Source organism: Ambystoma mexicanum, chromosome 12 (genome assembly GCF_040938575.1).
Source record: "Ambystoma mexicanum isolate Mex_15411 chromosome 12, UKY_AmexF1_1, whole genome shotgun sequence".
NCBI classification, from domain to species: Eukaryota; Metazoa; Chordata; class Amphibia; order Caudata; family Ambystomatidae; genus Ambystoma; species Ambystoma mexicanum.
The window spans coordinates 304,721,272-304,865,450 of NC_090936.1; positions in this window are offsets into that span (position 1 = coordinate 304,721,272).

A 144,179-nucleotide genomic window follows, 5' to 3' on the forward strand; every position below is an offset into this window, starting at 1 on the left:
TCCAGATCCGTGTGGTGACCAGAACGCTGACGTTCAAAAATCCTAAACTAAATTGGACTGTGAGTATCAATAGGAACCCATAGAAATGCACAGTATACCTTGCCTTGCTTTGTTCTATCCCAAGCTCTAAGCTATCCGATTCTGAACTCCAATATCTTGTTAAAATTGTCAGCATCATATTGCTAGTGCCAGCGCTGATTTCCTCTTCATTTTTGTTTCATATAGAACATAAGCCATTAGCGATTTTGATTAAATTAATTAATTTTCCATAAAGAAAACGGGGTACACCACATGAAGGGTTTCAACGACCTTGTAACAGTGGAGATTCACGGGTGGCATTCTCTTTTCTTAGTCATTAAATCTAGTTTAAGTAAAATTTGCAATACATTTTAAAGCCACTTTTCTGTTGTTTCTATACTCTATTTTCCTAAAAACAAACCTTACTCTATCTAGAATAACTCACTCAATTTAGCAGCTAGAAACCTAATTTCTACACTCCAACACTAAAAATGCATTGTGATTGGTTTATAGTCATTAAATCGAAAGCAATAATGTTGAAAGTCAAAATATAGAAAAAATAATGAGGGCAAAAAAAAAGTCGATTTCTTTTTTATTATGTTTATTTTTTCGAAATGGGGGTTCCCCCAACCCCCTTTTTTGTATTTTTTTTTTATTTGACCCCTTTTTTTTACTCACTAAACCCAAAAAATACATATAAATTAAAAAATAAAACATTCAACTTTTTTTCCAAAATTTTTTGGGGCATTTTTGACATTCAACTTTATTGTTTGGTCTTTTTGACTGCACACGATTGCGATTTATAATATTTCACCTGTTTTTATTAAAAACTGTTTTTGTAATTTTAGGCGGGAATTGCAAAGTTTGCAAGTTTCCAATGTGTCATTTGCTGCAACATCTGTTTTAAATCTTCTATTCACTTTTGAACTGTATACTCTTGCTAAGTTATCCTTTGTGATTGTTAGTGTAATTGCATTGTGGCTTTAGGGAAGAACTGCATTTGTTTCAAGGTTTTTGCACACATTCATTATTTTATCATCCATTTCCGAGTGTCATGTTATAACATTGGAAGGGTTTCAAATCCGTTTTTCTCTGTGAATTGGGGACGGAAGTTCAGATTTGAATTTGGTTTCCTATTTGTCATTTCTGATTACCTGCTGCTTCTGTTTATCCACTCAAATTTGATTATTTGTGGGTTGAGGGAATCTTGCAGGGGGAAATTTTAACTAAAGCGCTATCGTTTCTGAAATCAATAAAAGCTCCTATTCCCTGGTGTTTTGTAGATGTATTAATAGAAGGTTAACTAAGTGCATTGCTTACATTCCTATTGTTATTATCACCCCATTGGTGATTGCTGCCCCATATTAAAAAGTGTATCATTTCTTTTAATTTTAAATAAATGAATAAATATTGTATTTGACCAACCAGCCTAATTCATGGTCCGCTGTGACCCGTGGTATTTGAAAATAAATTTGGGGGCTCATCCGGGATTGATTTGGTTACCACCCGTGACAGTCTAACACAGCAGTCTAACCTGCAACGTAGTAATACTTTGTGTGATGTGGATACTGTTTTACATTATACAAGCGCCTCCCAAAAACAAATACTCTAAGGACCAGGCTATGTCTATAAAAGTAAAATTAAATGAACCCCAAAAAAATTAGTAAAGAAAGAACATTTCCAAAATGGCTGTTCCAGTAGAGATCAATAGGGGTAGGGAGCACCTTCTGCACAAGCTATTTGTCAGAGGTGAGTGGCCAGAACAGGATGAGAAAGTCTGGCTACAAGAAATAACCGAACAGGTCACCACCGTGGGGCTGGATACATGGCAGGACGGTGGCCTATTACACCAAGCTCTGAGTGAGCTATATATGACCCTAAAAATTAAACAGGAGCAAAGCAAAATTTCCAGAATCACGGCCTACCTGTATCTCCAAACGGGAGTGATGTGGGAAAAGCAGAAGCAAAATGAAACTCTAGCACAGAATCAATCTGAACTGTTAAATAATATCCAGATTGATTTAAGTTTAGCGGAACAAACATTACAAAAGAGCCAAGAGTTGGAGGTAGAATCCGCAAACTACATCATAAAATTAAAAGAGGATTTGGCTTGCCAACAGCAAAATAATGCAGATCAAGAGGCCCAACAAGAAGCAGCAAAAATAGAGCGTCAGGAAAAGGTTGACTCTCTAGAAGAGAGTCAAAGTAAGCTGACTCAACAGTTAACCTATAACAGGGCCTGCGCAGAGCAGATAGTTACTCTACAAAATCAGATAGATGAATTGAAAGAGGAAAATAATAAGTTAATCATGAGAGACCTCTACTCTCACGCAGAAGTTGATCAGGAGCGCCAGAAATCCAATGCCATCAAAAAACAAAGGGATGACCTGGCTGAACAGAGGGGCACCCTAAATCAAGAGAAAGATGCCACAGGCTAGGAAATAAGTAAGTTAAAAACTGAGTTACAGGGGCGTGAATTAGCACTCCGGGTGCTAAATGAACTGAAAACAGAGTATAGGAAGATACTGAGGAATCCCGAAGGGTAGAAGGTGCTCTGGAAGAGAACACCCAGACCAAAGATGCTAAACCTGAGGAGGTGAGATTCCTGCGGCAGAAATTATCTCATTTTTCCCAGACAATACAGGAAGCACAGATGGACAATGAGGTTCTCTGTTAATAGAATGATGGGCTCAACAAACAAGTGACAGCGCAAGAATGGGTCATAGAGGCCAGTAAAGCCTTGATAGCTGAACAAAAAGCTCAGATCTTTGCTTCTCATCTAGAAGCAGGGGCTGAAAAGGAGAAACTAGCAAGGTTGGAGAAAGAGGGTTCTAGATTTAATCTTAACTGGAGGCACCCCAAACAAGCAGAGAGGGACAGGGTATCCCCTGATCATAGTATAAAGACCTCTATGCTAAGGGACTCATCTTCATGTCTACTGGGTCACATGAGCCAGAAACTATGAGGCCGGTAGAATTCAATAGACCAAGCATGATGGAAATAACAGGTCAGCGCCCCACAGAAAGTGATGGAAGGGTGTCCCTATATAGACACCTAAACATTTAGGCTGATGTCTCTGACAGGGAAGTCTCCTATGAGGGGTGGGTCAGGGAATTAGATCCACCGAAATATTACTTTCCAAGGGACCAGTTGGTCCAATTTCATGAAAAATCAGATGAAGTGAGGCCCAAAAAGAGTATCCTGAAGACCTCTACCCAATTAGGACAGTAAAGGGAATACTCTGCCAACCATGGGAGTAAGGAGGAGTCAGAAGACTACTCTCCTGTGCCCCAGAGGAGTGGAGAAACTAGGCTCCACCATTCTGCAAGCCCCTCTCAAGCTCGCAGAGCCTAGTTGATCATGAGGGGACCTCAACTAGTAGTGCCTCGGCGTCTGAGAGCGAGTGGACTCGAGTGGACTCGGGGTAACTAAGCCCAAGAAGGCAAACAAACTGAAGCGAATTATGACAAAAGACCCCATTAGGCAGCTTAAGGACCTTAGGAGTGTCATAACCCCTACCATAGAAATGCAAAATATTCTGTTTGGGAACACCTGGAGCTCTATGAGCAGATGATGGATGTGTTTCATATGAAAGAAAACCAAAACTGTATACAGTATGTAAAATGGGCATTTTCCCCTGAATACTCCAGTTTCTTTACGGGACTGGAGGACCAGAACCATTAAAGATGGTCCACCTACAGGGTGGCCATCTTGAAACACTTTTCCGCCAACAGGAACGCAGAGGAGGCTCGCAAAGCGGCCTACAATCTGCAGTGCGGGGAAGATCAGGCCCCATGAGAGTTTGTACAGGATCTCAAATGCGCCTCTGCACAGACAACTAGGAGGGTGCACACAGATAGCAGGGAGTTTGTAACCCCCTTCTTTCATGCACTCCCCAAGTATATTATGTCCCTGCTGATGAGGGACTTCCACTAGAAAAGAACTCTGAACTGGGTCATAGAGCAGGCGACCTGCATTTATGAGGCCCAAAAACCTGCAGAAATAAAAATTTGAGAAAAAACACCAAACCAGCCAAAACCCCTGCTGCTGCTAAGGTGGCGGAGGTAAAGGTTGCCCCCATTTTAGATCTAGAGATGGGGAGCCTAAAAATACACCTGCACTAAGTCAGCAGAATCAAAGACCAAGAAGGCCTTCTGGCCAGTCACAAACAGGTGGCAGTCAGGGAGGTAATCCCCCTAATGGGACCCCTAACTCCCCGGATGATAGCAGCCCCCGATACAAGGGCAACAGACCAATTCTGGGGTATGTATGGACTCCCCCAGCCCAGGGTGGGATCCAACCAGGTAAGTGCTGCCCCGGGAAACTTCCCTCCTAACTTCCCTCAGGAAGGCAGGAATTCCCCAAATGCTGGGTTAAGCTTCCTTCCCCGATACCCACAAAACCCCAACATGCAGGACAACCATCCTTTAATTCCCCACTTTCAGGAACCCAGACAACCCAATCCGGCAGAGGGGTGGCCAAGGGTGGAGGGTTACCAGAATTTGCCTTATCCAGGGTACTATGGGAGAAGGGATAGTTACCCTTCCCGTGATCCACCTAGGATTGACCAAAGACCCCCGTACCAGCCTGAACGGGTATCCCAACTGGAGCACGAGGTCCAGAACCTAACCCAGGATCTGGGTCGCATGTTGGGGGCTTAACAGAACCCTCAGACAAACATGGCGGCTCAGACCTCCACAAACCAAGGATCTGGCAACCCAGAACAATGACAGGGTGAGAACCCTGACAATTCACCGGTTCCAGAGGAGGAGGCATGGGGGTAAGGTGGGTGTAAAGCCCTAGAGAAAGCTTCATTCCTCATTTGGGAAAAGCCCCTGGACACCCAGGAACCGGAACCAAAATATCCTGCCACCGAAAACCTGCCACCCAAGGAAAAGAGGGGGGTAGGAGAGATAAAGAACTCAAAAAGACCCAGTTTGTGGAGGAGGTTAGTGTCCTCCAATTTGGAGGGGAAGAATCCTTAGAGGATCCTGAGAAAAAGATCTTCTCCTTCAGGGACAGGGGGACCCAAAGAAAAATGGGTCCCAAGAGATCCAGATGACGACTGGGTGGGAGTGGGGACTGACTCTGAATCACCCATCCTAGAACCCCAGAATGAGCATCAAGAAGACATAATATTAAAAGAGGCTTCACAAACTCCCCAAAGCAATTCTGGTGATTTTCTCCAAAAAGGTGGGGGGCAGCCCAGAATCAGGAAAGGAGGAGCCTGACACTCCTTGAATCCAGAGTGCAAAATTTTTCTTTCAGATTCCCAAATGACCCAACTCAATTCTGGGGACTGTCTCCTAGAAGGGGCGGGCAGCCCAGAACCAGCACAAGAGGAGCTTCAAACCTAACCAACTAATTCTGTTGACTGCCTCCAAAAAGTGGGGGGCAGCCCAGAATCAGAAAAGGGGGAGCCCGAAACTCCCCAAATAGCAGAGTGTAAAAAATGTCTTTCAGATCCCCAAACTCCAACACAGAATTATGCCCAAACTGGCCCTGTGTCCGAGTCAAAAATAAGGAAATTGACCACCCAGCTTGCCCAGAATGCCCATTACCTTTGCCCATTGGAGGAGAAAGAAGGTAGATTATATGCCTCCGTCCAAGTGCAGAGGCAATGTGCAATTCCAGCACTGGTGGACAATGGATCCCAAGCCACTCTTCTGTCGGAAAGGACCTTTGAACAGCTACATTCAGGAAGGGGGAGAAATACCAGATCCCTCTCCCCCTCTTCCTGGACAACTCATTAACTTCGACAGGAAGGAAATTCCTGTGGAGGGACTGCAGAGCTGAAAATTAAAATTGACACAAAGGCGACACAAGATGAAGCACCCGGTCATAGTCATGAATCCAGAGGGCACCCCCTGTCTACTGGGAAATGACATCCTGCGAAGGTTGTCCCCCTGATAGACTGTGTGAACCAGGTCCTCTAACAGGCCAATAAAATTGAAACAGAGTGTCAACCATGTTAGTGTCACATGCCACATGGTTGAATAAAAACCTGATCATATTGAGCTTCATTTCCAGAATATCCAAATACCTGACGTGACAGTAATTGTTGTAGGACAACAAATTGGTGATGGGAACTCCTCTACATTCCTGAAAATCAACCTTCCTTCCTGTCTCAAGTGGCATTCCAAACTGGAAGGAAATACTTTGAAATTTTGTACCAATTCACAATCTGAAAATCCCAATTCCATAGCCAAAAGTGATGAGAAACAAGCTCAAAGTTTAGCTGACATTCAGAAAATTAGAGAACAGTTATTCATCCCTATTCAGTTAAATGAGGGGAAGGAATCTGTTCTCGCCCGAGTGTGCGTGAACAATGGCAAGAGCGTCATCAGTGAAGCCATGTTCCGACAGCTCCCAAAAGATCCAGCCATTCCCACATTTAAATTGATCAATAAGTGGGAAATGGCCTGGAAACTCCCAATGCCAAACATCTCCTGCCTAGCAGGTGTATTCTCAAAATCTCTTTCGGAAACAAAAGTATAGTACATAATTGTAAGGTCGTGCGAGATGTCCCTCCTGCATTCTATTTAGGTGGTGACATTCTCAATCGTTTTGCCATTAACTTGGACCTGATGAATTACAAAGCCTGGTCCCGACTAGGGGGCAATCCCATGGACTTCGATGATTCAGAAAAAGCATTTTGGTCAGCCCAATTGCTGCCGTATGCAGTTGAAGTTCAAATTGGAGAGGAGGTCACCATCCCATGATGGACCCGACTTTTCCCACTTGAATTAAAAATTAAAAGAGGACAGAAACTGCAAAATCCAGACCCATATATACACCTCAGTGCCCATCTCCAGCAGAAGGGGTTGGGGTTAAATCCAACACCATTAGTCAATGTAGAAGACAACATCATTCCAAAATTGATGGATAACAGCGACCTTAGGAGTATCACTCTGAGCGCAGGCACCATTATTGTAATGGTCGTTGATGACCGACATTTTTCCATTGATCTAGGTAATGAACTGATAGGGCCAATCCCCAATGACTGTTTTGACAGTGATAGTGACAATGACTTGCCACCAGACAGGGTCTTCACCCGTCAAGGGAGGAATTTCCTGGTGTACTCTTCCTGTCCTTACGGTAAGGAAGAGGTGACCTGTGACATCAGACAGGATGAGGTGATATTCCAGGTCCCCAATGACAGCGTCGCCTACCTGAAACCCTCTGTCCTGGTCAATACTCTCACCAAGGACCTGTAACGCTCACCTGACTCCCACGGGGGCACTGGCCTGGTTCGCGCTGCTGTGACCTCGTCTAAGGTGATGCGCAGGGTTCGGAAGACGACTGGACCGGGCCCCAGATCTGGCTTGTCTGACTCGCAGAAGTATCCTTCTGTAGGTGAGAATTGGAGGTTAACTGTCTGCGGGGTAATGCAATCGGCCTCCCACTTACCCCTCTCACCCTCCTCAAAACCCTTCTGTGCTTCCCCGTAGCGTCTCACCTTGGGGTCTGGAAGGACGAGCTCTCCATCCTGCTTCTGATGCAGGGGCGCGTTGGTATCCAGTTACGTCACTGGATTTTCGGATGGGTGAGAACCAAACTTGCTTGGCTTCCAGGTAAGTTTTTCTATAAGTGGTTCCCCTTGTGTCCATGCATTAATGTTCTAATGCTAATGTATTTTTCCCCATAGGGGCCAGGGTACGGAATGCCGGGGAACAGGCACCGACCCGAGGTGAGCGGTGAAATCCTTGTGGAAATCAGGTAAGTCTTTAATGAGTGTTTTGGTAATGTCTTTTCATTCACTCATTAATGCTGATGTCTTTTTCCCCTTAGGGGCCGGGGTCCGAAAATGCCTGGATGCGGCGCGGACCCGAAATGAAAAGGGAATGACCCAACAGGTAAGTCTTGACATGGAGTTTTAGCTTCCCTTTTCCCTTCTTTATCTCACCTTTGTTCTTGTCTTTTTCTCCCTAGGCGCGGCGGCGCGACTGCGAATCCGGATGGTCGCTGCTGAACATGGAGGCGCCCTGTAAAGGTGAGTAGAATGCGGAGCTGCAGCGATCAATGCGATATGCTTTTAAAAATAAATGTCTTCCTTTTCAGGATTGTCGGCGAAATGTCTCTGGGATGCAGATTTAGCAGGTGAGGCCTTTTCCTTCTTCTGTTCTCTTGTTCCCTTCCTTTGCAGGTGATTCAGGATGCTGGCAGGTGTGGCAGAAGTCAAGATGCAGGAGCAGACACGGTGAGCGTCCAGCTGCTAGATGCAGAACAACGCGAAGCAGGTGTGGCTGATCGGGTGTGGTTTAAATAGCCTTGGAAGAAGTTCCTAAAATGTGTCCTTCCTCCAATCAGGTATGTATCCTTCCCCGACCACGCCCGGGTGGTAAATGAGTCCCACAGGTAAAGTAGTTCCTTTCAGGCCTCAAGGAGGCCGGGGTTCTGCAGCATGGTCTGCATCAGGTAAGTGCACCCAAACACTTTCATAATGAGCCTGGCGCCTATGGCGCCAGGACTGACGTTTTCTATGAGCCTGGCGCCATAGGCGCCAGGATGCTGTCCAAAGGGCCCCTATAAGGGGTTGCTGGGACCTTCTCCGGGGACTTGGTGTCCGCTTTCGGGGACGCAGGGCCTGAGCCGGCTCCCCGGGAGCGGGCATTGTGACAGCACTCCCCCCCAAGGCCCCTCCCAAGGTTGTTCCCTCCGGGGGTTTTGGTTTGTTGGGGAAAAGTCGGTGGAATTTCCTGACTAATCGAGGTGCATGCACATGGTCACTGGGTTCCCACAACCTCTCCTGAGGTCCGTACCCCTTCCAATCAATTAGGTAGAAAAGCTTTGACCTAAACATTTTTTAATCTAAAATGTTCTTCACTTCGAATTCGGGTTCCCATCTATTTGAATAGGTTCTGGAGGTTTGAGTAGTCGGGCTCCGGGTACCACTGGTTTCAGAAGTGACACATGAAAAACAGGGTTAATTCGCATATTAGCTGGTAAATCAATTTTAACCGCTGCTGGGTTAATTATTGCCGTAATAGAATAAGGTCCCAGATATTTTGGGTTAAAAGTTTGAGGCCCTTTGAGCGGTAAATGTCTGGTAGCTAACCACACTTGATCCCCAATCTGATACGGAGGTGCTTCACTCCGATGTAGGTCAGCATTCTCCTTGTATTTTCTCTTGGCTTGTTGTAAATGCGTGGTTGCCTCTTTGAAGGCTCGGGTAATGGTAGAATGCAGATGTTCTACTGCGGGCACTCTGAGGTTCTGAGGTGAGTCGAGGTTTGAGGGAGGTATACCTTGTTTTATACCAAACAAGGTATAAAAAGGACTATGGCCAGTTCCAGAGTGTACCGAATTATTATATGCGTATTCGGCTATCCAAAGAATGACTTTCCAGTTGCTTTCAGATTGCTGTAACATACACCGTAAGTACTGCTCAAGGGTCTGATTTGTCCTCTCGGTCTGACCATCTGTCTGAGGGTGGTGACTGGTCGATAATCTTACGTCGATTTGTGCCATTTGACAACATTTGCGCCAGAAGTGGGAAATTAATTGGCTTCCCCGGTCAGAGATTAGTATAGATGGGAATCCATGTAGCCGAACAATATTTTCGAGGAATTCTTTGGCTAGGACAGAAGCTGAAGGTAAACCTTTCAAAGGAATGAAGTGGGCCATTTTGGAAAACAAATCCACAATTACCAGAATGGTATTGTATTCCGAACAAGGAGGCAAGTCCGTAATAAAATTCATTGATAGGGTGTGCCAGGGTGCTGGCGGTATGTCTAGAGGTTGAAGGAGACCGGCTGGTATTTTCTTTTGACCTTTATTTTGGGCGCAAACACCACAGGACATCACAAAAGATTTAACATCTTTTCGCCAAGAGGGCCACCAGAATTGTCGTTTCACCTTTTCCATTGTCTCGGCAATACCAGGGTGTCCCTCTATTAATGTATCATGATAACCAGAAATAACTAGTTTGTGTAACTCCTTGTGCGGCAGGAATAAGCGTCATTTGGTAATAAGGTAAACCATTATCTATGGTAAAGTCTGATCCCTTTTGTATCCAATCCTGTAGGACTGTAGGGTCCAGGAGTTGTTTCACTCTGACTTGAATGTCTTCAAGCGTCTGTAACGAAGTAATGCCTAGAATTCTCTGTTCGGGAATTATTGGTACTGGTTCTGAGTTTGTATCAGATTCTCCCATTCCAATTCGGGATAAGGCGTCTGCTTTGCCGTTCTTGCAGCCAGGTCGATAGGTAATCACGAAATCAAATTCAGCGAAAAACAAAGCCCATCGGAGCTGCTGTGATGACTGAGCCTTGGCGGTTTTCAAATACTGTAAATTCCGGTGATCAGTGATCACCGTGATAGTATGTCAAGCGCCAAGCAGGTAAAGCGCCAGGCTTTAAAAGCGGACTTTATGGCTAACAGTTCTTTGTCAGTGATTGCGTAATTAATCTCTGGTGCCGAGAATTTTCTGGACCAAAATGCTACGGGATGCAGTTGGGTGGTTTCAGGATCTCTTTGAGACAGAACTGCACCCATGGCTGGGCTGGATGCGTCTGTTTCGACGACATACGGGAGATCTGGACGTGGGTGTTTCAATATAGGTGCGGAGATAAACTTAGCTTTTAAATCCTGGAAGGCCTGCTCGGCTTCTTCAGACCATTCAAAACGTTTATTTTTCCTCAAGAGTGCAGTAATGGGTTGTACTATGCGTGAAAATTCCGGGATAAACCTGCGATAGAAATTGGCAAAGCCGAGCATGCCTTGAACCCCTTTTACAGAGCTAGGTGATGGCCATTTGAGGATGGCATCCACTTTTCTTGAGTCCATTCGGACTCCTTTGGGTGTCAGGATGAAACCGAGAAACTCAACTTCTGTGGTATGGAAAACACATTTCTCCAATTTAGCAAATAGTTTGTGTTGGCGCAGTTTTTCCAGAACTGCCCTAACGTGTTTTCTGTGATCAGATTCCGAAGAGGAGTACACTAGAATGTCATCGATATAGACGACAACACAAACATCGATGAGTTCCCGAAGGACACCATTCATGAAGAATTGGAAGGCAGCAGGCGCATTGCACAACCCGAAAGGCATTACCTGGTATTCGAATAATCCATATTTTGTACAGAGGGCTGTTTTCCATTTGTCGCCTTCTTTTACTCGCACCAGATGATATGCCCCCCGGAGATCTAACTTGGTGTATATGCAAGCGTCCTTCACCTGGACAAGGAGTTCAGGAATCAGAGGCAGAGGATAACGGTTTTTAACCGTTATCTGGTTCAATGCGCGGTAATCGATACAAGTTCTAAGGTCGCCTTCTTTTTTAGGCACGAAGAACAAAGCCGAGGATGCCGGGGACTTTGACAGGCGAATAAAACCATTGGCGAGGTATTGATCCAAATATTGTCTCAAATGCAGGTTCTCAGGTTCGGTAAGGGCATAAATCCTGCTACAAGGGGGTTGTGCACCGGGCACCAGATCGATTTGGCAATCGTACGATCGCTGAGGAGGTAACGTGTTGGCCTGTTCCTTTTGGAAGACGTCCTGAAAGTCCTGGTATTCCGGAGGTAATTGCATGGAGGCAGAGGTTACAGATGCTAGATTAATCTTCAGGTTTTTTGGGTAGCATGTTTGTGCACAATCCGGGAAGGTTATTATCTTAGCTCGCCAATCAATTCGAGGATTATGTGTCTCTAACCAAGGAATTCCAAGAATAACCTGAAACTGTGAAGCCTTGATTACATCAAACACAACTGCCTCCCGATGGCCGTCAGGACCAATAAGAGTCACCCCAGTAGTGGAATGTGTTACCGGTCCAGAGGCAATTTCAGTTCCATCGACTGTGGTGATGACATCTTTGCTGGTTTTAGGACGGAGAGGGAGGTTAATCCTAGAGGCCAATTCACGATCCACATAGTTTCCAATAGCCCCACTATCGATGTATGCCTTTATTGCATGCAACCGCTTAGGCTTTTCTGGATCTACGAGAACCATTGGCACAATGAAATGCAAGGTCTGAGAGTTAGTTTTCAAGCTTGGCAAGCGGACCCTGTTAGGAAAGATTTCGTTATTGTAGGGAACTTTCCTTCCATGTGGCAACCCCTAAACTTTTTGCTATTGTTTTCAACCTGTTTTCTTGACTTTGCCAGAGAAGTGCAGCCTTCTGCTGTACTCCTCTGGGCTTTCGCTCCTTTCTTACGGGGAAACTGACATGCCCTTAAGACAGTCAGTACCGGGGAACGCTGTTTCCCGTAGTTTCTTTTATCGTGTCGCCATTTTAGTGCAACACGACACAAGAGGGCACTGTAAGCTAAGTTACAGCTCTCTTGGGTCTCTAGCCTTCTACAGACCCTAGACACTCTTATAGGATGGTTTTTGGATCGGTGCAAGTCATTCAGGGACTGGGCTGGTGGCAGCGATCATTTGGTTTATTTTGAGCTCCTTTTGCCGTTCTGAGCACCTTTTTGCCGCGAACACAAAAGGGTGGCCCGGCTACCCAAAATGGCCGGACCACGAGGCTCCTTTGTCTCGTCCACTGTCCGTCTTGCTCCCTTTACCTTCCCCCGGGTCAGGCGACCCGGGGCCTTCCTTATTTGGGCATGTAGTTTCCCGCGAAACACGGTTGCTTTCGCGGGCTTCTACATGTCGTCTGAGTGCCCCCAGGATGTGGGCTGGGCTGTCTGGTCCCAATACACATCCTGGGTGCCAGAGAGTCTAGGGTGGTGTGAATGCCTGGGACCACTGTGGTCCGTGATTGGTCCACGTATGGTATGTGTGTTGATGAGCGGATCTCCCATTGGCTCCCCTCCGTTTTGGCGCGAAGGGAACCGTGGATAAGAGGGAGCTGGAAACACCACTACCATGTCGATCTCCTGAGTTCTTACGAACCCAGGGATACAGGAGCCAAGTATCCTGCGAACACGAGGCTGGACCGAGGAATCGCTGGTGACCCCCTGAAGAACTTCTGCTCCTCATTGCTGTCGTCCGGTGAAGCCCTTTCCACCTAAGATCGAACAAGAAGGCCTGTACTGGCGCTTCGACCTATTGGAATAGCAGGACCAGCTATTCCCGGCACCTTCATCAACTCCTGCTGTAAGCCTTCGGAAGTGTCTCTGGGCCATCCAGTTGACTGACCAGCTTACTAAGGAGGCCTGCTCTGTAATCGCCGACAGGTTGGGTGGTATTCTGAGTCCGGGGCATGCTCACACGCTTCGTTTGCTTAGCAGTCCTAAGCTAGAGGTGAGCGGTGCTCGTTTGGCTTGAATACACCCGGCCGTCCCGTTGCCCTGCGGTGGCGACAAAACTGTGCTTGTTTCTTCGATCGGGACGTCTTTTTACTCTGCACGACGACGAGACGTTCCCTGCTCTTCAGAACCTGCCAGAAGCTGCATCTATCGAGGAGAAGCTCGGGCCTGCTTGCTTCGGGGACCGGTGAGTAGATTAGCTAGGATCTGGTCGCCCTCCTGCAGTGCCCTTTGCTTTTCCCCGCTGTGAATACAGCACCCCTTGTCCGTACTCGCGCCCTGCTTCTGCCTCACAGTGGAGGCTGCGCTAGAGTCGCGGACCGTGTTCTCCTTCATTAGAGCTCCCTACAGAGCTGTTCAACGTCCTCCGAAGAGCTTCACCTTCTGCCCATTGGCACCGGCGTGTGCAGGTACTTTTGAGCGCTAGGCTCCACTCTTCGTAGGGATTGGACTACCATCCAGTTAGGGGCCTCAGAAGGCGGACATATCACTCGCATTGGTTCGCACTGCCTGTTTTCCTTCCCCTGCAGGTGGATAACATATTTCGTGCTGCTAATGCTGTGAAACTGTGTATTCTGTATATATATTGGGTGGATAGTGTATGTGTTGGTTTAATATCGTTGTATATTGCTGCTTTTACTGTGGTTATTAGTTTCAAGGCCTTATAATAAATGTGTATCTATTTTTGATATAAACAACTGTTTGGAGTAGTTTGTAAGCGCTCTTGCTTTGTGTGCTCATTGCGGGCTTTCAGTCACCCTCACCCCTCTTGAGACCTAGTCTTGACCGCCGCGATCGCTACCTTGATTGGTCTGGCTTGTCCAGAGGTTACCCTGTTCCAAGTAATTAGGTTGGCCTTCTGAACCTCTGCGCCACCAGGACAGAGTTCAGAAATCCGTCTTAACAAATTGGTGTACAGCGGTGGGATACGACTGAAGGTATCCAGTGTTGCGCACGAGCTAAGGCGTTTTCAGGTTATTCCAACCAGGACACGCAGTAAAGTATTGAATATAACGTTAAAAAGGCCATAGTCCTATCGACAGTATGGAAACGAATACTTTATTAACCTTAAATGCTTCGAAATCTGAAACATTGAAGAAGATGTGTGCGGAGAGAGGGGTTTCCTCTCAAGGCACTAAATTGGAAATGATCCAGAGAATCGTGGCGTGGCAAGAAGCGCAGCTTGACGCTATAACTTCCGAGGACAGTGCAGAAGGTGGTGGGGCTGCTCTCACTGGCAGAACCGACGGTTCTGCCGCTGCACTGATCCATCACGACCACGAGGACAGGGAGGATGTAATGTCTAACGTTTCCTCTGCCAGTGTTGATGGGGAGGCTATGCTTGAATTCAAGAAGCAAGAGCTGCGGTTTAGGCAGCAGGAGCTTGAATTCAGCATAGCCAAACTGAAAATCGACCAGGCAGAAAAACAAAAAGACAGGGATCACCAGTTGGAACTGGCCAAGCTTCAGTTCGCAAATGGGTCCAAGGGTCCTGGACATGGTTCTGGGGCTTCCTCTCATCCACGGTTTCCAAAAGATCTGCTCAGTGTGTATGAGGAACGAAATGACATTATGGACTGGTTAAATGCGTTTGAGTATGCATGCGAGGTTCAAGAGGTTGATAATGCGGATAAGATTGCATGGTTACTCAGCAGACTGCCCCATTCTGGTTGCAGTGCCATTATGGAAATGTCGAAGGCTGAGCGCGCTGATTTTGCAATGTTGAAGCAGACTCTCATTTTAAAGTTTGGGAAGACTCCGACCCAATATTTGAAAAGGTTTAGAGAGTATAAGAAAAAGGAAGGTGGTACTTGGGTGTCGTATGTAGCTGAGTCCCTGAAAAACTTGACTGGCTGGGTTGAAGGTTATAAGGTTTCTACCTTCGAAGGCATGATCAATCTGGTCATGCTGGAACACATTTTTGCTTCTTCTTCCCCGGAGCTTAAGCAGCATTTGGCCGATTCGAAGGAGATAGATCCTAAGAAGCTGGCCATTGCAGCAGATTTATGGGTGTCACATCGAGTGTCCCATAAGGACAAAACTCATCCTGGTAAGCAGGAGGAAGGGAAAAAGTCCAAAGATGTGGAGGGTGGGGAATCTGCTAAATCTTCTTCCCATAAGGGCCACAAAAAGAAAAATAAGGGTAAGCCATCCGAGAACTCACAGGGTAGTGGAGGTTCGCCTCCGAAACAGAACTCTGGTTATAATAAGCCTCCCTACGTAAACAGACCCAATGGGGCTTGTTTTTCTTGTGGAGCAACTGACCATGTGAAGGGGGATCCCCGTTGTAAGGTTAGACCTTTGGGGGTCCACTCCGCTAATCTGGCCTTCTCCTCCTACGAGGAAGAAGAGATTACAGGAGCATCCTTCTCCTCAGACTCATTTCCCAGCGGAATAGAGGCTGAGGTAGTTTTAGTGTCCCTGGGTTCCTGGGAGCCTAAAGTCGCAGAGGCGTATGCTAGGATTCCGGATAATACCAAGCACTACTTTAAAGACAGTGTGCTGATCAATGGAGTGGATACTCCAGCTCTTAGGGATAGTGGGTGCAGTCGAACTGTAGTGGATTCTACCTTGGTAGACTCAGAGGAAGTTGCCAGAGCTCCTCTGAGGCCCACTAAGTTGGCTGACGGCCCCCTCCGTATGTTTCCCGTGATCCCTGTTAATCTAACTTTAAATGGTACAGCAGTTAGGATTCCAGTGAGCATTCAGAGAAACGTCCCGGGAAAGGTCTTGTTGGGCAATGATCTCAGAGCTCTAGGGCTCGTAGGAGACACTGCCGAAAGACCCTACACACGGTCTCAAGCACGGGCAGCATTGGCCAAGTCCAATACGCCGCCCCAGCCGAAGGGGAAACCCAAGGCGAAAGGAGTCAACAAGTCCCGACGGGGGAAAGAGAATATTCCCCCGAACTCGCCTACCACTGCGGTGGAGGGAGTTGGTCAATCGCCCGAGCCTGACGAGGAGGTGGCGATGCCTGAAGTGTTCGACCCCAACGACCATCCTGAACTAAAAGACTTGTTAGTTGAAGGAGGTCCTGATAGGGACGACTTCAGTAAGGGCCAACGTGAGTGCCCATCTCTGGAAGGCCTAAGGAGACAGGCCTGCTCCCAGCTTGAGGGTGAACCTCCTGGGAAGCATCGGATTTATTGGGAAGGTGGACTCCTGTACAGTGAGCCCACAGAGTCTACAGAAGGAGACCATAGGAGGTTGGTGGTTCCCCTTTCTGTTAGACCCTTCCTCCTGCAGTTGGCGCATGAAGTTCCCCTTGCTGGTCACCTTGGAATGAAGAGGACCAAGCAAAGGTTATCTATGCACTTCTACTGGCCCAAGATGGGGGTGCAAGTAGAAAGTCACTGCAGGAGTTGTGCCTCCTGCCAGTTGTCTGGTAAGGTTGGCGCGACAATCCAAGCTCCGTTGGTACCGCTCCCAGTTGTGGGGGTACCATTTGAAAGGGTAGGGATCGACATCGTTGGTCCCCTTGACCCGCAAACATCCTCAGGCAATAGGTTTATCCTGGTGCTGGTCGACCATGCAACCAGGTATCCTGAGGCCGTCCCATTTACAACTGTAACTGCCAAGCCAGTTGCAGAAGCTTTACTCGGCATGTTTACTAGGGTTGGCTTCCCTAAAGAAGTTGTGCCGGATGATGGCAGCAACTTTATGTCGAAGTATAGGCAGGCTATGTGGAAAGAAGGTGGGGTCACCTACAGGTTCTCTTCTGCACACCGCCCCCAGACCGATGGTCTGGGGGGGCGTCTTAACAGGACGTTAAAAAGCATGATTGGGGCTCTGGAGGAGCCTCAGAGAAGAAAATGGGATCTTCTTGTTTCATGCTTGCTGTTTGCCTACCGAGAGGTACCACAGGAGGGTGTTGGCTTCAGCCCCTTCGAACTTCTGTTCGGTCATCCCGTACGGGGACCCTTAGCCATCGTCAAAGAGGGATGGGAGATGCCCACTCCCCCTGTTACTACCAATGTAGTTGATTATGTGCTAGGGCTCAGAAAACGGATGGTACTTCTGATGGGCTTGACTAGTGATAAATTGAAGGCAGGGCAAGCGCTGGTGAAACATTGGTACGACCAGAAAGCTTCCCTCATCAACTTTACACTTGGTCCGCAAGTCCTGATCATGAATCTCATAAGGCCTCGAGCTTTACAGGACAAATGGTCAGGCCCTTACCCCGTGGTGGAGCCCCTGGGTGAGGTTAGCTATTCAGTGGACCTTGGAAGGCCTGGACAGGCTCTAAAAGTGTTTCACGTGAATAGGCTGAAGGCTTTCGGCCCAAGCGTCGAAATCGCAGCACTGCTACTGGCTTCAGACGTTGTGGGAGAGGAGTCTGAACCTCTCCCCGACCTGTTCCCAAGCAGTCCTTCAGTTAGCTCTTTTGAGGGTGTCCCAGTGGCCCCTCACCAAAATGGACAAGGCTCAGTGGTTTACCTTGGACATGAAGTAGGTGGAGGGAGGAGACAGCCTCTATCCAGTAAGGTACAAGCAGTACAAGACTGGCCTACCCCCACTACGCAAACCCAAGTGAGAGCCTTTTTAGGACTCACGGGGTATTACCGCAATTTTGTGGCAGACTATGGCACCATAGCTGCTCCTCTGACTGCCCTCACAACTCCGAAGAAACCCAAGAAGGTAACTTGGACTGACGAGTGTGAGAAGGCCTTCAATGGCTTGAAAGACTCCTTGTGCCAGGCCCCTGTGCTCAGGGCCCCTGATTATCAAAGACCTTTTATCGTGCAGACGGATGCCTCTGACACTGGGATAGGAGCTGTACTATCACAAGTAGATGAGAAGGGTAAGGAACACCCTATCGGTTTTATTAGTCGCCAGCTTAAGGACAGAGAGCTCAGATGGTCCACGGTAGAGAAAGAATGTTTCTCTGTTGTGTGGGCCCTAAGGAAGCTGCGGCCCTACCTCTATGGGACCCACTTCACTGTGCAGACTGACCATAAGCCGTTAAAGTGGCTAATGAACATGAAGGGGGAGAATCCAAAGTTGCTTAGGTGGTCCATAAGTCTACAAGGCTTCGACTTCACTATTGAGCATAGGCCAGGTGTCCAACATAGCAATGCTGATGGGTTGTCCAGAATGTTTTACCGACCTGAACAAGAGACTCATCCAGGGGTGGATTAGTTCCCCCTGTCCATAGTCTGGGAGGGGCGAGTGTTAGGAAAGATTTCGTTATTGTAGGGAACTTTCCTTCCATGTGGCAACCCCTAAACTTTTTGCTATTGTTTTCAACCTGTTTTCTTGACTTTGCCAGAGAAGTGCAGCCTTCTGCTGTACTCCTCTGGGCTTTCGCTCCTTTCTTACGGGGAAACTGACATGCCCTTAAGACAGTCAGTACCGGGGAACGCTGTTTCCCGTAGTTTCTTTTATCGTGTCGCCATTTTAGTGCAACACGACACAAGAGGGCACTGTAAGCTAAGTTACAGCTCTCTTGGGTCTCTAGCCTTCTACAGACCCTAGACACTCTTATAGGATGGTTTTTGGATCGGTGCAAGTCATTCAGGGACTGGGCTGGTGGCAGCGATCATTTGGTTTATTTTGAGCTCCTTTTGCCGTTCTGAGCACCTTTTTGCCGCGAACACAAAAGGGTGGCCCGGCTACCCAAAATGGCCGGACCACGAGGCTCCTTTGTCTCGTCCACTGTCCGTCTTGCTCCCTTTACCTTCCCCCGGGTCAGGCGACCCGGGGCCTTCCTTATTTGGGCATGTAGTTTCCCGCGAAACACGGTTGCTTTCGCGGGCTTCTACATGTCGTCTGAGTGCCCCCAGGATGTGGGCTGGGCTGTCTGGTCCCAATACACATCCTGGGTGCCAGAGAGTCTAGGGTGGTGTGAATGCCTGGGACCACTGTGGTCCGTGATTGGTCCACGTATGGTATGTGTGTTGATGAGCGGATCTCCCATTGGCTCCCCTCCGTTTTGGCGCGAAGGGAACCGTGGATAAGAGGGAGCTGGAAACACCACTACCATGTCGATCTCCTGAGTTCTTACGAACCCAGGGATACAGGAGCCAAGTATCCTGCGAACACGAGGCTGGACCGAGGAATCGCTGGTGACCCCCTGAAGAACTTCTGCTCCTCATTGCTGTCGTCCGGTGAAGCCCTTTCCACCTAAGATCGAACAAGAAGGCCTGTACTGGCGCTTCGACCTATTGGAATAGCAGGACCAGCTATTCCCGGCACCTTCATCAACTCCTGCTGTAAGCCTTCGGAAGTGTCTCTGGGCCATCCAGTTGACTGACCAGCTTACTAAGGAGGCCTGCTCTGTAATCGCCGACAGGTTGGGTGGTATTCTGAGTCCGGGGCATGCTCACACGCTTCGTTTGCTTAGCAGTCCTAAGCTAGAGGTGAGCGGTGCTCGTTTGGCTTGAATACACCCGGCCGTCCCGTTGCCCTGCGGTGGCGACAAAACTGTGCTTGTTTCTTCGATCGGGACGTCTTTTTACTCTGCACGACGACGAGACGTTCCCTGCTCTTCAGAACCTGCCAGAAGCTGCATCTATCGAGGAGAAGCTCGGGCCTGCTTGCTTCGGGGACCGGTGAGTAGATTAGCTAGGATCTGGTCGCCCTCCTGCAGTGCCCTTTGCTTTTCCCCGCTGTGAATACAGCACCCCTTGTCCGTACTCGCGCCCTGCTTCTGCCTCACAGTGGAGGCTGCGCTAGAGTCGCGGACCGTGTTCTCCTTCATTAGAGCTCCCTACAGAGCTGTTCAACGTCCTCCGAAGAGCTTCACCTTCTGCCCATTGGCACCGGCGTGTGCAGGTACTTTTGAGCGCTAGGCTCCACTCTTCGTAGGGATTGGACTACCATCCAGTTAGGGGCCTCAGAAGGCGGACATATCACTCGCATTGGTTCGCACTGCCTGTTTTCCTTCCCCTGCAGGTGGATAACATATTTCGTGCTGCTAATGCTGTGAAACTGTGTATTCTGTATATATATTGGGTGGATAGTGTATGTGTTGGTTTAATATCGTTGTATATTGCTGCTTTTACTGTGGTTATTAGTTTCAAGGCCTTATAATAAATGTGTATCTATTTTTGATATAAACAACTGTTTGGAGTAGTTTGTAAGCGCTCTTGCTTTGTGTGCTCATTGCGGGCTTTCAGTCACCCTCACCCCTCTTGAGACCTAGTCTTGACCGCCGCGATCGCTACCTTGATTGGTCTGGCTTGTCCAGAGGTTACCCTGTTCCAAGTAATTAGGTTGGCCTTCTGAACCTCTGCGCCACCAGGACAGAGTTCAGAAATCCGTCTTAACAGACCCCTACGCTTGTCGGGCTGAGTCGTTTCCCGAAACAGAGTCTTCATGATTTTTATCAGCGGCTCCTACCGCTTTTCGGGGCGGTTTTGCCGGGCAATCTCGTAGAAAGTGTCCAGAGTTCCCACAATAAAGACATAATTTTAACTGCCACCTCCTTTCACGTTCCTTTTGAGTTAAGGGTTCTTTAACCCCTCCAATTTTCATAGGCTCAGAGACATCAACTCCCTTGGGTTAGCGTGGGTCTTGACCAACACCCGGGTCTCAAACCTGGACCGATCTGTTTTTCTGTTTTGAAGTCTGTGATCCAATTGGACCACTAAGTCTATATATTCTGTGCATTCTTGGGGCGGATTTACAACTTGGGCCAAGGCATCTTTCAGTTCTCCGCGTAGACCTCGATAAAATAACGTGACTCTTTTGTACTCTGGCCATCCCGTTTCCACAATTAGTCTATTAAAGGTTGCAATATAGGATAGGAGGTCCTGATTGCCCTGTCGCAGGGATAGAAGTTCGTCATCCAGAGCCTGCCCCTGAGAGTGTCGAGCAAATAACCTTTCCATGCTTGCTTGAAATCCTTGAAAATCACAGAGAATCGGGTCATCTTGAGTAACCAGTGGAACTGACCAATCGGCAGCGCAGCCGCTGAGATATGACAATAGAAAGGCTTCTTTGGTCTGATCATTAGGGAAGGCCCCAGGTCTGCATAGGAAGTGCAAACGACACTGATTCATGAATACGGCGAATCGTTTGGGGTCCCCAGCAAAGCGTTCAGGTGGGGCCAGCGGCATGTTTCCAGGTAGATTAATCTGCACAGGGTTACTGGGAACCACAGGAGCGGGGTTCCCTCCGGAACAGGGTAGAGGAGTTTGTCCAGCTTGACCTTGCAAAAGCTGTCTGGCCAGGTCATCAGTTCTTTCCTTTGATACTATTAATTTCCTCTTGAGGGCATTAGTCTCTTGACGAGCGGCATGTACTTCGGCCCGTAATTCCCCCAGTAATTGGGCCAACTGATCAGTCTCAGAAGTTTCCATAGCGCCTGGGTGGGAATTTGTAGGAAGGCTTTGCGTTCTGTAACGCTCACCTGACTCCCACGGGGGAGCTGGCCTGGTTCGCGCTGCTGTGACCTCGTCTAAGGTGATGCGCAGGGTTCGGAAGATGGACTGGACCGGGCCCCAGATCTGGCTTGTCTGACTCGCAGAAGTATCCTTCTGTAGGTGAGAATTGGGGGTTAACTGTCTGCGGGGTAATGCAATCGGCCTCCCACTTACCCCTCTCACCCTCCTCAAAACCCTTCTGTGCTTCCCCGTAGCGTCTCACCTTAGGGTCTGGAAGGACAAGCTCTCCATCCTGCTTCTGATGCAGGGGCGCGTTGGTATCCAGTTACGTCACTGGATTTTCGGATGGGTGAGAACCAAACTTGCTTGGCTTGCAGGTAAGTTTTTCTATAAGTGGTTCCCCTTGTGTCCATGCATTAATGTTTTAATGCTAATGTCTTTTTCCCCATAGGGGCCGGGGTACGGAATGCCGGGGAACAGGCACCGACCCGAGGTGAGCGGTGAAATCCTTGTGGAAATCAGGTAAGTCTTTAATGAGTGTTTTGGTAATGTCTTTTCATTCACTCATTAACGCTGATGTCTTTTTCCCCTTAGGGGCCGGGGTCCGAAAATGCCTGGATGCGGCGCGGACCCGAAATGAAAAGGGAATGACCCAACAGGTAAGTCTTGACATGGAGTTTTAGCTTCCCTTTTCCCTTCTTTCTCTCACCTTTGTTCTTGTCTTTTTCTCCCTAGGCGCGGGGGCGCGACTTCGAATCCGGATGGTCGCTGCTGAACATGGAGGCGCCCTGTAAAGGTGAGTAGAATGCGGCGCTGCAGCGATCGATGCAATGTGCTTTTAAAAATAAATGTCTTCCTTTTCAGGATTGTCGGCGAAATGTCTCTGGGATGCAGATTTAGCAGGTGAGGCCTTTTCCTTCTTCTGTTCTCTTGTTCCCTTCCTTTGCAGGTGATTCAGGATGCTGGCAGGTGTGGCAGAAGTCAAGATGCAGGAGCAGACACGGTGAGCGTCCAGCTGCTAGATGCAGAACAACGCGAAGCACGTGTGGCTGATCGGGTGTGGTTTAAATAGCCTTGGAAGAAGTTCCTAGAATGTGTCCTTCCTCCAATCAGGAATGTATCCTTCCCCGACCACGCCCGGGTGGTAAATGAGTCCCACAGGTAAAGTAGTTCCTTTCAGGCCTCAAGGAGGACAGGGTTCTGCAGCATGGTCTGCATCAGGTAAGTGCACCCAAACACTGTCATAATGAGCCTGGCGCCTATGGCACCAGGACTGACGTTTTCTATGAGCCTGGCGCCACAGGCGCCAGGACGCTGTCCAAAGGGCCCCTATAAGGGGTTGCTGGGAACTTCCCCGGGGACTTGATGTCCGCTTTCGGGGACGCAGGGCCTGAGCCGGCTCCCGGGAGCGGGCATCGTGACAGGACCTCTCCACCCAGCTGGCACAGGCCGCTGAGATAGAAAAACCAGAAGTCTTTCCAGGCTTCAGGCAAATGGTTGAAGGGTGAGTCAACCTAGCTGATGCCTGTGAGACTCTGGAGCAAAAGAAAAGCAAAAGTTGAAACAAGTTTTCTTAGATTTTCAAGATCTCTTTGCAATGGACTCGTATGACTGTGGTCGCATTGAGATCCATACAACAACAATTCCCACGGACCCTGGAATGACTCCAGTGTTTGTGAAGCAATACCGCTTGCCTCTCGCATCCATGGAGTCCCTTACAGAAATAATAAAAAACCTTGAGACCCATGGGATAATTCGTCCAGTCCACAGCACCTTTAATAATCCGGTGCTGGGGATTTTAAAACCGAACGCCCTGTGGAGACTCTGTGCTGACCTAAGAGAGCTGAATAAACAGGTCCCGATGGCCTCTCCCCTACATTGATTAGGGGCTGTCCCAGATCCAGGGGTCAAAGGTATACACTGCAATTGACTTGACCAATAGTTACTGGACCGTGCCTGTCAGTAGGAAGGACCAATACAAGCTGGCCTTTATCTTCGGGGGGCAGCAGTACACATGGACCCTGACTCCCTTCGAATATATCAACTCCGGCAACAAATTCAACATCTTCCTGCATAAGGCAATGCCCGACTTGGGTGAAAGGGGTAACCTGGCCTATGTGGATGATGTCTTGATAAAAAGCTCAACTGTGAAGGAACACATAGCAGAACTCTGTTATGTTCTGCCACAGCAAAACTCTCTTTCCAAAAGGGACAGTGGGGCAGAACCCGTGTCAACTTCTTGGGGCATGAGATAACACCTGAGGGTCTCTGTCTCCAGGAAAAGAAAGTAGAAGCACTCCTAAAATTTAAACACCCCGCAACTCTGTGTGAGCTAAGAAGCCTCCTTGGACTGACTAATTACAGTTGGAAGTTCATTGAGGATTACGCAGCGATCACAAGACCCCTGATCCATCTGTTGAAGGGGGTTCAAGTGGGATTGGGGTCCAGAACAAGCCAAGGCAGTAAGGCAACTCAAAAGAAGCCTCTCCAAGCGCCTTGTCTAGCTTACCCTGTCAAAAACAAGGAGTTCTTCTTGGAGATGGGGTTCTCGAATACATGCTTGCCAGCAGTATTATATCAAAAGCATGACGAGGTCAAAAAAGTTATTTCCTATGCAAGCAAGACGTTATCCTCTGTGGAGGTAAAATTGAACGATTGTGAGAAGGCACTCTTGGCAACAGTGTGGGCATTGAAAAATTGCCACCCGTTTATCCAGGGGGAACACATCATAGAGGAGACTCCACACCAGCCTTTGCAATATCTCCAAAGTGACAGAATCCAGGCCGGAAATGTGAGTAATTCCAGAATTACTTCCGGGATTCTGTCAATGCAAGGTTTTCCTGTGGAGGACAGATATGGCCAAAACAAGAAGAGTCCCCTCGTGCAGGATCTGGCTGACTTGCATGATTGTGCCAGAGAAAATCGTCTTGAGGATGAAAGTCTTAAAATCCAGGACAACCTGGAGGCGTACCTGAATTCCCCACACAAAGTCTATGAAGAAGACAAGTGCGAGGGAATGCCCACTGTTTATGTGGACGGGTACTCCTGCCATGTTAACAACAATGGGGAAAAGGAACTGGTGGCTGGTATGGGGAATGCCTGGGTGAATGATGCCCCGGAACCGTCCGCTGGGTTCAAAATCGGTCCCCATAGTAGTCAGGTGGCGGAGTTGATGGCAGTTCCTCGGGCCATCCTCACTGCCGTCCAACACCAACTCCACAAACTGGTCATAATCACTGATTCAGATGATGGAACGGGTTCGTGGAGCATCTGGTTCATTGGAAAACCAGAGGCATGCAATGTGCTAATAATAAACCGCTTAAACATGTCAACCTCATTCCAAATATTGATGATCTGGTCACCTTTAGTGGGATTACCATCTATTGGAAGAAGATTAAGGGTCATTCCAGAATAGAGGGGCCAGACAAAACTGGAAACAACCTAGCTGATCAACTGGCCAAAACCAGAGCCATCCAGGGGGAGCTCCTCGACATCGAGTCCCTGTTGGGGGAAATCCAGGTCACTGCTATCACTAGGTCCCAGACAAATGCTCACAATGAACTCTCAACTTCCAAATGGAGTAAGGAGACCCCAGATGCTGATTTAATCACGGCACAAAAAGGGGATCCGATTATTGGTAAGTTTTATCAACACATTGATGACCCTGAGAACTTTCCCCCGATGGATAACGATTACATTGGGAAAGAGGACCTCAGGGTGTTGATGAAATGTCCAAAAATGTTCCAAATCCAAGACAATTGTTGGTAAGGAGATCCATATCTGGCTTTGACCAATGGGTGGTTCCTACCTCCTTTCGAAGCCTGATGCTAAGTCATGCCCATGATGCGGCCATAGCCGGTCATTGGGGGTTTCACACTACTTTAGAAATCTTACGAGCGGTAGCATACTGGCCACACATGGGGCAGGACCTCGACCAATACTTGAAGGGGTGTCCTGTGTGTGCACAATTTCAGCCAACTTCACTCACACACCAAGGTCCCCTTCAGAAGAGGGGGATGACCCTGCTTTGGTCAGATTTACAAGTAGATTTCATCGGGCCCGTGATTCGCTCCTCTAGCGGGAACAAGTAATGTTAACCATGACATGCTTGCTTACCAAATTGGTGGAATGTCTACCGGCCCCAAATTGCAAGGCAGAAACAGCAGCTGCCCTGATGATCAATCACATCTTCTCGCGTTTTGGCCTACCCCAAAGGATTGAGTCAGACCGAGGTAGTCACTTCACCAGCAAAGTGATGACAAAGATGTGGGAGATACTTGGGGTAAAAAGGAAACTTCACGTTGCATATCGGCGGTCCTCTAGTGGTGGAGTTGAGAGGTACAATAAAAACATTTTGAGCATTTAAAAAAAGTTAGTGGCAGATTCTGGGCCAAGTTGGAACATCCGATTACTGCTTGTCCTGATGGCCATCAGATCTATACCTTCTTCTGCAACTAAGATGTCTCCATTTCAGCAGATGACTGGACAAAAGATGGTGCTACCTCAGCATCTGCTCTAAAGAACACAGGAGCAGACACTGATTGACGCCTCCACAACTTATGAGTATGTTGAGAAAATACCTTCAACATGCTTTTGCGTACGCTCAGCGGAATCTAGAAATATCGACAGAGGGGATGAAGACTCAGTATGATCTCAAAACAACCAAAAAGTAATACCAAGTAGGAGACAGTGTCTACTTGTACAATTTCCAAAGCAACCAGACCAAAGAGCGCACATTTTTGCCTTGCTGGCGAGGACCTTTTGAAATTGTAGACAAAATTTCACCTGTCGCCTACAGAATCTGCATTCCCAAAGGCGAATCGACAGAAGTGAAATGGGTCCATATTAATCAGCTAAAGAGTTGTCACCCTAGGCACACTTTGCAACAAATTGAGGAGCCCAGAGAGAATCAAACAGAGGAGACATTGGAAACCTGAGAATAAGGAAAAAGATGAACCAGAAGGGAAATTACTAGGATTTATAAATATGATTATGTAACAGGGAGTAATTCTTTCATTATCAATTGTTATTATGAAATGCCTGCATATCCCACTGCTGCAAACCCGATTGGTGGGCACCTAGTGGGAAATTGTTGTAACCGGTTTGTGTTCTCTTTCATAGATTCGTACTGGTTGCACCTATCTAAGGACCAAGAAGGACCTCCCCGGCAACCTGGAAGGGAGAAACCAAAGGAGATCCGGAAGTGTTGCTCCACACTATGAAAGGAAGACTCCAGGGAAAGAAGGGGGTGTCGTTCCACATTCCGACCAGAGACAACAAGAGGAGCAGGATGCACTGCTCTCTGAGGGAAGAAGGACTCATACCTGACTGTTCCGGCTGTGTCCCATGGAGAAATCCTGACTTGAAAGCCCAGGAGAAGTCGGGGGGATGTGTGGGATATATTGACCCACTCAATGGCATTGCCCCACATCAATAAGCTGCATTTGCGCAAGAAACAGCAACCTGGCTGCGATGGCTCTTGTGCGCACCAGGACCTCAAAACTGCATTTTGGCAGCAACAAAAAGATGGATGTGCCATCCCACCAAGCCCACTTCAGGCAAGATGGAACAAGGGGACACTCTGAAAAAGAATGCCAGTGTGTTCTGAAACATAGAAATGGAATCAAGTGAATAGGCAGCACTGCTTTGCGGCAAAAGACAAAATATCCATTGAAAAGAAACACTTTTTCACCTTTAAAAATGCTACTCTGACACTATTTCCATCTGTTCTTCCTCCAAATACTGTTATTAATAAGGCCCTGCAATGCCGTTGCATACCACCCCGTCCCTCAGCAAAACCAAGTCTTATTCCAGAATGACAGGCTGTGCCAGCCAAAACCTGAAAACCAACATAAGCTGTGCTGCATCAAACACAGAAATGCGCTTAACTTTGGCTAAAAAGCACCAGAATGACTGTTTGAAAGGGAATCAGAGCTGTAGGTACACATGTCAATTTTATGGAGACTTTTACCTTGTCAGACTGTTGTCTAAACCATATTGGAAAAACAGATGCCAAACCGAATATAAAGGAATAAATGCTAGCAGTTTTTAACACGAGTAAAAATGGGCTTTGCTGACTGATGAAAAAAAAATTGGCCTATTTAAAAAGTAAACTGTTGAAGGAAAGTCTGCCATTAACCAGCAGTGTGAAAGGGTTTGTGGCTGGTGGTAATACACACATAGGCTATGTTTATTCCACAGGTCTGTTTTAATTCAAGACTCAAAATAAGAAAATGAAGATTAAGACACATGGGCTGAGTTTGCAAGCTCCAAGGAAAGAAAAACAGTTATTCAAGTGCCAGCCCTGAAACTTCCGCCTAGGAAGGGAGTCACACCATAAACTTCCAGGACACGTAAGTGATAATTGTCAGCTTGAAAAAAACTTGAATGGGCCAGGACAAAGAAAGTTAACACGCTCGTCAGACATTTGTCTGTGCTCCAGGCTGGGACAATGGAAGTCCTGGGAGACTAACCTGTGAAGTGTGAAGGGGCAATAAAAACTTCAATTAAGCCCCCACAATGCTGAAGGAAATGACAGTTGGCACCAGTTGAAGTTAAAGTAAAAACAATGACCCAACGAAAGAACTGCCATTAAAGACTATTTCAGAAATAAACTTTAAAGACTTTTTATCATTTTATCATAACTTTTTAAATAAAATGTAAAACGTTTGCAGTTTCAAATACAATTTTATGGGCTTTCATTTAAGACTTGGTAGAACTCATTGTCACATGGGGAACAGAAGTAAACAAATATTGCATATTACCAGAAAGGTATACATGTCCCAAATGTAAATTTGTATACTTACATACCTTATGATTACCCCACATATGTATAAAGTTATGGAATATTAGGCCAAACTGTTCATGCTTAAAATGATCAAAAAAGTATTAACCGTCCAAAATAATGTCTCACAGATTGCAGGTTCGGACGGCTGGGCTTTACATAAAATATGTGACCTGATTATGCAATTTATTAAGGTACCACCATTGTACAAAAATGTAAATACTGATATGACAGATTTTTGGCAAAAAGGTCTATGGGAAGTCTATTTCCATCATAAAATACAATCTCATAAACTGGGTACAACCCAGGGGAGACAACCAACCTTGATTTTCCAATCCAGTTGTATAAGGGCGCACTTAGCTAAAGCGGCCCAGCAATATAGTCAATGATGTCACTATGCTCCATATAAAGGGTCTCTGACAGGGCACCAGACACACACTCTTTTCCTGATTTCCTGTGCAGTGTGCTGTTCCTGTTTCCTTCATCTTGCATTTATCCAGACTCCAGATCCAAATACCAGGTCAAGCATTGCTGACCCTTCCAGTAAGGCCTTAATTCTAAAAAAAAGAAAATCCCAATACTCAAAGGGAAAAGAACTGGTATTTTTGTGGGAAGCCTTCTGACACCAGCCTGGCTGGTGGCCCACCAATTGCTGCCCAATAACTGCAGCCACAGGTACCTGTGCCATCCAGTGACCAGAACTATCCTTTGGTATCCAGTCCCTGTGCATCTGATCCTGTCACGTTGATTTTTTACCGGCTGTCCTTTGTTAGACCAGATCGCAAAGGACCTTTGAACAGCTACATTCCAGAAGGTGGGAGAAATACCAGATCCTTCTAACACCCTTCCGGGACAACTCATGAACTTCGACGGGAAGGAAATTCATGTCGAGGGACTGCAGAGCTAGAAATTAAAATTGACACAAAGGCGACACAAGATGAAGCACCCGGTCATAGTCATGACTCCAGAGGGCACCCCATGTCTACTGGGAAATGACATCCTGCGAAGGTTGTCCCCCAGATAGACTGTGTGAACCAGGTCCTCTAACAGGCCAATAAAATTGAAGCAGAGTGTCAACCATGTTAGTGTCACATGCCACATGGTTGAATAAAAACCTGATCATATTGAGCTTCATTTCCAGAATATCCTAATACCTGACGTGACAGTAATTGTTGTAGGACAACAAATTGGTGATGGGAACTCCTCTACATTCCTGAAAATCAACCTTCCTTCCTGTCTCAAGTGGCATTCCACACTGGAAGGAAATACTTTGAAATTTTGTACCAATTCATAATCTGAAAATCCCAATTCCATAGCCAAAAGTGATGAGAAACAAGCTCAAAGTTTAGCTGACATTCAGATAATTAGAGAACAGTTATTCATCCCTATTCAGTTAAATGAGGGGAAGGAATCTGTTCTCGCCCGAGTGTGCGTGAACAATTGTACGAGCGTAATCAGTGAAGCCATGTTCCAACAGCTCCCAAAAGATCCAGCCATTCCCACATTTAAATTGATCAATAAGTGGGAAATGGCCTGGAACCTCCAAATTCCAAACATCTCCTGCCTAGCAGTTGTATTCTCAAAATCTCTTTAGGAAACAAAAGTATAGTACATAATTGTAAGGTTGTGCGACATGTCCCTCCTACATTCTATTTAGGTGGTGACATTCTCAATCGTTTTGCCATTAACCTGGACCTGATGAATTACAAAGCCTGGCCCCGACTAGGGGGCAATCCCATGGACTTCGATGATTCAGAAAAAGCATTTTGGTCAGCCCAATTGCTGCCGTATGCAGTTGAAGTTCAAATTGGAGAGGAGGTCACCATCCCATGATGGACCCGACTTTTCCCACTTGAATTAAAAATTAAAAGAGGACAGAAACTGCAAAATCCAGACGCATATATACACCTCAGTGCCCATCTCCAGCAGCAGGGGTTGGGGTTAAATCCAACACCATTAGTCAATGTAGAAGACTACATCATTCCAATAGTGATGGATAACACCGACCTTAGGAGTATCACTCTGGGTGCAGGCACCATTATTGGAATGGTGGTTGATGACCGACATTTTTCCATGGATCTAGGTAATGAACTGATAGGGCCAATCCCCAATGACTGTTTTGACAGTGATAGTGACAATGACTTGCCACCAGACAGGGTCTTCACCCGTCAAGAGGGGAATTTCCTGGTGTACTCTTCCTGTTCTTACGGTAAGGAAGAGGTGACCTGTGACATCAGACAGGATGAGGTGATATTCCAGGTCCCCAATGACAGCCTTGCCTTCCTGAAACCCTCTGTCTTGGTCAATACTCTCACCAAGGACCTCTCCACCCAGCTGGCGCAGGCCGCTGAGATAGCAAAACCGGAAGTCTTTCCAGGCTTCAGGCAAATGGTTGAAGAGTGAGTCAACCTAGCTGATGCCTGTGAGACTCTGGAGCAAAAGCAAAAGTTGAAACAAGTTTTCTTAGATTTTCAAGATCTCTTTGCAATGGACTCGTATGACTGTGGTCGCATCAAGATCCATACAACAACAATTCCCACGGACCCTGGAATGACTCCAGTGTTTGTGAAGCAATACTGCTTGCCTCTCGCATCCATGGAGTCCCTTACAGAAATAATAAAAATCTTTGAGTCCCATGGAATACTTTGTCCAGTCCACAGCACCTTTAATAATCCGGTGCTGGGGATTTTAAAACCGAACGCCCAGTGGAGACTCTGTGCTGACCTAAGAGAGCTGAATAAACAGGTCCCTATGTCCCGATGGCCTCTCCCCTACATTGATTAGGGGCTGTCCCAGATCCAGGGGTCAAAGGTATACACTGCAATTGACTTGACCAATGGGTACTGGACCGTGCCTGTCAGTAGGAAGGACCAATACAAGCTGGCCTTTACCTTCGGGGGGGCAGCAGTACACATGGACCCTGACTCCCTTCGAATACATCAACTCCGGCAACAAATTCAACATCTTCCTGCATAAGGCAATGCCCGACTTGGGTGAAAGGGGTAACCTGGCCTATGTGGATGATGTCTTGATAAAAAGCTCAACTATGGAGGAACACATAGCAGAACTCTGTTATGTTCTGCCAGAGCACAACTCTCTTTCCACAAGGGACAGTGGGGCAGAACCCGTGTTAACTTCTTGGGGCATGAGATAACACCTGAGGGTCTCTGTCTCCGGGAAAAGAAAGTAGAAGCACTCCTAAAATTTAAACACCCCACAACTCTGTGTGAGCTAAGAAGCCTCCTTGGAATGACTAATTACAGTCGGAAGTTCATTGAGGATTACGCAACGATCACAAGACCACTGATCCATCTGATGAAGGGGGTTCAAGTGGGAGTAGGGTCCAGAACAAGCTGAGGCAGTAAAGCAACTCAAAAGAAGCCTCTCCAAGCGCCTTGTCTAGCTTACCCTGTCAAAAACAAGGAGTTCTTCTTGGAGATGGGGTTCTCGAATACATGCTTGCCAGCAGTATTATATCAAAAGCATGACGAGGTCAAAAAAGTTATTTCCTATGCAAGCAAGACGTTATCCACTGTGGAGGTAAAATTGAACGATTGTGAGAAGGCACTCCTGGCAACAGTGTGGGCATTGAAAAATTACGACCCGTTTATCCAGGGGGAACACATCATAGTGGAGACTCCACACCAGCCTTTGCAATATCTCCAAAGTGACAGAATCCAGGCCAGAAATGTGAGTAATTCCAGAATTACTTCCCAGATTCTGTCAAAGCAAGGTTTTCCTGTGGAGGACAGATATGGCCAAAACAAGAAGAGTCCCCTCATGCAAGGTCTGGCTGACTTGCATGATTGTGCCAGAGAAAATCTTAAAATCCAGGACAACATGGAGGCGTACCTGAATTCCCCGCACAAAGTCTATGAAGAAGACAAGTGCGAGGGAATGCCCACTGTTTATGTGGACGGGTAATCCTGCCATGTTAACAACAATGAGGAAAAGGAACTGGTGGCTTGTGTGAGGAATGCCTGGGTGAATGATGCCCCGGAACCCTCTGCTGGGTACAAAATCGGTCCCCATAGTAGTCAGGTGGTGGAGTTGATGGCAGTTCATCGGGCCATCCTCACTGCCGTCCAACACCAACTCCACGAACTGGTCATAATCACTGATTCAGATGATGGAACAGGTTCGTGGAGCACCTGGTTCATTGGAAAACCAGAGGCATGCAATGTGCTAATAATAAACCGCTTAAACATGGCAAGCTCATTCCAAATATTGATGATCTGGTCACCTTTAGTTTGATTACCATCTATTGGAAGAAGATTAAGGGTCATTCCAGAATAGAGGGGCCAGACAAAACTGGAAACGACCTAGCTGATCAGCTGGCCAAAACCAGAGCCATCCAGGGGGAGCGCCTCGACATCGAGTCCCTGTTGTGGGAAATCCAGGTCACTGCTATCACTAGGTCCCAGACAAATGCTCACAATGAACTCTCAACTTCCCAATGGAGTAAGGAGACCCCAGATGCTGATTTGATCACGGCACGAAAAAGGGAATCCGATTATTAATACGTTTTATCAACACATTGAGGACCCTGAGAACTTTCCCCTGATGGATAACGATTACATTGGGAAAGAGGACCTCAGGGTGTTGATGAAATGTCCAAAAATGTTCCAAATCCAAGACAATTGTTGGTAAGGAGATCCACATCTGGCTTTGACCAGTGGGTGGTTCCTACCTCATTCCGAAGCCTGATGCTAAGTCATGCCCATGATGCGGCCACAGCCGGTCATTGGGGGTTTCACACTACTTTAGAAATCTTACGAGCGGTAGCATACTGGCCACACATGGGGCAGGACCTCGACCAATACTTGAAGGGGTGTCCTGTGTGTGCACAATTTCAGCCAACTTCATTCACACACCAAGGTCCCCTCCAGAAAAGGGGAATGACACTGCTTTGGTCAGATTTACAAGTAGATTTCATCGGGCCCGTGATTCGCTCCTCTAGCGGGAACAAGTAATGTTAACCATGACATGCTTGCTTACCAAATGGGTGGAATGTCTACCGGCCCCAAATTGCAAGGCAGAAACAGCAGCTGCCCTGATGATCAATCACATCTTCTCGCGTTTTGGCCTACCCCAAAGGATTGAGTCAGACCGAGGTAGTCACTTCACCAGCAAAGTGATGACAAAGATGTGGGAGACACTTGGGGTAAAAAGGAAACTTCACATTGCATATTGGCGGTCCTCTAGTGGTGGAGTTGAGAGGTACAATAAAAACATTTTGAGCATTTAAAAAAAGTTAGTGGCAGATTCTGGGCCAAGTTGGAACATCCGATTACTGCTTGTCCTGATGGCCATCAGATCTATACCTTCTTCTGCAACTAAGATGTCTCCATTTCAGCAGATGACTAGACGAAAGATGGTGCTACCTCAGCATCTGCTCTATAGACCACAGGAGCAGACACTGATTAACGCCTCCACAACTCATGAGTATGTTGAGAAAATATCTTCAACATGCTTTTGCGTACGCTCAGCGGAATCTAGAAAGATCGACAGAGGGGAAGAAGACTCAGTATGATCTCAAAACAACCAAAAAGTAATACCAAGTAGGAGACAGGGTCTACTTGTACAATTTCCAAAGGAACCAGACCAAAGAGCGCACATTTTTGCCTTGCTGGCGAGGGCCTTTTGAAATTGTAGACAAAATCTCACCTGTCGCCTGCAGAATCTGCATTCCCAAAGGCGAATCGACAGAAGAAAAATGGGTCCATATTAATCAGCTAAAGAGTTGTCACCCTAGGCACACTTTGCAACAAATTGAGGAGCCCAGAGAGAATCAAACAGAGGAGACATTGGAAACCTGAGAATAAGGAAAAAGATGAACCAGAAGGGAATTTACTAGGATTTATAAATATGATTATGTAACAGGGAGTAATTTTTTCATTATTCATTGTTATTATGAAATGCCTGCATATCCCACTGCTGTCAAACCCGATTGGTGGGCACCTAGTGGGAAATTGTTGTAACCGGTTTGTGTTCTCTTTCATAGATTCGTACTGGTTGCACCTATCTAAGGACCAAGAAGGACCTCCCCGGCAACCTGGAAGGGAGAAACCAAAGGAGATCCGGAAGTGTTGCTCCACACTATGAAAGGAAGACTCCAGGGAAAAAAGGGGGTGTCGTTCCACATTCCGACCAGAGACAACAGGAGGAGCAGGATGCACTGCTCTCTGAGGGAAGAAGGACTCATACCTGACTGTTCCGGCTGTGTCCCATGGAGAAATCCTGACTTGAAAGCCCAGGAGAAGTCGGGGGGATGTGTGGGATATATTGACCCACTCAATGGCCTTGCCCCACATCAATAAGCTGCATTTGCGCAAGAAACAGAAACATGGCTGCGATGGCTCTTGTGCGCACCAGGACCTCAAAACTGCATTTTGGCAGCAACAAAAAGATGGCTGTGCCATCCCGCCAAGCCCACTTCAGGCAAGATGGAACAAGGGGACTCTCTGAAAAAGAATGCCAGTGTGTTCTGAAACATAAAAATGGAATCAAGTGAAAAGGCAGCACTGCTTTGCGGCAAAAGACAAAATATCCATTGAAAAGAAACACTTTTTCACCTTTAAAAATGCTACTCTGACACTTTTTCCATCTGTTCTTCCTCCAAACACTGTTATTAATAAAGCCCTGCCATGCCCATGCATACCACCCCGTCCCTCAGCAAAAGCAAGTCTTATTCCAGAATGACAGGCTGTGCCAGCCAAAACCTGAAAACCAACATAAGCTGTACTGCATCAAACACAGAAATGCGCTTAGCCTTGGCTAAAAAGCATCAAAATCACTGTTTGAAAGGGAATCAGAGCTGTAGGTACACATGTCAATTTTATGGAGACTTTTACCTTGTCAGACTGTTGTGTAAACCATATTGGAAAGACAGATGCCAAACCGAATATAAAAGAATAAATGCTAGCAGTTTTTAACACGTGTAAAAATGGGCTTTGCTGACTGATGAAAAAATGGCCTATTTAAAAAGTAAACTGTTGAAGGAAAGTCTGCCATTACCCAGCAGTGTGAAGGGGTTTGTGACTGGTGATAATACAGACATAGGCTATGTTTATTCCATAGGTCTGTTTTAATTCCAGACTCAAAATAAGAAAATAAAGATTAAGACACATGGGCTGAGTTTGCAAGCCCCAAGGAAAGAAAAACAGTTATTCAAGTGCCAGCCCTGAAACTTCCCCCTAGGAAGGGAGGCACACCATAAACTTCCAGGACACGTAAGTGATAATTGTCAGCTTGAAAAAATCTTGAATGGGCCAGGACAAAGAAAGTTCACACGCTCGTCAGACATTCGTCTGTGCTCCAGGCTGGGACAATGGAAGTCCTGGGAGACTAACCTGTGAAGTGTGAAGGGGCAATAAAAACTTCAATTAAGCCCCCACAATGCTGAAGGAAATGACAGTTGGCAGCAGTTGAAGTTAAAGAAAAAACAATGACCCAACGAAAGAACTGCCATTAAAGACTATTTCAGAAATAAACTTTAAAGACTTTTTATCATTTTATCATAACTTTTTAAATAAAATGTAAAACATTTGCAGTTTCAAATATAATTTTATGGGCTTTCATTTAAGACTAGGTAGAACTCATTGTCACATGGGGAACAGAAGTAAACAAATTTTGCATATTACCAGAAAAGTATACATGTCCCAAATGTAAATTTGTATACTTACATACCTTATGATCAACCCCACATATGTATAAAGTTATAGAATATTAGGCCAAACTTTTCATGCTTAAAATGATCAAAAAAGTAGTAACCGTCCAAAATAATGTCTCACAGATTGCAGGTTTGGACGGCTGGGCTTTACATAAAATATGTGACCTGATTATGCAATTTATTAAGGTGCCACCATTGTGCAAAAATGTAAATACTGATATGACAAATTTTTGGCAAAAAGGTCTGTGGGAAGTCTATTTCCATCATAAAATACAACCTCATAAACTGGGTACAACCCAGGGGAGACAACCAACCTTGATTTTCCAATCCAGTTGTATAAGGGCGCACTTAACTAAACCGGCCCAGCAATATAGTCAATGATGTCACTATGCTCTATATAAAGGGACTCTGACAGGGCACCAGATACACACTCTTTTCCTGATTTCCTGTGCAGTGTGCTGTTCCTGTTTCCTTCATCTTGCATTTATCCAGACTCCAGATCCAAATATCAGGCCAAGCATTGCTGACCCTTCCAGTAAGGCCTTAATTCTAAAAAAAAAAATCCCAATACTCAAAGGGAAAAGCACTGGTATTTTTGTGGGAAGCCTTCTGACACCAGCCTGGCTGGTGGCCCACCAATTGCTGCCCAATAACTGCATCCAAAGGTACCTGTGCCATCCAGTGACCAGAACTATCCTTTGGTATCCAGTCCCTGTGCATCTGATCCTGTCACGTTTATTTTTTACCGGCTGTCCTTTGTTAGACCAGATCCGTGTGGTGACCAGAATGCTGACGGTCCAAAAATCCTAAACTAAAGTGGACTGTGAGTATCAATAGGAACCCAAAGAAATACATAGTATACATTGCCTTGCTTTGTTCTATCCCAAGCTCTAAACTATCCTATTCTGACCCCGATATCTTGTTAAAATTGTCAGCATCATATGTGAAACCCTGCCCTTGATTAGTGTCAGCGACGATTTCCTCTTCATTTCCTCTTCATTTCTGTTTCACATAGAACACAAGCCATTAGAGATTTTGAATAAATAAATTCATTTTCCATAAAGGAAACGGCATACACCACGTAAAGAGTTACAACGGCCGTGTAACTGTGGAGATTCATGGGTGGCATTTTCTTTTCTCAGTCATTAAATCTAGTTTACGTAAAATGTGCAATCGCTTTTCTGTTGTTTCTCTGCTCTATTTTCCTAAAAACGAACCTCACTCTATCTAGCATAACTCACTCAATTTACCAGCTAGAGACCTCATTTCTACACCCCAACACAAAAACTGCATTGTGATTTATAATATTTCACCCGTTTTTATTAAAAACCGTTTTGGTAATTTTAGGCGGGAATTGCAAAGTTTGCAAGTTTCCAACGTGTCATTTGCTGCAACATCTGTTTTAAATCTCCCATTCATTTTCAAACTGTATGCTCTTGATAATTCATCCTTTGTGATTGTTATTGTAATTGCATTGTGGCTTTAGTGAAGAACTGTATTTGTTTCAAGGTTTTTGCACACATTCATTATTTTATTCATCCATTTCCGAGTGTCATGTTATAACATTGCAAGGGTTTCAAATCCGTTTTTCTCTCTGAATTGGGAGGGAAGTTCATATTTTAATTTGGTTTCCTACTTGTCATTTCTGATTACCTGCTGCTTCTGTTTATCAAAATGGATTATTTGTGGGTTGAGGGAATCTTGCAGGGGGAAATTCTAACTTAAGTACTAGATTTCCTGAAATCAACAAGTGCTCCTATTCCCCGGTGTTTTGTAGCTGTGTTAATAGAAGGTTAATTAAGTGCATTGCTTACATTCCTATTGTTATTATCACCCCACCGGTGATTGCAGCCCCATATTAAAAAATGTATGATGTCTTTTAGTTTTCAAATATATAAATAAATAAATATTGCATTTTACCAACCAGCCTGGTTCATGGTCCACTGTGACGCGGGGTATTTGAAAAGGGGGTGTGATGTGAGTGGTGTACCATCTCAATATTGAATCTAACATAAAAATAAGCATTTAAATCGTGCACTGCATACTAGGCCGAGACTAAGGGGTGCATCCCCTGATCGAAATCCTTAACATTGTGAATCTTCATGTGGGACACATGGTCCTGCTGTCGGCCACTTGTTTTCACTGGGTCAGCCTGTGCCCAGAGTTTATTTTCCAAACTCCTTGTGTTGGAAGCTTGCTCTTTAAAGTGAGTGCCCCCATTTTCACACATATTTGTCATGCTCCAGAGAAGGGTAACTTTTGTTTTCAGAGCCAGTAGTTCTGGAGAACACTGAATTTCGACGCGTGTAGCAGGACATTTTTATTGCAGTTGGCCATTAGATGGTAGATGTGACATCCAGGCTGGGAGTGGGATTTTCCTTGTGAAGTTTTGCCCACAGCCAGTAAAAGGGTCTGCCTTGGGCTGACATTTTTTTCATGAAGACAGTGGCTCTTCAAAGGTCACTGGAGTTTTGTGGGTGAAACATAATATACATTGCTCTTTGTCAACCCACACATCATGTTTTATTTTCCTGACATTTTTCTCTGAGCAATGATATTGTTTTCACTTTTACTTTTTCAAACCGTTTTTATTCGCACACACATGTGCATTCCGTTTTTGTTTTCAATGTTTAAAAATCTTGTTTTCAATGTGACATGGATAATTAAAATGATGCATATCCATTGGTAATGAGAGGTGGGCCCCGCTCCACATGGCTCTAACGCACCCCACAATGAGACCCCATGCAATGGGGAGTAACTGCCCTTATTGGCACTTGGAATCTACTGGTATTTACTGCAGTCCAAGTGCCGGTAACAGCAATTCCGTTCGGTGGTATCCCACCGAATTTACCAGCATACCACCAAACTTATAATGAAGCAGAGTGTCTTCTTAGGGAGTCAGTTACATGCCAAGTATTATGATGTGTGACTGATCCTGCTCCAACTGCATTCATCTCTCTAAGGGAACGTAATGTTCAGAGGTTGCTCCTCCACTATACGGCTGTGTGTCCTACAGGTATGGAATGAAAGCTAAGAGTGCTCTGTCTGCTCTGTCAAAACACCCACAATCTGGGGCCAGATGTATGGACTGGCCTGATGGTTGCAATGCTCAGTCCTTTGCCTTGTTCATGTTGTATTAACCTTGCCCTGAGCAATGAGACAATGCACAACGAGAAGCGATATAGGAACAGTGATTAGGCAGCTCCTTCACGTGTGTCAAACTGCACACCGGAATGAATGTTGGTACAAGGCATGCAGGGAAGAGCAGGCCCCCAACTCTGCATTTCAATTCACACTGAGACTTTCATAGTGACCAGCAGCCCTTAAAGGGTCGTCGGTCGCAATACAGAGGAATTTGGAGTGCAGACAGCAGGCTTTGATGAGTGCTGCCAGCACGCCCAATCCCAGAGGCTGCCCCGTGCAGAATAGAAGCAGTCTTGCATTAAATGCCTCCGATTTGCTGTTGGCTATCTATGTCAGTGGAAAGACTGTTCATGTTCAATGCTTTATGGCCATACGAGCAGCAAGAAACCATTGACATATCTAAGTGAGCTGCAACAACTAATATGGCTAACAGATAATTCTATTACTTTGGGGTATCCCCTTCCAGTCCTAGGGGTATGATGTTATGTAAGTCCTGTTGATTCAATTAAACTAAGGCAAGAGTCAAATCTCCGAATGCTATTGCAGGTGGAGACATGAACATAGTTTTCGAGATGACACAGATTCATCTGGTAAGAGGAAACGTACTTCCCACCGAATCTACCTTGCAACTAGCAAGAGGTTGCCGTGTGAGAAACTCACTGACAACTGAAAATCACAATGTTCATGTGCTTTAGTGCAACCTGGCACATTGGCCTTCTGCGGAATGCCCCTGTGGGTAGCAATGCTTTGCATGTGCAACATCCTTTCGTTCATCTGTCCCCACTTCTTTAATTAATCTATTTCTTTCGGGTGAATGTGCTTTAAATAGGGATGATATGTTGATGAATGAAGAGAAGAAAAAAAACATGTGATTTTATGGAATATTAATAAAAAAACTCTTCGTCTTTATAGTAGGCTTTGGCTGTATTCCCGACACACTATTTGGTGTTAGGGTTAATACTAAATATGCCATTCGGCACATACCTAATGGTCAGAGAATGGGGGTTCAAGAGATAGAACCTGTTTTGACCAAGAGACTGGGTGACTAAGGGCTATGAGGATGTTGAAACCCCTGTACAATAAGCAGCATGTACGAAAAAAAGCAGTGGGGTGGCGCAGAACAGCTGTAAGTGAAAGCATAAGAGGGCTTTACAATTTAATACATTCAATACAATTATTCCCATTATTATGGCATGCAGACACTGTTTGGAGTTTAAATTGACCATTACAACACTTTTCCTGTGGTGAAATGACTTAACCATTAGCTCCAAAAACACAACTACATGTGTTTCCAAAGCCAGAGAAAACATATTCTGTCATGTCTAGCAGCAATACTTACATAGTTAAATTGAACATATGTCCCACAGTGTATGCATTCTTACAAATGGTGGCAAATGCCGAATTATTTCCATTAGAATCGAGACGAGAGGTCAAGATAACGAACTGTTACACTTCGGTTCAGTCAAATGAGGGTTCGTTTTCCCCATATCGTCGCCACGCTAAGAACTGACGAATCCAATAACGCGCAGCCTGCAGGTTGCTGACGCCTTAATTGATCTGTGTGTCGAAATCTCTCCGAAGGATATTAGAACGAGACGCAGGTTTGTTTAAAGCTCCACAGCGGGCAAAGCTCTTGAGTAATGCACAAAGAACACAATATATGCATTATGATTCGGATCCCACGTGCAACCAGGCAAGGCAGAGCTCGGTAAGATAACAAGGCGCCGCTCTCTTCCGTGAGGATTCCCACAGGCAGTCGCCGCCAAAGGGCTAATGACAGATGTTTCCATTAAATGTGACCTACCTCTTAATTTCACTGTCTCCCGATGATGGCCCTGTGTTGTGTTTACATGTATGGGCCAACGGAGCCTGTGCATAACAAACAAGGCAGTCCCGCTCAAACAAAAGGTCAATTCATTTTATACTGATGTGCACAATATTATTTGTTTTCCAATTCCCCGATCTGTGTGCAGAGAGGAATTAAGCTCGGTATGTAGGATCCCGGCAGTGGTGTACGGCTGTAGGCGGAAGCGCGCCCTGGAAGCGGAAATCAATACTTTCCACGTAGAACGCAGACCGGAATGCTCCTTCAGCAGCACAGTGGCTCCTTGAAAAATCACTCTGACACAATTTGACTCGGCGACCGACGCCGAGGTACCTAGAATGTTTTTCGCTGAGATGCTGTTAGCTCTACCCTGAATGTGATGGTTGACACTATTCTAAAAGGTACATACACATCACTGATCAGTGAAATGCATGATTCATGTTTGTCTTGGCATGTGGCCTTAAACCGACCTGCTTGCAAGCAGAGTGCAACACAACACAAATACTTAGAAAATTAATACATACATAAGTAAAACCTCGCGCTCAAAGATTACAGAATAGTTTAACCCACTGATGTACAGTTAATAAGGACAGAGGTTGAGATGCATAGTCTACCTCTGTGTATCTGTTGGGGGGGCAGGGGGGTCAGCAGACTATAACAGGGGCCTGCACCCAGAGCTATGACCACTGCGATTTTCTGTGACCTCTAGAGATGTTCACTGTGTGCTTTATGTGGCATCTTCAAACGAATGTGCTGATGAAATGTAAATTAAGACGACATTATTCTGTAGTTATAGTTAATGAAACATATGTAATCAAATACTGGTGCAATGTTTCTGAAGGTGCCATCCATATATTTGTTTACACAAATCCTCGCCTGAACATGACAATATTATTTAAATATGACGATTACACTATATTTGCGGAACATGTGCCTACTACAAAATATTCCAAACTCATAGCATTAGAAAACAAGCACCATTCATTAGGATTCATTGAACATATCAATCGCAATATCACAAAGTGAGCAAGCAACAATATTTCGTGTCTTCTAACTTGTTGCACAATGTTCCTGGCACATGTTTCACTCTTAGTCTAGTAATTAGTTTACAAATAATGCATAGCACGCACAGTCACTAACACATACCATTTATGTTCGCAAAATAAACATGGAAGAAAAGTCAAAATCAAGGTAATATTTACAGTAATCAAAAGTGCAATAGTAACAAAATATTGTTTTGCAATTGTCAGTTGCATGCAAATCATAGGGACAACAGCCCATGATAAAATAAAATGCGAGAAAAAAGAAAATCAAAAGACAGGTAGAAGGATGAAAGAGAAAAAAGAAGAATGGACTTTTTTTTGTAAGAAAATCAATAATTATTTAATTTAAATAAATCAGTATTGATCATTCGTAGCAACAACATTTTGCTGGGCACCTCAAATTCTACAGAGTGGAAAGACTCAAGGCCAAAAAATCTTTTTACTGTAATAGGATCACCAATGCCCCAAACACCTGTAGGGAACTTCACAAGATCATGTCTGAGTTTAAGGCCCCTCCTTGCACCTCCTCCACCCCCTTCCACACCGAAAGCACTATGTAACTCTCTCTCTCTCACCACTTCCACAACATAGCCCTGGAAAAAAACCTTGTCATTGACAATAACATAGCTTGCTCCGGGCCCTCCCCAATGCATCCACACCTGTACAGTCCACCTGCTCGCTCTTCTCCTGCTTCTCTCCTATCTCCCCCGAGAATTTATAAAGCTATATAAAGCTACTTCCTAACAACTGACCCTTAGGATCCCCTGGAGACCCGTGCCGTCCTTCTCTTCTAAATGAAATCCTATCCACAAACTGTGCCGGCAATATTGCAAGATCGATTATTAACTCATCTCTCACTTCTGGCACTTTCCCAGCAATTTTTAAGGCCTCAAACAGCAAATCCCTCTTCCAAAAACCCACCCTTGACGCCCTTCTACCGACCATCTACAGACCTATCTCAAACAACCACTTCATACCTAAACTAATTGACTGAACAGCCTACACCAAGCTTTGCCTTTTCAAAAAAACCAGCCTCCTTCTCGACCCGCCCTAACTGGGTTCAGACCTCTTTGCGGAACGGAACATGGCCAGTCTCCCTCTGGGATGATCTCAAAGGAACCTCAGATTTTGATTTTTTTTACTCTCAAATCCTTCTTGACCTATCAGCGGCCTTCAACCCTATTGACCACCACACCCTCATAGACAGACTCCACAATTTGGGCATCAGGGATTCAGCCTTGAAGTAGATACGCTACTTCCTCTCCAACATATTCCAAATAATACACATGCCTTCCTTCTCCTTGACTCCCCACCCTGTTACTCACAGAGTAACAGAGGATGCCTCTCCTCTGCTCTTTAACCTCTACCTGAGCCCCATTCCTGCTATCATCTGCTAGCATGGCCTATCTTGCTACAACTACGCAGATGACACACAAATCATCTTCAAGACCCCAAAGGACCCTGCCGACACCAACGCCGAACTTGCATCATGCCTCACAGAAATCGCCCACTGCATGACTACTTACCACCTCCTACTCAACCCAAAAAAAACTGAAATCATGATCTTCGGGAAGTCTGCCCTCTTCCCTCAACCCACGCATTGCCTGCTCTCTCTAAGCCCAACCCATCCTACCTTCAACACAGTAAAAAACCTTGGATGCACTATGGACTCAGACCTAACACTATCACAGCGCATCAGCTCAGTGTCAAAATCCTGCTATATACACCTGCGCATTCTCTGATGCATCTTCCCCTACCTGACCATCCCACAGAGAGTCCCTGCAGTCACAGCTAGCATCCTCTCATGCCTAGACTATGCTAACACTCTATACCTTGGCGACCCTGCATCACAACTTAGAAAACTCCAACGGGTTCAAACCCTGCAGCAAGGCTCCCTCTTGCCCTAAACCCCTGAGAACACATCTCACCCGCCTGCTGTGCCCATCACTGGCTGCCGATCATGTCTCAATGCACTTTTAAGGCAATGTGCATCAGACACCGAACCCTGAACCACACAGGACCAGAATATCGTCAACACAAGCTCAGCCCCTACAGGCCCACCAGAAACCTTGAGATCAGGCACAGCTCTCATCCTTGTCATCACAGTCACTAAATCGACCAGAATAGGGGATCTTTGTTCTCCATCCAAATTACCACCATCTGGAACTCGATTCCATTTAGCATCCGCGGCATAGAGTTCCACCTAGTTTTCCGGTAGGCACTCAAGGCCTGGCTCTTCAATTCTGCTGCATCTGACTAACCTAGTCCACCTCCTGGTGGAAATATCATCCCCCCGACATGCAGGTGGGGCACTGTTGAGTGTCTTGAGGAAATAACAAGACAGTACATAGCGTGCACAGAATGGATTCCAGTCGATCCATATGATATGATCTGCATACCCTCATCACAACTAGATATGAGCCGTGACTCTCGGGTACGTATTGCACTCTATCTCAATTTAACATAGCTGTATCCATAACGGGGTGCAGCTGCCCACCCACATACATCTGCAACAATTCACTACCTAACTTCATTACACACATCACCTCTGTCATTAGAAGGCAGTTGAGTCTTCGAAAAATAATATCGGTCCAGCTGGGTACATAGTCTGCTTGAATCGTTTACTCTCCTGACAGGCTATCACAGCACCCATCCACTAGCCAGGTCTCCATGAGTTGCTAGCAGGGACTTAGCTGCCCCAACCTACCTTTGTGCTCGCTAAAATGCACACACGCATTCTAAAATCCTCGCTTTAATTCTCATACCTCGGACTTCGGTCCTCCAAGGGCGTTCATCCACAGCGCTTTGAGGTCATACCAATTTCATTAGGCATTATACAAATGCCATATAACATAACATAACAAAATGTTTTACTTGTATCTTGTTTAATTATTGTTTGACTACACCTTTGGAATTCCATCATTTCTAGAAGTGCATTGTTGGTTTATTAATTAAGAAATTAATGTTTGCTAATCAATGTACTTTCATGGCATAATTGATGTAATTGCAATTGAAAATTAATAGTTCCATTTCAGAACTATAACTTCTAATAATAATCCTGTGATATTGAACCCTCAGAAAGTCTATAAGGCATTAGCACATAGTGGTAATAGCAATACATGTTTTCGAATTTTTTTGGTGAAGTAAAATGTTACTTTAGGAGCGAGTTAAGTAAATAGACAAAGTGAGTTAGTAAATCAAATGTGTTTTTATTTTATACTATTTAAATAAGGTTGTCTTCATAATTTAGGCATGTACATTGTAAACTTGGTTATACAGGAGCAAGTTTAACATAAGCATGCATTAGGTGTCATAAAATAAAACTATATCTCTGTAAGAAAATGAAAGAATGTTCCCATTTGTTAGCTTTCTATTTGTTGTGTAAAATATGACGTTGCAGCAAAAAAAGCTCCAATCAGAGAGGAAGTGCCCTGTTTAAAAAATAAAAAAAATAAACTCTTGCCTGGGTATTGCATTGTTGCTTCCTTGTTTTCTTTTGAAGACACAATGATCACAATAAAGTCAATACCAGTACATTTTTTACTGCACTCCGAGCATTATGATGTCCTTATATGTGTTATGGCTATTCCCACCTTTATCATTAAATGATTGTGCATTTTCTCAAACTCAGGTGTAGATAAAGATAATTTCATAGTGCATTTGTTTGTTCATGACTGCAGTGAATTATAATTGGTCAATGATCTGTTGACATAAAAATTCATCCGGGAATAAACCTGAAAGCCTGCACTAAGCTTATGGGATGGTGAGTAAGCTGGAGACACAACAGAAACTGAGGAGACACTTTCCTAACCTCAACCAGGAAGATAAGTACAGAAAACAACCAGTTTCAACTTGTACCTCTCACTGGAGATTAGATAAATGAACACATAATACAAAAACCCATGAAATGTGTTTAATTCTTGCAGACATTTTGAGTCACATGTGTCAAGTCACAATATTTGCACATATTTCAGGTAAAAGTGAAAAAAAATGCACATAACAGTTTTTCAGAATAGCCGACCTGTGTTTCACGTGGTGCTCTTCATCAGGGCTATAACGTCACGTAATGGCTGATATGCCAATTGTGATCTGTGATACGATCAGATTCTGTCATTAAGGGTGAATCACTAATGCTGTCACATTGATCAGCCCCATAAAACAAACAGATTGGCTTGTGATATATGCCAAATGCCTCAAACCCTGTGTTAGGGGATCTGCAGCAATGTACGTTGTGGTTCTCGAGCAGTATGTGGTTTGATAGCTGATACCATATTCCTTGTGTCAACACTTTGGCAACAACATCTTGTACAAGCTAAAATGGGGAATGCCAGCTTTTCAGGCATCAAAAGAATACTTGCAGATGACAGGGGGTGGGAACAGGGAACTTCTCCTACGTCAAAAGGAAGCCAAATTGATATTGTATACTAATATTATCATCAAAGGACTGAATATTGACCCTGAAATTAATGTTTTTCTTTAACATGGGTTCACTTTCTTAAAATTAGCAAATGTCATCATACACCTACTCGGATACTCCAATCTTTAATTTAAATAAACACCCAGAGAGCTGATTTCGCTAAAAAGCAATATCATTGTCTCTGATGGCAGATGGGTAAAAAGCTTAAAGACATTTTTTTTTTAAATTAAGATTATTATAGTCCACGTTATCTTGATGAATTTTTTAGTTTTTAGGGTCAATCATGTTTAAATTAACTGTTTATCGTAAAATAAAAATACATTAACAGGTCCCCAATTTTAAATATATAAATGGACCAACCATAGCCATCCAAGCTGGCAGCTGCACAATAAACAAACATGTATGCGTGATGATGTCACTTCTGTTATCATTACTAACATAACTGTGAGACACCATTAGTTACCTCTTACGTGTCAAGAGATCACTGACTAGTCAGAAATGACCATAATCATCAACAAATGAATGCACTATGAAATTATCTGTACCTATACCTCAGCATTAGAGCATTAAAATAGGCACTGCATTGCTGGAAACTACTGAGTGCCAAATATGTAGTCAAATAACAAAGAAATTACTTCTAAAACATTATCACTAGTATTACCTACCAAAATATTGTTGCTAACAATTGAAGTTCCAATTATCAATATCACTCGCAGGTAAGGTATTATTAAGAGAGTTAAGTGATGCTTGTAATATTGCTTCTGTCACCATCTCTTTCCAGTTAAAAAAACACTGCGCTTACCGATATGCTCTGAAACGTTGTAATATTAAAAATGTACTCTGCCACTAGTCATGAAAAGGCACACTACATTGCTGGTCATGTTTCTTCATGTGTCAAAATGTTTTTTTAATACAAACAAAAATATTCATCCAGTTTATGGGTTGAGTGCATTTCTTGACCTGCACGTCTAGTAGGATTTTAAAGATTTTTTGAGGTCTGGCCTAAGTGTTAGCATCAATAAATCCAAAACATAGGCTCAGAATATTATTTGGGCAGATTATCAAAACAAGTGCAGCTCATCACTTGCACCCAATAAAGGAGCAGCCCAGTTAACACAGAACATCCAAATGAGCACTGCTTAGATGCACTCAATCAGAGGCATCATCTTTGCGCATTTTCGCAAATCAAGGGGCGCTTCTTCATTCCAAATGGGATGCTTTTTCAAATCAGCATACAATGAGGGTCATTCCACTACGCCTGCTTGGAAAAGGCACAGGGAGAGGGCGCAAACCATGACAGGGCCATTTCTGACCCTGACACTAATTTGTCTTTACGTGTGAAGGCACTGTTTAAACCGCGGTTGTCACATTTGCATGTTCACCCCCAAAATCAGGATTGAAAAACTTTTTTTTAGAACTTCACTGAGACAGGACCTTAAGGAACTATGTGATGGTTGTGGATCATTTAAGCCTGAGCCTGGCACACAATGGAATCAATTACACATGAGGCTGCATATATTGTACCTCTTGCTATGCACAAATGACACTCAGTGGCATTACTGGGGCCTTTGAAGCTGCACTTTATATATGTTGGCAGCAAATGCAACCAACACTGTTGTATATGGCATTAATGGACATTTGAGGATGTCCGTTAATGCCATTTGAGGATGCACTTGGCATATGATAGAAGCAACTTGGTATATAAAGCTGTAATTAATACGTTTTGACTGTACATAGACGGTAAGACTATAATAGACACAAAATGTCAGTATCCTGAAATAGCGTCTGCATTTGGCACATGTAAGAGGATTCAATCCAGCACTACAGCTAAGTCAATGCCTAGTCTGGGATACTGAATGGAAACCCTTATTGATATATCTTTATGTCCAGTTCATGAGTTCTGGATGACTACCCCTATATAACACCCCTCTCTTGGAATCCCCCTGACCCCACTGAGCCAAGAAGTAGTTCTGTTTTGCAAGTTTAAAAGGTTTGAGAATTTAAACAATATATATATATATCACACTTTTATAATGAATTAATAATTGAATATCACACTTAATCTGAGCAGTAATCAATAATGGATAGTCTGGCACGAGCACACTTGTGAATAGGAACAGAAGAATAAGGTGGTAGAGAATGCTTTATATAAATTCAGATGGATGCAATGTTGAACGAAAATGCAATACAGAAAAAACTCAATATGATTTCAACAAAACAATGTAATCACTTTTCTCTGGCAATCCACTCCCCCCTTTATGCAATGCAAGGAAATGGAAGGAAAGCACACAGTTCTCAGAAATGCAATCAAATGTAATTCAGTTCACCCCAGCAAGCTTAGACTACAGAAGTTTGAAACACAGGCCCAAAATGCTTTTATATGTGCTGGCAATGAAGTGAGGAATATGCTGAAAATGGTTTTAATTCCCTTTAGGAGGTTCAGGGTGAGTGAAATATACTTGGGATGAGTTCAGGCTCACTTTAGCAAGGATCTAGGATGGTTCTTAAGAGGCAAACAAATTTTTAGCCAGGAAAGAGATGACTGCTGATGGTTACACGTGGCTGGATTTTTAACCAAATCGCAAATCGCGGTAAAATTCGCGAGTGCGAGAATAGTGATTACGGCAAAAGTATACGGAGTAGCAAGTCGGTTCTAAGCTTGTTGAAAAGCTGAGATACTAAGCTTTCAGAGGAAAGTTAAACCAAGTTCCTAGCACAGCACAAACTGTTCCAGAGATACGGACGATTAAATAAAGGTAGTTTTTCGGATTTGAAATTGTAAAAGTTCAAAGCGACAGGTTACAGCTTGCAGCTAGAAAATGACAGGTGACAGCTTTTAAAAATGACAGGTCACAGTTAGGAGGCAGTTCTGGTTGGATTAAAATAGATTGAATTATATTATTTTAACTAAGAGATTGGTTCTGCACAGTTCTGCTAGGTACTCACAATATATTCTTGAATTAGGCCTCGCCACGGATCTGGTCAGGTTTTGGACTGGACTCCGGTTCTGGTCTCGGCACTTCACAGTGATCTGGGTCAGCTCTCTGGTTCTGCTAACAGTGGTCTGGGTCAGCTCTGCTCTGCTGGTCTAGCCTCTCTGGATTCTGGATACTGCTCTGCTTTCTAGGTACTGCTACAGGTTCTGGAGATTGATGGATTTGAAGTCTGGATCTCTGGATGTGGTATGGTCCGGCAGCATGCTCCGCAGCAAATGGAATTGAATGTCTCTATCTGTCCTGACTGTCTGCTTTTATGTGTTTTGAAAGTGGGTGGAGAGGCTAGCTTTCTAGGCCCTCCACTTGTCATTGGCCGCTTCCTCCTCCTCCCCTTGATTGGGGGAATGAAATGAAGTCTCATCATGATGAGGTCTGTTTATGATACAGAGAACCCACCCCTGTCAACTTTACACAAATCTATATCTGATCCAAATACATACTTCCCCAATAGACAGTTGTTTGGCATTGCATACACACATCATGCATTTACTGATGGTAGCCCCTGTTCCAATTCTGTCATTTCTAGGAGCTTGGGTTCAAAAATGGCAACATATTTCACTTTTTGGTCGGGTTACCAATATTGGATTTGTCCCCGCATTTACGCCAATGTTCGCAAAGCATGTGGGCATTAGGTGGTGGAGTGTCAGATTTTTAACATACATACATTTGGAGTAATATCCTCTTTTCCTCTAAAAACCCCCCTGAACATACCACCGGGTCCTAACACGTCTTCAAATGTGCACAGAAAAATCACAAGAATAATGATATCACTTATAAAATTTTCACAAGTCCGCTCTATGAATGATCCATCTTTTTAGATTTATGTTCTGGCCCCAAAGGGGTGTGGTTTCCCCCCAGCACAAGGTTGAATTTCTGGTTTTTCCAGGTCTGCCAAGCCAGCTTGCTCTCACAGGCAGTGCTCCTCCCCTTTCCTTCGAGGAGGAAGCCACTTCTACGGCCCCCCTAATAAAACATTTGTCTGAGTCAGGACAGGGCTTTGTTCAATTTCCTGCAGAGCCCAGGTAATTCAATCAGAGAAGGGTCATATCCCTTTTGGTGGGAACAGCAAAAGGCAGCTAGGCCTGGGAACACAGCTGTTGTGCAAGTCTCAACTCCTGTCGGGGGTAGCTGGTGGGCAAAATTCCCTCTCTTTTTAAGCCAGGCCTCAGCTAAATGTCTCTTTGGCTGCCAGTTTTCCTGTCCAAATCAAACTTCCAATTTTTACGCATGCAGCTAGAATGCTGATTCTAAGTTTAAAACTATGACATTTAAACAATTGCAACCTATGTGACACTCAAAAGTAGGTCACTCATTTCTTTTAAACATTTAGATTTTTAGTGTCTTTCAGTCCAAATTTACTTAAACTGCTGAAATCCACAGCTCAGCCAGTTTTGTTATAAACCTTCAAGTCACTTCAGAATATAACTTTACATTGTATCCACCTCTCAGTAAGTCTTTCTTTGGCCTGCTTTGGGTTCATTTATTCAGTTTTACACAAAAGTCTGGTGGTTTTAAAACGCCGGCTTTCTGATAGTGGTGAGTACTGGTAATGCAACCATTTTTGGGATTTAAGAAAATTAATTCCCCACAGTTCTAGGTTGCTTTTGGCAATCAGCATTGCCATTCCCAATGGTTTCAGGCTACTGTGTGGGTAGTCCAATGGTGGTTTTAGGCAGTGCCCTTCTGTGCCCATAACATCGGCAAAATGGGTGGCAGCCTATTCTTCATGCATTTCCCTGTGCATTTTCTGGGAAGCTCTGGCCATCATGATGTTTTCCATGCCAGTACTGCACAGTTCTTGTGGTAGGGCTCGGATGCATGGGTAAAACATCCCACAAGCCCCCCTCTTGCGATGGCCATTCTGTTTCACTGATGGAACTCGCAAGATCTGGGATGTTTCCTCATCTTCTTCCAATAGATGGCACAGTTCAGCATCTTTTCCTCCATCCGGTATTGATCGATCGGTTCTCCTCGCTGGTCCTCATGGGAATATTGGGCGGTACCCCGGGCCCCTTGCGTCTCTGCTCCCGGTCTCCGGATCGTCCTCCTTGGCCAGTCTCCACGTTTTCTTTCTCCTAGGACGACAAAGGAAGAGCGGCAATACCTATTCATGGACATTTCTCCCCCACCATTGATGTAGTGGGGTGGCCTATATATTTTAGAACTCAACAGATATAAACATGCACATTTTTTTTAAATTAAGAGACAGGAACACATAAACTTGAAAAACACAGAATTTGATAGGCTATATGGAGGATCTTTTAGGGTTGGAATTGAATTACTCTGGAGCGGTACCCTCTGGGATTGCGGAGGACTTTTCCAGTTGCTGCAAAGTGTGCCTGGGATGGCAACACTTCAACTGGTTTATGTGGACCCACTTGTCTTCCCCCTCTGCCAAACCGCCTTTGGGGATGCGGATCTTGTAGGCCACAGGGGAGATCTTGTCTATAATCTCAAACGGTCCCTTCCATGTAGGCAAAAATGTTCGCTGTTTCGCCTGGTTCCTTTGGAAATTGTATAGATAGACCCGGTCCCCCACCTGATATTCCTTCCTGGAAGTTTTCAGGTCATAGTGGGTCTTCATACTCTCGGCTGATCTTTCTAGATTCCGCTGAGCATAGGCAAAAGCATGTTGAAGGTGTTTCCTTAAATTCTCCACATACTCATGAGTTGTGGAGGCATTTATCAACGTTTGCTCTTGGGTTCTGTAGAGCAAATGCTGGGGAAGCACCATCTTGCGTCCAGTCATCAACTCAAATGGTGACATTTTGGTTGCAGATGAAGGGGTAGATCTGATGGCCATTAGGACCAGAGGTAATCGGATATCCCAACTTGACCCAGAATCTGCCACAAACTTCTTTAATATGCTCACAATGGTTCGGTTATATCTCTCTACTGCCCCAGAAGAAGCTGGCCTGTAAGCAATGTGTAGCTTTCTCTTGACCCCCAGTATCTCCCACATCTTTGTCATTACTTCACTGGTGAAGTGACTACCTCTGTCTGACTCAATCCTTTGAGGTAGACCAAAACGGGAAAAGATGTGGTTAAACATCAGGGCAGCTGCAGTTTCTGCCTTGCAATTTGGGGCTGGGAGACATTCCACCCACTTGGTATTTAAGCATGTGACCGTCAAGATGTTCTTATTCCCCCGAGAGGAGCGAATCACGGGGCCTACGAAGTCGATTTGTAAATCTGACCATGGCAGTGTCATCCCCCTCTTTTGGAGAGGCGCCCGGTGTGTGAGGGATGTTGGCTGAAATTGTGCACACACAAGACAACCCTTCAAGTATTGGTTGAGGTCCCGGCCCATGTGTGGCCAGTATGCAACCTCTCTTAAGATTTCCAGTGTTGTGTGAAACCCCCTATGACCGGCGGTGGCCGCATCATGGGCGTGACTTAACATCAGGCTTTGGAATGAGGTAGGAACCACCCACTGATCGTGGCCAGTTTTGGATTTCCTTACCAGCAAACCGTCTTGGATTCGGAACATTTTTGGACATTTCATCAACACTCTTAGGTCCTCTTTCTCAAGGTAATCGGTATCCGTCAGGGGAAAGTTCTCAGGGTCCTCAATGTGCTGGTAAAACTTACCAATTATTGGATCCCCCTTCTGAGCTGTAATTAAATCAGCATCAGGGGTCTCCTTACTCCATTGTGCAGTGGAAAGATCATTGTGAGCAATTGTCTAGGACCTAGTGATAACAGTGACCTGGAATTCCCCCAACAGGGACTCTGTTTCTATTAGATCCCCTTGGATGGCCCCGGTTTTGGCCAGCTGATCAGCTTAGTCATTTCCAGTTTTGTCTGGTCCCTCGACTTTGGAATGACCCTTGATCTTTTTCCTGTAGATGGTCATCCCATTCGATGTGACCAGATCATCAATGTTTTGGATTAACTTCCCATGTTTCAAGGGTTTGTTGTTAGCACATAACATGCCTCTGGTTTTCCAATTAACCAGGTGCTCCACGAACCCGTTCCGTACATAATCAGAATCTGTGATTATGACCAGTTTGTGGAGTTGATGTTGGACAGCAGTGAGGATGGCTTGATGCACAGCCATCAATTCTGCCACCTGACTACTTCGGGGACCAATTTTGTATCCAGCGGAGGGTTCTGGGAACTCCTTCACCCATGCATTCCCTACGCAAGCCACCAGTTCTTTCTCCCCGTTGTTGTCAACATGGTAAGAGCATCCATCCACATAGGCAGTGGGCATTCCCTCACACTTGTCTTCTACAAAGACTTTGTGTGGGGAATTAAGGTGTGCCTCCATGTTGTCCTTGATTTTTAGACTTTCGTCCTCGAGACAGTTTTCTCTGGCACAATCATGCAAGTCAGCCAGACCTTGCGCGAGGGGACTCTTCTTGTTTTGGCCATATCTGACCTCCACAGGAAAGGCTTGCATTGACAGAATCCAGGAAGTAATTTGGGAATTACTCACATTTCCGGCCCGTATTCTGTCACTTTGGAGATATTGCAGAGGCTGGTGTGGAGTCTCCACTATGATGTGTTCCCCATGGATAAACGGGCGGTAATTCTTCAATGCCCACACCGTTGCCAGGAGTTGAATTTTTCCTCCACAGAGTATAAAGTTTTGCTCGCATATGAGATTACTTTATTGACCTTGTCATGCTTTTGGTATAATACTGCCGTCAAGCACGTATTAGAGAACGCTGTCTCCAGGAAGAACTCCTGGTTTCTGACAGGGTAAGTTAGGCAAGGCGCTTGTGAGAGGCTTCTTTTGAGTTGACTTACTGCCTCGGCTTGTTCTGGACCCCATTCCCACTTGACCCACCCCCCTTCAGGAGATGAATCAGGGGTCTGGTGATCTCTGCGTAGCCCTCAATGAACTTTCTGCTGTAATTAGTCAGTCCAAGGAGGCTCCTTAGTTCCTGCAGAGTTGTGGGGTCTTTCACTTTCTGAAGTGCTTCCACTTTCTTTTCCTGGGGACAGAGACCCTGAGGAGTAATCTCATGCCCCAAGAAATTAACACGGGTTCTACAACACTGTGCTTTCTGAAAGGAAAGTTTTGCTCCGGCGGCCCTCAACTGGGTCAGAACATAACGGATCTCCGCTATGTGTTCCTCCACAGATGAACTTTTGATGAGGACATCATCTACATAAGCCAGGTTACCCCTTGCACCCAGGTCGGGCATGGCCTTGTGTAGGAAAATGTTAAATTCATTGCCGGAGTTGAGGTATCCGAAGGGAGTCCGGGTCCATGTGTACTGCTGGCTCCCAAAGGTAAAAGCCAGCTTGTATTGGTCCTCCCTACTGACAGGCACAGACCAGTATCCATTGGTCAGGTCTATTGCAGTGAATACCTGTGACCCCTGGATCTGGGCCAGCCCTTGGTCAATGTAGGGCAGAGGCCATCGGGAAGTATGGACCCGTTTGTTGAGCTCCCTGAGGTCGGCGCAGAGTCTCCACTGGCCGTTTGGCTTCAATATTCCCAGCACCGGATTATTGAAGGTGCTGTAGACTGGACGGATTATTCCCCGGGACTCAAGGTTCTTAATTATTTCAGTAAGGGACTCCATTGATGCGAGAGGCAAACGATATTGCTTCACAAACACAGGAGTCATGCCACGGTCTGTGGGGATTGTTGTTGTGTGGATGTCAGTGCGACCACAGTCATATGAGTCTACCGCAAAGAGATCTTGGAAATCCAAGAAAACTTGTTTCAACTTTTGCTTTTGTTCCAGAGTCACACAGGCATCAGCTAGGTTGACTCTCTCTTCCACCATCTGCCTGAAGCCTGGAAAGACTTCTGGTTTGGCTATCGCAGCGGCCTCCTCCAGCTGGGTGGAGAAGTCCCTGGTCAGAGTGCTGATTTGGACTGGAGGCCTCAGATGGGAAAGGCAACCCTCATGGACCTGGAAAATCACCTCATCCCTCCTGAAGTCACAAGTCACATCTTCCTTACCATAGGGGCAGGAAGTGTACACCAGGAAGTTCCCCCCATGCCGGGTAAAAATCCTGTCTGGTGTTGTATTGTCATCACTGTCACTGTCAAAACAGTCCTTGGGGATTGGTCCTAACAGTTCATTTCCTAAATCAATGGAAAAATGTCGGTCATCAACCGCCATTCCAATAATGGTGCCTGCGGCTAGAGTAATACTCTTTAAGTCGCTGTTATCCACCTCTATTGGAATGGTGTCATGTTCTATGTTGACTAATGGAGTTGGGTTTACCCCCAACCCTTGCTGTTGGAGAGAAGCATTTAGATGTATATAAGCATCAGGGTTTTGCAAATATTGTCCTCTTTTAACTTTCACTCCCAGGGAGAATTGGCGGGTCCTTTCTGGGATGGTGACTTCCTCTTTGATCTGAATTTCAACTGCAGAAGGTAGCAATTGAGCTGACCTAAATTCTTTTTCTGGATCATCAAAGCCCATGGGATTATCCGCTAATCGGGACTAAGCTTTGAAGTTTATTAGGTCCAAACTAATGGCAAAGCGATTGAGAATGTCACTGCCTAAGTGAAAAGCGGCAGTGACGTCTCGCACGACCCAACAATTATGGACTATGCTCTTGTTGCCAATGGAGATTTTGAGCATACATCTGCTTGGCAGGAGATGTTTGGAATTAGGTGCTTCCAGGTCCATTTCCCATTTGTCTATCAGTTTGAATGTGGGAATGGCTGGATCTTTTGGGAGTTGGCGGAACATGGCTTCGCTGATGAAGCTCTTACCGTTGTTCACACACACTCGAGCGAGAACGGAGTCCTTCCCATCATTTAACTGAACAGGGATGAACAACTGCTCTCCAATTTGCTGAATATCAGCCAGGCTCTGAGCTGATTTCACATCTTTCTGGACTATAGGAGTGGGAGTTTCTGATTGTGGATTAGTAAAGAATTTCAGGGTGTTTCCTTCCAGTGCGGAATACCACCTTAAACTGGAAGGAAGGTTGATTTTCAGAAATAGAGAGGACCCCCCATCACCAGTCTGTTGTCCTACTGCTATTACTGTCACGTCTGGAATCTGGTTGTTCTGGAAGTGAAATTCTACTTGGTCAGATTTTTGTTCAACCATGTGGCAGGTGCCGTTTAAACTAACATGGTTGACACTCTGTTTTAATTTTATTGGTCGGCTAGTCTGGGTCCAGAGGACCTTGTTTACACAATCTATTAGAGGTGACAACCTTCTCAGGAGGTCATTCCCTATTAAACAAGGGGTGCCCTCTGGAGTCACTAATATGACCAGGTGTTTCAACTTGTGTCGCCCAATTTTAATGTCCAAGTCTGCAGTCCCCTCAACGGGAATTTCCTTCCCATCAAAGTTCTGCAGTTGTCCAGGAAGAGAGGTGAGAGGAATACGGTAATTCTCCTCCCTCCCTGCATTTAGTTCCTCAAAGGCCCTTTTGGACAGAAGGGTAGCTTGGGATCCAGTGTCCACCAGTGCCAAAATTGTACCCTGCCCCTGTACTTGTACCGGGGCATAGTATCTTCCCTCCTTCTCCTCAAGGGGGCACAGATAATGTACATTTTTTTGGTTAACTGGTGGGCTAACTTTCTGGTTTTGGACATTGCAAGAGAAGAAATTTGGGCAGAATTCTGTGGAGAGCCTTGGGAATATGAAAGGAAAATTTGGCAACTGGAGATCAGAGCCATTGTGGGTTCCCCTGGTTCCAGTTCTGGCCCCCCCTCCTTTTTGGAGGCAGTCACCAGGATGGGTTTGAACCAGGGGATTTTCTTGCTGTTGGTTCTGGGATGAGATGATGGGCGGCGGTAGCTCAGTCTCCATATCTCCCCAGTCTGGATTGGAATCCTTTGGGACCCATTTTTCTTTGGGAGGAGTTCCCCCATCTCTGAAGGAGAAGATCCTTTTCCCAGGATCCTCTGAGGATCCTTCTCCCTCAAATTGGAAGACCAGTATTTCTTCCACAAAACGGGTCTGTTGTCATGATCTCTGCTTCCAAAAGATCAGGACTTGCCCGACTCCCTTGGAAGCAGACCCATAACCCCGGTTCCGAGTGCCAGCCAGTCCCAATTGGGACCTTTTGGACCCTGTCCTGGCGCCAGTGGCACCAGGCTCATAAAGATGCCCAGTCCCAGCGCTGGAAGCGCCGGGCTCATAATGCTTGGGTGGACTTACCTGCAGCAGACCATGCTGCTTACTTACCTGCCAGTTGAACCCCTGATCCTCTTCTGTTTGGGACTACTTTTCCTGTTGGGTGGGGCAGGAGCCACTCCCTAGGTTCAGAACACTGGAACTCTTCTGGAAAGCAGGAACTCTTTTCTTACCTAGGCGTGGCTGAGGAAGGAGACACCTAAGCACTACAGGAGGCTATTTAAACCACACCCGATGGATGAATCTTGCTTTGCGTTATTCTGCATTCTCTGCAGCAGAACGCTCATTGTGTCTTCTGCTTCTGATCCTGGGCCTAAGGGAACAAAGGCTTACCATCCTGGAATCCAGTCTTCAGCAGCACCTGTAAAGACAAAGAAAGAACAGGTTAGCACTACGGTCTTCAGTGGCAGCGCATCTCTTACCTGGTCCATCGGCTGTCACCAACGCCTCGCGCTGCATTCCGGCATCTGAAAGACAAAGGCTTACCTACTCTTCGCATGCTCCGGAGGTCTTCGCACTGCATTCCGACATCTGAAAGACAAAAGCTTACCAGCTCTTCGCACGCTCCGGAGGCCTTCGGCGCTGCATCCCGCATCTGAAAGACAAAAGAAGGTGCGTTTAAAGACATTGGGCAACTTTATTACTCACGTGCCATTACTCCTTCCCACGCCGAATCCAGTGGGTATTCCAGCACCCTTCAGCGTCTCTAAAGCTTCGAACTTGTACCTGCAAGATAAAAGGGACAGTTAGTGCGCATCGTGAAGCAGGCTACAAGCGCTTACTTACGTGCTTCCAGGCGTTTCTATTCCTCACGCGGGTTCGATCCTCAACTCTCATCAGCCCGCCATCCGCCATCGCCGGAACCCTGCAAAACAAGAGATATCATTACAAAAGACTTTTAAGACATTTGAAGTGCCCAGAACTTACCGTTCGTGCAGTTAACGACGGACAGCAGTCCTCTGAGGTCAAGAGGCCTGCACCCTTATCCAGTGAAGAAACTGGTTACGGCACCCTGCCCCGAGGCAGATGGAGAGCTCGGCGTTCACTTACCTAAGGTGAGGGTGTTAACCTTTGGGGTTCTACAGGAGAAGAGAAAGGGAAGAGGAGAGAGGCACCCAATAACCCCAGTTCATTAATCCCATATTTTCTATCTGCAGGCATCTTACTCTTCGAGTCAGACATACAGTGCACAGAGGTCCTGCCCAAAGAGCCAACCGTGTGTTACACATCACCTTTGAAGATACGGCATTCACCCAGTCAAGACCGGCGCCTCTGCGGGAATAAGGTGAGCGTTACATCTGTTTGGGTTCTTTGTTTCTCCTGCCCCCCCTCTGCTCCTTTGGAGGCAGACTTTCAGGGGCAGGGGACTTTGTTTCCGGTTCCTGGGTTTCCAGGGGCTGTTTACAAGTTGGGAAGGAAGCTTCCTCCAAGGCTTTACACCCCCGTTCCCCTTGTGCCTCCTCCCTGGGAACCAGTGTGTTATCGGGGTGCTGCCCCCGTCATTGTTCTGGAGTACCAGGTCCAAAGTTTGGGGCATTCTTCGGTGGCACGCTCATCTGAGGGTTCTGTTGAGCCCTCAGTATGTGACCCAGATCTCGTGTCATATTTTGGACCTGGCGCTCAAGTTGTGAAACCCGCTCAGGCTGATATGGGGCTCTATTTTCTCCCCTGGGCTGATCCCGGGAAGGGTAGCTATCCCTTCTCTGGTAGTACCCCTGGTTGGGAAGATTTTGGTACCCCTCCACCCTTGGCCTCCCCTCTCCCGGATTAGGTTGTCTGGGCTCAGGGAATTGGGGAAAGAAGGATGGATGATTTTGGGGCTGGAAATTGGGCGGATACCTGGGGAAAAAGTTCTGCCCAGGATTTGGAGAATTTCTGCCCTGCTGTGGGAAGTTGGGAGGGAAGTTCCCTGGGTTAGGTGCTTGGCCGGATCCCCCCCTTGGGCTGGAGGAGTCCACACATAACCCAGGATTGGTCGGTTTCCCTTATAGCGGGGACTTACATAGTCAGGGGAGCGGGGGACCCCATTTGTGGGACTACCTCCTCGACTCCCTGTCTGTGACTGGCCCGAGGGCCTTCTGGGCTGTGAATTATTAGGTGCAGGTAGGTTTTTAGGCCCCCCCCATCTCCAAATCCAAAACGGGGGTGACCTTTACCTCTGCCACCTTGGCAGCAGCAGGGGTGCTGTTGGTTTTGGGATTTTTCTGGGTATTGCTTTTATTTTCTATGGGCTTCTGCACCTCATAGATCTGGGGAGCCTGTTCAAGGACCCAGTCTAAAGATCTTTTCTCATGAAAATCTCTCACGAGCTGGGTCATTATATATTTGGGCAAGGCATGGAAAAATGTATTGACAAATTCTCTGCTGTCTGTGCGCACCCTTCTGGTGGTCTGCGCAAAGGCACGTTTCAGTTCTTGCACAAATTCTTGTGGGGCCTGATCCTCCCCACATTGCAAATTGTAGGCTGCCTTGCGAGCCTCTTGAGGATTTCTGTGAACAGAAAAATGTTTCAAGATGGCCGCCTTATAGGTGGACCATCTTAAATGATTTTGGTCCTCCAGCCCCGCAAAGAAACTGGAGTATTCTGGGGAGAATGTTCATTTGACGTACTGGATGCAGCTACTGCTGTCCTTCAAATGGAAAGTCTCCATCATTTGCTCATAGAGCTCCAAGTGTTCCCATACGGAATACTTGGCGTTCTTATGATAAGGTGTGATAACACTCCTTATTGCCTTTATTTGCTTCAATGGGTCCTTAAGCAAGGCCCTTTTTGCCTTATTGGCCTTTTTGGGTCGGGTAACCCTGGTCCATTCATCCTCTGACTCAGAGGCACTGCTCCCAGAAGTTCCTGTCTGATCTTCCAGGTTTTCCGGGATTCTGCAAGCCTGGGAATGGCTGGCAGAATGTGGGGACCTGGTCTCCTGTGTCCTGTACCGTTCAGAGGAATCTTCAGATTCCTCTTTGCTGCCAGGATTTGATGGGTACCCCCCCCCCCACTGACCTAACTGGGCAGAGGTTTTCAGGACGCCCTTAATGGGCCTACTCTCCTGGGTTTCCCCACTAAATTGCACCGTGCTTGGGTACCCATACCCGGATGCCCGCACATCCATTCCTGGGAGGTACTGGCCTATGAGCCCCATGCTTCTGGCTGGATAGTAATCTGCCATCCCTGTGGCCCGGTGCTCATGTGCGCCAGGGGACATGGGGGTGGCAGAGTCCAGGGACTGAGAGAGATAAAGGCCTCTGGTACTAGGGCTCATGAGGTTATGCTCAGGAGTTTCCCTTTCCCAGCGAACCTGGTCTCTATCCGCCCCTGCTCCCTGTTGCAATGCCAGAGCCTGCGCCTTCAGTTCCTCAGTTAAGGCCTTACTAGACTCTATCAGTCTCTCCTGCATCGCTACCTGTTGTTGGAGCCTATCATTGTGCTGGCAGAGAGCCTCATTCTCTCTCTGCGTTTCCTGATTGGTCCTGGAGCACTGGGCCAGTCTTTGCTGCAGGAGGGTTACCTCCTGAGTCCCCTCCCTACTGGCCTGCTCCTGTCTTGCCAGAGCCTCCTCCATACTCCTGGTGTGCGCTAGCAAGTCCTGGTGTTCTTTTTGGAGGTCACCCAGTCCCTGGTGGGCCAGGTGATTTTGTTCCATTTTTCTTCTTAAGTGGCAGACTTCCTGGCTTAAGGTGTCCCTTTCCTGACCAAGAGCTTGAATTTGTGATGCCAGGTCGTCCCTTTGCCTTTGGAAGGCACCAGCTTTCTGGCGCTCCTGATCAAACTCTGCCTGGGTATCCACGTCTTTCAGGATCAGTTTATTGCTCTCCTCTTTCACTCTGTCTAGTTGGATTTGCAGGGTGGCTACCTGCTCTGTGCATGCCCTGTTGAAATTGATCTGTTGCTCCAGCTTTTTCTGGCTCTGCAGTAGGGAGTCCAAACTGTCTTGGCGTTCCTTCTGCAAAGCCAGAATTCTGGTATCCTGGTCTGTCTTTTCCTGTTGCAGTATATCCATGTCCTCTTTTATTTTAATGATATACTGCCTACTATCATTTTCTGACTCCTGGCTCCCCTGCAGCCTCTGCTCAGAAGAGACCAGGTCAGATTGGACCTTCTCTAACGCCATCTGTCGCTTATTCGCCAGATCTTGGCTTTCAGTACATTTATCCTGCATGTCTCCCATATATAGGTACAGGTATGCCGCTATCCTAACCATCTTGTCTTGTTCATCCTTAGCTTTAGGAGCCATGTATAGTTCACTCAGGGCCACATGTAAGGGACCCTGATCTCTCCATATATCTGAGCCTGTTTCAGTGACCTGTTGCGTGTTGGCCTGCAACCAGACCATGCGGTCCTGGTGAGTCCACTCACCTCTCACAAATAACTTATGTAAGAAGTGCTCTCTGGCTATTTTCATGTCTACTAAGGTCGTCATTATAGAGATTGGTCTCTGTCCTGACTTACAGAAGTTTGTATTTTATTTTTTGCAAAACAGACCTTTTCCTTAGAGCGTTCCTCTGAGGAGTGCTTTACAGCGTAACACAGCGTGGTGATCCGACCGGATATGTGTATCTGGTCAGCTGGCACGCTGTATTAATCTGCACAAGTGATAGATCTAACCCAAACGTCCGGCTCGAGCCCCCAATTTGTAAGAGGATTCAATCCAGCACTACAGCTAAGTCAATGCCTAGTCTGGGATACTGAATGGAAACCCTTATTGATATATCTTTATGTCCAGTTCATGAGTTCTGGATGACTACCCCTATATAACACCCCTCTCTTGGAATCCCCCTGACTCCACTGAGCCAAGAAGTAGTTCTGTTTTGCAAGTTTTAAAGGTATATTTGAGAATTTAAACAATATATATATATATATATATATATATATATATATATATATATATATATATATATATCACACTTTTATAATGAATTAATAATTGAATATCACACTTAATCTGAGCAGTAATCAATAATGGATAGTCTGGCACTAGCACACTTGTGAATAGGAACAGAAGAATAAGGTGGTAGAGAATGCTTTATATAAGTTCAGATGGATGCAATGTTGAATGAAAATGCAATACAGAAAAAACTCAATATGATTTCAACAAAACAATGTAATCACTTTTCTCTGGCAATCCACTCCCCCCCTTTATGCAATGCAAGGAAATGGAAGGAAAGCACACAGTTCTCAGAAATGCAATCAAATGTAATTCAGTTCACCCCAACAAGCTTAGACTACAGAAGTTTGAAACACAGACCCAAAATGCTTTTATATGTGCTGGCAATGAAGTGAGGAATATGCTGAAAATGGTTTTAATTCCCTTTAGGAGGTTCAGGGTGAGTGAAATATACTTGGGATGAGTTCAGGCTCACTTTAGCAAGGATCTAGGATGGTTCTTAAGAGGCAAACAAATTTTTAGCAAGGAAAGAGATGACTGCTGATGGTTACACGTGGCTGGATTTTTAACCAAATCGCAAATCGCGGTAAAATTTGTGATTACGGCAAAAGTATACGGAGCAAGCGACAGGTTACAGCTTGCAGCTAGAAAATGACAGGTGACAGCTTTTAAAAATGACAGGTCACAGTTAGGAGGCAGTTCTGGTTGGATTGAAATAGATTGAATTATATTATTTTAACTAAGAGATTGGTTCTGCACAGTTCTGCTAGGTACTCACAATATATTCTTGAATTAGGCCTCGCCACGGATCTGGTCAGGTTTTGGACTGGACTCCGGTTCTGGTCTAGGCACTTCACAGTGATCTGGGTCAGCTCTCTGGTTCTGCTAACAGCGGTCTGGGTCAGCTCTGCTCTGCTGGTCTAGCCTCTCTGGATTCTGGATACTGCTCTGCTTTCTAGGTACGGCTACAGGTTCTGGAGATTGATGGATTTGAAGTCTGGATCTCTGGATGTGGTATGGTCCGGCAGCATGCTCCACAGCAAATGGAATTGAATGTCTCTATCTGTCCTGACTGTCTGCTTTTATGTGTTTTGAAAGTGGGTGGAGAGGCTAGCTTTCTAGGCCCTACCCCTCTCCACTTGTCATTGGCCACTTCCTCCTCTTCCCCTTGATTGGGGGAATGAAATGAAGTGTCATCATGATGAGGTCTATTTATGATACAGAGAACCCACCCCTGTCAACTTTACACACAATCTATATCTGATCCAAATACATACTTCCCCGATAGACAGTTGTTTGGCATTGCATACACACATCATGCATTTACTGATGGTAGCCCCTGTTCCAATTCTGTCGTTTCTAGGAGCTTGGGTTCAAAAATGGCAACATATTTCACTTTTTGGTCGGGTTACCAATATTGGATTTGTCCCTGCATTTACACAAATGTTCGCAAAGCATGTGGGCATTAGGTGGTGGAGTGTCAGATTTCTAACATACATACATTTAGAGTAATATCCTCTTTTCCGCTAAAAACCCCCCTGAACATACCACCGGGTCCTAACACGTCTTCAAATGTGCACAGAAAAATCACAAGAATAATGATATCACTTATAAAATTTTCACAAGTCCGCTCTATGAATGATCCATCTTTTTAGATTTATGTTCTGGCCCCAAAGGGGTGTGGTTTCCCCCCAGCACAAGGTTGAATTTCTGGTTTTTCCAGTTCTGCCAAACCAGCTTGCTCTCACAGGCAGTGCTCCTCCCCCTTCCTTCCAGGAGGAAGCCACTTTTACGACCCCCCTAATAAAACATTTGCCTGAGTCAGGACAGGGCTTTGTTCAATTTCCTGCAGAGCCCAGGTAATTCAATCAGAGAAGTGTCATATCTCTTTTGGTGGGAACAGCAAAAGGCAGCTAGGCCTGGGAACACAGCTGTTGTGCAAGTCTCAACTCCTGTCGGGGGTAGCTGGTGGGCAAAATTCCCTCTCTTTTTAAGCCAGGCCTCAGCTAAATGTCTCTTTAGCTGCCAGTTTTCCTGTCCAAATCAAACTTCCAATTTTTACGCATGCAGCTAGAATGCTGATTCTAAGTTTAAAACTATGACATTTAAACAATTGCAACCTATGTGACACTCAAAAGTAGGTCACTCATTTCTTTTAAACATTTAGATTTTTAGTGTCTTTCAGTCCAAATTTACTTAAACTGCTGAAATCCACAGCTCAGCCAGTTTTGTTATAAACCTTCAAGTCACTTCAGAATATAACTTTACATTGTATCCACCTCTCAGTAAATCTTTCTTTGGCCTGCTTTGGGTTCATTTATTCAGTTTTACACAAAAGTCTGGTGGTTTTAAAACGCCGGCTTTCTGATAGTGGTGAGTACTGGTAATGCAACAATTTTTGGGATTTAAGAAAATTAATTCCCCACAGTTCTAGGTTGCTTTTGGCAATCAGCATTGCCATTCCCAATGGTTTCAGGCTACTGTGTGGGTAGTCCAATGGTGGTTTTAGGCAGTGCCCTTCTGTGCCCATAACATCGGCAAAATGGGTGGCAGCCTATTCTTCATGCATTTCCCTGTGCATTTTCTGGGAAGCTCTGGCCATCATGATGTTTTCCATGCCAGTACTGCACAGTTTTTGTGGTAGGGCTCGGATGCATGGGTAAAACATCCCACACACACTGTATTGTGGCAGCACCGTGGAATGCAGGGCTTTACTTGGCACATGATCTCTAGATCTGACATTTGCAGATATAATTGATATATGTTGTCAGTAATGTGCGGCTGAGGTGGCATAAACATTGCAGTGTCCCTGACCTATGTTGATTTCAATGGGGCTATCTCTGACACAACATGACCCCCTTTATGGCATATCAAGGCAGCACCCTAGTTAATGTGGTTGGTATCCAAAAAATCTTATGTCTGTGTTAGTACCGGTTTGATATTTATGAAATATAGACTTCTGGTGATGTAATTGGGGTTAAATGTCATGTGATGTTATTTTATTTGATGTCAGCAGGGTCAAAGGTCATATTCCATCACTTCCTGGGATTTCATCATGTGTGTCACACTCACTACCACTGGCATTTTGGTGAATTGACATACTATCATGCATATTTCAACCATAAATCAGCATTTCACCCCTGAACACAAGCTTTGAGGGAACAAACGATTGGAAAGCCTAATACGATTTGTGGACTGGGTTTTTTTCCTGGAATTAATCAGGGAAGTCAAGAGGATTAAAGCCACACCCCTAAAAGGTTGGAAACTCAAAACAGTGTTTGACAACTGCTAGAAAACACAGGTTGAAAATAGGATGGTTTGCAATGGTAGGTTGACAAGTTGAGCACTCTCACTGAGTCAGCTTCAAACACTAACACCTACACCTCCTGGGTGTGGCCTCTGGTTTGAGGAATGTAAAAGACTTCAATTGTGGCAATGGATTGTGCACAAGTGTTTGGTTCTGAATTTCATTGCTCAAATACCTTGACAAGTACCAGCAATGAGTTGTTGTAGACTGATGCAGCTAAGGTCCCGAACAGACTATAAAAGTGCAGTTTCCGTTGATTCAGACAGCGAGAGACCAAAGAACCAAAATACACTATCCTGGCTTTGTAAGGTCGGGAACTACATTGGGGAATGAAGCTGATTCTAAAATTAATCCCGGAAGGTGAGAGATGTGTGAACAGTTCAGGATGCTTCTGAACTGTTCACACATCTCTCACCGTCCTGAATTAATTTTAGAATCAACTTCATTCCCCAATGTAGTTCCCGACCTTACAAAGCCAGAATAGTGTATTTTTGTACTAGCTAGCTGAAGGCAGCTCCCTTTAGGATCCTCGTTGGCAGGACAACTGGATAACGGCAGTATATTCACCAATAAGGGGACAATCACATGTTGATTTGCATATAGATTTTCAAATATAAGGCTCTGCCCAATATTGCCCAGAAGCTTTTAAGTAACCAGTAGCGGGTTGCAGAGGCACTCATGCCATGTCGAATCAGGACACGTGGATGACCTAGGACTAGGAACAAGGAGAGGGTTGCAGAAGCACTCATGCCATGGCGAATCAGGAAACGTGGATTACCTAGGACTAGGAACCAGGAACGGGTTGCAGAGGCACTCATGCCATGGTGAATCAGGAAAAGTGGATGACCTAGGACTAGGAACCAGGAGAGGGTTGCAGAAGCACTCATGCCATGGCAAATCAGGAAATGTGGATGACCTAGGACTAGGAACCAGGAGTGGGTTGCAGAGGCACTCGTGCCATGGTGAATCAGGAACTATGCATGACCTAGAATGAGTGCCTTTGGCTCTGACCAGTATCTCTTGGCTACCTATATCGAAAGCTGAAGGACTCCTTCTGGTGTATGTGAGCACCTCAATGGGCCCAAGGTGGCACCTGAAGAATTTGATGGAGTACTGCTGATCAGAGACGTTTGGCAGTAACTGATGACGAACACATTTTCAAAAACTCTGGCAGAATCATCAGCCTTTGAGGACATTGGCAGAGGTTGGCAAAATACCAGATACATTGACTAAAGGAAGAAAAGTCGCTCTTCTGACTGCAAATCCTTGCAAGGCAGTAGATCATGTTAACATGTTTTACGGCAAAAGGCATTCAGGAGACTGGATCACATTGGCTGGTATCTCTGTGGTTTGAGCAACATTTCCTTTGGACTCCTTAACAAGTGCTACCAACTTTGTAATTTATGCACTGCTGTCAACAGCATCATCAAATTAATATTCTCCATGTGTTACTTTACAGACCTGGAGCATACTTTGATATTTGACCCTCATTGTGTGTGGAGGCTCAGATCCAGAGACGGTAGGCATGGCTTCAGTTAAACAGTTTTTGTGAGTAAATCCACAACAGACCGATACATGTGGTGCTCCCATTGCAGAATCAAGCGATTCTCTGACAGAAGCGCTTGCTGTCTTGGTTGGACACCTCAGTGGAGGTACACCAGCGGCTTCTATATGGAACATCTCTGGAAGGCACAAGTATATGTTTAGTTGCCAAGACTTAACATAAAGGTATGGCATTGCATGTAGACATGACATTGCTAAATGCTGAAAACCAGAAATGAGTCTGCAGTCTGTTTTCCCACAGTATGTTGTCTAGTGGAAGGATGCAATGTCTTACATCTGAAAAGTGAATAGGTTCAGCAACTAGTCATCGGCGTATTTTCTTTCTTCCTTTTAGCCACTGGACCAGGACTGCTGCGCCGTAGATGAGTGAGTAAGTCCATCTTTGTAGTGGACTCTACTCCTGAGAATCTCTTAGCTCTGACACCTGGATAACAGCTGTGTCCGAAATGTAGAGTTCAGATGCTGTGTTCTCCCTGCCTCTGAACCAAACTGCACTCTGGTTCTTCCCTGGCACTGAAGGCTCGGCTTTGAACAAAAGCAGCAGGCAATATACACGGCACCTGGGCTTAGATTCCCTTCTAGTCACCGTACTGGGCTCATTACACCTGGGGCGCTTGGCCGAAGGCGTCATCCGGAATGAGAGCCAGGACAGAATCAGACACTGAACTCCGGTTCTTCCCTGGCACTGAAGGCTCGGCTCTGAACCAAAGCCGCAGGCAATATACACGGCACCTGGGCTTAGATTCCCTTCTAGTCACCGTACTGGGCTCATTACACCTGGGGCGATTGGCCGAAGGCGTCATCCGGAATGAGAGCCAGGACAGAATCAGACACTGAACTCCGGTTCTTCCCTGGCACTGAAGGATCGGCTCTGAACCAAAGCATCAGGCAATATACACGGCACCTGGGCTTAGATTCCGATCTAGTCACCGTACTGGGCTCATTACACCTGGGGCGCTTGGCTAAAGGCTTCATAATAAATGAGAGTCAGGGAAGGATCACACACTGAACTCTGGTTCTTCCCTGGCACTGAAAGCTCGGCTCTGAACCAAAGCAGCAGACAATATACACGGCACCTGGGCTTAGATTCCGATCTAGTTACCGTACTGGGCTCATTACACCTGGGGCGCTTGGCAAAAGGCTTCATACTAAATGAGAGCCAGGGCAGGATCACACACCCCAAATTCAGGTTCTTCCCTAGGCACTAAAAGCTCGACTCTGAACCAAAGCAGCAGGGCAATATACATGGCACCTGGTCTTAGATTCCCTTCTAGTCACTGTACTGGGCTCATTACACCTGGGGCGCTTGGCCGAAGGCTTCATACTAAATGAGAGCCAGGGCAGGATCAAACCCCCTGAACTCCAGTTCTTCCCTGGCACTGAAAGCTCGGCTCTGAACAAAAGCAGCAGGGCAATATGCACGGCACCTTGGCTTAGATTCCCTTCTAGTCATTGTACTGGGCTCATTACACCTGGGGCGCTTAGCCGAAGGCGTCATCCGAAATGAGAGCCAGGGCAGGATAGGATACTGAACTCCGGTTCTTCCCTGGCACTGAAAGCTCAGCTCTGAACCAAAGCAGCAGGCAATATGCACGGCCCCTGGGCTTAGATTCCCTTCTAGTCACCGTACTGGGCTCATTACACCTGGGGCGCTTGGCCGAAGGCATCACCCGGAATGAGAGCCAGGGCAGAATCAGACATTGAACTCCGGTGCTTCCCTGGCACTGAAGGCTCGGCTCTGAACCAAAGCAGCAGGCAATATACACAGCACCTGGGCTAAGATTCCGATCTAGTCACCGTGATGGGCTCATTACACCTGGGGCGCTTGGCAAAAGGCTTCATACTAAATGAGAGCCAGGGCCAGGGCAGGATCACACACTGAACTCTGGTTCTTCCCTGGCTCTGAAAGCTCGGCTCTGAACCAAAGCAGTAGGCAATATACACGGCCCCTGGGCCTAGATTCCCTTCTAGTTACCGTACTGGGCTCATTACACCTGGGGTGCTTGGCCGAAGGCATCATACTAAATGAGAGCCAGGGCAGGATCACACCCCCCGAACTCCGGTTCCTCCCTGGCACTGAAAGCTCGGCTCTGAACCAAAGCAGCAGGGCAATATACACGGCACCTTGGCTTAGATTCCCTTCTAGTCACTGTACTGGGCTCATTACACCTGGGGCGCTTGGCCGAAGGCGTGATATGGAATGAGAGCCAGGGCAGGATAAGATACTGAACTCCGGTTCTTCCCTGGCACTGAAAGCTCGGCTCTGAACCAAAGCAGCAGGCAATATACACGGCCCCTGGGCCTAGATTCCCTTCTAGTCACCGTACTGGGCTCATTACACCTGGGGCGCTTGGCCGAAGGCTTCATACTAAATGAGAGCCAGGACAGGATTACACCCCCCGAACTCCGGTTCTTCCCTGGCACTGAAAGCTCGGCTCTGAACCAAAGCAGCAGGCAATATACACGGCACCTGGGCTTAGATTCCCTTCTAGTCACCGTACTGGGCTCATTACACCTGGGGCGTTTGGCCGAAGGTGTGATCCGGAATGAGAGCCAGGACAGAATCAGACACTGAGCTCCGGTTCTTCCCTGGCACTGAAGGCTCGGCTCTGAACCAAAGCAGCAGGCAATATACACGGCACCTGGGCTTAGATTCCCTTCTAGTCACCGTACTGGGCTCATTACACCTGGGGCGCTTGGCCGAAGGCGTCATCCGGAATGAGAGCCAGGACAGAATCAGACACTGAACTCCGGTTCTTCCCTGGCACTGAAGGATCGGCTCTGAACCAAAGCAGCAGGCAATATACACGGCACCTGGGCTTAGATTCCGATCTAGTCACCGTACTGGGCTCATTACACCTGGGGCGCTTGGCAAAAGGCTTCATAATAAATGAGAGCCAGGGAAGGATCACACACTGAACTCTGGTTCTTCCCTGGCACTGAAAGCTCGGCTCTGAACCAAAGCAGCAGACAATATACACGGCACCTGGGCTTAGATTCCGATCTAGTCACCGTACTGGGCTCATTACACCTGGGGCGCTTGGCAAAAGGCTTCATAATAAATGAGAGCCAGGGAAGGATCACACACTGAACTCTGGTTCTTCCCTGGCACTGAAAGCTCGGCTCTGAACCAAAGCAGCAGGGCAATATACACGGCACCTGGACTTAGATTCTCTTCTAGTCACCGTACTGGGCTCATTACACCTGGGGCGCTTGGCCGAAGGCTTCATACTAAATGAGAGCCAGGGCAGGATCACACACCCCAAATTCCGATTCTTCCCTAGGCACTGAAGGCTCGACTCTGAACCAAAGCAGCAGGGCAATATACATGGCACCTGGGCTTAGATTCCCTTCTAGTCACTGTACTGGGCTCATTACACCTGGGGCGCTTGGCCGAAGGCATCACCCGGAATGAGAGCCAGGGCAGAATCAGACATTGAACTCCGGTGCTTCCCTGGCACTGAAGGCTCGGCTCTGAACCAAAGCAGCAGGCAATATACACAGCACCTGGGCTAAGATTCCGATCTAGTCACCGTGATGGGCTCATTACACCTGGGGCGCTTGGCAAAAGGCTTCATACTAAATGAGAGCCAGGGCCAGGGCAGGATCACACACTGAACTCTGGTTCTTCCCTGGCTCTGAAAGCTCGGCTCTGAACCAAAGCAGTAGGCAATATACACGGCCCCTGGGCCTAGATTCCCTTCTAGTTACCGTACTGGGCTCATTACACCTGGGGTGCTTGGCCGAAGGCATCATACTAAATGAGAGCCAGGGCAGGATCACACCCCCCGAACTCCGGTTCCTCCCTGGCACTGAAAGCTCGGCTCTGAACCAAAGCAGCAGGGCAATATACACGGCACCTTGGCTTAGATTCCCTTCTAGTCACTGTACTGGGCTCATTACACCTGGGGCGCTTGGCCGAAGGCGTGATATGGAATGAGAGCCAGGGCAGGATAAGATACTGAACTCCGGTTCTTCCCTGGCACTGAAAGCTCGGCTCTGAACCAAAGCAGCAGGCAATATACACGGCCCCTGGGCCTAGATTCCCTTCTAGTCACCGTACTGGGCTCATTACACCTGGGGCGCTTGGCCGAAGGCTTCATACTAAATGAGAGCCAGGACAGGATCACACCCCCCGAACTCCGGTTCTTCCCTGGCACTGAAAGCTCGGCTCTGAACCAAAGCAGCAGGCAATATACACGGCACCTGGGCTTAGATTCCCTTCTAGTCACCGTACTGGGCTCATTACACCTGGGGCGTTTGGCCGAAGGTGTGATCCGGAATGAGAGCCAGGACAGAATCAGACACTGAGCTCCGGTTCTTCCCTGGCACTGAAGGCTCGGCTCTGAACCAAAGCAGCAGGCAATATACACGGCACCTGGGCTTAGATTCCCTTCTAGTCACCGTACTGGGCTCATTACACCTGGGGCGCTTGGCCGAAGGCGTCATCCGGAATGAGAGCCAGGACAGAATCAGACACTGAACTCCGGTTCTTCCCTGGCACTGAAGGATCGGCTCTGAACCAAAGCAGCAGGCAATATACACGGCACCTGGGCTTAGATTCCGATCTAGTCACCGTACTGGGCTCATTACACCTGGGGCGCTTGGCAAAAGGCTTCATAATAAATGAGAGCCAGGGAAGGATCACACACTGAACTCTGGTTCTTCCCTGGCACTGAAAGCTCGGCTCTGAACCAAAGCAGCAGACAATATACACGGCACCTGGGCTTAGATTCCGATCTAGTCACCGTACTGGGCTCATTACACCTGGGGCGCTTGGCAAAAGGCTTCATAATAAATGAGAGCCAGGGAAGGATCACACACTGAACTCTGGTTCTTCCCTGGCACTGAAAGCTCGGCTCTGAACCAAAGCAGCAGGGCAATATACACGGCACCTGGACTTAGATTCCCTTCTAGTCACCGTATTGGGCTCATTACACCTGGGGCGCTTGGCCGAAGGCTTCATACTAAATGAGAGCCAGGGCAGGATCACACACCCCAAATTCCGATTCTTCCCTAGGCACTGAAGGCTCGACTCTGAACCAAAGCAGCAGGGCAATATACATGGCACCTGGGCTTAGATTCCCTTCTAGTCACTGTACTGGGCTCATTACACCTGGGGCGCTTGGCCGAAGGATTCATACTAAATGAGAGCCAGGGCAGGATCACACCCCCCGAACTCTGGTTCTTCCCTGGCACTGAAAGCTCTTCTCTGAACCAAAGCGGCAGGGCAATATACACAGCACCTGGGTTTAGATTCCCTTCTAGTCACCGTACTGGGCTCATTACACCTGGGGCGCTTGGCCGAAGGCGTCATCCGGAATGAGAGCCAGGACAGAATCAGACACTGAACTCCGGTTCTTCCCTGGCACTGAAGGCTCGGCTCTGAACCAAAGCCGCAGGCAATATACACGGCACCTGGGCTTAGATTCCCTTCTAGTCACCGTACTGGGCTCATTACACCTGGGGCGCCTGGCCGAAGGCGTCATCCGGAATGAGAGCCAGGACAGAATCAGACACTGAACTCCGGTTCTTCCCTGGCACTGAAGGATCGGCTCTGAACCAAAGCATCAGGCAATATACACGGCACCTGGGCTTAGATTCCGATCTAGTCACCATACTGGGCTCATTACACCTGGGGCGCTTGGCAAAAGGCTTCATAATAAATGAGAGTCAGGGAAGGATCACACACTGAACTCTGGTTCTTCCCTGGCACTGAAAGCTCGGCTCTGAACCAAAGCAGCAGACAATATACACGGCACCTGGGCTTAGATTCCGATCTAGTCACCGTACTGGGCTCATTACACCTGGGGCGCTTGGCAAAAGGCTTCATAATAAATGAGAGCCAGGGAAGGATCACACACTGAACTCTGGTTCTTCCCTGGCACTGAAAGCTCGGCTCTGAACCAAAGCAGCAGGGCAATATACACGGCACCTGGACTTAGATTCCCTTCTAGTCACCGTACTGGGCTCATTACACCTGGGGCGCTTGGCCGAAGGCTTCATACTAAATGAGAGCCAGGGCAGGATCACACACCCCAAATTCAGGTTCTTCGCTAGGCACTAAAGGCTCGACTCTGAACCAAAGCAGCAGGGCAATATACATGGCACCTGGTCTTAGATTCCCTTCTAGTCACTGTACTGGGCTCATTACACCTGGGGCGCTTGGCCGAAGGCTTCATACTAAATGAGAGCCAGGGCAGGATCAAACCCCCTGAACTCCGGTTCTTCCCTGGCACTGAAAGCTCGGCTCTGAACAAAAGCAGCAGGGTAATATGCACGGCACCTTGGCTTAGATTCCCTTCTAGTCATTGTACTGGGCTCATTACACCTGGGGCGCTTAGCCGAAGGCGTCATCCGAAATGAGAGCCAGGGCAGGATAGGATACTGAACTCCGGTTCTTCCCTGGCACTGAAAGCTCAGCTCTGAACCAAAGCAGCAGGCAATATGCACGGCCCCTGGGCTTAGATTCCTTTCTAGTCACCGTACTGGGCTCATTACACCTGGGGCGCTTGGCCGAAGGCATCACCCGTAATGAGAGCCAGGGCAGAATCAGACATTGAACTCCGGTTCTTCCCTGGCACTGAAGGCTCGGCTCTGAACCAAAGCAGTAGGCAATATACACGGCACCTGGGCTAAGATTCCGATCTAGTCACCGTGATGGGCTCATTACACCTGAGGCGCTTGGCAAAAGGCTTCATACTAAATGAGAGCCAGGGCCAGGGCAGGATCACACACTGAACTCTGGTTCTTCCCTGGCTCTGAAAGCTCGGCTCTGAACCAAAGCAGTAGGCAATATACACGGCCCCTGGGCCTAGATTCCCTTCTAGTTACCGTACTGGGCTCATTACACCTGGGGTGCTTGGCCGAAGGCATCATACTAAATGAGAGCCAGGGCAGGATCACACCCCCCGAACTCCGGTTCCTCCCTGGCACTGAAAGCTTGGCTCTGAACCAAAGCAGCAGGGCAATATACACGGCACCTTGGCTTAGATTCCCTTCTAGTCACTGTACTGGGCTCATTACACCTGGGGCGCTTGGCCGAAGGCGTGATATGGAATGAGAGCCAGGGCAGGATAAGATACTGAACTCCGGTTCTTCCCTGGCACTGAAAGCTCGGCTCTGAACCAAAGCAGCAGGCAATATACACGGCCCCTGGGCCTAGATTCCCTTCTAGTCACTGTACTGGGCTCAGTACACCTGGGGCGCTTGGCCGAAGGCTTCATACTAAATGAGAGCCAGGACAGGATCACACGCCCCCGAACTCCGGTTCTTCCCTGGCACTGAAAGCTCGGCTCTGAACCAAAGCAGCAGGCAATATACACGGCACCTGGGCTTAGATTACCTTCTAGTCAACGTACTGGGCTCATTACACCTGGGGCGTTTGGCCGAAGGTGTCATCCGGAATGAGAGCCAGGACAGAATCAGACACTGAGCTCCGGTTCTTCCCTGGCACTGAAGGCTCGGCTCTGAACCAAAGCAGCAGGCAATATACACGGCACCTGGGCTTAGATTCCCTTCTAGTCACCGTACTGGGCTCATTACACCTGGGGCGCTTGGCCGAAGGCGTCATCCGGAATGAGAGCCAGGACAGAATCAGACACTGAACTCCGGTTCTTCCCTGGCACTGAAGGATCGGCTCTGAACCAAAGCAGCAGGCAATATACACGGCACCTGGGCTTAGATTCCGATCTAGTCACCGTACTGGGCTCATTACACCTGGGGCGCTTGGCAAAAGGCTTCATAATAAATGAGAGCCAGGGAAGGATCACACACTGAACTCTGGTTCTTCCCTGGCACTGAAAGCTCGGCTCTGAACCAAAGCAGCAGACAATATACACGGCACCTGGGCTTAGATTCCGATCTAGTCACCGTACCTGGGGCGCTTGGCAAAAGGCTTCATAATAAATGAGAGCCAGGGAAGGATCACACACTGAACTCTGGTTCTTCCCTGGCACTGAAAGCTCGGCTATGAACCAAAGCAGCAGGGCAATATACACGGCACCTGGACTTAGATTCCCTTCTAGTCACCGTACTGGGCTCATTACACCTGGGGCGCTTGGCCGAAGGCTTCATACTAAATGAGAGCCAGGGCAGGATCACACACCCCAAATTCTGATTCTTCCCTAGGCACTGAAGGCTCGACTCTGAACCAAAGCAGCAGGGCAATATAGATGGCACCTGGGCTTAGATTCCCTTCTAGTCACTGTACTGGGCTCATTACACCTGGGGCGCTTGGCCAAAGGCTTCATACTAAATGAGAGCCAGGGCAGGATCACACCCCCCGAACTCTGGTTCTTCCCTGGCACTGAAAGCTCTTCTCTGAACCAAAGCGGCAGGGCAATATACACAGCACCTGGGCTTAGATTCCCTTCTAGTCACCGTACTGGGCTCATTACACCTGGGGCGCTTGGCCGAAGGCATCATCCGGAATGAGAGCCAGGGCAGGATAAGATACTGAACTCAGGTTCTTCCCTGGCACTGAAAGCTCGGCTCTGAACCAAAGCAGCAGGCAATATACACGGCCCATGGGCCTAGATTCCCTTCTAGTCACCGTACTGGGCTCATTACACCTGGGGCGCTTGGCCGAAGGCATCATACTAAATGAGAGCCAGGGTAGGATCATACCCCCTGAACTCAAGTTCTTCCCTGGCACTGAAAGCTCGTCTCTGAACCAAAGCAGCAGGGCAATATACAAGGCACCTTGGCTTAGATTCCCTTCTAGTCACTGTACTGGGCTCATTACACCTGGGGCGCTTAGCCGAAGGCGTCATCCGGAATGAGAGCCAGGACAGGATAAGATACTGAACTCCGGTTCTTCCCTGGCACTGAAAGCTCGGCTCTGAACCAAAGCAGCAGGCAATATGCACGGCCCCTGGGCTTAGATTCCCTTCTAGTCACTGTACTGGGCTCATTACACCTGGGGCGCTTGGCAGAAGGCTTCATACTAAATGAGAGCCAGGGCAGGATGAAACCCCCTGAACTCTGGTTCTTCCCTGGCACTGAAAGCTCGGCTCTGAACAAAAGCAGCAGGGCAATATACACGGCACCTTGGCTTAGATTCCCTTCTAGTCATTGTACTGGGCTCATTACACCTGGGGCGCTTAGCCGAAGGAGTCATCCGAAATGAGAGCCAGGGCAGGATAGGATACTGAACTCCGGTTCTTCCCTGGCACTGAAAGCTCGGCTCTGAACCAAAGCAGCAGGCAATATGCAAGTCCCCTGGGCTTAGATTCCCTTCTAGTCACCGTACTGGGCTCATTACACCTGGGGCGCTTGGCCGAAGGCATCATCCGGAATGAGAGCCAGGGCAGAATCAGACATTGAACTCCGGTTCTTCCCTGGCACTGAAGGCTCGGCTTTGAACCAAAGCAGCAGGCAATATGCACGGCACCTGGGCTTAGATTCCGATCTAGTCACCGTACTGGGCTCATTACACCTGGGGCGCTTGGCAAAAGGCTTCATACTAAACGAGAGCCAGGGCCAGGGCAGGATCACACACTGAACTCTGGTTCTTCCCTGGCACTGAAAGCTCGGCTCTGAACCAAAGCAGTAGGCAATATACACGGCCCCTGGGCCTAGATTCCCTTCTAGTTACCGTACTGGGCTCATTACACCTGGGGCGCTTGGCCGAAGGCATCATACTAAATGAGAGCCAGGGCAGGATCACACCCCCCGAACTCCAGTTCTTCCCTGGCACTGAAAGCTCGGCTCTGAACCAAAGAAGCAGGGCAATATACACAGCACCTTGGCTTAGATTCCCTTCTAGTCACTGTACTGGGCTCATTACACCTGGTGCGCTTGTCCGAAGGCGTGATATGGAATGAGAGCCAGGGCAGGATAAGATACTGAACTCCGGTTCTTCCCTGGCACTGAAAGCTCGGCTCTGAACCAAAGCAGCAGGCAATATACACGGCCCCTGGGCCTAGATTCCCTTCTAGTCACCGTACTGGGCTCATTACACCTGGGGCGCTTGGCCGAAGGCTTCATACTAAATGAGAGCCAGGACAGGATCACACCCCCGAACTCCGGTTCTTCCCTGGCACTGAAAGCTCGGCTCTGAACCAAAGCAGCAGGCAATATACACGGCACCTGGGCTTAGATTCCCTTCTAGTCACCGTACTGGGCTCATTACACCTGGGGCGCTTGGCCGAAGGCATCATCCGGAATGAGAGCCAGGACAGAATCAGACACTGAACTCCGGTTCTTCCCTGGCACTGAAGGCTCGGCTCTGAACCAAAGCAGCAGGCAATATACACGGCACCTGGGCTTAGATTCCCTTCTAGTCACCGTACTGAGCTCATTACACCTGGGGCGCTTGGCCGAAGGCGTCATCCGGAATGAGAGCCAGGACAGAATCAGACACTGAACTCCGGTTCTTCCCTGGCACTGAAGGATCGGCTCTGAACCAAAGCAGCAGGCAATATACACGGCACCTGGGCTTAGATTCCGATCTAGTCACCGTACTGGGCTTATTACACCTGGGGCGCTTGGCAAAAGGCATCATAATAAATGAGAGCCAGATAAGGATCACACACTGAACTTGGGTTCTTCCCTGGCACTGAAAGCTCGGCTCTGAACCAAAGCAGCAGACAATATACACGGCACCTGGGCTTAGATTCCGATCTAGTCACCGTACTGGGCTCATTACACCTGGGGCGTTTGGCAAAAGGCTTCATAATAAATGCGAGCCAGGGAAGGATCACACACTGAACTCTGGTTCTTCCCTGGCACTGAAAGCTTGTCTCTGAACCAAAGCAGCAGGGCAATATACACGGCACCTGGGCTTAGATTCCCTTCTAGTCACCGTACTGGGCTCATTACAGCTGGGGCGCTTGGCCGAAGGCTTCACACTAAATGAGAGCCAGGGCAGGATCACACACCCCAAATTCCGGTTCTTCCCTAGGCACTGAAGGCTCGACTCTGAACCAAAGCAGCAGGGCAATATACATGGCACCTGGGCTTAGATTCCCTTCTAGTCACCGTACTGGGCTCATTACACCTGTGGCGCTTGGCCGAAGGCTTCATACTAAATGAGAGCCAGGGCAGGATCACACCCCCCGACCTCCGGTTCTTCCCTGGCACTAAAAGCTCGGCTCTGAACCAAAGCGGCAGGGCAATATACACGGCACCTGGGCTTAGATTCCCTTCTAGTCACCGTACTGGGCTCATTACACCTGGGGCGCTTGGCCGAAGGCATCATCCTGAATGAGAGCCAGGGCAGGATAAAATACTGAACTCCGGTTCTTCCCTAGGCACTGAAGGCTCGGCTCTGAACCAAAGCAGCAGGCAATATGCATGGCCCCTGGGCTTAGATTCCCTTCTAGTCACTGTACTGGGCTCATTACACCTGGGGCGCTTGGCAGAAGGCTTCATACTAAATGAGAGCCAGGGCAGGATGAAACCCCCTGAACTCTGGTTCTTCCCTGGCACTGAAAGCTCGGCTCTGAACAAAAGCAGCAGGGCAATATACACGGCACCTTGGCTTAGATTCCCTTCTAGTCATTGTACTGGGCTCATTACACCTGGGGCGCTTAGCCGAAGGCGTCATCCGAAATGAGAGCCAGGGCAGGATAGGATACTGAACTCCGGTTCTTCCCTGGCACTGAAAGCTCGGCTCTGAACCAAAGCAGCAGGCAATATGCACGTCCCCTGGGCTTAGATTCCCTTCTAGTCACCGTACTGGGCTCATTACACCTGGGGCGCTTGGCCGAAGGCATCATCCGGAATGAGAGCCAGGGCAGAATCAGACATTGAACTCCGGTTCTTCACTGGCACTGAAGGCTCGGCTTTGAACCAAAGCAGCAGGCAATATGCACGGCACCTGGGCTTAGATTCCGATCTAGTCACCGTACTGGGCTCATTACACCTGGGGCGCTTGGCAAAAGGCTTCATACTAAACGAGAGCCAGGGCCAGGGCAGGATCACACACTGAACTCTGGTTCTTCCCTGGCACTGAAAGCTCGGCTCTGAACCAAAGCAGTAGGCAATATACACGGCCCCTGGGCCTAGATTCCCTTCTAGTTACCGTACTGGGCTCATTACACCTGGGGCGCTTGGCCGAAGGCATCATACTAAATGAGAGCCAGGGCAGGATCACACCCCCCGAACTCCAGTTCTTCCCTGGCACTGAAAGCTCGGCTCTGAACCAAAGCAGCAGGGCAATATACACGGCACCTTGGCTTAGATTCCCTTCTAGTCACTGTACTGGGCTCATTACACCTGGTGCGCTTGTCCGAAGGCGTGCTATGGAATGAGAGCCAGGGCAGGATAAGATACTGAACTCCGGTTCTTCCCTGGCACTGAAAGCTCGGCTCTGAACCAAAGCAGCAGGCAATATACACGGCCCCTGGGCCTAGATTCCCTTCTAGTCACCGTACTGGGCTCATTACACCTGGGGCGCTTGGCCGAAGGCTTCATACTAAATGAGAGCCAGGACAGGATCACACCCCCGAACTCCGGTTCTTCCCTGGCACTGAAAGCTCGGCTCTGAACCAAAGCAGCAGGCAATATACACGGCACCTGGGCTTAGATTCCCTTCTAGTCACCGTACTGGGCTCATTACACCTGGGGCGCTTGGCCGAAGGCATCATCCGGAATGAGAGCCAGGACAGAATCAGACACTGAACTCCGGTTCTTCCCTGGCACTGAAGGCTCGGCTCTGAACCAAAGCAGCAGGCAATATACACGGCACCTGGGCTTAGATTCCCTTCTAGTCACCGTACTGAGCTCATTACACCTGGGGCGCTTGGCCGAAGGCGTCATCCGGAATGAGAGCCAGGACAGAATCAGACACTGAACTCCGGTTCTTCCCTGGCACTGAAGGATCGGCTCTGAACCAAAGCAGCAGGCAATATACACGGCACCTGGGCTTAGATTCCGATCTAGTCACCGTACTGGGCTTATTACACCTGGGGCGCTTGGCAAAAGGCATCATAATAAATGATAGCCAGATAAGGATCACACACTGAACTTGGGTTCTTCCCTGGCACTGAAAGCTCGGCTCTGAACCAAAGCAGCAGACAATATACACGGCACCTGGGCTTAGATTCCGATCTAGTCACCGTACTGGGCTCATTACACCTGGGGCGCTTGGCAAAAGGCTTCATAATAAATGAGAGCCAGGGAAGGATCACACACTGAACTCTGGTTCTTCCCTGGCACTGAAAGCTTGTCTCTGAACCAAAGCAGCAGGGCAATATACACGGCACCTGGGCTTAGATTCCCTTCTAGTCACCGTACTGGGCTCATTACAGCTGGGGCGCTTGGCCGAAGGCTTCATACTAAATGAGACCCAGGCAGGATCACACACCCCAAATTCCGGTTCTTCCCTAGGCACTGAAGGCTCGACTCTGAACCAAAGCAGCAGGGCAATATACATGGCACCTGGGCTTAGATTCCCTTCTAGTCACTGTACTGGGCTCATTACACCTGTGGCGCTTGGCCGAAGGCTTCATACTAAATGAGAGCCAGGGCAGGATCACACCCCCCGACCTCCGGTTCTTCCCTGGCACTAAAAGCTCGGCTCTGAACCAAAGCGGCAGGGCAATATACACGGCACCTGGGCTTAGATTCCCTTCTAGTCACCGTACTAGGCTCATTACACCTGGGGCGCTTGGCCGAAGGCATCATCCTGAATGAGAGCCAGGGCAGGATAAAATACTGAACTCCGGTTCTTCCCTAGGCACTGAAGGCTCGGCTCTGAACAAAAGCAGCAGGCAATATACACAGCCCCTGGGCTTAGATTCCCTTCTAGTCACTGTACTGGGCTCATTACACCTGGGGCGCTTGGCCGAAGGCATCATCCGGAATGAGAGCCAGCACAGGATAAGATACTGAACTCAGGTTCTTCCCTGGCACTGAAAGCTCGGCTCTGAACCAAAGCAGCAGGCAATATACACGGCCCCTGGGCCTAGATTCCCTTCTAGTCACCGCACCGTGCTCATTACACCTGGGGCTCTTGGCCGAAGGCATCATTCTAAATGAGAGCCAGGGTAGGATCAAACCCCCCTAACTCCAGTTCTTCCCTGGCACTGAAAGCTCAGCTCTGAACCAAAGCAGCAGGGCAATATACACGGCACCTTGGCTTAGATTCCCTTCTAGTCACTGTACTGGGCTCATTACACCTGGGGCGCTTGGCCGAAGGCGTGATATGGAATGAGAGCCAGGGCAGGATAAGATACTGAACTCCGGTTCTTCCCTGGCACTGAAAGCTCGGCTCTGAACCAAAGCAGCAGGCAATATGCACGGCCCCTGGGCTTAGATTCCCTTCTAGTCACTGTACTGGGCTCATTACACCTGGGGCGCTTGGCCGAAGGCTACATACTAAATAGGAGCCAGGGCAGGATCAAACCCCCTGAATCCGGTTCTTCCCTGGCACTGAAAGCTCGGCTCTGAACAAAAGCAGCAGGGCAATATACATGGCACCTTGGATTAGATTCCCTTCTAGTCATTGTACTGGGCTCATTACACCTGGGGCTCTTAGCCGAAGGCATCATCCGAAATGAGAGCCAGGGCAGGATAGGATACTGAACTCCGGTTCTTCCCTGGCACTGAAAGCTCGGCTCTGAACCAAAGCAGCAGGCAATATGCACGGCCCCTGGCTTAGATTCCCTTCTAGTCACCGTACTGGGCTCATTACACCTGGGGCGCTTGGCCGAAGGCATCATCTGGAATGAGAGCCAGGGCAGAATCAGACATTGAACTCCTGTTCTTCCCTGGCACTGAAGGCTCGGCTCTGAACCAAAGCAGCAGGCAATATACACGGCACCTGGGCTTAGATTCCGATCTAGTCACCGTACTGGGCTCATTACACCTGGGGCGCTTGGCCGAAGGCATCATCTGGAATGAGAGCCAGGGCAGAATCAGACATTGAACTCCGGTTCTTCCCTGGCACTGAAAGCTCGGCTCTGAACCAAAGCAGTAGGCAATACACACGGCCCCTGGGCCTAGATTCCCTTCTAGTTACCGTACTGGGCTCATTACACCTGGGGCGCTTGGCCGAAGGCATCATACTAAATGAGAGCCAGGGCAGGATCTCCCCCCCTGAACTCCGGTTCTTCCCTGGCACTGAAAGCTCGGCTCTGAACCAAAGCAGCAGGGCAATATACCCGGCACCTGGGCTTAGATTCCCTTCTAGTCACTGTACTGGGCTCATTACACCTGGGGCGCTTGGCCGAAGGCGTGATATGGAATGAGAGCCAGGGCAGGATAAGATACTGAACTCCGGTTCTTCCCTGGCACTGAAAGCTCGGCTCTGAACCAAAGCAGCAGGCAATATACACGGCCCCTGGGCCTATATTCCCTTCTAGTCACCGTACTGGGCTCATTACACCTGGGGCGCTTGGCCGAAGGCTTCATACTAAATGAGAGCCAGGACAGGATCACACCCCCCGAACTCCAGTTCTTCCCTGGCACTGAAAGCTCGGCTCTGAACCAAAGCAGCAGGCAATATACACGGCACCTGGGCTTAGATTCCCTTCTATCACCGTACTGGGCTCATTACACCTGGGGTGCTTGGCCGCAGGCTTCATACTAAATGAGAGCCAGGACAGGATCACACCCCCCGAACTCCGGTTCTTCCCTGGCACTGAAAGCTCGGCTCTGAACCAAAGCAGCAGGCAATATACACGGCCCCTGGGCCTAGATTTCCTTCTAGTCACTGTACTGGGCTCATTACACCTGGGGCGCTTGGCCGAAGGCTTCATACTAAATGAGAGCCAGGACAGGATCACACCCCCGAACTCCGGTTCTTCCCTGGCACTGAAAGCTCGGCTCTGAACCAAAGCAGCAGGCAATATACACGGCCCCTGGGCTTAGATTCCCTTCTAGTCACCGTACTGAGCTCATTACACCTGGGGCGCTTGGCCGAAGGCACTATCCGGAATGAGAGCCAGGGCAGAATCAGACATTGAACTCCGGTTCTTCCCTGGCACTGAAAGCCCGGCTCTGAACCAAAGCAGCAGGCAATATACACAGCCCCTGGGCCTAGATTCCCTTCTAGTCACCGTACTGGGCTCATTACACCTGGGGCGCTTGGCCGAAGGCATCATACTAAATGAGAGCCAGGGTAGGATCAAACCCCCTGATCTCTGGTTGTTCCCTGGCACTGAAAGCTCGGCTCTGAACCAAAGCAGCAGGGCAATATACACAGCCCCTGGGCTTAGATTCCCTTCTAGTCACCGTACTGGGCTCATTACACCTGGGGCGCTTGGCCGAAGGCTTCATCCGGAATGAGAGCCAGGGCAGAATCAGACACTGAACTCCGGTTCTTCCCTGGCACTGAAGGCTCGGCTCTGAACCAAAGCAGCAGGCAATATAAACGGCACCTGGGCTTAGATTCCGATCTAGTTACCGTACTGGGCTCATTACACATGAGACACTTGGCCGTAGGCTTCATTCTGTGTTAGAGCCAGGGCAGGATAACACACTGAAGTCTGGTTCTTCCGTGGCACTGAAAGCTCGGCTCTGAACCAAAGCAGCAGGCAATATGCACGGCCCCTGGGCTTAGATTCCCTTCTAGTCACCATACTGGGCTCATTACACATGGGGCGCTTGGCCGAAGGCATCCTCCGGAATGAGAGCCAGGGCAGAATCAGACATTGAACTCCGGTTCTTCCCTGGCACTGAAGGATCAGCTCTGAACAAAAGCAGCAGGCAATATACACGGCACCTGAGCTTAGATTCCGATCTAGTCACCCTACTGGGCTCATTACACCTGGGGCGCTTGGCAAATGGCTTCATACTAAAGAGAGCCAGGGCCAGGGCAGGATCACACACTGAACTCTGGTTCTTCACTGGCACTGAAAGCTCGGCTCTGAACCAAATCAGTAGGCAATATACATGGCACCTGGGTTTAAATTCCCTTCTAGTCACCGTACTGGGCTCATTACACCTGGGGCGCTTGGCTGAAGGCGTCCTCCGGAAAGAGAGCTAGGGTAGGATCACACACTGAACTCCGGTTCTTCCCTGGCACTGAAAGCTTGGATCTGAACCAAAGCAGAAGGGCAATATACACAGTACCTGGGCTTAGATTCCCTTCTAGTCACCGTATTGGGCTCATTACACCTGGGGCGCTTGGCCGAAGGCATCATCCGGAATGAGAGCAAGGGCAGGATAAGATACTGAATTCCGGTTCTTCCCTGGCATTGAAAGCTCGGCTCTGAACCAAAGCAGCAGGCAATATACACGGCCCCTGGGCTTAGATTCCCTTCTAGTCCCCGTACTGTGCTCATTACACCTGGGGCGCTTGGCCGAAGGCGTCATCCGGATTGAGAGCCAGGGCAGGATAAGATACTGAACTCCGGTTCTTCCCTGGCACTGAAAGCTTGGATCTGAACCAAAGCAGAAGGGCAATATACACGGTACCTGGGCTTAGATTCCCTTCTAGTCACCGTACTGGGCTCATTACACCTGGGGCACTTGGCCGAAGGCTTCGTTCTGTGTTAGAGCCAGGGCAGAATAAGACACTGAAGTCCGGTTCTTCCCTGGCACTGAAAGCTCGGCTCTGAATCAAAGCAGCAGGGCAATATACACGGCACCTGGGCTTAGATTCCCTTCTAGTCACCGTATTGGGCTCATTACACCTGGGGCGCTTGGCCGAAGGCATCATCCGGAATGAGAGCAAGGGCAGGATAAGATACTGAACTCCGGTTCTTCCCTGGCACTGAAAGCTCGGCTCTGAACCAAAGCAGCAAGCAATATACACGGCCCCTGGGCTTAGATTCCCTTCGAGTCCCCGTACTGTGCTCATTACACCTGGGGCGCTTGGCCGAAGGCGTCATCCGGATTGAGAGCCAGGGCAGGATAAGATACTGAACTCCGGTTCTTCCCTGGCACTGAAAGCTTGGATCTGAACCAAAGCAGAAGGGCAATATACACGGTACCTGGGCTTAGATTCCCTTCTAGTCACTGTACTGTGCTCATTACACCTGGGGCGCTTGGCCGAAGGCGTCATCCGGATTGAGAGCCAGGGCAGGATAAGATACTGAACTCCGGTTCTTCCCTGGCACTGAAAGCTTGGATCTGAACCAAAGCAGAAGGGCAATATACACGGTACCTGGGCTTAGATTCCCTTCTAGTCACCGTACTGGGCTCATTACACCTGGGGCACTTGGCCGAAGGCTTCGTTCTGTGTTAGAGCCAGGGCAGAATAAGACACTGAAGTCCGGTTCTTCCCTGGCACTGAAAGCTCGGCTCTGAACCAAAGCAGCAGGGCAATATACACGGCACCTGGGCTTAGATTCCGTTCTAGTCACCGTATTGGGCTCATTTCACCTGGGGCGCTTGGCCGAAGGCATCATCCGGAATGAGAGCAAGGGCAGGATAAGATACTGAACTCCGGTTCTCCCCTGGCACTGAAAGCTCGGCTCTGAACCAAAGCAGCAAGCAATATACATGGCCCCTGGGCTTAGATTCCCTTCTAGTCACCGTGCTGGGCTCATTACACCTGGGGCGCTTGGCCGAAGTCTTCATACTAAATGAGAGCCAGGGCAAGATCCCACACGTTCTCAGGCAATCTTTGTTCATTTCTGGGTGTCAGGAGGAAGATAAACACATGGCGTCACCAATAACTTACATTATTTACTGAATATGCCACATTTTCTTAAACTGCTCTTTCAGGGACTCGAGTTTCTCTGGCACTTTGTCAAAAAGGAAACCTTTTGGGCTATTCACTGTACTACCAGTGTTGTAAGTGCTCCATATCCAGAGTACCCTGCAAAGGTCCTCCTAAAGATTTAAAGCCGATGATGACATCTGTCATACATCCGTGCAACCGTGTAATTTACAGTACGTGATGGGTTCGGTCATCCCATGATTCTTTAACATGGGTGCCACACGCGAAGTCACTCTTCTCATTAGAGTAAATAGGGTTACTTGTAAGTAACAATGCATCTTTTGAGCCACCTTTGGGTTAGAAACAGAAGCAGGATTGTAAATAGGCCTGAATATTGCCACTGTGCGGGTAACTTGGCTCACTTCGGGATTGTGTTTGGTGCTATATAACTGGCACCCTGTGGGAGTATTCAGCAGGTGCGGCATTAAGGTTGGGGACCTTTTCTCATAGCACTTATGAGACCTTTTGGTCTGATAATCTAGTAAATTACAACAGAGTGCCTGAGGTTTTTTATTGGGAAAGGACTCAAATGGGACTGCTCACTGCAACTATCAGGCTTTGACTTCATAGTTCTATCAGATGTATTTGCATTCTCCATTTCAGGAGTGACAGACAAGGGCAACGGTGCAAACCCGGATCTTCTGTTTAGTGAATTCACTTTTTAGCTATGACAGGCTGAACCAAACATAGGTTATTAGTGCCCGAGGCTAGAAATATGTAGATAAAGCAAGTGTAAGATGAGTTCAAGCTTGATAAAATATCCTTTTAAAGGGTTTTTCCCGACGTGAGTATTTCACTGACGATTCTTTGTGTTTGATCGATGTGTGGCATGTATTATTACCAGCAACGTTTTAAGAACATATCCTCTCATATCATTTGAAGGAATTGATGGCAAGGTGTAAGTCTTAATTGACACAACAAAACGTGTTTTTAGTACAATCCCACGTTTTCCTTGAATATGAAGCATGTTTTTGTCAAATAAGGAAAAACAACCAGCTTTAACACACAACTTGAAACTTCCTCTACAAAAACACACCGGTTATTTCTTTTCAGCCTTCCACTGAATTGCAGTGTGGTATTTGCAGTCCCCCATTCAAGAGTACTACATTTTTAATGATTTGTATAAGTGTCGGAGTACTTTATTATAAGTTGTTACTTTTCAAGACGTCTTTATAAAACAGAGTTGAAATACAAACCTGGGAGTGAGCAGGGGAAAGGAGAGGGCAAGCTGGTCATGATGAATTACCACATCGAGGAATTTGGGAAGAGAGATTGCTGGACTGGAGAGATTGTTTTCCCAGATTCTGTTCGTGTGTTGGGAGTTTTGTTGTTTTGTTTAATTTTAAACATGTTCTGAATGTTCTGAATGCTCACAAGTCCTTGTAGGACCACCTCTCTCTTTCATTGTTATATTTGCCTCTCATGCTTATGTTCCTTCCCTGTTGCCCTTTGGGCACTTTGAACCACAATTTTCTTGATGTATAAGCGCCTCACAAATGCACAATAAATTAATCAAATAAATAAATAAATGAATAAATAAATAAATAAAGCCCACTTTACACATGGTTTTGAAGAGTTGACTGGCCTGACATGTACTGAGATATTAGTCCACCTGCTAATATAACTCACCACCTAACCTTTTGCCATCGTCCCTAGTTAAAGGTCCAATAGATAATGCTTCGGAACTTCAATTTGGTGGGAGCCAAGTAGAAGTTTGTCAAGCAGACAGTGTTGTGATTATGTGCCTAGTTATGAAGGCCGAACCAATCCTGAGCATTCGGGTCGTGATGTCACTACAAGGCTGCAGAGTAACTACTGAGAAGAAGATGTGTTTTACCCTTATTCTTGGTTTGTTTTTAAATAGAGGTTGACGTTAAAGCTAACGAGTGATGTAATTTCGTTGGTATGGACAAATGGTAGTAACTCCACAGACAATGCAGTTTATGCGATGTTTAAATAAATGTCCCTTTCCTTTCCAGCCACATTTAACAAGCAATGATATTTTTATAATTCGAACATTATATGGAAACGTGTTAAAATTGTGCAAATCACAACCCAGCTCACATTTCCCACCCTCAATAGAAAGACATTTTAACGAAAGTAATGTATGCAAATCAAACATCCTACTTTTGTACTTTGCACAAAAGAAAAAGTGAAACTTAAAAATGTTTGTGGAGTAGTAGTCAATAAAAATAATTAAAAGTAACTTTAATATTAATCATTTATTACAATTAATTAATACTTGCCTAAACGTCCTCACAGAATATACTGTTGCTGCCAGGATCAAAGCCACAGATTTTTTATCTACTATTGTGAAAAGAGGAAAATAATATGAGGCCGGGAAACCCAAAAGAAACACACCAAACACCGGTTACACAGTACTTTATTTTAAGGTCAAGCAATGACAAAGTCAATGACAGGTCAGATAGCTATCGGCCCTAAGTACAACACAACGAACTTCAACGGGGTTCGATGTATTCAGTGAGAGACTGTACATTGGGACATTCAGGCTTTTATACATTTCTCCAGCCTGTTGTCCAACCCCTTCGCGGGTTAACCATTCCATGAATGTATTACTGGTCTAGGGTCTCTGCCAGGTCAATTCTAATTTATTCATTAGTATGTGCATAGATCAGTTCCGTTGATACAGGTAATCCATTTACATGCAGGTCAACAGAAGGACAAGGTCTCAGTTCACGACCCTAACAAGTGGCTTTCAAGCAAGTTATACATTAGCTGTACGGAGATCATGTCGACCAGATTCTGTTTGGAATGGCATCGTCCACCATTTTGATGTACAGGGTGACTTTTACACAGCAAGAGAACCTAAAATGGCAGTTTGATTCAAGATGGCGGCTTACATCAATTTCTAAGGTCAAGACCTTGCCGTAGAGAGTTATTCGCGTACAGTTTTAAGCAACTTGGCGTAGGCCAATATACATACAATCGTTACAATAGGAGGCTCAATTTAATATCCAGTTTGACAAACCCTCCTTTTGGCCTATGCCAAGTGCTAAGACTACTTCTGATCTTCTTGCAAGTAACTCTATACGTCATCGTCCATACACCCTGAATCACTGTCAGAGATATCTATGGCTATCAGGTCGTTCACTAAGATCTCTTTTAACACATACTCCTTGGAAGTTTTATCTGGGGCATATACTTTGTGTCCTATCGTACCTATCGCCTGAGCACAACATCCCCCTAGCATCGAACATATACTAGGCAGACATTGGATACAACAACAAAGGAATAGCAGAACTCCCAAAATGATCAACAAAACCGAAAGTACCTTCCAAACCCAAGATCGCAAGAAATCTCAAAACCAAGCACTAAGATTCCAGTTCCCCTCGGGAACATGCACTTCTGAACTAAGGACGTGCAGATTCTGAATTGCTTTAAAAATGGTTGGGGAGGTGTCTGGTACAAAAACATAGCAAGCGGATCCCACTAATTTACATACTCCACCACGTTCAGCCAGAATGACATCTAATGCCATCCGGTTCTGGAGTGCTACTAATCTTATCGCTTTCTGCTCTAATGTCATGTTATAGAGTATATCTGTGGTCCGGTTGATGGTTCTCTCCAGTACTCTCGCTAGTCTCTGATGTCTTCGGAATTTGCTATCTGCTCCCAAAATGGCACAAATGATTTCGCTATATCTCCCATCACTTGTGCGGGGTATCACCATTCTCGTCCCGCTGTGGACGAGCCTTTGAAACTTACAAAGTGTATTCCTCTGTATGCAGAAAGAAACTGAATCGGGGCTATGGTTAACAGAGTAAGAAGGAGGCACGGCATCCTTATTGCCTATCGGAGCCATTTTAAAGGAAATTAAAGATTGGAAAGGACGGGATAGTCTATCAGAAGGCCTAATTGAAGCAACGTTGAGTTTGCTCCTATTTGCGAAATGCGAGCATCCCAGGGGAGTCAGAACACGTTTCTCAAAATCATTCAAATTAGTTCCATCAAAGTTCCTCGAGATGCTATCATTCCATATGCCAAAGAACATTGCTCTAAGAGAGGCATAACAAGCAGTCGTCAAAGGTAAGGGATGAATATACCAACCTAGCCCCTTATCCCCATGTTGCGGTAAATGTGAACAGACCCAACAATTGGTTTTGTTAAAAATGGCATGTGTCGAATTCATAATCAGCATCAGAGTATTATTGTGATACTTCTGTCTATGCTGAGAGTCCCTAGGTGACAGAGTATGCACATGTACAAAAGGAGTAAAAACAGTAGGTAGAATTTCAGTTGGCAAAAGAGGATCTAGAGGATAAATCTCCTCGACGTACCAGAATCCTAAAGCAGTTACTATAAAAAACCCAATTATTATCATCAAAACACAGCAATACATTTTTTCGGGGCCCAGGCACATTGTTCATTGTCCAAGTTGGTCACCCCCTTATTTACAAGTCCAATATGGGCAGTAGCGGTGGCAGGCATCGTAGTCTTCGGATGGAAACCCCAATGTTCGTTGCTGGCAACCCCCCGGTCACGTGACTTCTTAGTCCTTACCCAACCCTAGCCGTCAGAACCCCGATTCTCAAATTTGGGCAAAAGCAACCCCTTGATGATCCTTTCCTTCTTTTGAATGCACAGTCGAACCGTGCTGTAGGTCTATTTTCCCGTCGAAGATTATATCTGGTGGTTCCCGGTACTGTTTGATCTGGAAATAAGGTGACGTCACTCCCGGAGGGAAGCAACGTATCAGAGGCAACGGAAGTTGCAGAATTCGAAGCAATGGTTTCCGGAAATTACTTTTCCAAAGAGTGTGGAGACAAAATGGACGGTTCCCCAAGCCCCACGGGCTCAGAGAGATTCTCCGACTCACTCACAGTGCTATTTGCTGCTTCAGGATCATCGATTGCAGCGTTAGCGAGGGGTTCTGTTTCTTCTGTAACGTGCAGTGTCGGGTGAGGAAGTTTCTTGACATGCATCGCATGTATCCAGTTCTTCTTTCCAGCCACCCGCATTGCCGTTTGGGTGACCAACAAGACCTGGAATGGTCCCCGCCAGCGAGGCGCGAGGCAAGAAGACTGCTCGTATGCTCTCACCAGAACCCAGCTTCCAGGCCGGATGTTGTGTCCTGGACCCTCATAACGTACAGGTAAAGCTGATCGTACCTGATGATAAATGAAATACAGATTTTTGGTCAACTGGTTACAGTAGTCTGAAAGCAATACATTCTCAACATTTCTCAGTGCTTTAGGTTTCGGAAGACCCTAAATATTGGCAGGTCTCCCCATCACCACCTCAAATGGAAAGAGCCCAGTCTTAGTTTGAGGGGTACTGCGCATGGCTAATATCATGATCGGTAAGGTGTCCGGCCATTTTAGTTTGGTACCGGCACACGTCTTAGCGAGTCTGTTCTTTAGGATACCGTTATGTCTCTCTACCAACCCGGCACTTTGAGGATGTCTAGCTGAATGAAATCGCTTATCAATATGTAGTGCCATACATATATGTAAAATTACAGCAGCAACAAAATGTGGACCATTGTCCGACCAGATGATTCTTGGCAACCCAAACTGCGGGAAGTACTCCTTTATCATAATTTTTGCAGTGGTCATGGCTGTAGCATCTTTAACAGGGAAAGCCTCAACCCATTTACTGAAGGCGCAAATGACCACAAGGACATATTTTAAACTATTGCACCACTCCATCTCAATAAAATCAAAATGAATCACTTCAAACGGGACAGAAGGAGGCCCAAAGCTACCCCTTGGAGTTACCGTCCCCTTCCCCACATTGTGCTGTAGGCAAATCATGCAATTTTGGACATAATGCTGAGCAATTGTCGAAATCTTATCATTTACCCAGACTTTCTGTAACATTTTCGTAATCTGTTGAGCACACACATGTGTGGGACCGTGTGCAATAGTAACCATCATGATTATGTAGGCATTAGGATGTAACCATTTCCCTTCAATTGTGTCCACCCAACACCCGTCATCATCTAATCTCCCCAAGCCTTCAGCCCATTTCTTAGATTCTTCCATTGTGGCATCAGCTTGGATATCCCGCACAGACCCAATATCCTCGTCCATTACATAGACATTCCTAGTTTCTCTTAGAGTATATATTTCTGTGCGAAGATCTGTGGCAGTTTGTCTGGCTATCTGATCAGCGAAAGCATTCCCTTTTCCTACATCGTCTGTGATCTTGCGATGCGCTGCGCATTTCATGATCGCTAACTGACTAGGGAGCGCGAGAGCCGAGAACAATTGTACTATCATGGGGCCATGCTGAATCTTGGTCCCATGTGAAGTTAGAAACCCTCTTTCTGACCAAAGTCTCCCAAAGTTGTGAGCCACCGCAAAAGCATATATTCACTGTTAGTCCTTCGGAAAGCTCACAAGCTCGGGCTAATGCTATAATCTCTGCGGTCTGTGCAGCGTTATGTGTAATTCGCTTGGTCTCTACAACCGTGCTCAATGTAGTGACTGCATAAGCAGCTGTGGATGTACCATCCGGAAGTTTGAAACAGGAGCCATCACAAAATAGCTCCCCTTGCGCATTATCCAAAGGAGTGTCCTTAAGATCAATTCTGCCCTTCGTTTCTTGTTCAGTAGCATACAGGCAGTCATGTGACTCATCATCACCGCAAACAGTATTTTGCGGGAAAGGTAGGAGTTCAGCCGGATTAAGAACACAACACCTCCTAATTTGTATGTGGGGAGCAAACAAAATTAATTCATAACTCGTCAATCGTGCGGAAGTGAGATGTTGCGTTTGGGTTTTGTTCAATAGAACATCTACAGAGTGAGGCACCATCAGGGTTAAATCATGGCCTAGGACCATTCCCTCACTCTGTTTTACAGACGCGGCAGCAGCAGCAGCGACAGCTCGCAAACATCTTGGAAAAGCGCATGCGACAGGATCAAGGGTGGAAGAGTAGTAACCGCACGGCCTATTCTTCCGTCCATGTTCCTGCGTTAATACAGCCAAAGCACATCCATCACATTCATGCACAAACAACACAAAGGCCTTGTTGAAATTTGGTGTACCCAAAACCGGTGCAGAGCATAATGCAGTCTTGAGAAGCTCAAATGATTGTTGATGTTCCGATTTCCATGGCAATGGCGAAGAAATGGCCTTCTTTGTCAAAGCCAACATCGTTTTTATCACTAGTGAAAAGTTAGGGATCCATAACCTACAGTAAGAAGCCATACCTATTAAGGCTCTGACTTCCTTCTGTGTATTTGGGACAGACATGCCAGAAATGTGTTTTATTCTTTCAGGTGTCAATCTTCTTCCCTCCTTTGAGAGGAGGTATCCTAAATAGGCGACCTCCTGGCAACAATATTGAAACTTTTTAAGCAAAGCTTTGTGACCATGCTTAGCTAGATAGATGAGCAACAATAAAGTGCCCTCTTTACAAGAGCTCTCAGAATCTGCTGCTAAAAGCAAGTTGTCAACGTACTGAAGCAGCGTACAAGTAGGGGGTAATTCAAGAGTATCAAGCTGTTCTTTCAAGGCCCTACTGTAAATGCTAGGACTCTCGGTGTAACCTTGAGGTGCACGAGTAAATGTGAACGAGCGTCCCCCTAAGGTGAACGCAAACAAATATCTACTGTCCTTGTGAATAGGAATACTGAAGAAAGCATTCTTCAGGTCCACAACACTAAAGTAAGTAGCTGTAGCTGGAATCATAGTTAATATCGTCATCACATCAGGCACAATTGGAAATTGTGGAGCGACAACTCTATTAATGGCACGCAAATCAATTATAAAACAAAACGGAATAGCATTATCGCCTTTTTTGTACACGGGTAGGATCGGACTATTGCACAAACTTCCTGTAATCTCCTCAACCACCCCACGATGCACAAAATCAGAAACAATGCTCTTCAAAGCTCGCTCACCTTCAACCGAGATCTTATACTGCGGAATACGTGGCAGCTTAATACCATGTTTCAAGACTATTCTAACAGGCTCAATCTGTAGAACACTGACATCATTGTCGTCAGCCGCCAACAAACACTCCGGGACATTACTGAATTCTGGTGGCAAAGGTCTAGTCAAAAATTGTGAAACAGAAAACTGCTGTGGTGAAATCGTCAAACGCACTCCATCAGATGAACAATTAATTGCCGCATTTAGTTCCTTCAACAGATTCAACCCAACAAATTCTCTCCACAATTCAAAGTCAAAAGAAATGGACAATGGTCCGTAAAGGGACCCAAAGAAATAGGTACCGGCGAAGAAACCGGACAAATGACTGGTGTACCAGAAAACCCTACGGAGACATTGGTTTGCCCTGACAGTGGAATGTTTGGAACCCGAGAATGATCAATGGAGCACTTCTGTGCTCCAGTGTCTATCGAGAACTGATGTTTCCTTTTTCCCACTACCATTTCAACGTAGGGACCTTTCTGACTAACGGGAATAGTTGTAGGTTCCACACCCTGTTTCGGGTAATCCTAACGAAACCGAATATCATCAGAAGGAAGCTCCTCAGAGAGGTAAGCAGCAGAAGGGTGATCGAATATGTTTCTAGTATCCACACTCGAAGTCTGATAGTCCTGTGAAAAAGGTTGCTGGGGATCCTGTGAAAACTGACCTCTACCAGGGCCCCCCACCCCGGGGCGATCTCTCGGTCGTCTACCCATACTCCCAAATGTGTTATTCGACCTCTGTCAAAGGACGGGGCATTGTGCACACCAATGACCCTCCTGGCGACAATAGGCACACTGGTTAATGTTCACAGGACCCAAGGGCACATTCCCTTGTGGAACATACTGACCTCTAATCTGCGAACTACCCCCTCTGGGGCCTCTAACAATTTTTTGTAACAATACTTTAGTCTTTAAGTCTCCTTTTCTCTTTTCTACTCTATCTTTTTCATTATTGACACGGTTCTCGTAGTACTGAGCCATGTGCAGTACTTCTGATTGGGATTTCGCCTACCAAGCGCTCTTGGAAGACATAATCTGTGACTGGATGTCAGGCAGCAATCCACGCGCAAATTTGTCCACAAATAACCTTTTCCCAGATTCTGTGCCTAGATCCTGTCCACTGAAGTCCGAGAATACTTGTTCGAACCGATTAAAGAACTCGGTGGCACCCTCAGATTTTCCTTGACACAGGCCGTAAGCTTGTTCAAAATAATTCTTTTTTCGGGAATTATAGTTTTTAATTTCGCAATGATTCTGTCAGGCAAAGTGAGTATCACCTGAGGCGGTCTCTCACCAGCTGGCCTTTCCCCGTCAAGCCTAGTTATATTAGTCCACGTATCTCCCAACCCAGGCGCATCATCTATTGTTCTAGCCTGCTTCCACATATATACGGGCAGGAGTACATTGAATAACAAGTCAATATCGCCTAGGGTGAACACTGAGGACTGCAAGACGGACTCTATCTCTTTATAGAATCCTGTCGGATTTTTCCTAATGTCGGGAATAGATTGCCTAATAGTGTTTAATTCCTGTTGTGAAAATGGGACATGAACAAACTGTGATACATAATGTGCAGGAATGTCCACAGCAGCTATACCTGCTGCAGCATTAGCGGCAATCTCAACTTTTGGGACAAATGTCAGAGGTACCTCTCTCATAGGCACCTGAGATATAGGCAACTCCGAACGCTTACTAAGCAACAGAGCTAAGTCGAGCGCTAAAGCAGTCGAAGAAGTGTCAAGTGAAAAAGCTCTCTTATAAATACACAGTAACTCTGTGGGACAAATAATCTTCTTCCTCACACATTCATCCTGCAGGTACTCTACCATTACCTGAATCACCTTCCTCTGCATTTCTAGAGTATATTGACTATATGTGTCATATACCTCAACCGGAGTTATCGATAAATCCGAAATCCATCTAATCGCATCTCTTGTACAAATTTGTGCTTCCTCAGATGCCCATTTACGACACGGAAGAAATCGTTTCTGTACATGCATAGTCTCCTCTTCGTCATTCTCATTCCGTAACTTCTCCAAATCTCTCCTATACTCAAACAATGTACTTTCTCCACAGTATCTCTTGATAGTGCTAAAGTATTCAGACCCCTCAGCCCTTGTGGGAGATCCACATTATTTAATGTACCCCACATTACGCATAAATAATCCCTAAACCTTCAATAAAAACATTTTTCTCAGGAAAATTATCCACATTAGACAGTGTGGCAAAAGCATTAGCTCGATCACATCTCTCCATACAATGCTTTGCCCATGCAAACAAATCCCTCTTTTTATCTGTAGGCACAGTATTACGAGTAACAACCTTCGACCCTGCACCCCGATCAACTATAGTCGGTGCAGAACCACTCGGGAGTGGAGGTGCAGGCAGATTCAATGGAGGTGTTATTACTGGTGCAATGGGAAGAGGTAGTAGAGCAGGCAGAGGAACAACAGCCGGAATAATAGGAGCAACAGGTTGAGCAGGGAGAGCAGGAATGACAGCAGGAAGAGGCAAAGCAACAGGAAGAGGATCATACGGAGGTGGTACAGAGGCACCAGGCCTTCGCTCATTTAACAATTTGTCGAGAAACTCGTCAGAAACATAAAGGTCTTTAGAAGGATAGATTTTCTGAATACCGAGTGAGAAAGCCCTATCCATATTCTTAACTGACTCAGACTGTTTGTCCTGATCATAAAACAACGCCTTTTCAGCGTTCGTTTTATGACAGCGCGCATGTTTTTCCCTACTCTTAAGCTGCTGCAACGCTTCTTTTTTCCAATTCTGTAGAACATCAAATGCTGCAGGTCTGGCCTTTTTCTTTAACAAGACCGACTCTAAGTACTCAATAGGAGGGATCTCCAAACTACCATTGATTTGCCACTGAAGTTCGGAGGCATGTCTGGTTTGTCTGTGCCAAATATCATTAAATACTACACTTCCAATGCCATGTTTTCAATACATAGTAAACGCCGGCGCCCCCTCCTGTGGTGCCGGGCGGCTAAATTCCAAAGATTGTCGATTGCTGAGGAATAATGCCCTAAAGCAGCTAGACAATTTCCCAGGCATTTCTCAAAAACTTGGTGTTACCTGGTCAATAATTGTGTCTGCAGATACAATGCGCCAAATTCAAATTGTCAGGGTTAGATTAAGAGTGGGGTCACGACTTGCCTGACCAAACCTAAGGAGAACCGTACGGTTTATCAAAGAACTTACCTAACGAATTTTACCTTGTGTTTGGTGATTTCGGCAAATCTGCCCGCCTCAAAAGTGGACCCTCGTCAAGATGCAGTCTCAGACCGCACGTCTATCGTCCAAGGATCGGATCGTGCAGCGCTGTAGAGGTGTCGCGTCTCATTCTGTCGGGCCCGTAGTATCACACCGTCCGATCCCGGTCCGATAGTATGCGTCAACCTTCAATGGTCCGGCATCAATCTTGAGGGTCCCTATTCGGGCGCCAACTGTGAAAAGAGGAAAATAATATGAGGCCGGGAAACCCAAAGGAAACACACCAAACACCGGTTACACAGGAACATACAAAGTACTTTATTTTAAGGTCAAGCAATGACAAAGTCAATGACAGGTCAGATAGCTGTCGGCCCTCAGTACAACACAACATACTTCAACGGGGTTCGATGTATTCAGTGAGAGACTGTACATTGGGACATTCAGGCTTTTATACATTTCTCCAGCCTGTTGTCCAACCCCTTTGCGGGTTAACCATTCCATGAATGTATTACTGGTCTAGGGTCTCTGCCAGGTCAATTCTAATGTATTCATTAGTATGTGCATAGATCAGTTCCATTGATACAGGTAATCCATTTACATGCAGGTCAACAGAAGGACAAGGTCTCAGTTCACGACCCTAACAAGTGGCTTGCAGGCAAGTTATACATTAGCTGTACGGAGGTCATGTCGACCAGATTCTGTTCGGAATGGCATCGTCCACCATTTTGATGTACAGGGTGACTTTTACACAGCAAGAGAACCTAAAATGGTGGTTTGATTCAAGATGGCGGCTTACATCAATTTCTAAGGTCAAGACCTTGCCGTAGAGAGTTATTCGCGTACAGTTTTAAGCAAGGCCAATATACATACAATCGTTACAATAGGAGGCACAATTTAATATCCAGTTTGACACTATTGTCTTCAATTGTCTACTATTGTCTAGTCTCTCTCTGTATTGTCCGCTTATTCCCCTCCATGTGTCCTTCACCAGTGTTCTCCCATCCTCTCCAACCTCCCTTCCTCTTCTCTCCTCTCCCCACCTACTCTATGGTGCTTTGTGTCTCTTCTATCTTTTCTAACTGCTTCTCTATTGACTATCCTGCTCTCCTCACTAAATCTGGTAGGAAGACATTTTAAAAGGACATCCTGGTCTCCAACCCTGGCCTTCCTATCGCTGACACCTATACCCATGCTTCCTCCAGGCAAACCCTCACCGACATCTTCTTTGTCATTCCCTCGCCAGACCTATGGACTCTTCATATGGTCTCTGTGCTTTCTCCTTTCTCTTCTTCTCCCATTAATGGTGGCACCCAATGGGAGGCCCTCCTGGCCTCCTTCCACTCCTCTAAGGACATAATTAATTGAATTGTACCGTCCTGGTCCAAGGCCCTCAAGCCAACCTTCTCCTCTTTGATAAACGCTTCCTGCGCCTCATCAATTTCCTTTCTCTCCTGCTGTCCACTCTCTTCCCTCCATGGCTACCTCGCCTCCCTCGGCTGATCCTCCATGGCTACCTTGCCCTCTCCTCCTTCCTCTACTGCACCCCCTTGGGCTACTTCGACACTACCGCAGGGTGTTCCTCTGATTTGTACCACCCTGGAAGTCTTTCAAGGACGGAAACCTTCTCCATATTGCCACTCTAAACTCTCGCTCTGCTGTCAAACACTCCTCTGAAATCTGCCACCTCCTTAAAGAACTTGACCTCGATGTCCTCGGTCTCACTGAGGCATGGTTCACGCCCAGCTCTGTCACAAGCTTCGACACTCTCCTCCCTGATGGCTACAAGATCCTCTCTGCGCCGATGTCTGTTAGGGAGAATTCTCTGTTTAGGCTGAATTTCCTAACCTAGTGAGTCCCTCAGCAGCTTTGCTGGATTTTTGGGGGTTTAATTTTTTCTCCTGTCAAGAGTGAGACTCTTTTACCCTCACTCTTGGGCATGATTTGAGTGTGTTTCTTTGACTCTATATGTGTTTAATGGGCTATGGGGTCTTTTACCCCATAGGGCTTCATGTGTTTTTGTGATGTGTGTTACACAGCACCCGCAGTGCAGTAACACAGGGGTGTCATAGTGACCCCCCAGTATAGACTTCATACCCTGGGACTGACTACTGTCTCCCAGGGCATTTAAAGTCACCATTGACTTTACTAGTCTTAAATTCTGAACAGAACCAGTACAAACCATCATATTGTGGACGTACAGGCTGGGGCAATTCAATTGCCCCAGGGTCTGTTAGTCGAGGGGGCACGTCTCCGTCCCCCCTGATCGAGTTTTGGCTGGTGGCAGTGGATACTACTTTTTATATTCAACCGCGAATATTTCTCTATGGGATTTTCCCATTGTTCTAGGCTAATATCTTTATTTATTTAATTACGATAGCCTCAAACATACTGCCGGTTTATTTAATTAATATTAATTCTCTGGTTGGTATTTTTTGCCAAAATTCGGTTCTAAAATGGCGTTTGTGTTCTCTTCTGTGACTCCAACCCAAGTCGAGCCTTTTGTTCCACTTTTTGGCGGGCTTCTCCACAGAAGCCCTCCAAAGTGGTGCCACTCTGTCTGGGGTACTTAGGAGGGGTGGAGGGGGATTTAGGCACCCTGGACTGAGTTGCGTAGGCAACTCAAGTCGCACTCCGTCCTGATTGGCCCAAGTGGTGAGCCGGCCGGCTCACCACTTAGCATGTTTGAGTGACAGCTAGGCTGAGTGAATGGGGGTTTTCTGCATAAAAGCAGGGCTTTGGGGACTGGAACTTCAGAAGTCGCCACAGGACCTAAGAATCCGACGAGGGAGAAGCTGAGCCGACATGCCACGACGACACCACTGGTGGAGCCCTGCTGGACCGTCTCACCACTTTTCCCAACGACAGAGGAGATCTCCCGCCGGAGAGTCTTCTTCCTTTGACCGGTGGGGATAACTAGTTTCACCGTCTTTTTGCCTTCCCGACGTATCCCGTGGCCGCCTTGCCTGTGCCAAGCACCCCGGCAACCGGGATACCACGTTTTACCACGACTGTGAATTAAAGGGTATTACCTTTAACCGGAAAACTCAGCGGCTGGTTTCTTCCCTGGTAGTGCAACAACCTTCATCTTTCCTCCAAGTCGAGAAGTCTCTTCCCCTGGACGACGATGAGACTTGCACCCACTGCCAGGAACAACTGCCACCGCTGGAGGATCCTTCCCACTTAAGGTACCGTGTCCCGCCTGGCTTCCCTTGCCACGACTGTACGGGGTAGATTTAGCCCCCGGCTTTCGATCCTGGGTTAGCCTGGGACACCCTGGCTAAACTTTTCTGAGCCTCTCTAAACTCTTTTTGAACTCTCTGCAAGACTTTCTAAGCCTAGTGTAACTGTATGATCTTGGGCGCATTTGTGCTCTGCTCTCTCTAAGAGTGGGCCCATCCTTTGGACTTTGGCTCACCAGTGACTTTTGCTCTTCTGCCTTGCTAACAGTGTTCCTAAATCTTAGAGTGGTGTACCTTTCCATATTCTGTCTTTTTCCCTCCCTTTTTCACAAACGTATTGGATTGCCATCTAGTTAAGCGCTCACCTCTGTATGAAAATAGGTGGTGTTTTACTAAGACTTATCTGATAAGGAATAAGGGGTGTATATATTATAATAGTAACTGTGTTTAGAGTGTTTTACAATAAGAGTGCTGGAGTGTTTCAAACCGTGTGTTTTTAAATAAATAATTATATACTTTGATACCAAAGCTCTGGTCAGTGTTTGCTTGTATTATTGTGTCTGAGTGCCTATTGTGTATGCTTTGCATACTGCCTAACTCTTCTTGAGGGAAGTCTGACTGCTCAGCCACAGCTACCAGGTAAATCTGGGTGGTACAGACTGCTACCAAGTGGGTTTACTGCTAACACCTGTAGTCCTAAATCTTTTTCAGTGTTCCCTACGGGAACTGCACAGGTTTCTGCATAACAATGTCCAATCGTTCCCAGAGTGGGTGTAGCCCTGATCTTTTCAGAATGGATTCATGCCTCTGTCATTCCTACGCAGGCCTACTCCTCTTTCGAATGACTTGTCTGCAGGCCCTCCCTCTCTCCTAATCATTCCCTTACTGTGGCTATCATCTATCGGCCACCTAGTCAGATCTCCTCCTTCTTCTCTGAGTGGGCAGACCTCTCCTCTTACCTCCTGGTGTCAACTACTCAACTCCTCCTTCCTGGGGACTTTAACATCCACCTGGATGCTTCCTGTCCTTCCTCTGGACTCTTTTGGGACCTCTATAACTCTCTCTCACTCTCTATCTTCCCCTCTGGCCCGACTCACTCTGCAGGTCCCACTCTGGATGTTCTGATCTCTACAGACCTTCCCCTTTCTATCCCTCTCACCACTCCTCTCTCCTGAAATTATCATCTTGGTTATCCGACCCATGAAGTGTGTGCCATTTGAGGCTTTCGCCGCCACTTTCTCACCCCACCGTCCCCCTGCGGCTGACTCACACCCTGACACAGCCCTTTCTTTGCTCCACTCAGCTATATCTGATACTCTTGATGTTCTTGTCTCTGTCATAAGGATCCGCTTGAAGCCCACAGCTAAGTGCAACTCCTGGTATGACTCAGACCTCCTTCATCCTTAAACGCAAGTGCATGGTGGCTGAGAGGAAATGTTGTGCTTCCTGTAATCCTCTGACAAACTGGCCTGCCGCCTGCTCCAAAGGCAATACCGGCTCTCTGTCTGCACCAAGAAGAGAGCCCTCATCTAAGGCTGCATCTCTGCGGCATCCAACAATGCGGCCAAACTCTTTAAAATCTGCAAGGAGCTGGCCAATCCTGCTGCAGTCTCTACCTCTCCTGTCCCCTCCTAGGCCCTATGCATGGCCCTGACTTCTCATTTTATCTCTAAAACTCAGGAAATCCTGTCCTCCCTCTCTCCCTCTCCTCCTCCTCCCTCCACTCCCCACTCTTCCTCTGTCCCTTCTGTGTCCCCCTCTCCTCCCTCCTTCTCTGCCTTTGCCCTGTTCTACCCAGACAAGATTTCTAGACAAGTCAGATCTATGAAAGTCTCATCAAAACAGGCTCTCCCCTGTTCCTCTAAAACCATCAAGGACCCCATTGACACCCTGGCTTCTGCTTTGGCTGACTTCTGCAACCGCTCCTTCACCACTGGAGTCTCCCTTCCCCCCTGAAGAACTCCCTTATGCATCCTCTTCTTAAGAAAGCCTCAGCCCTGCTAACTACTGCCAAATCTCCATCACTCCGTTCCTGGACAAACTCCTGGAAAAGCTTGCCAGTTCCCAGCTTAATCTTCACACTGAATTGGTTGGCTATCTCCATGACCATTGGTCTGGCTTCAGAGCTGCCAGAAGCACAGAAGCTGCTCTCCTGAACATCCATGAAGACCTGCTCTCCAACCTTGACTCCAATACCCCCTGTGTCCTCTTACTTGATCTCTCTTCTGCCTTTGACATGGTCAACCATGCCATCCAGCTCAACCGTCTCCGTGATTACCTTGTTATCACTGATCAGGCCCTGACTTGGCTGACCTCTTTCCTTTCCGATCAACCCTGCCAGTTCCCACTTGGGTCCTTCCTCTCCTCTATCTCTATCTCAACCTGTGGTGTTCCCAAAGGGTCTAACCTCTCTCCCTGGCTGTTCAATCAATACCTGGCACTTCTTGCCCACCACATTACTGCTCTCTGCCCCAACTTTCAGTGCTATGTGGATGACATTCAGCTCATTTTCAGGCTAACTTCCGCCACCTCTTTTCCTTCTCTCATTTCTGTATGTCCGCTATCCAGGAGTCGTGTGCCACCAATGATCTCTGCCTTAATGCCAGTAAGACTGAGATTCTCCTCATCGGCATACCTGCTCTCTCCTTTCCTGTAGCTCTCTGGCCAGCCTTTTTTGGCCCTCTTCCTTCTCCCACCTGTGAGGCTGAATACATCAGGAATATCTTCGACTCCACACTCTCCTTCTCTCCTCACATCACTGATGTCTCTAAGAAGTCACGCTACCAGCTGAACTTCCTCAGTGGCATTCTTCCATTCATCTCCTTCCCCCAGACGCTGACTGTCTCCAGAGTTCTGGTTCTCTCTAGGCTTGACTACTGCAACAGCCTCTTTCTAAATCTGCCTGCTTCTACTCTCCGCCCTCTGCAACTCATCCAGAACAGGGCTGCGAGACTTGTCCTTGGCTTCAAGCTAAGGGGTCATATCTCTCCAGGACTGAAATCTCTGCACTAGCTGCCAGTGGCTGCAAGGTTTAAGTTCAAACTCCGTTTTGAACTGTCCACAAGGCCTTCTGGGGCCTGGAGTCTCAATACCTCCAACTTTCTCTTCCTAAATATCTTCCTTCTCGAGCTCTTTGCTCATCCGCCTCCAGCTCCCTCAGGGTCATTCACTTCTCCAAGCAACAAGTTGGTGGTAGATCTCTTTCTTTGGCTTGGGCATCCCTCTGGAGAAGCCTCCCTATCTCCCTGAAACTTGAGAAGAACCATCTCCAGTTCCAGTAGCACCTCAAGACCTTCCTCTTTGCTTCTGCTTTCTTTCCTCTCCCCTGCTGAACTCCTGACTGAAACGGCACTTGTCACCTGGCTACACTCTGATCTCTGCCCAGGTCCCCTCCCCCACCAGCTGCACACCTGCACTGCCTCCTGGGCAACCCCTGAACTTGGGGGCTGTTTCTGTATCCCTACAGTCCCCACCACTTGATGTCTGCACTTACTCCTGCACGTGCCACTAGCTGACTGCACTTATACCTATTGTTCTATTTATTTTATTTATTCTTGCTGTTGATCCTATGTATTGCACTGCCCCCCTTCAGTATCAATTTTCTAGCCCATTACTGGATGCAAAGCTCCTAGACAGTAGTCTCAGTGCATAATCAGGGATTCTACTGGTTCAGGCCTCTCTTCCAGCACCTTTGTGGCAGGACGTGTCGAAGTTTGTCTTATTTTCCTGTTAGTGCTTTGTCCATAATGCACACTCTTTGATATCAGTACACCTTCTTAGATTTAGTGTCTCTTCTGCAACATTCTGAAATGATTCTCCAGGCCTCTTCTCTAGAGCACTTTCCCAAGGCTTTGGATCTGCCCCTAAAGGTATCAGAAACTTCTCTTAAGTGATCCCATAGAGTTCTAGCACCTCGATGTAACACTCCAAGGTGCTTGGCATACATTCCGAGAGTCCCAGAGCACCAACCACCCAGCAAACGGGGAAAAGGTATATGTGAACATCTTCATCACAGATGTATAGACACAGTGCACTGCGAAGTCGCAGGCCTGGAAGAGGGTAAAAGGACTGGGAAATGGGCGATGGTGCTAAAAATACGGTATTAAAGTCAGAGATTGCCACAAAGAGGCACAAAGAGATGCTCTGTGCAGTTTATCAGTATTGACGGGTATTAATGCAGTACTTTGAAAAGGTCCCCAATCATAGAAATAGTATAGCTCAGCCTATACATTCATTAACAAGATATAAACAATTGAAGCCATGGACAAGGCAATGTTTTTACATACTTTCTATTACCCAACATCCTTGAGATCTTGGTCCAGTATGTTGCTCAGACTTGGCGGTGTGATCCCTTTCAGTTATCTGTTTCGTCATAGTGCGTAATTGAATTCAGTGCTATGAGATCTCAACCCATGAACACAAACGCGTGCCCCCAATTAATGGGACAGTGCAAAGGTAGTCATGAAGATGTTAGTACAGCTGAACATTCCTTTATAGGCAAAAATGTCCACAATCGATTATTTGTTGGTAGATGGATTTACTGGGAAGACTTGTTTTGGGTTTTGGGTTTGAAGTTGATGCAAATCAGAAAGTGACAGGGACCCATTGTTTCAAAGCTCTGCATTAAGTTTCAGGAACAAGAACTAGTTTCACTCGTTCTCTTGTCTCGAGTCTGGAGAATAAAATACAATTAGCAGAGTGTAAAAATGACCCTGCCCTTCTAGGCCCAAAGTTAAGAGACAGGGATGCACAGGGTACAATGGAAGACATGTCAGAAAATGAAATCATCCTACAATCGTTATACAGTTTGTAAAGCTGGGTAGGCAACTCAGGTCCATCTCTATGATGTATTTTTGGGAAGAACACAGACAGGCATAGCTATTGGCATAGGCCCAAGAAAGAGTTGTGGAATGATGTGAAATGTGTGGCAATGAAGAGGAATTTGAACTATGTAGCTAGTCAGGCCTGCAGTGACAGAGATCTAACGGCCCATTGTAAAATAGCCTGCCCCAAATGACTGAAGTAAAGACACAATGAGTAAAGCTTTAGTTGTAAGCCCTCTTATTCAATGTACAGTAAACGACACATCAACAGTCTTCTCTTTGACGACACTGGACACATATGAAAAAGGTTGCATTGTAGATACCACTGTCACCCAAACTCAGTAGCTACACCACTTTAAAACCTTGTGATTTGATGACACTGTGCCAGATGTTGAACATAATAACCAATGCATTACAATGGATCCCCAGTCTTACTCTAGAAGTCGTACGTGTTGGCCAATCATGGCTGGCTGGTTTAATAATCCTTCTCTCTGAAGCTACGTAAAGAACAATATTTAAAATAAGGTGCAAGGGTAGTGAAGAGAGTGTTATCACTTAGATGTCTGCACAATGAGAATACAAGCCTCTCATTTTTAAGTTGACTTTGGAGCAGAACTGTAAACGTTTGATTATTGTGTTTTCTTAAAGAAGGTCACCTATTCATATGTTGAGGTTAAGAACAGCACACACAGTCCTTCCATTGTTTAGACAGATACGTCTTATGCACACATCGGGCCACACTGGCTATGATGGGGGATTCATTGATCATGCTTAGATGCTTCACGTTAGTTCTGTCTTGGCGAGGATACGTGTACCACAGAACAAAAGAATGCATAACTTCAATTCTGAATCTGTTTTACCATCTGGGATACCCCAAAATTGGGCAGTGGTCTGTTCAATGCACTTCTGTATGCCGAAGGCATTGCTTTGACTGACATAAAATACATGGGCTCCCAGAACAGATGTACGGCCATTTGTACCTTTCTGGCACAAAGACATCTAACCAATAAGTGAGTGAAACCAAAATCCCGTAATTTGACAACCCAAAGAGAAGATAACATGTTAAGTACAGAGAAGATTTTTGAAGTTCTTCACACCTGTGTGCATCTGTGGCCGACATCTGCATGCTCTGGGAGCTGTAAGTATGGCCAAAGCTGCCTATTAGAAGTGCAGCTTCATGCAGCAGCACAAGTCCTTGAGAGTGTCCAAAATATATTCCTCTGGAGCGTTTTTAAGGATACTCAGTGAACACCATCCTGTGCTTTCAAAACTGAAATTAACATGCTTTCATCAGACACCAGGCTGCTCTTGCCCAAAATTCTTTTGCAAATATTCAGAAGAGAGAGTAAAATGTTTAACGCAATGCCATACAGCCATGACACTGTTTAACGACAGAAATGCTCATATTATGCCCACAATGCATGGATGATATACTCTGGACATAGACCCAACCTTGGTAATGCAAAGACTTGGCTGCCCTTTCCCCAGCAAATGCTTTACTTGCAAAGAGAAGCCAGAGGAATACAGATGGTTGCTGTCTAGCATGGTATGATACATATGACCTCCCTGTGATGCTATCATGGTTTGAAAAACTCTCTCAAAGATGCAGGGCAATTGAAAGAGGTCCGTTCACCTGAAACAAATAAGACAATTATTTTAGCTTTAGTTAATGTTCTACCAACTGCGGACATAATATATAGATAGCATTAGCAAGAAGGAAGGGGTTGGTGGGCTGGATGATTAAGACCATCTCTTCTTACTGTGTTCTGGGCTACGCTATCTTCACCAGCCGTTCATTGGACCAGTGCAGAATTAGGCCGAGACACAAGATCCTTAGAGTACTGCTGCAGGCCGCAACCTAGAAGAATGGCTTAGAATGTGTCTCTTTGGTAGAGAATGCGCTACTAACAAGACAAAGCAGTTACCGAGCCTGACCCATTTTTCTCAGTTAAGTGATAATTTAGGCATAACGGGAAAATAAATGTTCCTTTTTTTGTGAAGTATTGTGATGCAAATATCCACTTACTTTCTTCCTGAAAAGCAGAATGCACTCTTATATTAAGTTTGCATCTGAATGGTAGCGTGTGCTGTAGCATATAATGGCGTTCATTCAAAACAGAGCTTTGCATTTTACAAGACATCATCATGCAGTGTAAACATATGGACCCGTATTACCAAAACCGGTGCAAGTACTATTTTGAACAGTATGAGCATCAGGGAAAAATTGGCCTACATCAAAAAAATATTATTTCATGGCGCACACTGCCATGGTTCAAAAATGACCCCCCCCACTCCCCACCCATGTCATTAATTGAGCCCATCTCTCTTGTATTCATCAATAACTTTTTGCACGCCCCGACACTCAATGTTTCACTCTTCATAATTGCCTTGTTACATGAAAACAGATGATAAAGCATTCCCCCCATTAAAAGTTAATGAGAGGTATGTTGTTTCTGACATTCCAAGGCATGGCAGATGCTAGGTGATCAGTATACATGACCATCTCATATGATATATATATACTAGTGTGAAAAGCCTGTGCACATGGGCCAAAGTGCTTGAGGTATTATCAGAGTGTTAATATTACATCTGGCGTTATATATTTATATGGTAACTGCTCCCTATAGCGGTGACAACGAGCGAAGCGGGTAGTCTCCACTGCGCATGACTGCATCGGACAAACATTCATCTGGCCTTTTATTATATTGTATGATATATATCATCATCATCAGTCCTTTAATTAGGCTAAAAGCCAGATACATTGTTACATACAGGTTCAAATAAACAGTGTAGGTCCTTCGAGTAAAAAATACAAGGAAATATATACCTATTCTTACATCAATAGGCAGGCCAATAGTTTATGAAACATATACACACGTTTTTAAACTTGAATGGTTATAAAGTCATTTCATCATTTTTTTCATCTTACATATTTGCAAAAGTTCACATCAAATAAATTAATTTATAATTCATGATTGGTGCATTTACCTCTGCTGATTATCCTCCGGACCTAATTCATTAATCCACACTGCATCTTCCAATAACAAGAGACTCGTTCAGAGTCTTGCATCATTTTATTAATAAACATCAAAAACGCTCAGGTTATTCTGCCCTCACTAATGGATTTCTGTCACAACCAGTTCCAAGTGGTTTTCTACTGGATCCAGCTGAATCTTGGTACTGTATCTTTCATTAAAAACCTATGCATAACATTCCACTTGCGTTATGGGACTGGTTATAGGCGTACAGTGGTAGCTTGTCACTTGACTCCCTCTTTCTCATCAGCCTGTTTAGGCTCCCTCTGTTTTCCACTGCGCTCCTCTCGTTTTGCCCTTTGTCTAAAAACCTATGTGTGGCAAAAACGCTGCATCAAGTCGAACCATGTATAAATGATGAACTGGACTTTCAAGCAGGCAGGAACATGGCGCTTAACACACTTTTGAGGTGTCCTGTGTTCTGTGTAGAGCAAATAGTAATAGCAATAAAAAATAAAGCTAGTAATAGTAGCAGCAACAACATAACAATAATAATAATAATAATAATAATAATAATAATAATAATAATAATAATAATAATAATAATAATGCCATATAATTAGCCGTATCCTTGTGAAGTGAAATGTGATTGGCTGTTTCGCCTAAATGAAATCCGTCAACCTACTGTGCACATGGGAGCATCCGTCAACCTGACTTTCATTGGATCTATGTTAATGTTATTCACAAGAAGTGCTGCTTACTAAAATAAGATATGTGCTAACGGAGGTTTTGGTATTCATGACTGCTAAGTCAGAAATGACAGCTACCTTTAGACGAGGCACCTTCAAGTGCCTTGTTTAATAACCCCGCAGACAGCAGACCTGCGTTATGTGTCTGACTTGTACAGCTGCAAAATAAATGCTTCCTTTCAGAGAGAGCCACGGGGTCCCATCCATCACGCAGCATGTTACTTTACTGGAGACCACGGCCTTCCTTGGCAGCAGAAAGAGAACTTACGGCGTCCTGATGCTTTTACAGGACCGCTTTGTTTCCGTCGAGCTTCAACGCAAATGACAGGCACAATACGCGAGCGCGAGACGGATTGTTTACTGCTCCCCCTACGGCTGCTTAAACAAACGCTGCGATTGTAATTTAGACAACCTGGGGCCCGCTCCTTACCTGCACCCGCACCATAGGCTGCGTGACCCAAGCACACAATGGGTCGCCACCACGACCCCCACAATGCTTTAGCGTCTCGTCTAGAATTGTAGCTTGACAATGCGGAGGACGAGGCACCCAGGCCCTGTGATGAGTCCAGTAAATCAGTCAACAGTTGGTCTGGGGTCACCATCTCTGCAGCAAGCGCGCTCATCTCTCGTACGCACATCAGTCTTGTCCTGCCGAGAACTTGCCAATCTTCTTAAAATTCAGTGAAGTTTGCAGACAGGAACCTCTCTAGCGATTGACAAATAAAAAATCCCGTGCTTTCCATTATGGGACACTACACCAGGCACCACCCCTACACTGCTTCACCCTCCCCACACTGCCCTCACATCCGACACTGCCGCCAGGCAGCCCCCTCAAGTCCAGACACCACCCACCAGCCCCCCCTCACCTCCAACACTACCCCAGGCAGCCCCCTAACAGTACACTCCCATCCTCACACCACCTTCACCTTCGACACTGCCTCCATCAGCTCCCTCAAGTCCAGACCCCACATATTAGACCCCCTCGCCACCGACACCAACCCTGCCTGCCCCTGCCACACCACCCGCTAACAGTGCAATAGTGCACAACAACTTAGCTCAATTCTACTGCCCTGCTACCAATATGAAGCACACAGGCCTAATACCCACCCATATACCCAACAACCGGGTGCTCTGATGGGTTTTTACCTCATCACAAGACTCCCTGTTACATTACAACCACTGGCATGCAACAAGAAAATTCAATTTAGCCGCAGCTGCACAGTGAAACCACCATATGCATGCCACACATTAAGGCAATGTGCTGCAATGTGACATATCAGAGTGCACATGTATCATTGCAAGTGCCTCAAACTGCTGTAGGTTAATGACCTAAGATGATAGTAGTCCAAGACATCACTGACAAGACAGTGGCACATGTGATGTCAGTAGCAAACACCATGCAATGGAACAATGGACCGACGCTGGAAAGAACAGCATTCTAAGCCCCTGCAACCAACATAATTTGAACACACATGTTTTGGGGTGATGCAAAGGAAATTTGCACAGCCACATATAACCAAACCCACATGTGATGAAGAAGCAATGCAGTGGAAGAGGTGTTGCATGAATTGAGACCACACTCTGTTTGGAAGTTGATAAATTGATGTGTGTAGATGGTTGGCCATGCATTGTGAGACCCCCCACACTACCCCTATATATAATTGTAGTTTATGCCACGGCTCCACAGTTTGTCCCCAACCCACGTGACAGTCACACAAGAAATACATAGCAAAATAAAACTTGAACAAAGAGACAACAGGAACTGTGTGATGAACAACGAGCAACTGTATTAACATTATGTACACTAGCAAAAATCTCTATGTGGAAAGGAGTAAATATCCTAGGGAAAAAACAAACCAAATATAAAAAAGACAAAATTAAAAATTGACATGGGTAGCAGGCTCAATACTCTGCCATTACGTCCTCCAGGGCAGAGTCACATTCATCGTCCTCCACTTGGAGGCGGGCCACTGTCCGGTCCTGGATGGCTTGCAGGCGGTCACTCATCCTCCTCTCCTCCTCTCCACATCCTTTCAAGCCTCTGACAGAATCTCAACCTGCCTCAGTGTCTTTCATTCCACCACCTCCACCTTGGCCCAGGCTACCTGTGTCACTCTAGCCCGCTGCCTTTCTACCATCAGCTGCATTTGCCACTCCATCGGATGGACACAATATGCCTGAAGCAGCGTCGTACCTCCTGCGAGTTGTTCAAATGCTGCTGATTCGCTTGCCTCCCCGATGTTGTTGGGCCCTGTGTTGCTTGCCCCTGGACAGTCCTATAGTGTTGCTGCCTGGACAAGCGTAGTGTAGTAGTGTAGGAGTAGGGTCTCTGAATTTTAGCAGTGAGTCTACTTTTAGCATGCACATGTTAGCGTGGGTTTGAACTGCAATAGGGGCTCAGGGGGTGAAACTCATTCCTGGACTCAAAAGTGTGAGTCTCAGGAAGAATTAAATAGATGCCAATGCACAGAGCATGTGATTGAAATTGCATGTTGTGCCAGGATGACATTTCAATGGCCTGAGCTGCATTGAACAGAATACTACTATAAATTAACATACCAACCCAACCTCAGTTAACATGTAACTGAATCCCTTAATAACATTTAGTGCACATTAGTCCATGACGAAATAGTCTGGAGGCAGATTGGGAAAATGCATGATGCTTTTTAAATGGGAAATTAAACGCGCAGGCTGAATTTGCGCAGGGTGATAAAAAAAAATGTGAAGATCTGTTCCACTGAAAACAGGGCCTTGTATTAGAGCAGGAAGCAAGGATAGATCTATCTTTTGTACTCCAGCAATGAAATCACGTGCCATTTCAGTGGAATGATCTGCTCAAGGGGAGTGTTTTCCTTGAGTGATGGGGATTTAATAAAAGAGGTTTTGAGAGGGAGTAGTTGTTCAGTCATCTTCAAGAACTAGGAGACGAAGTAACAGAGGGCTGGCTGGCGAAAAAAGCGCATTCACTTAATTTGGTCTCTACCCGTGACAATGCTTTGCTAGCATATGCAATGTTTTTTTTATTCACATCAACTGTTTTGATATAACACTGCTGACATGCATTGATCTGTAAATCCTATTTCTACAAAGAAATCCTGGCTTTTCCTTTTTTATGCCAAACCTGGTGCTTTCATTAGACACTCTTTTAGCCTGGGTACTGCTTCATGTTGTTCTTTTTCCCATTTCCAGGGTACACCCTGCTTCAGTAGTCTCATTAAAAGTTGTGTAATATCTCCTGATGTAACTTGTCTTTCATAACAAACTCTTAAACTTTTCAAATTTGTGGGATATTTTAGTTTATGAAGCACCTTCACCTTTTTCGTTTGTGGGTTTAATCTGTATTCTGTCACTTCATGACCTAGGAAGTTTACCTTTTCTCTACACTACTGTGCTTTCCCCAGCCTTCGGTAGCTGACTAAGCACATGTCTAATCTCATGTCCTTCCCATGCACTTGCGCAATCTGAATGACACTTGGCTGACTAGTAGGATCGCTGTCTCTGTTTTCCCTCTGTTCCCCCTCCCTTGCCTCGTCGAGCCTTGAAACACGTGTGCATAGGCAAGTTATAAATGCCATATCACATCATATCATATCATTGAAGTGGCTTTTCAGATCTTCATTTTTGATTAGCACATCATCCACATAACCTATTGTCACCCTTTCAGCTGCAACTGGGAGTGCCTTGCTCAGGAATATCCCAAACTTACTCCTACTATTGACATTCCCAAAAGTGTCCGGGACCACGCATATTGTGATTTGTTAAAAGAAAATGCAAACAAATTTTGAATATCTTCCGCTAGTGGCACACACCAGTATCCATTTGTAAGGTCCAATGTGGTAAACACCTTTGACCCGTAAACCTGTGGAAAACCTTGATGAATAAATGGATGGGACCACCTTCAAACAGGTTCTTTTTTGTTTAATTCTCGTAGATCTGCACACAAGTGCCATTGGCCATTAGGTTTTAGCACACCTAATATAGGAGTGTTTGATGTACTGTGAATAGGCCTCATGATTCCTCTAGATTCTAAATGTTTGATTATCTCAGCTAGTGATTCCAAACATGCCAGCGGTAACCTATAGTGTCACAGAAACACTGGCTCCCTACTTTGTCCTTCTGGTAATGTGACGACATGCAAATCGGTTAACCCACAATCATATGCATTTTGGCAAAAAACTGTTTAAATTCCATAAATAATTTTCTCAATTGGTCTTTTTCTTCTTCACCTGTGCAAGCATTTGCAGCTTCAATTTGCTCCTCTACCATTTTAGAGAACTCTGGGAAGTCCTTCAAAGGAGGAACATCTGTACTTTCCTCTAATTGTGTGGCAGTATCTCTTGGAGGGTTGCTACATTTAAATATTTTGGAATATTGACTTCCATTGCAATATGCTGCTTTTCTCTTTCAGATTCCACTAATTCAAATAGAATACAATCACCTTGATGACAGCACACTATTTCACTTGGCTCATAAGGTTACACAGACTGAACTTTAAAGATTCCTTGATGCTTAAAATCCAAGGATTCTGGCAACTCACTTTGTGCAGTCACATAGCTTTCAGGAATGTTCCCAATCAATGAGTTACTGAAATCAGCAGTGTAGTAAGACTTCTGTATTGCTACTCCTATTGCTGAATTCTCTTCCAAATGAATGTCTTGACACCCTTTATTGTCCAGCAGGATATGAATGGGTCCATTCTCAATCTCTATCAGTGGTGTATGTTCGCATTCTAACCCTTGCTGCCTCATGAATTCATTTAGGCATACAAATGCATCAGAACTTTTTATCTGTTTTCCTTTTCTGTATTTTGACGCTACTGTAACTTCTCTGGTAAATGCGGGAATGGTAACATCCCTTTTCACCTGCAGTTCAAATGCATATGGTGTCATTTGGACGCAGTGGTAAGCTTGTCTTAAAATTCAGGTGCGGCTCCACCCAACCTGGACCAAACCATTTGATTTAGAAAGTCTAATACCATGCACATCCTGTGGATGATGCCATTTCCCAAATACAATTTATTTTGTATCCCACTCATGATCCACACATTACAATCAATACTCTTACGACCAATTGTAATCTTTCACATGCATCTTGCCGACTCTGGATCAACTAGGCCTAAAATGTATTTGTTATTTATTCTGAACGTTGGGATATCCTCCCTGTCAATTATTTGCTGGAGTACCTTTTCATTAATAAAACTCCTTTCATGTTCAAGTGACAAAGTGGCTTCAATGTTTTCAAGATGCCAATTCACATGGATTGGAATCCATGGCTGACCATATCCCATGTATATTTCTGAGATGGTGGAAATGTGCTTTTCTTTATTTATCTCTGGATTGACATTTGGTTTGCGTTTTTCTTCATTTAAAGAAAAACACAATAGGCCTCATTACGACCCTGGTGGTAAGTGGAAAACGATGCTGGTAAAGGATTACCGGCATCGCTTACCGCTAGGTCCGATTATGATCCGAGTAAGTACAATTAGCGGCACCATAGTTAACGGTGCCGCTAACAACACCAAGGGCGTGGGCATGCGACCCCCCCATGCCGGAAATAGCGGCATGGCGCAAATTGGGGAACATCACGAGTCAAGCGGACATGCTCTTAACGCCCTTGCGAAGGCCGTAAAGTACCTTACCGCCATGGTGCAAATACCGCCATCGCGGACCAACCATAAATGGCCATGTGCAGTGTTCCCAGCTGCCACATGTGCACACAATCAGCACAGGTGGAGGCAATACAGACTCACCAAGTACAAAAAGAGCACACCCCACCCCTTCCCACACCCAGTCACACTCCACAATGATTCCAATAGGACTAACAGTGTTGGGGCTGGAGCACCTGATTGCAATGCAAGTGCTACAACAACAACAACAACAACAACAGACAGCACAGAGGAGATGCAGGAGGAGAAGGAGGGCAAGGCAGGGCCAGCAAGCCCCACCAGCACAGCCAATGCCACCACGCAGGCAGCCCCCAATCCCACGCATCAGAGCCAGTCTATTCAACCTCACAACTGAACAGATCCACACCTTGTATCGTTTGGACCGGGACACCATCACCACCATCGTGGACATGATACACAACGACATCTTCAGCATGATTGAAACACCCACCGTCATCCCCCGCCTACTGAACGTAGTGTTCGTGCTCCACTTCCTGGCCACAGGCACCTTCCAGCACACAGTGGGGCACTTTTTCATGGCATTTCACAACCATTATTCTCACGTACGCTGATCCAAGTGCGCAATGCCCTCCTCAAGCACACAGATGACCACATTTCCTTACCATGGTCTGCCCAGGAGATCGAAAACACCAAAGTGGGTTTCCATGCACTAGCCGGCATACCTGGTTGCATGGGTGCCATCGATTGCACCCATGTGGAATTGGTGGTCCCACATGCCATTGAGGTAGCGTACCGCAACCGTAAACTATTCCACTCAATCAACGTGCAAATGGTATGACACTCCAACAGGATCACCACACATTGTTGTGCCTGATTCCCCGGATCAACCCATGATTCAATGGTCCTGCGTAACTCCACAATACCACACTACATGGAGCGACATGCAGGGCCAAGATCCTGGCTACTCGGTGAGTCTCATGTCATGGCCATGGAAATGTGAAGTGGGTAGGTGATTGACGTATCAATGCATACTTTACCTGGCTGAAAGGGGGGGGGAGATGCATACTTTACCTGGCTGAAAGAGGGGGGGAGTGATGCATACCTTACCTGGCTGCGAGTACCAGAGGCAATGGAGCCAGCTCATACCCTAAAGCAGCCCAAACGTCAACTGACACCTGAATACATAATGCCCGATATAAGCAGCCCTACCATGTAAATGAAGGTGTGTCCCAACCATGACACAACCATCGGCAAGTGCACTGTACCGAATCGAACCACATCGACCTCAACGAAATGCACCTACATGCAATAACTTCAGCCTATACACGGCACCAAACACCATCAACTGAAAGGCCAGTCCCCCATAACTGCACACAAAGGAGGCACATGACGGACAAAAAGATCAATACACCACTACACAGACACCGAGGCCCCAAAAAATTGCTTAGCAACATTAGTAGTGCTCAGTGGGGTCATCATGAGGCTGACAGCAATGTTGCCATGATGAGAGCATTGATATCACTGGACACCTGCCAGGTCAACAAAACAAACGCTGAGGACTAACACAGTGGTTGGGCACTCACAAGGCACTGGACCCTCCTGCATACACTGGTTGATGGCATGCAAAACAGTCCATGAGAGGAATACACATATACCGGTCACATAGTGTGACTCCATTTGTGCATGTAAATGTGGTACAAAGTAAGAGATGAATGCATGCCATGGTGGCACGTCATGATTTGAGATTTGATGTCATGACTGACACATATTTTGTTGCCCACATACAGGTGATGCAGGCTATCCCCTGAAGAGGTGGCTCCTTACCCCAGACCGGAACCCACAGACCCAGCACGAGGAGGACTTCAATCGTGCACCTACGCAAACCTGTGCAGTGATTGAGCAGACATTTGGCCTATTGAAGGCACGGTTTCGCTGCCTCAGCAGGTCTGGTGGGGCACTCCTGTACCGCCATGAGAAGGTGGCAAAGATCGTCATGGCCTGTGTCATGCTACACAATATGTGCATCAGACGGAATGTGCCCCTGCCCCCTGACGCTGAACTGCAACCACCTGACGATGAGGATGAGGAGGGTGGGGATGGGGCAGCACCTCAGGGAGGCAGCGATGCACAGGAGGGAAGTGACATGCGTCAGACTCTGATCAACCAATGTTTCTAGCACACACGGATGAGGGGTGTCACATGGAGATGGCAATTGGGGCCCTGTGTGTGTCTGGGATATGCACACTATGGACTGTTCACCAATAAAGCACACGTAAGCAATGAGCAATGTCCACACATGTGATTTGTGCTCAAGCAAAAATTGTATTGTAAATGTGAATTCAAATAACACACCCACTCCCCCCTCCCCCCTCAACTCCCCAACACACCCACTCCCCCCTCCCCCTCAACTCCCCAACACACCCACTCCCCCTCCCCCCTCCCCCGTCTACCCCAAACACACCCACTTCCCCCTCCCCCCTCAACTCCCCAACACACCCACTCTCCCCTCCCCCTTCATCCCCCAACACACCCACTCCACCTCCCCCTTCAACCCCCCAACACACCCACTCCCCCCTCCCCCCTCAACCCCACAACACACCCACTCCCCCTCCCCCCTCAACTCCCCGCAAACGTGCGTGGATGCCTGTGGTGAAGTGCCTAATGTGGGATTGTTCCACTGGGCGGCCTCTATTGGCAGCCCCCTCTGCCGGCCCCCGGGGCACCCCTGCCTGTACTCTGCAGGTTCCTGGCCGACCTGCAGACGGGGCTGCTTGGGGCAGAACTGGCAGCGGAGGAGGTACTCGGCTGCTCACTAGGACGCATGTCCCTCATTGTCTGTACAAGCTCCGAGAGCACGTGCCGCACCGCGGCAAGTTCGGCACAGATATCCTTGGTGGAGGATTGTATGGCTGCCTTCACAGTCTCGGCACATTTTACCATTTCCGCACTTGCACCTCCACATTCGGCCACATGCTGAGTCAGGAGTATGGACAGTTGGTGTTGGCGTGTTAAGATTTGGTCCAACGACTCTTGCTTTTTTGGGCATTGGATAATTCATTGGGCTGCTCCCCTCCTCCACACCTTCCACTGGGCATGGAGTGGCTGGCCAGGAGTCATCAGGGGATTGCCCCTGTGTGCCATCATCATGCAGGCTACATGGGGACAGGTAAGGGGAATGAGGGTGGGCAGTGGGGGGACATTCTATGACATCATCATCATTCCCCACATCACTATCCGAGCAAGCTGCAATGGCAGCAGTCTCCCCAATTGTGCTGCTTCCTGCAGACACAGTCCCTTCAGTGGCCACCAGTTGTTGGATGTCTGTTGCTGGTGGTACCGTGCTGCTTGCCTTGGTGCTTATCGATGCCCTGGCCTGTGTTGTGGCCGTCGATTTTGCCTGTTGTGGGGGTTTGTTTGGTCCAGCAGAGGTGGAGCGTTGGTGTGGTGTCACTTCGGGCCTGGCCTTCTTGGCAGGTGTGGTGCCAGTGTCTTCCTCGCCAAGGTCCAAATGGGAGCCTGTGGTGGAGCAAAGGAGGGAAAGTGTTATTGATGGGTCTGCGGACATTGAGCAGGCATTGTGATGACTGCCATCATTTTGATAACTAGATGGTGGACATTGGAGGCAGTGACATACAGGTTGTCTCCCTTTTGGGTGGGAGAAGCATGCAGGAATGTGGGTGCCTACAGTGAGAGTGTGCATACTGCATGTGTACAGGGTGTAGGTCAATAATGTGTGTAGGCAGTCTTCTGCTGATGTGTCGCGTTAACCCTATTAGGCAACATTGTGCTTCCCATGAAACTGGACTTCAGAGAGTTTTGCATGGCTTGATTTGAGGCACCTACTTGCGTCACCTGATGTGGGGGCTCCTCTCTCCATTTCTCCAACCCCCTCAATACTCTCGATGCCAATGGTTGTGGCACATATCTCCTCCCACGGCTGCAATTTTATCGGTGAGTCTGCTCCTCCACCAGTTGCCATGCCCAGGTTTCTGTTGGCAGACAGTATACTCCTTACACGGAGCCGGAGATCGTCCCACCTTTTCCAGCACTGTCTTGTGGTACGGGGTGTTGTTACAACTGCACTTACCCGCTGTGCGACTAGGTCCAATGTGGCCTTCTTCCATGCTATTGCCGGTCTGGTCGTTTCTGTAGAGAATACAACATCCGCGTTTTCCTGTAGGGTTTCCGCCAACATGGTGAGCACTTCCCTAGTGAAGTGCTCCTGCCGCAGCCGATCGCAACTTTTTTTAACAACTTTCGGCATTCTGACGATGGGTGGATGTGGGTGAAGGTTTGTGGCGGGTCTTGGGGTCAGATGTGCAATGGTGGTGGAGATGGCAATGGATTGTGTTTTTAAAGATGGCCGCCGTGCTCTTTCCCATTCCGGTGTGATGGCGCAACTTCCGGAACCACTTCTTTATGGTCAACGCTAATAGCGGTCACCGCTATTTATGGTGATCGCTAATATCAGTGGGTAGGGTGGCGGTAGTGCACCTTGCATGGCATACAATGCCGGTAGGTGCCGTTTTTGGGATGTTACTGGCATGGCGCAGATTACATTACCGGCATGGCGCAATGCTTGTGCCCGAGAGGTCGTAATGTACCGCTTTTAACGGTTTCTGGCCAGCACGGACAAGTTAGTTGCGCCATGTCGGTAATGTCCATTAATTACCTCCTGGGTCGTAATGAGGCCCAATGTGTTTTCATCTATTCTGATTGCCATTTTTTCTTGGTGTCCAAATAAATCTCCAAAGACTGCTTCTCTTTTTCTCCTCGCATTTCATCCTGACACATGAGAATGACAGTAACACTAGCACACAGCCATTCTGAAGATATACTTCCAATGCACTTTCTGATTAAGCAACGGTATGGCATTCTTTTAAACTGTTGCGTTGTGTCATTATTTTCTTAGGTCTCAATGTTTTTTTAGCTAAAGACCAGAATACTCCATTTACCCCATCAATGAGGGGCGACAACCTCTTCAGGAAATTCGTCCCCATGAGAAATGGTATTTCATTAAAAGGATGTGATCAATACTTCCTGTCTCATCCAATGCTTCCCTATCTCTATGTCACCCTCAGTGACACCTTTGATAGGTATTTCTTCCCCATTGAAGTTTTGCAAAGGGCCTCATTTTTGTCTCATCTTTATGGGATTTTTTGGGGATCTCCCTTCATTGATACTTTTCACTAGTTCTTTTTACTTTATCGTTGCTTGGGCACCTGTATGAATCATTGTGAATGCATTACATTTTTCTTCAATAGTACTGGGAGCATAGTACCTATCTTCAACCTCTTCTAGTGCACATAAAAACTGTGAATGTGTGGTGATTTCAGTGCTTACTTTTCTTAGCTCTTTTTTACTCTTTGCTGGGCAAATGGTTATATAAAATGACATCCTTTCCTCGTTTATGCCCACTTCATTTTGAATTTATTTGTCTATTCTCCTGCGTTAGACCCCATTTGGAGTGTGGGCACTGACTGCCCCTCTGACTTGGGACCACTAGTGTTCACACCCCAATTTCTTATTGTACTTTTCTCAGTGTCTTGATTCTCTACACTGCAACCTTTTGACTGGATATTTTCACAAGTGTCATGTGACAGCCTGTCAACTTCTGGCGCATGACGCATATCTGTGTTTTGCATGGAGCCTGTCATTTCTGTCCCTTCGAATATCTGTGGTTCAAAACACTCTGCAGAAGACTGACTTGCACCCTCCTTTCGAGCTACTGTTTCCTCTGTATGGGTATCAACAGTATTTTGACTATTAAGTGAGGACAATCTAACTGTTGATCCTAACTCTTCGCCTTGTGTTTTGTTTTAACATTGTATGCTCTTTTTAAATCTGTTTCTCTGTTCTTTTGGTTTTTCTTGTTCATTTTCCTCCTTTTGTTCTTGATTTTCACACACCTTAATAGTCTAGTTCAACTCTAAATTGAACCACACTCCCTTTTTGTGTGTATTGAAATTCCCTTTCTCACTTTCATTTGTTTGTTTTCTTATTTTTAAATCAGTGAGCAACATCTTCATGGGCTGGGCCGATAGTGATTAAACTCACCCTGATTAGGTCTATTCTGGCACCTCTCAGGAGATTTATTTCTAATTTGTTACCTCTGAATTCATGTGAGACAGGAGGTGGAGAACGCAGAGTTACCATCCTTTAACCATGGTCGATTGGTGGTGGCGACTGGTTATATGGCGAGGGAAATAATTCATATTCTATCTTTCATTTGGTGGAAATTTTCCCCAATGCTGGTTTCAATTTTCAATGAATATATCCACATATCTTGGTATTTCTTGGTGGCCATATAGCATTGTATTAGGGTCAAATCTATTCTGAGCCCCAAGTGTCTGGTATAGGCCATTGTACATTTGATTTTGATTGTTATTTAGGCCTGACATATCATGGCAAAATCCCACTCTGGTAGAATTACCCAAATAGCTAGGGCTAATGTAAGAATCCATATTGCTGGGATCAATGGATTGGAATATATGAGTTTGGGGTGATGTCCTCTGTGGAGGCATGCCCCTTTGGCTAGGTGTCATATTGTTTCTTGGCTGAGACTGGGCTGATTCAAGCAGCATCTTTACAGATTTTACCTCCAGAATCGCTGGCGCGTGTTCTTTAGACTTTGGTTTTGCCTCCTTATTCTTAGGTCCTTCCTCTCTGTGACCAAATATCACTTCATTTAGTTTTGTCCCCTGTTCTAGTATCCATTCTAGTGGTTTTTGGGATACAATTTATTTTTGTAGTCCATAAAAGTATGCAGTCTCAAATTCTACAGATTTAGGGAAAGCGTGAAAATGTTCTTTTCAAATTTTGAAGGCAAAGGGGACATATCTGGCATTGCCGTCATAGTATAAGCTGCTTTTTTGGCATCCTGTATAGACTGATAAATTGAGAACTGATGTCTAACCTCATTCTCAAAGTCCGCCCATGACATATTTTCCTGTTCATTGAGAACTCGAATGACACCAGCGGCTGCTGAATCTAGAGTTAGGTGAAAGTACTGTCTATATTGTTCCCTAGGTATTTGGAGGACTTTAAATCTATTGTGAACAGTTTCTAAATGGTCTTCCATGCAACAATTTCCTCCCTCTTGCACTGTTCATGAAGCTGTTCTGCCTCATGGCAGAGATCAGAATTCTCATCCCTGACCTTATTGATTATTTCTTGCAATTCATTGATTTGTGCCTGACACTGATCAAGTGCTTTGTCATTTTTGTCATTTTCTTCCAGCAATTTGAATATCTCCTGTTCCATAGGATGGAATTCTCTGTCTTTCTCCTTGTTATCTTCTCTAAGGGTTTGTATTTCTGAAATAGCAACATCTTTGTCTTTTCTTATTTCATATAAAATTGCTTTTAAGTTGGTTAATTCTTGCTCACTCTCATTAAATTGTTTCTCTATCTGAGCTAATCGAGTAGCCATATTGCTGCATTTAGCTTGGAATTCCGTATCTAGCTCCCTCTGCTTTATTTCAGCTTTTAACCATTGAACCCGATCACATTCATTGTCCAAACTGCAATGTTACTTGCTAATAACTTCACTGTCATTCCCTTACATCTTTATGGACCTATGTAGCAAGAACCACAATTTTGCACATAATCTGATGATGCCGTTTTTCTCCTCCTTGCATTATGGTGCTTGGAATAGCCTCAGGTGGCACACCTGCACAATGCTGCCTTCATCAAAAATGTGTTCAAATGCCTCCCGTTCTACCTTTGTGGTAATTCTGTCTTTCCATATTGTCGCATTTTCTGATGACCAAACTGCATGGGCCTAAAGCCTTGCCTCAAAATAGTTTGCCAGTTCAGAAAACTCAGCCTGGATTTGGGACATGCTGACACTATTGTGTGAGTCGAATGAGCACACAGTACCTCACAGCACTAATTCAATTAATGAGTGCACATTATGGTGATGCTTCAGAATGCAAGTCCACGCCCAGTATCTGTTTTAAAGTTTCCCAATGGCCAACGCACCAAATATGTTGGATATATTTTGGGGTTATACCTATTACTTTGTGTTTTTTTTTAATATGGTGGTATTCGTTGATGTTTTATAATTCTTGGTAAAGTATTGTGGTAACTCGTTGGGGTACTTTTGTAGTAGTGAGAATAATTTCACAACATTGCCTGATAATTATTTTTACCAGTGTCACTAACAACAAACACAATATTGCACTTGATACACTCGGGATGGATGGCTCATGCCCCCTGGTGGTACCTTATGTATAATACCACACTACGCCCTTTATGGGGAGTTTCAACAATTGTAAAGCATACATTCAGACTCTCTAGCTAAACAGCTCACAGAAGCTACTTTATTTTGAGATATCTCTTACCACACTTCTGTCTTTTTATGCATATCAGATAAAAGGGACTAAATGCAGCAGACATCCAATAAGATTACACATTACTTTGAAATCAGTTTTTCTATTGTAAAATAGAAATATGCAGGTTACACACAGTAGCTTTCAGTGTTTTACCAGAGCCAAGTCTTGCCAACTGTCCTTGGCAACATGGCACTTGGCAAGAGAAATACACTTTGAAAAAAAAATAACACCTCTTTTGCAATGCTCCATTATGTCTCCTATCACAGGATTCTATGTAGCCTGTCCAGGCTGTGTATGCTGTCCTATCAACAAGGATAGCAAGTGACTGTGCCACTAAAGGAAGAAATCTTTCAACCTAAAGAAGATGGTTCCCATCTACATATAACCATCGAAACCGGTCGACCTGACCTGTTGTGGCCCCTCCGCAACATCTCATGATATCTCCGAAACAAGGAGGGGATATCAAGATACGAAAGACCACAACCTATTATCAGATAGGTTTTTTAGCACCTCCAGTGCGGAAAAAGTAACTTTGTCCTTTCCAAAACAAATTACCCTGGTGATTACCCATACCACCCTGTTTTTAAAAAACGTTTTTTCCCAGATAACCACCCGTATGAAAGTGTTTTTGAGAAATTAGGATCAATAAAGGTAGCATATGCAAATCCCGATGCCCTGGAATCATTCATACCAGCCAAATGGCGCTTGAGTCACCACGAGGAGAGATTTTTTCCCTCTCCAAACAACTTATCACCTGATAGGTGGTTGCCACCTGGCAGAACATTTCCCGATCTAGCGTCCCCCTTGTTTTTGGACTTCCTCAACCTTATCATTTACTAAGGGCAACCCTGCCTTTTCGTTACTTGTTCCCCATAGAACCGTCCTCTGTGTACCACTATACCCCTACGGTTAGGGACGAAATAATTGTTCCTTTGGCCCTCAGCGGCCTGAATTTGCCCTGAAGTATTTTCCTGTATTGGCATAGACCGTTCCCTGACACACATTGCCCAGGACAATAACTTGGTGTGCCTCCCATTCATCTCTTACAGCTGTGAAATGAATGGAAAGGCCCCGAGAGGGAAAGAGGGCAAACAGGGTTGGGGTGGGGGATGTGGTGGTGAAATACCTGCCCCTGCCCCAAGGGGTTGGGGACATTGTGGTAAAACACCTGCCGCAGACCCAAGGGGTTGGGACATGGTGGTGAAACAACTGCCCCAGCCACAGGCCATCAGAGACATGATGTAGAGACATCTGTCCCAGCCCCAGGAGGACATGGCAGGCCCCAGTTCAAAGGTGGCGCAGCACCTGGATGCCAGTGTGGTTCCAGCCAGACAGAGGCATGTTAGGCTGAATCATATGCAATACCCTTTGGGAACACTACACACAATTAAGACTACAATTGTCAGTACAATTTCACCTTTGGTACAAGCCTCTACTACACAGTAATGTGGTAGCAGTGGCTGAGCAGCCAGACTTATCTCAAGAGTAAAGTGAGCAGTAGAAAAAGTTACACAAAGGACCAACAAATACAGTGATTCAAACAAACACTTATTCAAGGTTTCTTGGTAAAAGAATATACATTTAATTACACAGTCATTTGGAAAACATTCCACTAGTAGGAGCAGCTCAATATCACTATCTAATATACTACAATACACAACCAATCAGTTTCTGAACAAGTTGGGAGCCAAATGGCACTTAAGTCACTTTAAAAGCGGGTAAAAAGACAAGGTTATAAGAATCAACAGCACAAATACTTTCATAGGCAGGGCAAAGGGTTTCAGTTCACTACAACCAGCAATTCAATTCAATAGGCCTGGGGCAAAGTTAATTGTTCAGAGTCTTGTATAGGATAGCACAGTTCTGGTAGTAAACAGATAAATCTTTGCCACGGATCTCAGAAGAATTTGGTCAGGCGAAAATGTAGATGTTGGTTTAGGATAGGACAAGCCTTCGAAATCGGGAAAGTTTCACAAACTTTCACCATGGCCACAAAGATTTCCGGACTGCGTTTGTACAGTACCTCTAAAGTGAAGAAGAGCTGTAGCTGAGACAGTTTTTCCTAGCAGTTTGAGCAGATCTCGCTGTTCCTGATCTTCAGTCGTGGGGACAAGAAGGTGGACGTCGGGAGGTTCCTGCACTGCCCAGGGAAGAGGCCACAAGCTTGGAAAAACATTGGTTTAAGATGTGAGGGCCTTAAAGTCCACAAACTGGTTTTCTTCCCACTGGCTATCCGGTTTTCAACAGCACTCTGAAGAAAATTCGACAAGGATGGGGATGGTGTCCAGGTGGCTTGCGAGTTGGTTGTTCCCACCAACCTGAAGGGAAGAGGTTAAACTTGAAGGGCTTCTCTATCGATGGAGTTTCAGGCAATTCGGACCTGCAGCAGGGCTTCACCAGTCATCCAGGAGTTGCAGCAGTCATCTTCCTTCAGCTCGTTCGTCTTCGGTTCTTTTGTTCCAGTGGTCGACTCTGCTTTCCAAGTCCCAGAGACGTGCTTTTAAACAGTTTTCCCCCATTCATTCTAGCCTGGCTGTCACTCACACAGCAGGGTGGCTTTCATTGCCAGACAGCCAGCTGGCCAATCACGCCAGAGTGCATTTAGGTATCCTAGGAGACTAAGCACAGGGAGTTTCGGACATCTCCCTCGCATCCTGTCCACCCCAGACACACAGGCACCAGAGGACGGCTTCAGCACTGAAGCCCGCCAAAGGCCAATAAACAAAGTTACCAAACCTGGTTTGGCATGCAAAGCTAAACACAAGAAGGACCTTTCCAAAAAGAAAGGATCGGAGTCTGTTTTTACAGATAGGTCTTGGGCGCCATATTGAAAAACATGGCTGACCCGATTTTTACCCACCGTTGTTCCCGGTCGGGAAAAATCATGGTAGTTTGATCTAAACCACTGCCACCAGTCGTTTCAAGTAGGAAAGGGTAACCTTTGACTGCTACATGAGTGTTTTGACTCAGGGGATGCTATGCAACCCCTCCAGCACTCTATAGGAAGATAGTGTGTGCTGGGTTTGTAAATTTATAGAGACTATTAAAGTCAATTTAACTTTACGTGCTCTGGGAGACAGTAGTCAGTCCCAGAGAAGGTATTTAAACCTTGGGGAGTCTGAAAGACACCCCTGTGTCACTGCACTGAGGGTGCTGTGTGACACACAGAAACATATGATGCCTAAGGAGGTGTTTTAAAACTCCATGATCAAAGAACACAAAAGTAAAACACACATCAAAATACATAGAAGAGTGGGGAAAAAGGCTCACACTCTTCCCGGGTAAAAAATAAAATCCTAGAACTCCAGCAAAGTTGCTGGGGGTCTCAAAAGGTAAGGGAAATTAGCACATTCTTGAGAATTCTCCCTAACACCCCTCCCCCCAGACTAAGGGACAGGAGGATTTAATCCACTCCTGGATTAATCTCCTTACTCCAGTCAGTCCAACATCCTGGAGAGACCATCAGCATTTTGGTAGTGACACCCAGACCTGTGTTCAATGGTAAAATCAAACCCTTGCAGGCTGATTGACCATCTCATTAGTTTAGGGTTTCCCCTTTCATTTGCATCAACCATCACCAGGGTTGGTGGTCAGTTTGAATCACAGAAGTAGATCCATACAAGTATGGTCTAAACTTCTTCAGTGACCACACAATAGCAAAACATTCTCTTTCAATGGTTGCCCACCTTGTCTCAGGTTCCTTCAGCTTCCTGCTGAAGAAGCAAATTAGGTGCTCCCTACCTTTCCCATCCAGCTGACTCAGAACTGCACCTATACCTGTATTGGAAGCATCTGTCTGCACAATGAAGGTATGGTTGTGGTCAGGTGCTCTTAGGACTGGAGCTTGACAAAGGGCTTTCTTTAGTCCTTCAAATGCTTGAGTGCACTCCTCATTCCACCTGACCTTTTTAGGGAATTTGGGAGAGCAGACCACATTTAAGGGAGAAGCTATGGTCTCATAGTTCTCTATGAAGTTCCAATAGTAACGAGTGAGGCCTAGGAATGCTCTCACCTGAGTTTGAGTAGTAGGGGTGGCCTGTTTCGTATAGCTTGTACTTTGCCAGGCAATGGCCTGATTTCACCTCCTCCTACCTCATGTCCAAGGTAGACCACTTTACTCTGGCCAATTTTACACTTACTTGCCTTTATGATGGGCCTACTCAAGGGCCTGCAAGATATATCCCAGTCAACTTGTCCCTTCCAAGCAGGGCTGTACACTGCAATGTCATCCAAAATTGCAATGCAGAAGTCCTCCATCCCATTCAGAACTTGATTAACCATCCTTTGGAATGTAGCAGGTGCATTCTTTAGTCCAAAATGCATTACCTTAAACTAGTAGAGGCCTGCTGGGATTGAGAATGCAGTTTTATCTTTGGCATGGTCAGTCAATGCTATTTGCCAATAGCCTGAACTGAAATCAAATGTACTGAGGTACTTGGCTGAACCAAGTTTGTCCACCAGTTCATCTGTCCTGGGTAAAGGGTGGGCATCAGTCTTAGTGACTGCATTAAGAGCTCTATAGTCCAGCCAGAATCCCAACTCCTTGGATCCTGCCTTTGGCACTAGTTCAACTGGACTAGACCATGGACTTGTTGATGGCTCTATTACCCCGAGATCAAGCATCTTGTTCACCTCCTCCTTCATATGGCTTCATACATGGTCTGACATCCTGTAACCTCTGCTTTTAACAGGTAAACAGTCACCAGCGAGAATATCATGCTGGCCCCAAGGGGTCAAGCCTCATGATAATGAAAACTGGGTGGAAAATTGATTTAACAGAAACTTGCACTCCTCCTGTAGTTCAGGTGTCAAAATAAAAGTGAGATTAACTCCTTCTATTTTCTCATCTAAAGACTGGCCTCTGAGTAGGTCAGATAGAGGTTCACTCTCCTCCTCCTCTTGACCTGAAGCTAGAAGCAAAGCTCCCACTTCTGGTCTTGAGACATAAGCTTTTAGACAGTTGGTGTGATAGACTCTGGGAGCCTCCTTAGGATTGCTTAAATCCACCAGATAGTTACCTCTCCATGTTTTCCCACAACCTTGAAGGGTCCTATCCATTTGTCCTGTAAGGCCCTCTGCCTTGTAGGTACCATAACTAGAACTAGCTGGTCTTGAGTAAACTCAACCATGTTGGCCTTCTGGTCAAGCCAATACTTCACCAGAGCCTGACCTGCTTTCAAGTTATCTGATGCTTCTGCCATCATGTGTGACATTCTCATGCGGAGACCTATAATATAGTCAGTGACTCTCATTGGTTTAGGGGAAGGAGCACTCTCCAACCCCTACTTAATCAGGTCCAAGGGGCCTCTAACTGGATGGCCATAGAGAAGTTCAAAGGGACTACATCCAACTCCCTCCTGAGGGACGTCTCTATAAGCAAATAGAAGACATGGCAGTGTAAGGTCCCACTTTCTCATAAGGGGTTCCTCTAAAGCACCTATTGTGAAAACAAAATCAAAATATCGAGGCTGAGTACCCCAAAAGGAAATACACCGAACACGGGTTACAAAGGAACATACAAAGTACATTATTTTATACTGCATCCAGTTACAAAGAACAGAGCAAAATCAGATAGCTATCGGCCCTGAGTGCAACACAGCAAACTCCAGCGTGGTTCAGTGTGTTCAGTGAGAGACGCTGCACATTGGAATTCATGACTTTTTTATACTATTTGCAAACATGAAGTCCAACCCTCCTTCTGGTTAATATTCCTCTAATACATTACTGATCTAGGGTTCATGCCTAGTTTGCACATCCACATGTAACGGGTTTGTTTTTAATACATATATCAACAATCCTACACGGCAACTGTGTGTTCTGGGATTTCCCATGCAGCTCTTCTCAAACATTAATACAATGTAGTTTAAATAAGTGTTCTCTGTTCAGTATTTGAATACATTGTTCTGAACATATGCTCGCGGATTAGTTTCTTTGCACGAGTAATCCTTTACACACAGGTCAACAAAGGACAAGGTCTCAGTTCACGACCTCAACAAGTGGCCTGCAGGCAAGTTACATGTTAGCTACATACAGAGGTCAAGACGGCCATGTTGTATTTCGGAATGACATCGTCCACCATTTTAACTCACAGGGTGACTTTACAAAGCGAACCTAAAATGGCGGATTGACCGAAAATGGCGGTTTACATTGATTTTAAGGACAGGACCTTGCAAAACGGATTTCTTCGCAAGCGACTTGTTAGCAGCTTGGCGTAGGCCAATATACATATATTCATTGCAATAGGGGGCATGATATACTTTCTCATTTGACAAACCCTCCTTTTGGCCTGTGCCAAGTGCTAAACTACTTCTGATCTTCTTGCAAATAGCTCCATGCATCATCGTCCATGCACCCTGAATCACTGTCGGAAATATCTATTGCCACTAGGTCATTCGCGAAAATTTCTTTCAACACATATTCTTTGGAAGTTTTATCTGGGGCATACACTTTATGTCCTATCGTACCTATCGCTTGTGTGCAACATCCCCCTAGCATTGAACATATACTAGGTAGACACTGAATACAGCAACAAAGAAACAACAGAATTCCCAAAATAATCAGCAAGACCGAAAGTACCTTCCAACCACAAGATCGCAAGAAGTCCCAGAACCAAGCACTAAGATCCCAGTTTCCCTCGGGGACATGCACTTCTGAACTAAGGACGTGCAGATTCTTTATTGCCTTGAAGATAGTTGGGGAGGAATCTGGTGCGAAAACACAACAAGCGGACCCCACTAATTTACACACTCCACCACGTTCAGCCATAATGACATCTAATGCCGTCCGGTTCTGAAGTGCTACTAGTCTTATTGCCTTCTGCTCTAATGTCATATTATAGAGTATGTCCGTGGTCCGGTTGATGGTTCTCTCCAGTACTCTCGCTAGTCTTCTGATATCTTCGGAATTCGCTATCTGCCCCCAAAATGGCACACTGATTTTGCTATATCTCCCAAGATTTGTGCTGGAGTGTCACCATTCTCGTCCCGCCGTGGACGAGCCTTTGAAACTTCTATTGTACTAGCTATAAACACCCCAGGTAACAGGATTCCCTCTCCAAGCAACTTATCACCTGATAGGTGGTTGCCACCTGGCAGAACATTTCCCGATATAGCGTCCCCCTTGTTTTTGGACTTCCTCAACCGTATCATTTACTAAGGGCAGCCCTGCCTTTTCGTTACTTGTTCCCCATAGAACCGTCCTCTGTGTACCACTATACCCCTACGGTTAGGGACGAAATAATTGTTCCTTTGGCCCTCAGCGGCCTGAATTTGCCCTGAACTTTTTTCCTGTATTGGCATGAGTCACCAATCAGCTGTGTCTCACAACACACAAACCACAAACAGGGTGTGGCATCTGCAAACATGCATGCCACACATAAGCCCTAGAGCATTGTCCCTAATAGGTACTCATCAACGGCATCCAGATGACTTTTCCAGGTAAAGAGAGGTAAGTGGAGGTCCGGAGAGAACCTCTCAAGTAGCTGCAGCTGTATCTGTCTGAAGCAGTGGCAGCAAAAAGGTACACCTCCACTCTGGGATCCGTGGAGAGGGCTGCCAGTGCCCTGGTATGGCTGCAGGTCTTGAGGTCATCCCAGCATTTCCAGACTGTCTACTTGGGCCGGACTGCCATCCCCCTTCGCACTGATGGCAGCCGTGATGTCCTCCCATATCCTTTGCCTTGTGTTGATGCCCAGCTGTGTAGCTGGGTTGTAGAGGGCAGCATAGGCTCCTACGACCCGATCCACCAGGATGCCAAGCTCTGTGTTGCTAAAGTTATCACCCCTCTGCCTCAAAGTGGGGGTGCTGCCTTTCCAGATGACTTGGATGGGGCATACATGGCACACCCGAGGCAGTTATGAGTTTCTGGGTCCTAGGTAGGTGTAGTAGAGCAACAGTGGTGTTGGTAGAGGTGGAAGTCCCGGAAAGTACAGTGGAGGGAGTTGCAGGGTCAACACAGGAGTCCAGGCAAAAGTACGGCAGCTAGTACACCAAGACAGTGCAGGTTGCAGGCAGGCACTCACTCTCGAGCAGGCAGCAGCACTATAGGACTGAATGAGACCAAGCAGGGCCAGAGGAGCCAAAATCAACAACAGTTTAGGCAGGAGGAACAGCCGATAGCAGAGTAACAGTCTTAAAGGCAAATGTTGCGTCCTGTGTGCGATGACGTTGCGCACATATGCGACACACCTACGCAGCTCACTGCAATGATGCCGTTGGATAGGTCAAGTGATGCACATCACTAGTTGTGTACGAAGATTATGATCAGGTGGAGTTACGGAGTCATATGTGTATTTTTCTACAGAACCCTTACCTTCAGGTAAAACATACCCAATTTTCTTTGAGGGGAATGTTTGCCTCTGGGTACACGCACATTTTCTTTGTACTTTTGGAGGCATATGTTGTTTCACATACACACATTTTTGATACCTGGATTCCACTGCATATTGCGTACCACTTTTTCAGTTATCAGAAGCTTCCTCGGTACCATGCACACTATCTTTTGTGGAATGGGGTGCCACAGCGTATCGCGTATAGATTTTTCAGTCATTGGAAGCTTTCTGGGTACCGCATACACAGTTTTGTGTTTTTGTGTGCCACTGTGTATCGCATACCTTTTTTTCCCTTTTGGGGTACATTTGAGCCTTGCTGGACCGCACAACTATGTCGTACATCACATAGACCGTTCCCTGACACACATTGCCCAGGACAATAACTTGGTGTGCCTCCCATTCACCTCTTACAGCTGTGAAATGAATGGAAAGGCCCCGAGAGGGAAAGGGGGCAAACAGGGTTGGGGTGGGGGATGTGGTGGTGAAATACCTGCCCCTGCCGTAGGGGGTCGGGGACGTGGTGTTGAAACACCTGCCCCAGCCGCAAGGGGTTGGGGACATTGTGGTAAAACACCTGCCGCAGACCCAAGGGGTTGGGACACGGTGGTGAAACAACTGCCCCAGCCATAGGCCATCAGGGACATGATGTAGAGACATCTGTCCCAGCCCCAGGAGGACATGGCAGGCCCCAGTTCAAAGGTGGCCCAGCACCTGGATGCCAGTGTGGTTCCAGCCAGACAGAGGCATGTTAGGCTGAATCATATGCAATACCCTTTGGGAACACTACACACAATTAAGACTACAATTGTCAGTACAATTTCACCTTTGGTACAAGCCTCTACTACACAGTAATGTGGTAGCAGTGGCTGAGCAGCCAGACTTATCTCAAGAGTAAAGTGAGCAGTAGAAAAAGTTACACAAAGGACCAACAAATACAGTGATTCAAACAAACACTTATTCAAGGTTTCTTGGTAAAAGAATATACATTTAATTACACAGTCATTTGGAAAACATTCCACTAGTAGGAGCAGCTCAATATCACTATCTAATATACTACAATACACAACCAATCAGTTTCTGAACACGTTGGGAGCCAAATGGCACTTAAGTCACTTTAAAAGGGGGTAAAAAGACAAGGTTATAAGAATCAACAGCACAAATACTTTCATAGGCAGGGCAAAGGGTTTCAGTTCACTACAACCAGCAATTCAATTCAATAGGCCTGGGGCAAAGTTAATTGTTCAGAGTCTTGTATAGGATAGCACAGTTCTGGTAGTAAACAGATAAATCTTTGCCACGGATCTCAGAAGAATTTGGTCAGGCGAAAATGTAGATGTTGGTTTAGGATAGGACAAGCCTTCGAAATCGGGAAAGTTTCACAAACTTTCACCATGGCCACAAAGATTTCCGGACTGCGTTTGTACAGTACCTCTAAAGTGAAGAAGAGCTGTAGCTGAGACAGTTTTTCCTAGCAGTTTGAGCAGATCTCGCTGTTCCTGATCTTCAGTCGTGGGGACAAGAAGGAGGACGTCGGGAGGTTCCTGCACTGCCCAGGGAAGAGGCCACAAGCTTGGAAAAATATCGGTTTAAGATGTGAGGGCCTTAAAGTCCACAAACTGGTTTTCTTCCCACTGGCTATCCGGTTTTCAACAGCACTCTGAAGAAAATTCGACAAGGATGGGGATGGTGTCCAGGTGGCTTGCGAGTTGGTTGTTCCCACCAACCTCAAGGGAAGAGGTTAAACTTGAAGGGCTTCTCTATCGATGGAGTTTCAGGCAATTCGGACCTGCAGCAGGGCTTCACCAGTCATCCAGGAGTTGCAGCAGTCATCTTCCTTCAGCTCGTTCGTCTTCGGTTCTTTTGTTCCAGTGGTCGACTCTGCTTTCCAAGTCCCAGAGACGTGCTTTGAAACAGTTTTCCCCCATTCATTCTAACCTGGCTGTCACTCACACAGCAGGGTGGCTTTCATTGCCAGACAGCCAGCTGGCCAATCACGCCAGAGTGCATTTAGGTATCCTAGGAGACTAAGCACAGGGAGTTTCGGACATCTCCCTCGCATCCTGTCCACCCCAGACACACAGGCACCAGAGGACGGCTTCAGCACTGAAGCCCGCCAAAGGCCAATAAACAAAGGGACCAAACCTGGTTTGGCATGCAAAGCTAAACACAAGAAGGACCTTTCCAAAAAGAAAGGATCGGAGTCTGTTTTTACAGATAGGTCTTGGGCGCCATATTGAAAAACATGGCTGACCCGATTTTTACCCACCGTTGTTCCCGGTCGGGAAAAATCATGGTAGTTTGATCTAAACCACTGCCACCAGTCGTTTCAAGTAGGAAAGGGTAACATTTGACTGCTACATGAGTGTTTTGACTCAGGGGATGCTATGCAACCCCTCCAGCACTCTATAGGAAGATAGTGTGTGCTGGGTTTGTAAATTTATAGAGACTATTAAAGTCAATTTAACTTTACGTGCTCTGGGAGACAGTAGTCAGTCCCAGAGAAGGTATTTAAACCTTGTGGAGTCTGAAAGACACCCCTGGGTCACTGCACTGAGGGTGCTTTGTGACACACAGAACCTATGATGCCTAAGGAGGTGTTTTAAAACTCCATGATCAAAGAACACAAAAGTAAAACACACAAACAAAATACATGGAAGAGTGGGGAAAAAGGCTCACACTCTTCCCGGGTAAAAAATAAAATCCTAGAACTCCAGCAAAGTTGCTGGGGGTCTCAAAAGGTAAGGGAAATTAGCGCATTCTTGAGAATTCTCCCTAACACCCCTCCCCCCCAGACTAAGGGACAGGAGGATTTAATCCACTCCTGGATTAATCTCCTTACTCCAGTCAGTCCAACATCCTGGAGAGACCATCAGCATTTTGGTAGTGACACCCAGACCTGTGTTCAATGGTAAAATCAAACCCTAGCAGGCTGATTGACCATCTCAGTAGTTTAGGGTTTCCCCTTTCATTTGCATCAACCATCACCAGGGTTGGTGGTCAGTTTGAATCACAGAAGTAGATCCATACAAGTATGGTCTAAACTTCTTCAGTGACCACACAATAGCAAAACATTCTCTTTCAATGGTTGCCCACCTTGTCTCAGGTTCCTTCAGCTTCCTGCTGAAGAAGCAAATTAGGTGCTCCCTACCTTTCCCATCCAGCTGACTCAGAACTGCACCTATACCTGTATTTGAAGCATCTGTCTGCACAATGAAGGTATGGTTGTGGTCAGGTGCTCTTAGGACTGGAGCTTGACAAAGGGCTTTCTTTAGTCCTTCAAATGCTTGAGTGCACTCCTCATTCCACCTGACCTTTTTAGGGAATTTGGGAGAGCAGACCACATTTAAGGGAGAAGCTATGGTCTCATAGTTCTCTATGAAGTTCCAATAGTAACCAGTGAGGCCTAGGAATGCTCTCACCTGGGTTTGAGTAGTAGGGGTGGCCTGTTTCGTATAGCTTGTACTTTGCCAGGCAATGGCCTGATTTCACCTCCTCCTACCTCATGTCCAAGGTAGACCACTTTACTCTGGCCAATTTTACACTTACTTGCCTTTATGATGGGCCTACTCAAGGGCCTGCAAGATATATCCCAGTCAACTTGTCCCTTCCAAGCAGGGCTGTACACTGCAATGTCATCCAAAATTGCAATGCAGAAGTCCTCCATCCCATTCAGAACTTGATTAACCATCCTTTGGAATGTAGCAGGTGCATTCTTTAGTCCAAAATGCATTACCTTAAACTGGTAGAGGCCTGCTGGGATTGAGAATGCAGTTTTCTCTTTGGCATGGTCAGTCAATGCTATTTGCCAATAGCCTGAACTGAGATCAAATGTACTGAGGTACTTGGCTGAACCAAGTTTGTCCACCAGTTCATCTGTCCTGGGTAAAGGGTGGGCATCAGTCTTAGTGACTGCATTAAGAGCTCTATAGTCCAGCCAGAATCCCAACTCCTTGGATCCTGCCTTTGGCACTAGTTCAACTGGACTAGACCATGTACTTGTTGATGGCTCTATTACCCCGAGATCAAGCATCTTGTTCACCTCCTCCTTCATGTGGCTTCATACATGGTCTGACATCCTGTAACCTCTGCTTTTAACAGGTAAACAGTCACCAGCGAGAATATCATGCTGGCCCCAAGGGGTCAAGCCTCATGATAATGAAAACTGGGTGGAAAATTGATTTAACAGAAACTTGCACTCCTCCTGTAGTTCAGGTGTCAAAATAAAAGTGAGATTAACTCCTTCTATTTTCTCATCTAAAGACTGGCCTCTGAGTAGGTCAGATAGAGGTTCACTCTCCTCCTCCTCTTGACCTGAAGCTAGAAGCAAAGCTCCCACTTCTGGTCTTGAGACATACGTTTTTAGACAGTTGGTGTGATAGACTCTGGGAGCCTCCTTAGGATTGCTTAAATCCACCAGATAGTTACCTCTCCATGTTTTCCCACAACCTTGAAGGGTCCTATCCATTTGTCCTGTAAGGCCCTCTGCCTTGTAGGTACCATAACTAGAACTAGCTGGTCTTGAGTAAACTCAACCATGTTGGCCTTCTGGTCAAGCCAATACTTCACCAGAGCCTGACATGCTTTCAAGTTATCTAATGCTTCTGCCATCATGTGTGACATTCTCATGTGGAGACCTATAATATAGTCAGTGACTCTCATTGGTTTAGGGGAAGCAGCACTCTCCAACCCCTACTTAATCAGGTCCAAGGGGCCTCTAACTGGATGGCCATAGAGAAGTTCAAAGGGACGACATCCAACTCCCTCCTGAGGGACGTCTCTATAAGCAAATAGAAGACATGGCAGTGTAAGGTCCCACTTTCTCATAAGGGGTTCCTCTAAAGCACCTATTATGAAAACAAAATCAAAATATCGAGGCTGAGTACCCCAAAAGGAAATACACCGAACACGGGTTACAAAGGAACATACAAAGTACTTTATTTTATACTGAATCCAGTTACAAAGAACAGAGCAAAATCAGATAGCTATCGGCCCTGAGTGCAACACAGCGAACTCCAGCGTGGTTCAGTGTGTTCAGTGAGAGACGCTGCACATTGGAATTCATGACTTTTTTATACTATTTGCAAACATGATGTCCAACCCTCCTTCTGGTTAATATTCCTCTAATACATTACTGATCTAGGGTTCATGCCTAGTTTGCACATCCACATGTAACGGGTTTGTTTTTAATACATATATCAACAATCCTACACGGCAACTGTGTGTTCTGGGATTTCCCATGCAGCTCTTCTCAAACATTAATACAATGTAGTTTAAATAAGTGTTCTCTGTTCAGTATTTGAATACATTGTTCTGAACATATGCTCGCGGATTAGTTTCTTTGCACGAGTAATCCTTTACACACAGGTCAACAAAGGACAAGGTCTCAGTTCACGACCTCAACAAGTGGCCTGCAGGCAAGTTACATGTTAGCTACATACAGAGGTCAAGACGGCCATGTTGTATTTCGGAATGACATCGTCCGCCATTTTAACTCACAGGGTGACTTTACAAAGCGAACCTAAAATTGCGGATTGACCGAAAATGGCGGTTTACATTGATTTTAAGGTCAGGACCTTGCAAAACGGATTTCTTCGCAAGCGACTTGTTAGCAGCTTGGCGTAGGCCAATATACATATATTCATTGCAATAGGGGGCATGATATACTTTCTCATTTGACAAACCCTCCTTTTGGCCTGTGCCAAGTGCTAAACTACTTCTGATCTTCTTGCAAATAGCTCCATGCATCATCGTCCATGCACCCTGAATCACTGTCGGAAATATCTATTGCCATTAGGTAATTCGCGAAAATTTCTTTCAACACATATTCTTTGGAAGTTTTATCTGGGGCATACACTTTATGTCCTATCGTACCTATCGCTTGTGTGCAACATCCCCCTAGCATTGAACATATACTAGGTAGATACTGAATACAGCAACAAAGAAACAACAGAATTCCCAAAATAATCAGCAAGACCGAAAGTACCTTCCAACCACAAGATCGCAAGAAGTCCCAGAACCAAGCACTAAGATCCCAGTTTCCCTCGGGAACATGCACTTCTGAACTAAGGACGTGCAGATTCTTTATTGCCTTGAAGATAGTTGGGGAGGAATCTGGTGCAAAAACACAACAAGCGGACCCCACTAATTTACACACTCCACCACGTTCAGCCAGAATGACATCTAATGCTATCCGGTTCTGAAGTGCTACTAGTCTTATTGCCTTCTGTTCTAATGTCATATTATAGAGTATGTCCGTGGTCCGGTTGATGGTTCTCTCCAGTACTCTCGCTAGTCTTCTGATATCTTCGGAATTCGCTATCTGCCCCCAAAATGGCACACTGATTTTGCTATATCTCCCAAGATTTGTGCTGGAGTGTCACCATTCTCGTCCCGCCGTGGACGAGCCTTTGAAACTTCTATTGTACTAGCTGTAAACACCCCAGGTAACAGGATCCCTAAACAACAGGTTCCCTGCCAATACCTGGGCAACCATGGGAATGCTACATTACTGCAGACAAAGTAGACAGGTTTGCCTACTTACAAAGGTCTGTTTTCCCCAGTCAAATTTGCAACGTTGGCACAACCTAGAAAATCTCCCATTGGCTGAGTTCCATTCCTCTGTATGCAAAAAGAAACTGAATCGTGGCTATGGTTGACAGTATAAGAAGGAGGCATGGCATCCTTATTGGCTATCAGAGCCATCTTAAAGGAAATCAAAGATTGGAAAGGATGAGACAGTCTATCAGATGGTCTAATAGAAGCAACGTTAGGTTTACTCCTGTTTGCGAAAAGCGAGCATCCCAGGGGAGTCAAAACACGTTTCTCAAACCTATTCAAATTAGTGCCATCAAAAGTTCCCTGAGATGCAATCATTCCAACGGCCAAAGAACAGTGCTCTAAGAAAAGCATAACATGCAGTTGTCATAGGTAAAGGATGAATATACCAACCTAGCCCCTTGCGGCAAATGTGAGCAGACCCAACAGTTAGACTCATTAAAAATGGCATGCGTAGCATTCATAATAAGTAGGCGAGTATTATTGTGGTACATTTGCCTATGCTGAGAGTCCTTAGCGGACAGAGTATGCAAATGTACAAAGGGAGTAAGAACAGTAGGTACATTTTCAGTGGGCACCAATGATTCTAAAGGATGCATTTCCATAAGGTACCACAATCCTAAGACAGTGACTATTAAAAACCCAAATATCATTATAAAAACACAGCAATACGTTTTCGGGTCCCAGGTATATTGTCCATTGTCCCGGTTGGTCACCCCATCATTTACAATCCCATACGAGCGGTAGCTGTAGCAGGCATTGTAGTCTTCAAACGGACACCCCAATGTTCGTTGCAGGCGACCTCCCGGCCACGCGACTTCTTAGTCCTTCCACAAGCCTAGCCAACAGAATCCCCTTTCACAAATTTGGGCAAAAACAAGCCCTTGATGATCCTTTCCTTCTCCGAATGCACAGCCGAACCATGCCGTAAGTCTATCAGATGCACAGCAGAACCGTGCCGTAAGTCTGCACAGCAGAACCGTGCCGTAAGTCTATTTTCTTGGTTGCAGATTGTACCTTGGTTTTCCCGGTACTGATTGATCCGGAAACAATGTGTTGTCACTTCCCATTGGAAGCAACGTATCAGAGACAAGTGAAGATGCCGAATTTGAAACAACAGTTTCCGGATGCAAATCTTTTGGAGAGTGTGGAGACAAAATGGCTGTTTCCCCAAGCCCCACGGGCTCAGAAAGACTCTCCGACACACTCTCAGCTCTATTTACTGCTTTGGGATCGTTGGTTGCAGCGTTAGCGAGGGGTTCTGGTACTTCTGTATCGTGTGGCACAGGGTGAGGAAGTTTCTTGACGTGAGACGCGTGGATCCAATTATTTCTTCCAGAAACCCGCACCGCTGTTTGGGTGACCAACAGGACATGGAACGGGCCCCGCCAGCAAGGTGCAAGGCAAGAAGAGCGCTCAAATGCCGTGACGAGCACCCAGCTTCCAGGCTGTATGCTGTGGCCCGGGCCCTTGTATCGCGCAGGTAAAGCCTCTCGTACCTGGTGATAAATCAAATACAGGTTTTTAGTCAACTGGCTGCAATAATCTGAAAGTAATATATTTTCGACATTTCTTAACAAGCTGCATTTAGGAAGGTTCCAGATATTGGCAGGTCTCCCCATTACCACCTCTTGGATTCTTCTAACGTGGCATCAGCTTGGATATCCCGTACAGACCCAACACCCTCATCCATTGCATAAGCATTTACAGTCTCCCTTGAAACTTACATCTCCGTAAGGGGATCGGTAGCAGTTTGTCTAGCTATTTGATCAGCAAAAACATTCCCTTTCCCTATGTCATCTGTAATCTTTTGATGTGCTGCACATTTCATAACAGCTGAGTAGGGAGTGCAAGCGCTGAGAGTAGTTGTACTATTAGGAGCCATGTTGGATTTTAGTGCCATATGAAGTTAAGAACCCTCTCTCTGACCAAAGTCTCCCAAAGTTGTGAACCACCCCAAAGGCATACTGACTATCAGTATATATGTTTACTGCAAGCCCTTCGGAAAGTTCACAAGCTCGGGTCAATGCTATAATCTCTGTGGCCTGCGCAGAGTTATGCTTGAATCTCTTGGTTTTGACGACCGTGCTTAATGTGGTGATTGCATAAGCAGCTGTGGATATACCATCCGGAAGTTTGAAGCAGGAGCCATCACAAAACAGCTCTCCTTGCGGATTATCCAAAGGAGTGTCTTTCAAATCAATTATACCCTTTGTATCTTGTTCGGTAGAATACAGACGGTCATGTGACTCTTCATCACCGCAAGTAGTGCCTTGCAGGAAAGGTAGGAGTTCAGCCGGATTAAGAACACAACACCTCTTAATTTGAATGTGAGGAGCAAACAAGATCAATTCATATCTCGTCAACCGTGCAGAAGTGAGGTGTTGAGTTTGGGTTAGGTTGAGTAGAACATCTACAGAGTGAGGCACCATCAGGGTTAGATCATGGCCTAGGACCATTCCCTCACTCTGTTTTACAGACGCAGCAGCAGCGACAGATCGCAAACATCTTGGCAAAGCGCATGCTACACGATCAAAGGCGGAAGAAAAGTAACTGCAGGGCCTATCCTTCCCTCAATGTTCCTGCGTTAATATAGCCAAAGCACATCCATCACATTCATGCACAAACAACACAAAGGTCTTTTCATAGTTTGGTGTGCCCAAAACTGGTGAAGAGCATAATGCAGTCTTGAGCAAGTCAAACGATTGCTGGTGTTCCGCGTTCCACGGCAATGGCGAAGACATGCCCTTCTTTGTCAAAGCCAACATCGGTTTGATCACTAGTGAAAAATTTGGGATCCACAACCTACAGTAAGAAGCCATACCTATCAAGGCTCTAACTTCCTTCTGTGTATTTGGGACAGACATGCCAGAAATGTGTTTTATTCTTTCAGGTGTCAATCTTCTTCCCTCCTTTGACAGGAGATAGCCTAAATAGGCGACCTCCTGGCAACAATATTGAAACTTTTTAAGCTGTGTGATGTTTGAACCTACTCATCCAAGCCCTACCACATCGCTGGCAGCAGAAACATCATAATGGCCGCCGGAAAGCATGCTGCTCGCCAGAGATCATCCAAAAATGCGCAGTAAAAACCTGAAAATTAGGCTGCCACCCTCTTTTGCCATGTCAGTGAACACAGGAGATCACTGCCTAGGACCACCATGGGGATACACACACAGTAGCCTGAAACCACTTGGAAATAGCAATACTAATTGACAAAAGCAACCCAGAGCTGTTTAGGAATTCATTTTCTTGATCGTCAAAATTGCTAAAATCATGGCTCACAAAACCTCCAAAAGGATACAACTTCTTGTTGGGTGTGCTACATTACTCTACTGCAAGAATCCACATCAATACAATATCAGCAAGAATCATATGCTATCAAAGTAAAATCCCCTTTTAAAGATAGACAGCTGTCAAAAATGGGTGCAATACCGGTGCTTGCCACCGACTGGCGCTGGTGATCTAAATTCTGACAGGAGACCTGTATTTCAGAAGCTAAACAGTAACCTGAGTTAGCTGAGACAGCAAAAGGCTTGCTTTTCTATGAGAATTCTTACACCTAGTCTTCTCAGCAACAAGGAAGGAAATTGCATGGTCCTGGTTATCAGATGGAGAGTGGCACCCTGGTATGCTAAGAGGAACACAAGACAATGGATTATTTCAGCTGAATAGAATATGCTGATTTGGGTGTAACTGGCCACACTGCTCTAGGAAAAACAAGACATGTGACCTCTGAGTCAAGCCAAGTTTCTAGGGGCGGGGACAAACCAATGGGTGTACTGAAGTGAAGGCAAATATATGTTTTATAAGAATACTGATAACTAATTGTAACCAGCTGATAGAAATGTACAGTTTTGAGATTCTTAAAATGACACCTTCACTCACAATTCAAGACTAAGTTGGACGCCGTGGGATGCTCTGAGACCAAACCCTGGATTTATTAATATTGTAGACACTGTGTTTATACTAGAAAAATGCAAACTTACAGTAACATGGGCAGAGAGGGTGTGCACCTCTCTGTAAGGTTTGGTGCGAACCCAATATTGCGAAACCCACAAAAATCGCGAATAAGTTGTCATTTCTGAACCCAAGCTCTTAGAAAGAGCAGGGTTGAATAGATACCTGTCTTAATTAATTTGTGATGTGTACATGTAATTTCAACAACTTGTGTATCTGGGAAGCATGTTTGGTTGTGAAAAATTGTTTTCTAAGTAAATACAAGGGCGAGTGTTCTTTCCTTCAGCCATAAAGATGATACCTGATGACTCATTCTGACTCACTACCTATTTCTCCAGTCAGAGTACAGTAAATCCTTTAACCCATCAGGATCCTCAGAGGGTTGGGCATAGAATGTCAGCCTCCACACCCCCTTTGAGAACACATAAAAAGAACCACTGAGACCCAGATAGAGACACTCATTTTTCCACTACTCATCGATTCCTGTGCAGCACGCTGCCCGATCATATCCAGACAAAAACTCCATGCTCCAGAACTTACACTCCAGATAGACTCCAGAACCGAACTCTAGATCTAAACTCTACAATCTTGGAGAAAAGAAGCCTAATCCACAAGCTGAATCCTTTTCAGAGGCCCCAGAATCCAGCAACCTAACCAAATTATTCAATAGTTGCCGTGCTGTTCGCTTCTGGCTCAGAACCCTGTGACAGATCCGAAATCCAGAGAGAGCAGTGCTGTATCCAGACCAACCAGACCAGACCGCTGTGCAGTGCCGATAGCAGACCAGAGGGCGCGCTGTGAGCAGAACCAGTGCCTGACCGTCCGGTTGCGAGAGTGCAGTCCCATTCCAGTCCAAAACTAGGAGTGAGTATCCAGTCTAAGAATTGTACAGAACCAATCTGTTAGTCTAAAATGATCTTATTTAAACCATTTCAACCTGACCAGACTTGCATAGAAATCGTGTGTCCATTCTGTGATTTCAAATCTGTAAAAGCGTCATCTGTCATTCTGAAAGATTTACTTTATTTTTGAAAATCAACCTCCACAAAAATGTCCATATCTTTTGAATGCACGTCCTAGAAGAAAGATGTAACTGTGAATTGAAAGCTAAGCTTTCCAACAAACTCAAAACAACATTCCAACTCCTTATAGTTTTTCCGTAATCGGGCTTTACGCACTTGGAAACAATTAGCTCCTGTCAAAATTGCTGTCTTTTGCTTGCACCTGCTGAATTTCGTTTTCAACCTGATAATCACTCATGAATCATTGCTAGTGTTGACCTGTCCCAATTCAAAGTCACTATCACCTAGCCTGAATCTCATTTACTGAATTAAAATTATTTTAGCATAATTTTCACTTCATTGCAATCACATTTAAAAGTATTTTTGCCTGTTTAAAAGCATACCGGTTTTCTCTAAGCTTGCTGGGGGGAACTGGAATGTGAACTGCATTTGATTGCATCCCTGAAAACTGTGCGCTCTTCGTTCCATCTCTTTATATTGCCTAAGGGGGGGAGTGGGTTGTCACAAGGGAAAAAGTGATCATATTATCTCTTGTTGAAACCATATCAAGTTTATTTCTGTGCTGCATTCTTTCCCATCTTGCTTTTCTTTGAAACCATACAAGTAGTCTCTGCTACCTTATTCTTTCTATACCAACTCCTCATTGATTAAAGAGAGTGTGCTCTTGTAATATTACCCATTGTTGATCACTATTATATTCATAAGTGTCTTGTAAAATATTAATTTATTCATAAAAGTGTGAGATATATATTGTTTAATGTTTCCAATAAACCTTTTAATTTGCAAAACAAACCTACTTCTTGGCTCAGGGAGGTCAGGGGGATTCAAAGAGAGGGGCGTTATATAAGGGTTCATCATCCAGATTTAAGAACTTGACATCAAAATATATAAATAAGGGCTTCCATTGGGCATCCCAGACTATTGACTTAGTTGGATTGCTGGATTGAAGTCACTTACTAAGTGGGGGCTCATAACGGGACGTCTGGATTAGACTTTCCACTTGTGCAGCTTAATACAGTGTGCTAACTGATAGGATACATAAATCCTGTTGGGCTACTACACGGTGTTGTGCTGTGAAAGCACCCCTCAAAAAGGAACACTCTAAGGAAACGGTCTGTTTTGCAAAATAAAATACAAACTTCTGTAAGTCAGGAAGGAAATCAATTTCCAGAATGATGACATTGGTAGATATCAAAACAGCCAGAGAGCACCTCTTACATAAGCTATTTGTGACAGGCGAATGGACGGAACAAGATCAGAAGGTGTGGGTGCAGGCAATCACACAACAGGTCACTGCAACTGAGTTACATATCTGGAGAGATCAGGGCCCCTTACACGTGGCCCTGAGTGAACTATACATGGCCCCTAAAGCCAAGGATGAGCATGACAAGTTTGTCAGGATAGGGGCATATTTATATTTATATATGGGAGCCATACAGGACAAATGTTCTGAAGGCCAAGATCCGGAAAACAGGCAACTGATGACATTAGAGAAGGCCCAATCTGACCTGGACTATTCTGAGCAGAGGCTGTACAGGAGCCAGGAGTCAGAAAATGATAGTAGACAGTATATCATTAAAATAAAAGAGGATATGGATATCCTGCAACAGGAAAAGGCAGACCAG